General features: G+C 45.7%; 5 protein-coding genes and 1 non-coding gene across 12 annotated transcripts; 4 read left to right on the forward strand and 2 right to left on the reverse strand.

Annotated features, from left to right (window-relative positions):
• The first annotated feature begins 8,667 nt into the window (after nucleotides 1-8,667).
• KPNA4 (karyopherin subunit alpha 4) lies at nucleotides 8,668-31,132 on the forward strand. The gene is made up of 17 exons (XM_071565980.1): nucleotides 8,668-9,043; nucleotides 18,495-18,539; nucleotides 19,278-19,367; nucleotides 19,452-19,481; nucleotides 19,561-19,613; nucleotides 20,321-20,416; nucleotides 20,520-20,605; nucleotides 22,371-22,457; nucleotides 22,686-22,855; nucleotides 22,947-22,991; nucleotides 23,836-23,967; nucleotides 24,177-24,309; nucleotides 25,707-25,864; nucleotides 26,523-26,594; nucleotides 27,226-27,388; nucleotides 28,182-28,276; nucleotides 29,258-31,132. The coding sequence occupies exons 1-17, from the start codon at nucleotides 8,975-8,977 to the stop codon at nucleotides 29,354-29,356; spliced, it is 1,623 nt and encodes a 540-aa protein (XP_071422081.1). The 5' UTR covers nucleotides 8,668-8,974; the 3' UTR covers nucleotides 29,357-31,132.
• LOC139677256 (small Cajal body-specific RNA 7) lies at nucleotides 24,621-24,926 on the forward strand. Its single transcript, XR_011698813.1, has one exon. It is a non-coding gene; the product is annotated as a small Cajal body-specific RNA 7 (non-coding RNA).
• A 4,347-nt stretch (nucleotides 31,133-35,479) lies between the features above and the next one.
• TRIM59 (tripartite motif containing 59) lies at nucleotides 35,480-42,390 on the forward strand. Of its 2 annotated transcripts, none has more exons than XM_071565997.1 (2): nucleotides 35,480-35,773; nucleotides 39,664-42,390. In XM_071565997.1, the coding sequence occupies exon 2, from the start codon at nucleotides 39,667-39,669 to the stop codon at nucleotides 40,750-40,752; it is 1,086 nt and encodes a 361-aa protein (XP_071422098.1). In that variant the 5' UTR covers nucleotides 35,480-35,773; nucleotides 39,664-39,666; the 3' UTR covers nucleotides 40,753-42,390. The 2 variants fall into 2 exon arrangements, with proteins under 2 accessions (XP_071422098.1, XP_071422099.1); XM_071565998.1 differs by lacking the exon at nucleotides 35,480-35,773 and adding an exon at nucleotides 36,013-36,033.
• A 617-nt stretch (nucleotides 42,391-43,007) lies between these two features.
• On the reverse strand, nucleotides 43,008-72,483 carry SMC4 (structural maintenance of chromosomes 4). 6 transcript variants are annotated; one of them, XM_071565992.1, is made up of 24 exons: nucleotides 72,391-72,483; nucleotides 69,530-69,725; nucleotides 68,250-68,428; nucleotides 67,493-67,684; nucleotides 65,589-65,765; nucleotides 55,912-56,076; nucleotides 55,294-55,421; nucleotides 54,927-55,067; nucleotides 54,048-54,198; nucleotides 53,533-53,697; nucleotides 52,496-52,729; nucleotides 51,736-51,921; nucleotides 51,184-51,345; nucleotides 50,805-51,030; nucleotides 50,627-50,706; nucleotides 49,574-49,726; nucleotides 48,974-49,100; nucleotides 47,950-48,139; nucleotides 47,281-47,425; nucleotides 46,483-46,656; nucleotides 45,827-46,009; nucleotides 44,719-44,951; nucleotides 44,085-44,268; nucleotides 43,008-43,354 (listed from the first exon to the last, which is right to left on the reverse strand). In XM_071565992.1, exons 2-24 carry the CDS (start codon nucleotides 69,657-69,659, stop codon nucleotides 43,133-43,135), a joined length of 3,927 nt encoding a protein of 1,308 aa, XP_071422093.1. In that variant the 5' UTR covers nucleotides 69,660-69,725; nucleotides 72,391-72,483; the 3' UTR covers nucleotides 43,008-43,132. The 6 variants fall into 6 exon arrangements, with proteins under 6 accessions (XP_071422093.1, XP_071422095.1, XP_071422096.1 ...); XM_071565994.1 differs by having other exon boundaries at nucleotides 69,530-69,720; nucleotides 72,391-72,482; XM_071565995.1 differs by lacking the exon at nucleotides 72,391-72,483 and adding an exon at nucleotides 70,572-70,732.
• A 234-nt stretch (nucleotides 72,484-72,717) lies between these two features.
• LOC139676751 (keratin-associated protein 16-1-like) lies at nucleotides 72,718-74,606 on the reverse strand. The gene is made up of 4 exons (XM_071566011.1): nucleotides 74,598-74,606; nucleotides 73,609-73,797; nucleotides 73,343-73,459; nucleotides 72,718-73,224 (listed from the first exon to the last, which is right to left on the reverse strand). The coding sequence occupies exons 1-4, from the start codon at nucleotides 74,604-74,606 to the stop codon at nucleotides 72,718-72,720; spliced, it is 822 nt and encodes a 273-aa protein (XP_071422112.1).
• IFT80 (intraflagellar transport 80) lies at nucleotides 74,160-111,860 on the forward strand. Its single transcript, XM_071566572.1, has 20 exons — nucleotides 74,160-74,339; nucleotides 75,853-75,923; nucleotides 76,632-76,856; nucleotides 79,571-79,681; nucleotides 82,093-82,161; nucleotides 87,756-87,865; nucleotides 88,131-88,220; nucleotides 89,184-89,321; nucleotides 92,643-92,822; nucleotides 95,674-95,792; nucleotides 97,269-97,343; nucleotides 98,998-99,161; nucleotides 102,135-102,199; nucleotides 102,550-102,685; nucleotides 103,181-103,328; nucleotides 103,828-103,999; nucleotides 105,471-105,560; nucleotides 105,655-105,827; nucleotides 107,655-107,778; nucleotides 110,597-111,860. Exons 2-20 carry the CDS (start codon nucleotides 75,890-75,892, stop codon nucleotides 110,708-110,710), a joined length of 2,337 nt encoding a protein of 778 aa, XP_071422673.1. The 5' UTR covers nucleotides 74,160-74,339; nucleotides 75,853-75,889; the 3' UTR covers nucleotides 110,711-111,860.
• The last annotated feature ends 14,466 nt before the right edge of the window (nucleotides 111,861-126,326 follow it).

Here is a 126,326-nt window from a genome sequence, read left to right on the forward strand (position 1 = left end):
GCTCTGCTCCCTGGCAGTGCCAACAGCCACAAAAACCAGCTCCAGTTTCAGGTGCTCCCAGAAATGTCTCTGGTTTCATGATTCTCTTGCTGTTTGTGTGTCCAGCATGACACAGAAATGCTTCATGCAGCATTTAATTATCTCTGCATATTGTATTATTAATTTTCCAAACACAGCTCTGAGGATCAGGCTCCCATTTGGAAACCTGAGGAAATGTGAGGACAAGAGACTTCCCTTTCTGCAGACAGTCAAGTGGAACAGGACCCAGAACACTGGAGTTCCCAGCAGATATTAAGTTCTCCTTTGCTTTTAGAAACATTCTGGAACTCACCCAACCCCAGAAATGGTTTTTGGCCCTGTTTAACCATCAGTGGTGCTGCCAGGGGCTTCTTGGGAAGGATTTGTTTTAGCATGGAAAGATATCCCTGGATCTTTCAGGGTGCCCCAAAATGGCTCATTGCACTGAGCATTTCTTCTCTTTCTATCTCAAATCAAATTTTCTTCCCTTCCCTTTAATGGGAGGTTGTTCTGTTGGAAAGGTGGAGCAGCTGGAACACAAGGCAGGGAAGTGCAGCTCCACAAGCTGCTGATTGATGACCAGCTCCTGCCCTTCCTGGGCTATTTGAAGCTGATGGATTTTTGGGATTGACTCCAGCTCTGATACAAAGAAACACTTTTTGCCAGTGGTCATTTCTGATCTATAAATTTGTCTGATTAGTGCATTAAAACTGAAGATATCTGGGCTGAATTGTAGAAAATGTCATCGATGTAAATTAAAAGCAATCCTCAAATCAAGGGTTGTATTAAGTAAAAAATGATATGAAAACAGGATGGCTGAGATCAGAAATAGGCTGGTGTGCTGTTCCAGAGACAGCTCTGGAACTCTGAGGGTAAATTAGAAGCTGATGGCTCCTGCTCCGTGTCTGCAGGAATGTGGGAGCCCTGGGATGATTCCCTAAGCACAGGAGCAGATGTTCAGCTGATGGGAATCAGCAAAAGCCACGGGAGCCAGAGGAACCACCTTGAATTTGCACCATCTGGGGAGCTGTGCAGCCTCCTCTGGAAAAAATGGAATATTGTGTGTTGTCATAGAACTAATCACATGGGAGGCTCAAAAAATGACAATAAAAATATGGAGTCTTTAACTAGGAAAAAAGTGTTCATTAGGGGTGGTTCGTGGTCAAAGAGGCCTCCTGGGAGAAGATCCCTGGGGCAGCTGGAATGCTCAGGCTGGAAGGGACACAGGACACCAGCCTGGGGAGAGACTGGAAATGAGGGATTGCTCCCAAACTCCTCAGGGACTGGAAATGAGGGATTGCTCCCAAACTCCATCAGGGACTGTAAATGAGGGATTGCTCCCAAACTCCATCAGGGACAGTGTAAATGTGGGATTGCTCCCAAACTCCTCAGGGACTGTAAATGAGGGATTGCTCCCAAACTCCTCAGGGACAGTGACAGTGTGGGATTGCTCCCAAACTCCTCAGGGACAGTGTAAATGAGGGATTGCTCCCAAACTCCTCAGGGACAGTGTAAATATGGGATTGCTCCCAAACTCCTCAGGGACTGTGACAGTGTGGGATTGCTCCCAAACTCCTCAGGGACAGTGTAAATGAGGGATTGCTCCCAAACTCCTCAGGGACAGTGTAAATGAGGGATTGCTCCCAAACTCCTCAGGGACAGTGTAAATGTGGGATTGCTCCCAAACTCCTCAGGGACAGTGTAAATGAGGGATTGCTCCCAAACTCCTCAGGGACAGTGTAAATATGGGATTGCTCCCAAACTCCTCAGGGACAGTGTAAATGTGGGATTGCTCCCAAACTCCTCAGGGACAGTGTAAATGAGGGATTGCTCCCAAACTCCTCAGGGACAGTGTAAATGAGGGATTGCTCCCAAACTCCTCAGGGACTGTAAATGTGGGATTGCTCCCAAACTCCTCAGGGACAGTGACAGTGTGGGATTGCTCCCAAACTCCATCAGGGACAGTGTAAATGAGGGATTGCTCCCAAACTCCATCAGGGACAGTGTAAATGAGGGATTGCTCCCAAACTCCATCAGGGACAGTGCAAATGTGGGATTGCTCCCAAACTCCATCAGGGACAGTGTAAATGTGGGATTGCTCCCAAACTCCTCAGGGACTGTAAATGAGGGATTGCTCCCAAACTCCTCAGGGACAGTGACAGTGTGGGATTGCTCCCAAACTCCATCAGGGACAGTGTAAATGTGGGATTGCTCCCAAACTCCTCAAGGGACAGTGTAAATGAGGGATTGCTCCCAAACTCCATCAGGGACAGACAGTGTAAATGAGGGATTGCTCCCAAACTCCATCAGGGACAGTGTAAATGTGGGATTGCTCCCAAACTCCATCAGGGACAGTGTAAATGTGGGATTGCTCCCAAACTCCTCAGGGACATGCACAGGCCTTTGGCTGTGTTAACATCTGAGAGGGGCCAGCACTGACTCCAGAATCCAGAAAAGTCTCAGAAATTTATTTTGGTGTCTCACATAACATGATCAATATGTTATAAATGGAAAGGCATCGATTCCCACCTACACTTTGGGCTGATTTTATTTTTCAAGTCTGTGCAGTTCATTATTTGGAGAAACTGGGATGTTACAAAGTGAGTTTCCAGCACCACCCCTACTAAAGAGCATTTTTTAAAGTATAAATACTTTTTTTTCAAGATACAAGAAAAGCTAAAATACAGTGTAACCAGTGGTTCTAAATGAACCAACTCAGGGGGAAACACACACAGGGACTCTGCATCTTTGGAATCCAACACAAGTGTCCCTGCACAAGAGCAGAATCCCTGAGTGTGAACGTAGCCAAGAACAGGAGAGCTGTTTAACTGTCCTGGGCCAAACCTTTTATTCCCACTGCCATCCAAAGGACTTGGGCCAACTGCCATCAAAAACCACCTTCACACCTGCCCTTTGCAAACCCCTGTGCTTGCACACCCTAAAATATCCTGCCAGCAGCCCAGTGGGCTCCCTTCTTGTTAATACCAGTTGTAGAAACCCCAGGATTGATGGGAATTTTTCCATGTGCACCACAAATCTTTGCAGCTTTACATAATACTTTGTTTCTTGTAGTAGGGAGATAATTTTCTTGCTATGAAAAGCCACTTGCAGGAACTCCTTTTACCTAAATATATGTTTAGTAAATACAAAGCATATATTTTAGTAAATGCATAGTATATATTTATATATTTATAGTATAGTGTATAGTATATTTATATAGTATAGCATATGGTATATTTATGTATTTATATAGATTTTACTAATAAAAAATTCCTCCTTGCATTACTATTTCCCAAATATGCAAAAATATCAAAGATGAAGAGCTTTGTATTGTAGTAACATGTTTGAACAGTATCATATCAAGAGAATTTGTGTTATATGCATAATTTGTTATGTAATATTATATACATTATATAATATTATGTATTAATATATTATATATAATATATTATATATTATATTCATTATATATTATATATTATTTCATATATTATATAAAATATATTATATATTATATTTATTTTATATTATATATTATTTAATATAATATATTTATGTAATATATTATATATTATATTTATTATATATTATATATTATTTAATATAATATAAATAAAATATTATATTATATTTATTATATATTATTATATTATATTTATTATAATTTATTATAAGTGCCTACATTTAGCCAAAAATATCCTTCTAGGGAAAGCTAATTTAGAATCAAAATACCCAGTTCTCTGGGGGTTTTAAAAGACATCCCAGTGACACTGGATCAAGAATTCAGGAGGGAACTGGTCCATTCTTCAGAATTGGTCTTCCGAGTGTTTTTGCACTGCAGATCTGAGGTAAAATCAAAGAAAAATAACGTGGTAATTGTTCCTCTGAGAGCCAAACAGATTAATTAGATACAGTTACACAAAATGCACTTGATTAACCGCTGATTATGTCTTCAGTGAAGTCACAATATAAATTATTCTTCAGATGATGCCAGATCAAAGGGCATGGCAGGATTGTCTTCCTCAGAACATACATAATTTAGTGGAGTGAGGCGTGTTTTGTGTTTCACGTGGAGTTACCAGGAGGGACCTGTGCACATCAGGATGGGGTGTCAGAGCTGGGGATGCAGAAATCCAATTTAAGGCAGGGCAGGATTGAAGGAGGAGTCTCCAGTGTGATCCTCAGCTATTCTCAAACGGTTACTCATAAGGACCATGATTATTCTCAGCCCTTTGACTCAAGAGCACAGAGGGGTGGTCGGCAGAGATGAGTTCCCTCAAAGGTCACTGTCACTCCTGGGGCTCTGAGTCAGTGTGGGCGCTCCAGAATGTGCTGCCTTTCCAATTCCATCATTCCCAAACCACAGGCTGCATAACTGGGGGCACAGTGGGAGGTGGGAGAGGTGGGATGAGCATGTCTGGATTAGCAGAGCTGTGGAAAAGGCAGTGATGGAAAGGGTGATGATGGGAGAAAAGGGCTCTCCTTTCCTTTCAGAAACTTCTTTGCTGGATCTCAAACACTGTGTATTTTTTACCTTCTCAGCCTGACTAGTTACAGTCAGAAGACACAGCAGGAATGTACAATGTAGTACCACTGTACTGCAGCCCAATTTCATTATTTGGCACAGACTCTATTCCCAATATCTAATCTAAACCTACACCCTTTCAGTTTGAAGCCATTCCCTGTGTCCTGTCCCTCCCTCCCTTGTCCCAGGTCTCTCTCCAGCTCTGCTGGAGCCCCTATATCACAGACTCACAGACTGTTCTGAGTTGGAAGGACCCACAAGGATCATTGAGTGCAACTCTTAAGCCAATGGCCACACAGGGGATTGAACCCACGATCTTGGCATTATTACAGCCAAGTTTTAACCAACTGAGCTGATCTTTAGGCACCGGAAGGGGCTCTCAGGCCTCCCTGGAACTTTCTCTCCTCCATGTGAACCCCCCCAGCTCTGTCAGCCTTTGAATGAAACAGAGCACTAACTAAGAGCTCATCTTTTCCCTTTTTCTCTCTGTAGCCTTCTAAAACATTGGCAGATGGACAAAGTGCATTACTTTATAAAATGTGAATAGCTGTACCAAGAAAATGTCCTTTTTATCTACCCAGACTGTGATCTGAAAGGACTGCTGTCCCTACCCCAGGTCTGAATAAAATGCTTCACATATTGGTAGACAAGCAGACTAATTAGCCCTGCCTAATTTCCCCTCCTCGTGTTACTGCTGTATTTCTGTAGCAGATGTGGCCGTGGTGACTCAGCTGCTGCCACTTCTAGTCTCTGTGACAACTCTCTGGAACCATCAGAGCCTCATCCTCTGAGAAACACCCAGAGACAAGACTCACAGTTCCTCACAGCCTGAAAAATCCACAAAGAGCTAAACCAAGTTCTCTTTTCTGATGCTCCTCAGTCTCGGAGTGATTTGGTGACTTGGTTTTCACACCCAGGGGGTTGCAACTCTCATCATAACTTTGGCTCTTCCCAACAACTATTATGGAAAATCATGACAAGATCTCTGTGGACATGCAAGACAACAGAGAGGAATCCCCACAGCCCCAGACTTCATTTTCCAGTCATTAAAAAGGAGTACAGACTTCATGCAGGATCAGGGCAGAATAGAAAGAAAGAAAGATAGATAGATAGATAGATAGATAGATAGATAGATAGATAGATAGATAGATAGATTAATAGATTGATTGATAGATAGATGGAAAGATAGATTGATTGATAGATGATAGATAGATAGATAGATTAATAGATTGATTGATAGATAGATGAATAGATTGATTGATAGATGATAGATTAATAGATTGATTGATAGATAGATGAATAGATAGATTGATTGATAGATGAATAGATAGATAGATAGATTAATAGATGAATAGATAGATTGATAGATAGATGAATAGATAGATTGATTGATAGATGATAGATAGATAGATTAATAGATTGATTGATTGATAGATAGATAGATGAATAGATAGATTGATTGATAGATGATAGATAGATAGATAGATAGATGAATAGATAGATTGATTGATAGATGAATAGATAGATTGACTGATTGATTGATGATAGATAGATAGATGAATAGATAGATAGATAGATTGATTGATAGATGATAGATAGATAATAGAGGATAGATAGATAGATAGATAGATACAGACAGACAGACAGAGACAGATAGAGATAGATAGATAGATAGATAGATAGATAGATAGATAGATAGATAGATAGATAGATACAGACAGACAGACAGAGACAGATAGAGATAGATAGATAGATAGATAGATAGATAGATAGATAGATAGATAGATAGATACAGACAGACAGACAGACAGAGACAGATAGAGATAGATAGATAGATAGATAGATAGATAGATAGATAGATAGATAGATAGATGAATAGATAGATTGATTGATTGATAGATGATAGATAGATAGATAGATAGATAGATAGATAGATAGATACAGACAGACAGACAGACAGACAGACAGACAGACAGACAGAGACAGATAGAGATAGACAGATAGATAGATAGATAGATAGATAGATAGATAGATAGATAGATAGATACAGACAGACAGACAGACAGACAGACAGACAGACAGACATATACACATTCCAAAGAGGGCTTCTAGTTGTGCACAAAGGTATTATCTTCTGGATCAAATTATAGAAGTAGAAACAAATTTACCATCCCCTCTGCTCTGCAAGTGTATCTCTATTTCTTTCAATACTCTTTTCAATAAAAATTAAAGAGTTTGGATAGCAGCCTTTTTTTCCCCCTAATGTTCTGGAATCCTGGGAGGAACAGGTTACAAACTGAGCATATTTTTTTCCTTAGTTAAAGCTGAGTCCCAAATGTCACAGGTGGTGTGAGCTTTGAGTGGGAAACCCGCTGGGTATTTTGTAAATATATTTTGTAAATATTTTGTGTTTTGTTTCCCTGGCTGCTGTTGGTCTCTACCTTACCCCACACTCTGCATTCTGAGCACCTGAGAGCTGGAGGAGATTATTTTTGTATCTCTGAGGGGTCACTGTTACGAGCAATAGTTCATCAGATACAAGATTTCAATATTTTAATAGGTAGGACTCATTTTGTGAGGGAGTGAATGCAAAGTGAAGAATTAAACTGTCGAATTTTGGCTCCATGAGAGGGGTAAACACAAAGTGGGGTGAATCATTAAACTGTTAACTGTGGTTCTACAAAATGGGGTGAAGGATTAAACTCTTGTAAGGGGAGAAAACACAAAATGTGGTGAAGGATTAAAACACAACTCTTGTCTGTCCGTGAGGGGCAAACACAAAGTGGGGTGAAGGATTAAACTGTTACCTTTGGGCTCCATGAGGGTAATGAACACACAATTAAAGGCAGGGAAGGATTAAAGCGTTAACTTTGGGCTCCATGAGGGGAGCAAACACAGAACCACGGGCAGGGAAGCATTAAAGTGCTAACTTTGGGTTCCATGAGGGCAGCAAACACAAAATCACAGGCAGGTAGGCATTAAAGCGCTGACTTTGGGCTCTATAAGGAGAATAAACACAAAATCATGTGTTAGGGAAGCATTAAAGTGCTAACTTTGGGCTCCATGAGGGCAGCAAACACAAAATCACAGGCAGGCAGGCATTAAAGCGCTGACTTTGGGCTCTATAAGGAGAATAAACACAAAATCATGTGTTAGGGAAGCATTATAAAGTGCTAACTTTGGGCTCCATGAGGGGAGCGAACACAAAATCACGTGTGAGGGAAGGATTAAAGCTCTAACTTTGGGTTCCATGAGGGGAACAAATACACAGCTAAAGGCAGGGAAGCATTAAAGCTCTAGCTTTGGGTTGCATGAGGGGAACAAACACAAAATCATGAGTGAGGGAAGCATTAAAGTGCTAACTTTGGGCTCCATGAGGGGAGTGAGCACACGACTATTGTCAGGGAAGCATTAAAGTGCTAACTTTGGGCTCCATGAGGGGAGTGAGCACACAACTATTGTCAGGGAAGCATTAAATCGCTAACTTTGGACTCCATGAGGGGACTGAGCACAGAATCACGGGCAGGGAAGCTTTAAAGTGCTAACTTTGCGCTCCATGAGGGGAGTGAGCACACAACTATTGTCAGGGAAGCATTAAATCGCTAACTTTGGGCTCCATGAGGGGAGTGAGCACACAACCATTGTCAGGGAAGCTTTAAAGCGCTAACTTTGGGCTCCATGAGGGGAGTGAGCACACAACTATTGTCAGGGAAGCATTAAATCGCTAACTGTGGGCTCCATGGGGGGAGCGAACACAGAATCAGAGGCGGGGAAGGATTAAATCGCTAACTTTGGACTCCATGAGGGGAGCGAACACGAAATCACGTGTGAGGGAAGGATTAAATCGCTGACTTTGTGCTGCACGAGGGGATGGATCACAAGCACACAGTAACGCTCAGACTCGTGCCCGCCCTCCCCGCGCAGGCGCTCGCAGCGCTCGCAGCGCTCCCTCCTCCCTCACCCCACACCGCCCAAGATGGCGGCGGTTCTGAGGCGATTCCCCCCCCTCCCTCCCTTTTGCGTCACGGCTCCCGCCCGCTCCCCGCGGCGCGCCATTGGCCGCGGGGCGCGCGGGGCGCAGCCAATGGGCGGCGGGCACCGGAGCGAGGCTGCCCCGTGCGCGCGCGCGGCCCGGCCCGGCCCGGCCCTTCCCCCGCGCGGCTCCAGCGGCGGCTCCGGCGCGTTTGGGGCCGCCGGGAGCGCTCCGGGTCCGATCCCGAATATCCCACACCCCGAACATCTCGCACATCCCACAGCCCGCTCCTCCTCTTCCTCCTCCTCCTCCTCCGCTTCCTGCTGCCGCCCCCCCGCCTCGGAGCCGCGGCCCATCCCGGCTCGCCGAGGCCGCCCGCGGGCCCCCCCGCTCCCCTCAGCCCTCACCGCGCTCGGGCCGCGGGCGGAGGAGGCGCAGGGGCCGCGGCCTCCCCCGCCATGGCCGACAGCGAGAAGCTGGACAACCAGCGGCTCAAGAACTTCAAGAACAAAGGCCGCGACCTGGAGGTGAGCGCGGCCGGGAAGGGAGGGAGGGAGGGAAGGAAAGGGAAGGGAAGGAGGGAGCGAGCGGCGCAGGCCGCGCTGTGGGGCGGGCCCGGCCCGGCCTGTGAGCTCCCGGCTTGGGGCCCGCCCGGCGCCGCCCCGGGGGCTCTGCGGGCCCTCGGACACCCCCCGGACAGCAGAACACCCCCGGGCCGGCCCTGCCAGCGCCGGCCGCGGCTCTGCGCGCCCTGGCCTCGATTTCTCCATTAACAGCGCTCCGAGCAGCCCCTAAAACCCTGAGTCAGGAATTAGGCCCCGGCTGGGTGCTGCGCTGCGTGCCTCTAAATAAATAATCAATCGCCTGATCTTAATGGGAAATACATTTTTAAAAGCACCCAATCGCTCCTCTCTCCCTCTTATTTTTTTTTATTTTCTTTTTTTTAACGTTGCTCTTTCCCCGCCCGGTTAGTCGGGAAGCAGCTCTGGCTCGGTAACAAGGACCTGTAAACTTTTTGGTGGCCGCATTGCCACATCCGTTGCCTGAGCTCTGAAGGTGCTCCCCAAACGCAGCAGAATATATATAATTAACTTAGGGTTTCCTTAGCAAATAGGCACATTTTAAAATTAGGCGTCAATCCTCACCCTTCAACGCTCGCCCGGGAGTGCCGGTGGAGCTTAAAATTGTCAGTGCAGGGCTCTGGACAAGAGTTTTGGCATTTTCGTGGCTGTTTTTCACCGTGTCCCTGTGTTTCCCTTAATATTCCAGTGTTTCCCATGAAGACAGTGCAGTATTTCTGTTTTAAAATAAAAGATTCCCTTTATGTTATTGGCATGAATTAAAACATCAACCTGGTTTCCCCTCTGAGCAATTCAGAAGTCAGTAACTCCTCGGTTTTTAACTTAATCACTGTCCAAGTAGGTTGATAAAACAGTTTATTGTTTAGTTCCATGCAGAGTTTGGTGGTGCCAAGAATATTGGGAGTGGGAATAACGACTTGCTCTGTTTACCAACAGAGGTTGGTTGGTAACCAGTTGCCATAGATGTTAATTTGTTTTTATATAAATTTTGTTATTGAACAGACAGCTCTAGGAAGGCACATAGAATATGATAATAGAGGAATAAAACGGGATTAATGGGAAGATCCAGGTTGGAATTCAGGTGCTTTTCTGTGGAAAGTTTAAGGGCTGAGGAAGGGAAGGTTCAGGATGGGCACAGCAGGGAAAGGGAACCCACGTGTCTGTCAGGAAGTTCTTTGCTGTTTTCCTTTTTTGTGCACTTTAAATGGCCTTTTACCCAGTCAAAACCCACTGCAGGGCCGTGTTAAATTTTAGATATTGACATTTATCCAGCAAATCCTGGAGCATCTGCCTGGTACCCAAAATAACCCCGTGCATGGCTGGTTTTCATACAATAGCCCGAGCTCCTGGCTGTCCTTGCTGCTCATTAACTGCTTACCCATCCCAGTTGGCATTAGTGGGAGGGAACTGGCCCTGGCCACTCTCAGAGAGTGGCCCGGGGTGGGATAACCCACAGCTCCCCAATTCCTGGGAGTTTGGAGCATGAACTTGGCTATTTACTTGCAGAGGAAGCCAATTTTTGATCTTTATCTCCCTCCCTCCTCCTTCCCCTTCACTCCTTCTCCTTATCTGAATTTCATGTGGTGCTTTTACAAAAAATCTTATTTTTCTAACCCATGACAGTTGACAGGCAACTAATAAATCCCTCTAATTTGGTGAATCCCAAATTAATAGACACTGTTGCAAAATACAGACTTAGAAGTGTTGTAATTCCACATGTCTCGGATCAGTCCCTGGGGAGTTCCTGTCACATTGTCCTCACCTTCCAGGACTTAAATGTTCACAGAGGATTTTTGTATTTCTTACAAAAACCCAGAGAATTACCTGCATTTTATCTCTTGAAGAACTAATCATATATTTACCTTTTGAAATGCTTCAAGTTGAACTTTGGTTATTCCAGTCGTAAAAATACAAATTCTGACCTTGAAAAAAGGGGGAAGAAAAGGAAACCCCAAAGCACCCCCCTGTTTTCCACAAGATGTGCAGCAAAATTCCTTTCTGTGCTGAGGGATTGGGCAAACCCTCCTGCAGGGGCACGTTGTGAGCAATTGTGCCACGTGTTTGGAGATGACAGATGGGTGAGGGCACCGGGAATGGAGTGGGAGCTGAGGCCACAAACACACAATCCCTCCTGCTCCTTTCTCTTATTTATAGTCCTGCCCTAAGGAGTGCACAGGAGAAGAAACTTTTTAATGCTGGGAGAGTTTGTGCAGTGAGAGCAGTAACTTGAGGCAGTGTCTCCGTGTGGGTTTTAGGATTTCTAGTTAAGGTCTTCAAGATTTAAGAGTTGTTGGGGCTGTGGGGAAAAAATAGTGTTGTTGCAGCACAAAAAGGAGCCTTAAAACTGCAGAAATCATCACACCTTTTTTTGTTGTTTTTAACATCCAGCCCCAGAATCTCCCTTGAACAAGGGCCTGTCTGGACTCCAATTTAAATTATGCAAATGCTTATCCATTAAGGTGACTTTTTTCATCTTGTATCTTCAGTAAGGAACAGGTTTTAGTTGGGCTTTCCCCCCCTTGAACAAGAAAGGACGAGCTGCTGTTTTTCTGTTTATTGTGGCCATGGCTGTGCTGACAGAAAATCTTCTTTCCAATTTGTTTTTAATTGTAGCACCACAGACCCTGGGATCAAATACTTCATCTTTGCAATGAAAGGGCCAGACAAATGCAGATTCATCATGTCTGTGGTAGTTTTATGAACAGTTTGGGTTTGAATAATGTCTGTTCTTTACTGCAATTAGGGGTCTTGAGGGCAACCTTGTTTTGGGGAGGTTTGAAGAGATTTGGGGTGTTGGATTTTTCCTTGCTTCATTTTGTTTCACCAGGTGATCCAGCATTTCATCTTCTGGTGTTTGCTGCCTGCTGCAGCATTCCAATCTCACTGACATTTAGGGGGTTTTTTGAAATGAAATAAAAAATATTTCATGCATAATATTTCTCTGGAAATCCTGGGAGAATCCGCTGAGTTCCTGCTGGCTCTTCCTGCCCTGACTCTCCCGTGTTGCTGGGGGAGAGATGAAGAATTGCCTTAATGGTGCCAGCACAGGAGAAGAGTTAAATAGATAGTTCTGCTCAGTTCTGAGAGCTGCATGATGTGAAATGATGGTAATACTGTGATGCAGAACACTCCAAACTAATTTTGGAGCAGCCATTGACTCAAGATGCTTTAGGATCAGCAGTGTCAGGATTTGAGGAGTTACCAGTAACATTCACTGGACTTTAATGTTAATAATATACTTGAGAATGGCAGGGAAGCTCCAGGGAGGGAAGGAAGGGTGGGCTTAGGAGATATATTGGATATTGCAGGTGCTTTGGAGCTTTTCAACCTTTTCTGTATCCCACACAAAATAGTTTCCTTGGCATTAAATATGGAAGAACTGAGGAGAGCAGGAATTTCACTCACTGAGTTAAAAATAGGTTCCTTTAAGCTGACTTGGAGTTCTGTGGTGAAGCTCATCCATCTTGTCACTTAAAAGTGATCCTGAGATATTTGTAAAGGCTTTTGATTTGCCACGGCCAACCTCTCCAGGAGAAACTGAGGTGGCAGCACAGGCAATGTCCTATTGATTTTTATTTATTCATCCATAACTGAGAATCCCATTTAACTCTGAGGGGGGAATAGTTGCTGAGACGTGGGTTCTGGTGGGATCTCCTGGAGGCTGTGTTGAAAATCCCAAAGCATTTGTGTCAGTGATCTGGGAGAAGACTTGACTGCTGTGGTTTGTGATTGATCAGCATGGGAGAAAAATACTGTATAGACTGTCCTGGGCTCAGTGTGGGAGGGAAACGATGGCTGGAGGAGGGCCTGGATCTCTGGGTGACACTGGGGGGGTTTGCAAACCCAGGGGTGAAGTTGGAGGGCTCTTCCCTCCTCTTGTTCTTCGGTGCCTCTTTGACCTGGGAGGGACAGGGCAAGGTTTCTGTCCCTGCTGTAGTTGTAGCCAAATCCTCTCCTGCTGTGCCTGGAGTGGCTGCTCTGTGAGCAAGCAGTGTGTGCACAGGGCTGCAGTGAGCAGTGTTTGATAAGAAAATAATCAAAAATGCCATCCAGTTCACAAAAGATTAGGGGGTAAATACTCTGTTTCCACATGTCTACCCCCACACCACCCCCTGTGGTGTTTTTGTTGGGTTTATTTTGAATCCTAGACCAGACTCGTTGTGGTGGCAACTTCCTGGAAGGAAGGAAGGAGGGATGGCACAACCAGCTCTGCTGTGCAGTAACTGTTGCCTTTGCAGTTCCCCAACAGACACAATGTGCCCTTGGAAACCATCCCCTGGAAGGAGAGCAAGGGGTGAAGTTCTGCCCTTATTTGTGTGCTGTTAGACCTTCCTCTTGTGGGTGTATAAACACAGCTACTCAAGTGAAATATTTTATAACACCTAAACATGCCCACCTCACCCACCAGTGAAGACCTTGGGCCAGCAGAGTGTTCTTGAGGGCAGCTCCAGATGTGTTTGGGAAGGGCTGGTGGGTCTGAGCTGCTCCTGGTGTGGAGCTGGGGATGTTCCCTCTGAGCTGTTCCTGATGTGGAGCTGGGGATGTTCCCTCTGAGCTGTTCCTGATGTGGAGCTGGGGATGTTCCCTCTGAGCTGTTCCTGATGTGGAGCTGGGGATGTTCCCTCTGTTTCTGAGCTGTTCCTGATGTGGAGCTGGGGATGTTCCTCTGTTTCTGAGCTGTTCCTGATGTGGAGCTGGGGATGTTCCCTCTGTTTCTGAGCTGTTCCTGATGTGGAGCTGGGGATGTTCCCTCTGTTTCTGAGCTGTTCCTGATGTGGAGCTGGGGATGTTCCCTCTGTTTCTGAGCTGTTCCTGATGTGGAGCTGGGGATGTTCCCTCTGTTTCTGAGCTGTTCCTGATGTGGAGCTGGGGATGTTCCCTCTGAGCTGTTCCTGATGTGGAGCTGGGGATGTTCCCTCTGAGCTGTTCCTGATGTGGAGCTGGGGATGTTCCCTCTGAGCTGTTCCTGATGTGGAGCTGGGAATGTTCCCTCTGAGCTGTTCCTGATGTGGAGCTGGGAATGTTCCCTCTGAGCTGTTCCTGATGTGGAGCTGGGAATGTTCCCTCTGAGCTGTTCCTGATGTGGAGCTGGGAATGTTCCCTCTGAGCTGTTCCTGATGTGGAGCTGGGGATGTTCCCTCTGAGCTGTTCCTGATGTGGAGCTGGGAATGTTCCCTCTGTTTCTGAGCTGTTCCTGATGTGGACTGGGGATGTTCCTTCTGTTTCTGAGCTGTTCCTGATGTGGAGCTGGGGATGTTCCCTCTGAGCTGTTCCTGATGTGGAGCTGGGGCTGTTCCTCTGTTTCTGAGCTGCTCCTGATGTGGAGCTGGGGATGTTCCCTCTGAGCTGCTCCTGGTGTGGAGCTGGGAATGTTCCCTCTGAGCTGCTCCTGATGTGGAGCTGGGGCTGTTCCTCTGTTTCTGAGCTGTTCCTGATGTGGAGCTGGGGATGTTCCCTCTGAGCTGTTCCTGATGTGGAGCTGGGGATGTTCCCTCTGAGCTGTTCCTGATGTGGAGCTGGGGATGTTCCCTCTGTTTCTGAGCTGTTCCTGATGTGGAGCTGGGGATGTTCCCTCTGTTTCTGAGCTGTTCCTGATGTGGAGCTGGGGATGTTCCCTCTGAGCTGCTCCTGGTGTGGAGCTGGGGATGTTCCCCCTGTTTCTGAGCTGCTCCTGGTGTGGAGCTGGGGATGTTCCCTCTGAGCTGTTCCTGATGTGGAGCTGGGGATGTTCCCTCTGAGCTGTTCCTGATGTGGAGCTGGGGCTGTTCCTCTGTTTCTGAGCTGCTCCTGATGTGGAGCTGGGGATGTTCCCTCTGAGCTGTTCCTGATGTGGAGCTGGGGCTGTTCCTCTGTTTCTGAGCTGCTCCTGATGTGGAGCTGGGGATGTTCCCTCTGAGCTGCTCCTGGTGTGGAGCTGGGGATGTTCCCTCTGAGCTGCTCCTGATGTGGAGCTGGGGATGTTCCCTCTGAGCTGCTCCTGATGTGGAGCTGGGGATGTTCCCTCTGAGCTGTTCCTGGTGTGGAGCTGGGGATGTTCCCTCTGAGCTGTTCCTGATGTGGAGCTGGGGATGTTCCCTCTGAGCTGCTCCTGATGTGGAGCTGGGGATGTTCCCTCTGAGCTGCTCCTGATGTGGAGCTGGGGATGTTCCCTCTGAGCTGTTCCTGATGTGGAGCTGGGGATGTTCCCTCTGAGCTGTTCCTGATGTGGAGCTGGGGATGTTCCCTCTGAGCTGCTCCTGATGTGGAGCTGGGGCTGTTCCTCTGTTTCTGAGCTGTTCCTGGTGTGGAGCTGGGGATGTTCCCCCTGTTTCTGAGCTGCTCCTGGTGTGGAGCTGGGGATGTTCCCCCTGTTTCTGAGCTGCTCCTGGTGTGGAGCTGGGGATGTTCCCTCTGAGCTGCTCCTGATGTGGAGCTGGGGATGTTCCCTCTGAGCTGCTCCTGATGTGGAGCTGGGGATGTTCCCTCTGAGCTGTTCCTGGTGTGGAGCTGGGGATGTTCCCTCTGTTTCTGAGCTGTTCCTGGTGTGGAGCTGGGGATGTTCCCTCTGTTTCTGAGCTGTTCCTGGTGTGGAGCTGAGGATGTTCCCTCTGTTCCTGGCGTGGCTGTGGAAAGCCCTGGGATGTGTCGGGATCCTGCAGGCATCGGCTCACACGAGATTTGAATGATAAGCTGAAGGGCTCAGTCATGACTAATGGTCAGAAATAGCCCTTATGATAAATCTGAAGCTAAATATAATTGAAAAAAAGGAGGATGGAGGGGTGGCCATCACAGGCTGACAGAAATAGATCGGATCATTTGATTTTTGATGTGGCAAACAACAAACAGGATCCAGTGACTGGAAGTGCCACACGAATTCCTGCTGAAATGATGTGTGTGCTTCAATTGGAGCCCTTCCCAGGGCCATCCTGAACTCTGCTTCAGAAGCTTTGATGTTGAGGAGGGTTTCCTGGTCACAGTTGTCAGTGCAAGCTGGGAACTGATTCAGAGAAGTCTGACAAGTCAAATCCCCACAGAACAGAAGGAATAATGTACCTTTGCAGTCCCTTACTTTCTGCCCTTTGAACTGTTTTCCAGCAGACAACATGAGCTGCTCCTGACTCTGCTTGTCCTTCTGGTTTGTCCAAACTCCCTGTCTGGGCTGAGGTGGTGATGCCACAGAGCTCCGTGACAGAGCTGACCTCAGTTCCCTGCTGTGCCTTTCCTCTTCCTGGGAGGAAGAGCAGGGGCAGGTTGACCAGTAATAACTGCTCTGTCAACAGGCCACTGTTTACACAGAGATTATTTTAGTGGAGCTCTATTTTGGTAAATTGTGCTTGAGAGTGACCTCATTAGTTTGTCTTTTTGTGAAGGCTTTTGTGAGTCCCAGGTGTGCAGGTCTGCTCAGAGCAGGCAGGAGTTAAACCAAGGGCCTGCCAGGGGAGAACATTCTTGTTTCAGCAGTCTGATAACTGCAGATATGATGTTTCAAGTAAAGAAACTCCTCAGTGACATACCTGAGCCTTTTCTCTTGTAGTGTTTGTTGAGGTCCCAACTCACTTCTCCCCCTGTCTCTGTCTCATGTGCTTGTCCTGATGGTTTGTTACCACCTGAGAGGGAACAGGTTTCCTTTTGGGCTCACTACTAATTGTAGCAATTACTTTTAATGTCCTTTACAGCTTAATGTCTCTTTTAGGTTGGTGTTACAGCAATTTCACTCCCTGAAAGTGTGCCCTGGCTGTTCTCTTGCTTAGGAGCAGCTTTGCTGTGCCCAGCAGTGACTGGGAGGAATCGCCCCTCTCCCGGTGCAGCTTTCCTGTAGGAATGCTTGTTTTGTTGGGTTGTGGTTTGGGAAGGTGTTCTTGGCCCTGTGAGATCATCAGGGGTGTGGCTCAGTTCTGCAATCCCATTATCAGAGGTTTTCCTCTATTATTTTCATATTGGATATGCCAGGTCAGACTCTGGAGGAGCCACACTGAGCCCTGTGGTCCAGGCTGAGAGCCAGAGCCTGGAGTGGGTGAGTCAGGTGTGAACTTGCAGCATCTTCCCAAAGCCTCCAGCTGGTGTGTGGGATCCAGCAGTGGATCAGCTGCTCTTGGAGCACAAAGGAGTGACCGTGGGGTGCTTCCTGCCCCCAGAGCACCATCCAAGGGCCAGGAGGGGAGCACCCCTTTCCTGGGAAAGCCTGGCTGCCGTGGAGTTCTGCCTGTGCTGTAGCACCCTCTGAGGTGTGGGAGTGTTCAGTGCTGGGTGCTCTGCACTTGGCTCTTGTGGCCCTTCCCAGGTGGTTCCAGGTGCTGCAGCTCCTGGGCACTTGGATTCCTAAGGAATCTCTCCTTGGAGGGCTTGGATTTTCCCTCATCTGCCTGATTTTCTCCTCATGAGCTGCATTTTGGTCCTCAAACCATGGAAAGTTCTGCCTCCAAGCAGTGGGGAACCATCTCTTTTCCATTCACATCCTTTCCTCTCCTTTTCCATTCACATCCTTTCCTCTCCTTTTCCATTCACCTCCTTTCCTCTCCTTTTCCATTCACATCCTTTCCTCTCCTTTTCCTTGGAGCTCCTTTCTTTGAGGAGACAAATTGTCTTGCTCAGATCTGAAATTTGATTCTGAAGAAATGCACATTCTTTTTGATAAAAGTAATTATGCTCTGAGAGTCAGGCCTTTAATCCTTATCTTCAGATCTGCTTCTTGCTGTTGATATTAAGCTGTTCCTTTTCCCTCCATCCTGTGTTAGTGCAGTCCCTCGTTGTATTCCAGGACCTCAGGCTTTCCCTGGGACTTGTGAAAGTGGAGTCACAATAAAAGTGGAATTGTTTTGAACTTTTCAGTGAATGAGACCAGCAGAGTTCAAGGTGTGGAATACAATAACTCTATGCTGATTTATTTTCCTGTTTTCACTGCAGTAACACAGGCAGCAATAAACCAATTTATGTATATTTACAATTGATTTTTCCCTGAATATTGTCAGTGGGAGCTGTGGAGAAAATGACCCCAAAAATTGCTCTTAAAAGTGCCAAGGATTTTATGTGGTTTTCTTCTATAAACAGCAGTTTTGTAACCTGGCTTTGCTTACAGAGGTGTCTTAATTTGAGCTTGTTTGTAAAGCTGTTTCACTGGTGGTTTGCCACAGTCTTTATGGTGCTTTTGGTGCTGTTTTATGCACAACTCCTTTCAACTCTGCCCTTTCAAAGACTCCTGTTTATTCCTAATTCTGTAACCCCCTTTTTCCTCAACGTGAACACCAAGGAGACAGTTTTACTATGAAATAATACAGTTATTTCCATTTCCTGTAGGAAAATGACAATTAAACCCTTTGTGCACAAGTATTTAAAGTGCATCAACTTAAATGGTTGCACAAGAACTTTTTTACTGGTCTAAATGCAGAATATAATGTGTTTTCTTTTTGATTCTTTGCAGACTATGAGAAGGCAGAGAAATGAAGTTGTTGTGGAGTTGAGAAAGGTGAGATGATCCAGCATTGCTCTTAATAAATGGAATTTTACAGTGTTGTTGTTTTAGTAAAATGTAAGAGTTTTTGTTAAAGACTTTACTCTTCCTGTAGCCCCCCAAGAGCACCATTGTCCCACTATCTGTTTGTCTTTATTAATCCAAGCTTTGGTTCAGAAGGAAGTTCTGAAGTTACTGCACCTGGTACTGAGAGTTCAGTTTTTGTCCTGTAAAACAGGGGTTTATTTGTCATTTAATAAAGGGACTCATTCCTTCTGCTCCAGCCAGGTTTTAAAGACTTACAGAAAGCTTTTTTTTCCTTTGAAAATCAGATGTTCCTGCAAATCTGTAGGCAGAAAGCTCTTTTCTTACAGCACACAGGTAAGAGTGTGAAAGTGACACTGGAATTGTTGGGAAACTGGCTCCTGGGAAAGGAATCCCAAGTGGAATTACAGGACATTGGCCTGTGGGAATTGCTGTGGCTCATTATAAATGATGACAAATGGGTTGTGGATTTGTGCACATGGAACTTCCAGCACAGGGTGTTGCTGCAGAGATAAGTTGGATGCAGGATGTTTTGGGAAGAAGTGCTGTCCAAAATGTGCTTCTCTGTGCAGTCCTTCCCAACTTCTTGTTGATTTTAACTCTATCACTGACAGCATGTTTATGGTACTTGTTCAAATCAGAAGCTTCTCTTCCTTTCTTAACACCCCTACAAAGTTTTCAAGGTATTCAATCATTTTTCTCTTTCAGAACAAAAGAGATGAGCATCTTCTGAAGAGAAGGAATGTTCCCCATGAAGATATCTGTGAAGATTCTGATATAGATGGTGACTTCAGAGTGGTAAGAATCAACTCAGGCATTTCTCCTTTCTGCATTCTTTAAAGGCATTTTGAATTTCTAACTGCTTTTCTCTCTGTTTTCTAGCAAAACACTTCTTTGGAGGCAATAGTACAGGTAAAACCAACTTAATTGTTTGAATATTCTTCATGTCATGGCAACAAATGTGTGAAAAATCTCTTTTTTCTTATTTTAGAATGCTTCAAGTGACAACCAGGGTATACAGTTAAGTGCTGTGCAGGCAGCAAGGTAAGAACACAGTTTGCTGGAATATCCTGGGTTTATTCTTATTTTTATCATGCTCTTCAAGTCAGAAAATATGTTCTAGCTGTAAAAAAAAGGAAAAAAAGTTTAAAAGGAAAACTTGATATAGAGAACTTTAAAAAAATAGAGAAAGATCTTTTGAGTAGTCTGGAGTTTCATTATATATAAATACATTTGTCTTGGTGCAAACTTGATGCTTCTCACAAGTGGAGTAAAATACACAATTGGGAGGATGGGAAAGTGTTCAGCTTTCAAAGCAGAGAGGTCTGAGTGTCTCCCTGGCTGGGTGGAGGAGGAAGAAGCTGTGGGAGGGTGGAACTGCAGAACTCAGCCTTATTTTGCTGACTGGTGATAAACTCCCAAGGTAGAGAAAACAGGCAGTGAAAGGAGCAATGCCTGTAATGGCTTTGCTTTTCCAGTAGTTCAGTGATTTCAATTTTAGGGCTTATCTCTTTTCCCTCAAAGTACAGAAACCAATTCCTGCTTGGTCTGTGGGAGCAGAGAGACCCCCTGGGGAAGAGGTTCCCAGCCCAGAGGATGGTGTGGCCCTGGCACAGCTTGTGCAGGGGGGCTGGTGGGACTCTGCTTGGAGGTTCCCCAAGCACAGCCCCAGGCAGCCCTCGCTGACCCTCCCTGGGTGTCTCTGGGTGTGATTTTTCTGCTCACTGTGGAGCTTTTGTGTCCCCACACAGGAAGCTGCTCTCCAGTGACCGCAACCCGCCCATCGACGACCTCATAAAATCAGGAATATTACCTATTTTAGTGCACTGTCTTGAAAGAGATGACAAGTGAGTATTTCCCAAACTCCAGCTGTTTTCACTGCTGCCTGAATTCTTGTGATGATGTAAGAACTCCCGTGGCACTGACTGTGGTGCTGTCCCTCCCTTGCAGTCCCTCCCTGCAGTTTGAAGCTGCCTGGGCTCTGACCAACATCGCCTCGGGAACCTCGGAGCAGACACAGGCCGTGGTCCAGTCCAGTAAGTCCTGCAGGATCCCAGCACTGCTCACCCTCTGCAGCTGCCACAGCATCTCTGGAAATGGCCTGTAAAGAGCAGCCACTTCCTCTCACTGTTCACAAACTGGCTGAAATCAGGTTGGCAGTCACTGAAGGCCCTGCCTGTGAAGGCTCCTGACACCTCTGGCAAGTGGGGCCAGTTGAATTACACACCTGCTTTTGGTCTGTATTTTGGCAGGGTTTAAATTCTCTTGGGTTTCCTAGTGGGGAGTAACATCTGGAAACACAGTGTTTTAGCAGTTGGTATCTGCTGGTTTCCAGTTTTCATACTTGAAAGACCCAATGAAAACCTTGAAACAAACACAAAACACCTGAAAAACTCCCGTGGAGGGAGTTCAGATCTTACTGCAAAGAGGAGGAAAAGCTGCAGGCCAAGAGTGAGGAAAAGTGCAGGCCAAGTCCAGAGGGTGCCTGACATCAAACCCTTCCAAAATCAAGTTGAAGAAAAAAACTGTCCTTCATATTTTGGGGACATGGAAAGAAATTGTTGTTGGATTTGCACTCTGAATTTCCAGGCAGGGGGACCTTTCCCCTGCTCTCCAAGCATGTCCTAAGCTGTAGAAGTGCTCCCATTGGCAAAGCTGAACTAAGTAGAAGTGTGCAGGATTTTTGAATTTAATAAATGAAATGGAGCTTCTTGAGCCCCCTGCAAGAGTCAGACCTGCTGTGAAATGAGTTTTTGCCTAAAATTTAAGGAGGAAATACACAAAACTTTCATAGGTTGCAAGATCAGTTGCCCTTTGCTTTTCCAAACTCTGTTAAGAACCTGTTAACTTTGATACAATCTGTAGCTGACCCTTATACTTTGTATCTTAATACTTTCAACTTGCCTTTTTCCCATCCTCTTCCTTTCCCAGCTGCATCCTGGGAAAGGAAACCTTTTGGAAATCTCTTTAGTAGATAATCTGTCCCACACCTCTGGTCTGGAGCACTTCATATTTAAACCTAATTTCTCAATGAATTGAACAGTTCCTGCAGTGATGGTCTGTAGGTCTGTGTGTGTGCACTAACACCTATGGCACATGAAAGTAGAATTTATTTCAAGGGAAAAGATGGGCTGTTGTAATCCTTCCAAAAGTACTTGATATGCTTGCTGAGGAGGTTTTTTACCCTATAAAATACCCTTATTTAGGAGGAAGGAAGAATCCTGCTGTGCTTTATTTCTCCAGTGAAACATGGCTGAGGTTGAGAGAGCAGCTAAATACCAGTTTCTCTGGAAATCTGGGATCTAAACTAAGTGGGTTTTTATAGACTAAACTATTATGTAAGCAAGCACCTTAGTGCTGGGGGAAAAGAAAACAGGATCAGTTATCTGAATTGGAGCATGAGGAGCCCTTTCCTGCCCTCTCCCTGCATTCCCAGTCCATCCTGTGGCTGTGCACCTTCTTGAGCTGGTTGGGCTGGAAGTTACTACTTTGCAGTTGACTCTGATACACAACTTTGTGGCATTTATTGAATTCAGAAACTCTGTGCTGAATTTGGAGTCCTGACGAGCTTCAGGAAATTGGTGAGACTTAAATGTCAGGTTTTTATATTCTGAAGTCCAGACTATAAGAATATGCAGCAAAGGAAGAGTTATTGTAATGTTTTTGCAGTGAAGTTAGTGAAGTGTTGACCAGTTCTTAACCAGGAGAAAAGTTCCTCATGTGAGAGTGAAGTGTATGAATTATTTTGCCTTTTGAGGAGCATTTCTTGACCATCACCTGGGGTTTGTTTGTGCCTTTCAGATGCTGTGCCACTTTTCCTGAGACTGCTGCATTCACCTCATCAAAATGTGTGTGAGCAAGCTGTGTGGGCTCTAGGAAATATCATAGGTTGGTGTTACTCCTAAAAACTTCTAAGGGTGTTTTAGTGTTGTTTGTAAAGTTTTTGAAGGAATCCTCAGGAATATGTTGGGCTGTCCACCATTCCTGGTGTTTTGGTGTTGTCAGCCCTTCTGCTTGGTACTAAAATAACCTGGATCAAACCCATCACAACCATAAATCCATAAATTATGTGACTTTTCTGCTGACATAACAGTAATTCTGTGCTGTCTCCTGCAGGTGATGGGCCCCAGTGTAGAGATTATGTGATTAGTCTTGGAGTAGTGAAGCCACTTCTGTCCTTCATCAGCCCCTCCATCCCCATCACCTTCCTCCGGAACGTTACCTGGGTCATGGTCAACCTGTGCCGCCACAAAGACCCTCCTCCACCCATGGAAACCATCCAGGAGGTGATGGAATTGCTGCCCAGTGGGACCCAACTGCAGCTGGGGGGGTCCTCTGTGCCTTAAAACTAACCCCAGCTGTTTCTTTCCCCCTCAGATCCTCCCAGCGCTCTGTGTGTTAATTCACCACACGGATGTAAATGTGAGTAACCCCATTTGCACCCACTTTTGTTCTGCCATAGCATAAAGATCATAGTTAATTTTTTTATTTGTAAGAAAGGCAATCTATGATGTTCTCTTTCATTAGGGCAAACTTATTTTGGTGTCTTTTAACTGGTTATTTTTAAGTATCAGTTACGCTTTTGCCCTGATAGTTCTGTCTTTGCACGTGTTTATTTGCTTGTACTTTCCCTGCACTTACAACTGAAACTGCATTTATTTTTATTTCTCTGAGCATTCATTTAACAGGATTTTATTTTGCTTAGCACTTAAATCTGTAATGAAAATCAGTGTAAATGAAGGAAAAACCAGTGTCTGCTGCACATGTCAAATATCAGGTTTAGATGCAACTTCTGAGGTGTTAAATATGAACATTCTTATTGAATAGTGAAGTAAATGAGCAAGACATAAAACAGCTGATCTTTTTTGCCTAAATTAAATCAGAATTTAAGATTAATTCTTTGCTTCCTAGTTGTCTAAGTTGATGGCAACAGTGCTTTGCCAAAATATGCCTATGTATGTTAACTGATGTTCATTTAGTAATTTTGCTCTTTAATGTCCTGTGTGTAAGGAGCTGAAATTCAGCTTATTTGAATGTTTGAAATGGCTGGTTGGAATCAGGAGTTGTCAGCTGAGACAACACTTGTTTTTTGTAAGCTGTCAGTTGAAACGTTCAGATTTACTGCAATTTAAATCAGATTTTTGTGTGTGTGACTGCACAGCACTAGTTCAAATTAATTTTCCATTTATTTTCCAATGTGGCTCTAATTACTTTGGTGACACTTGTGATATTCCTGAGCTGTTTACCAAGCTGTGTCTCCTGTCAGATATTGGTAGACACAGTCTGGGCACTCTCCTACCTGACGGATGCTGGCAACGAGCAGATCCAGATGGTGATTGACTCGGGAATAGTCCCTCACCTGGTTCCTCTTCTCAGCCATCAAGAAGTTAAAGTGCAGGTAAGTTTGGATCCCTTGAGGGAAGTGTTGCTCAAAATGTGCTACTCCACAAAGTGGCTGCTTGTTTTTTACATGGAACTTTGAACAGTTTTTTCCTGTGTGATGATGCAGCATTTGCATAATTTGCTTTCTGACCTGTTGCTGTTTGTGCTCAGCTGGAGAAATATTTGCTGAAGGAACTGTGTTTAAAGGGAGTGTTTTGTCCCCAGACTGCTGCCCTGAGAGCTGTGGGGAACATCGTCACTGGCACCGATGAGCAGACACAGGTGGTTCTGAACTGCGAAGCCCTCTCGCATTTTCCAGCACTTCTGACACATCCCAAAGAAAAAATTAATAAGGCAAGTGATGGTACCTGATTGATAACTTGTATATTTGGCTGAGCTTGGATTCCACACGGTGCAGGGTCACGGAGGTTTGAGTGGTTGACTCCTCACAACAGTTTGTGGCAGTTTTCAGCAAGTGCTGAAGTTCTTTGGGGGATTAACACCCATAGGAAAATCTCTAGGGAGCTGCAGACTTGGACTTGACAAGAATGTTGTTTCCTGATTCTTCTAGTTGAATTTTTATGAAATTAATGCTTTATCTTATAAACCTGGCTGTTGACTTTAGAGTTCTTGATACGTGAAATGTCACTTTAATTAAACTGGCTCTCTTGGAAGTGATGACATAGAGATAATTGGGTGTCTGTGAGTGGGGTGTGTGTGAGCAGAGGGGTGGGCTGGGGGTGTGTGGGTGGGCTGGGGGCTCTGGGTGTGTGTGGATGTGTGTGAGAGGCTTCCCCTGGGGGCACTGATGGCAGTGCTGATTCCGGAGTGCATCTGAGGCGTGTTGGGCACTTCTGGGGCCACTCTGCAACACTGCCTGTGATTAAAGCCCAGCACAAGCCCACCAGGGGAAGCCCAGACACCCCAAATCTCTGACAGGGTCACCCATGGCAGTGATCCTGTGGTCTGATCTCAGAGACTCAGTTGAAGGAAATGTGAAAATTCCACACTCTCATGTTGAGAGAATTACTCAGCTAAAAGGTGGTTATTGTTCCAGAGAGGCTGGCAAGGAAGTTGAGGAATGATGGAGGGGGTTTAGAAAGGGAGAAATCTATCAACTGTAAGATTAAAAATTGATACTCAGAATATACTTAAAGTTTTGTGAAACTGTTACTCCCTGACTAAAGTATAGACTCACACCCCAAAAGGGAGGTGAGAGCTCCTGATCCTTATTTAACATAAGAATCCAGACCCAGTTCAGATCCAGCCTTAGTTCAGAATTTGTTAATTTAATTAAGGACTGGGAGGGGCTGCTGGGGCAAAGATCTGTTCTTGCACACTGTCCCAGGCACCTGCTGGTGGGTGTTGCTGGAAGGAGAGTCCTGGGCTTGTGGACAGAATGAGCATCAAGGGTCATACAACTGCTGAAAATTAAACATTTCAGTAACAGGTGGTGTGTTTTTTGATGATTGAAGCGAGGAAGAGAAGCACTACAAAGGACACAATAGCATCCTGTGTCCTCATGATGTCTGGACACCACGATGCTGTCATGCCTTTGGAGCTCTCTGGCCATCAGCTGAAACTGCTCCAGCTTCCATTGCCAGAGGGGGAAGCAATAATTGAGTGCTCATTTGTGACATTTTTTTGTCTCCAAATAATTTTTCCTTTTAATTTGAGGTTGTAAACTGGTAACAGTGAAAGATTGAAGGGTCTTGTGGAGCTGGAAGAATGTGCATGCACAGGATCCTGCTGGAGTGGGAATAAATGCTGGAGAAGATGAATTAATTGCTGCCATCCTTGTTTTGCAGGAAGCCGTGTGGTTCCTATCCAACATCACTGCAGGAAACCAGCAGCAAGTTCAGGCAGTAATAGATGCAAACCTTGTTCCAATGATAATCCATCTTCTAGATAAGGTTAGACCACAAGGTCTGGTGTTGGATGCTCATTTGGGACTTCAAATACCTGTGTTTGTTTTCAGTTTTTGGGTTCTTTGTGTCTTGAAACATGAGTTTCCAAACCACCTTGTGCTCCCAAGGATCTGCCTTGTCAGAAAGAAGGGTGTGGCTAAAAGCATGTAAGAAATATTTAGGAGAGAAGACAAACAACACAAAGCTGTTTCTAAATAGTTCTGTTAACTCCCAGTTTATTGATCTCTGAGAAAAGAATTGGAGAGCTTTAAATTGAATAAATGGCTGTGAGTTGAAGAACTTGAGAAGCAGCCACAGTTGGTGTGTGCAGGGCTTTATCAGAGCTGGCCCTCAGTGCTTATCTCTCCCTGTAGGACATGACAGCTGTTGATAAGGAGTGGGAGAGAGTGGAGGGAGTGCTGCAGTTCCATTTGCTTTGATGTAAACAAATTTCCCTTCCTCTGGAAGACTGATTGGAAAACACAGTTGCAGGGGAGGGATGGACAGAGAGTAACCCAAACAGCTCCAGGATTGCTGAGTTACTTGCCCTCTTACAGACAACAGTGAGCCTGTGCAGAATGGACCCTGGCAAATACCAGCTTTTATGGGAACACTGCACAGCATAAAGGCTGGAATGATTGTTTGTCTCTGTGGTTGTTTGTAGGGTGACTTTGGTACTCAGAAAGAAGCTGCTTGGGCAATAAGCAACTTAACGATCAGCGGAAGAAAAGACCAAGTGAGTCCAACTCTGAGGTGCCTTGGAGGGACTGCCAGGCCTGTGGGTGTCTGTTCCTCCACTTCCCTTTCCCACAAGGGATCTAAGAGTGAGCTTCAGTTGTTTCTGGAATGACATGGCATCTTAGGATGGCCTGGGAGCTGTGAGGGGCTTCCCTCAGGCTCTGATGGGATCCTTGGGCACTCCACATCTCCTTTTGCCTTTTTTCCCAACCATGAGGATGTGACAGTTACAATGAGTAGAAATGCACCAGTTCAGTGCAAGCCCAGAGTAGTGGCAGTGTTGGGGTGATGCTGTTGCTCTTCAAAGATGAGGCTGTAGCTCCTTGTCTAATACTGAAAAATTCACAGTGTGTTGTAGACCTTAAATGTATTTATGACTTAATGCATAAATGTATACCTTTTAGTAATAATTAATTATATATAACAATAATTCTATAACAATAACTGGCATAAATGCTACCTTTTAAAAGGGGATTTTTTGGAAGTGGCCAAAATACAGAATAATCTGACTACAGAATAGTCTGACCTGGCTGGGTACCTGAGTGCTTGGGCTTCATGGAGCTTATTTATTTGCATGTGTGCTTGTTCTCTGCCACATTCCCCTGTAACTCTTGCCTCTCCCCCCTCAGGTGGCTTACTTAATCCAACAAAATGTAATCCCTCCCTTTTGCAATTTGCTGACAGTAAAAGATGCACAAGTTGTGCAAGTGGTTCTGGATGGACTAAGTAATATATTAAAAATGGCTGAAGATGAAGCAGAAACCATAGCCAACCTTATAGAAGAGTGTGGAGGTAGGAGGATCAATATTTTGAGTTCTTGCAGAAATTGGTGCTTTGGTTTCCTACTGTGTGTTGGGTTTATTGTGTGTTGGCACAGATGTCTTGAACAAACCTGTTTTAAAGTGACCTTTTCATGCCTGTTGGGTGAATATACAAAGCTTTTCCTCACCAAATAAAGTGCAGAGGAGCTGGATAATGGCAACAAAAATTAGTAGGTGCTGATTTTGCAGTAGTCTTATATATTAGACAAATTAGTCTGATTGACAAATTAGGTTCTGTTAATGTAGGGATGATGTGCTTACCTTAGTCATGCACAAGTCATGGCCAGGTGAACATGGAAAAAATAAATTTACATTCAGTGGTTGTAGAACTGTGATAACTTTAATTTCCTGATGGCTCTCACACTTTCTCCATGTTGGTGTTGACTGAAACTTTTCCAGGATGAAAGAACACTGACATTAAATTTGGGCACAGGTTAAAAACTGAGTGGGATTTGTTAACATGAAGTGGAATAGTTTTTAAAATAGAAAATCTTGAGGGAGGGCAGAAAGATCAAGTGATTTGTGATGGCTGGAGGAGGAAAGAGCAGTTTGTGCCAAAACTCTGCCTGTCAGACCTTCAAAAATACCTGTATGTATTGCACATATTTGTATTTATCTGTATATAAATATGTATCAAATATGTCAAATAATGTGAGTTTACAGCATCTTAGTCACTCTGTTCCCAGGTTTGTTTTTAATGCCTTTCCTGGAAAATTGCTTTGCCTGAACTTGGTGTTCTGACATTTGCTCTGTGTTGGTTGCAGGCCTGGAGAAAATCGAACAGCTACAAAACCATGAAAATGAGGACATCTACAAACTGGCTTATGAGATCATTGATCAGTTCTTCTCTTCAGATGATGTAAGGCTGTCATTCTCTGCTCTTGTGTGTGCATTTATAAACGTGGTCCAGGGTGAAGGCAGCAGCCCCAGAGCTGCCCTGGGGCACTCCTGGTGCAGTGCACAGTGAGCCCTTGTTTGAACCTCTTGCATCTCTCCCCGTTCCTCACCATGAAGCACCTAAAGAAGATCTGATGCCTAATTTAAGCCTCATCTCTAGGGATTAAAATCCCAGGCTTTGAATAGTGCCCTTGCCTGATTTGCTGAGCTCTCTGTGCCTGGAGTGCTGCAGGGGAGATTCTGCCCTGCACACACAAATTGCCTGGAACAGTTTAATTTCCCAGGAATGTTGTTTTCATGTCAAACATGTAACATGCAGGAAGGTTTGATTTGTGTGCACTTAAATCATAAATGCAGAGGCAGGAAATGCAGGCGTGGCTGGCTGTGCCATGGAGGGAGAGGGGATGCAGAAATGCTGGAGCTGAGCTGCATTCATGCCCTGTTTTCTCTTGGCAGTTACTCTGTGCTAGAGTTTCACTTTTATGTGAGCAATAACATCTAAGTCTTGTGCAGCAGCTCCAGTTTTGCATCTCCAGCAGGACGTGGAGTTTAATCCAGTGTCAGTTTGGTAACCTCTGTTACTAAATATGTGCTGCCCAGTCTAAATAGAAACTGCAGTCTGGGTTTAATCCTTACTTGACTTAATGGTATTGGTCTTAAGAGCTGTGACTCTTTAGAACACTGACAGGATACTTTTCCAGGAGTGAAAATTCCATGTGCAAGATACTATTGGGTGTCATGTGGCCTTTCCTGCTAAATTAAAAGCCAAAGTGTTTCAGGTTAAATTGCTTCATTTTAGTGCTCTGCTAAATTTGGGAGACAAAGGCAAGACTCAATGCAGGGAAGTACATCAGGTGAAGAGAGATGCTTTTTGGACTGTGCAGCTCCTTTTTTAGCAGGTTTTGTGTCTGTCCCCACTCACAGTGTCCCCATTCCCTTCCAGATTGATGAAGATCCAAGCCTTGTTCCAGAAGCAATACAAGGTGGAACATTTGGTTTCAATTCATCTGCCAATGTACCAGCAGAAGGGTTCCAGTTTTAGAGTGGTATTTTGGAAGTTAGGTACAATGCAGCACTGAATAAAACAAAAAAAAAAAGGTTTGATCCATCAATCTTGGCTCATGGGATCCGCTGCTGCATTAAATCGGGAAGGCAAATGTGGAGATTTCATTTGGAGGCCCAGCCAAGCCCAAATGAAGTCGAGCTGATGGCGAGTGGGTGCGAGTGAGAATGAGTGGCAAAATGCAACGACAAACTTCACACTGAATGCTTCTTTAGATTGTTCAGAGAAAAGGGCTACAGGTCACAGATCCTCAGTGCCTGAAGGAACACCGACTTCCTAGAGCCATTGGGGGGGAACGCAGTGCTATCATCATCCAGCCTCGTAAGCTTAAGAGAACAGGATGGCCACGTGAGTAAGAGCGGAGAGAGCGAGCCCGGCCCTGCTGTGAAGCGCCGTGTGAATGGGCAGCGCTGAGTGAGTGTTGCCGGCCGGGCTGGGGCTCGGCCTGGCGGGGTGTGCGAGAGACGCGTGGGTGTGATGTGTCTGTGTGAGCTGGAGCGGCCTCGGGGCCCCGCGGCCCGGCCAGACCCGACCCGGGGTGTCACCTTACACTGCACACCAGACCGGTTTAGCAGCAGACTCTGGTTTACTCCTGCAGCCTGTGTTTCTCTTCTCGTTTTGTTTTGGTTTCTTTTTCTTTTATTTTATTTTCTCCCCCCTCTTCTTTTATTTTCCTTCACGGCTTCTCTTTAGTTGTTTGTAAAAGTCAGAATTTCAGGAAGGCTTCCCTGTGCATTTGCACCAGATGAATGTTTGATGTTATGAAAAGCTTTTCCATATCATCAAAACTAATTTGTAGATTTTTGCATGGAAAAAAAAAAAAAAGGATCATCCATTTCCCTTCAAACTAGGCTGTGTTGCAGTACACAAGTTGCCATAATAGTAGAAAGCAGTAAAATGTGGTAATAAAACCCTCATCCTTTTCATTTTCAAAGATAACATGAAGACCTTTGCATGTGGTAATCTCCAGCATAGCTCATTTTTAGATTTTGTTGAGTCCTGTAACCAAAATGTTTCTGTTGTGGTAGGATACCGTGCTGTGTTTCAATGTTACTTGTTTTCAGACTTTGTTTTCTATGAAAATGATATGGAAACGTCTAAAAATGAAATTTGGTGCATATGTACTGCCGAATAAAGAGCGAGAAAAGAGGTGTGAATAGATGTACAAATCAAGTCATGGTTTGAACACCTGCAATATGCCTAATCCAATTGTTTTAGACTCTTTTTATCTTAGATGTAGGCAGCCATGAACAATCTATTTTGAGCCACTTTAGAGAGAAAACTTTGTATTTTTAAAACTTGCACGAAAAGGCTGCAAGTGTTTTTATAATTGGAGGAATGCCTCAGTTTTGAGGTCCTGCACACTAAATTCAAGGTGAGGTTACAAATTTGTACAAACTGAACTCTTGATAAGGTGGCTCATTGTAGGAAATGCTGTGCCTTCCCCTTTGAGCACAAGTGTTGCATGAACAACAGTTTGCTATAATAAATAAAACATACCAGGTTAGCCACCATTAGCATCTATATCTACCTTGTGTTTTAAAATCAACTGGTAATTCTGAAACACTGTAGAATGGATAAAGATTATTTTGTGATCATAACTCTTTGTTGGACTAGAGTATTTTTGCAGCATTCCTTGTCATCAGAAACATGGTTAAAAGTTTAAAACTAGAAGCAGCAGAAACTAGCTTGTGAATTTATCCAAGTAGAGTGCAGGCTAGGCTGTCTTGGGGAAAATAAACATTAAACTTGCAAGTCTGGTGCCTGGGCTGCTTCTTTATATATCAATGCATTCACTTTTCAGCAAAAGGTGCAGAGATTATTTGAAGAAAGGAATTTCCAGGGTCTCTGGGGGGAGGTTTGTTACCTGCCAGAGGTCTGTGTGTCGTGTGGAGGCACATCAGTGCTTTGCTGTAACTACTAATTGACCTCATTGCATTGCAAGGATTCACTGAATAAACGAGGCCTCTTTGCAGGTAAAGGGAACCTGCAGAGGAGGGAAATGAAATCCTTTTCAAGGAAAATTTACACACAGTAAATGGTAATTTACACCTGTGGGGAGAATGTTCTGTAGAAATTTGCTTGATTGGAATCCTTTTTTTTTTGGGGGGGGGAGAAGAACAAATGTTTGTAGCAACTTTTCTAAACTTCCTGAACAACTTTCTAAACCAAAACCCCACCAGAACTGTCAAAATCTGTATTTGCTGCCCCTTTTTGGCACTTCTCTGATTTAATATAATCACAGGAAATCACCCTCAGCTTCCCCTTTTGGTGGGTTTGGGTTTTGGTGGGTTTTTACCTGGAGAATTCTCTTGCTCTGCTGCTCAGCTGTCACTGTTGCTTCCCAAAATCTGGATAATTTCCCATTCCAACCTCCACGGGGTGGCACTGCTGGGGTTCCTCAGGAGCAAAACTGAAACCATTTTGGTGTTTTTTCCCCAAAAAAGTTGCAGTTTGAGGTAATGCACTAAATTAATTACACTGTTGGGGAAAGGGAGTTGTTTGGGAGTCTTGGATGCAAACAGGAATTAACTTGGATTGCCTTTAGGAATATTGATCATCCTCAGGTTGGATATTAATTGTTCTCATGTCAGCTGAACTCAGGGCAGCAGGTGAGTCAAAAAAAGATTTAAAACATTAAAAGGACAAAAGTTAATCCATAAATAAGCTCTGCCAGGTGGGGTTTTATCCCAAGGAACAGCCTTGCTGGACCAAATATCTGCCCTGGAATTTTAGGATCTGAGCAGAGTGTGGTGGTAAATCAAAAGGGGTAGATGGAAAAAAAATTGACCACTTTTCTTTCTCTCCCACTGGTGGAGGGGGAATTTCCTGGGGTTGTGTGTGGCCTCTCAGCATTCCAGAGCCATCCTCTGGATCCTGGAGCCCTGGACAGGCCTCCTTCCATCTCCTGCTGGAGCACAGCATTCCAGAGCCATCCTCTGGATCCTGGAGCCCTGGACAGGCCTCCTTCCATCTCCTGCTGGAGCACAGCATTCCAGAGCCATCCTCTGGATCCTGGAGCCCTGGACAGGCCTCCTTCCATCTCCTGCTGGAGTGCAGCATTCCAGAGCCATCCTCTGGATCCTGGAGCCCTGGACAGGCTTCTTTCCCATCTCCTGGTGGAGCACAGCATTCCAGAGCCATCCTCTGGATCCTGGAGCCCTGGACAGGCCTCCTTCCATCTCCTACTGGAGCACAGCATTCCAGAGCCATCCTCTGGATCCTGGAGCCCTGGACAGGCCTCCTTCCATCTCCTGCTGGAGCACAGCATTCCAGAGCCATCCTCTGGAGCCCTGGACAGGCCTCCTTCCATTTCCTGCTGGAGTGCAGCATTCCAGAGCCATCCTCTGGATCCTGGAGCCCTGGACAGACCTCTTTCCCATCTCCTGGTGGAGCACAGCATTCCAGAGCCATCCTCTGGATCCTGGAGCCCTGGACAGGCTTCTTTCCCATCTCCTGGTGGAGCACAGCATTCCAGAGCCATCCTCTGGATCCTGGAGCCCTGGACAGGCCTCCTTCCATCTCCTGCTGGAGCACAGCATTCCAGAGCCATCCTCTGGATCCTGGAGCCCTGGACAGGCCTCCTTCCATCTCCTGCTGGAGTGCAGCATTCCAGAGCCATCCTCTGGATCCTGGAGCCCTGGACAGGCCTCCTTCCATCTCCTGCTGGAGCACAGCATTCCAGAGCCATCCTCTGGATCCTGGAGCCCTGGACAGGCCTCCGTCCATCTCCTGCTGGAGCGCAGCATTCCAGAGCCATCCTCTGGAGCCCTGGACAGACCTCTTTCCCATCTCCTGGTGGAGCACAGCATTCCAGAGCCATCCTCTGGATCCTGGAGCCCTGGACAGGCCTCCGTCCATCTCCTGCTGGAGCACAGCATTCCCAGGAAGCAGAGCTGGATTGGTAGTGGAACAGGAGAGTCTGGCTGGTAAAAAATAATAGTTTATGGGTAGGGTGTCAAGATATTTATAAGGATTTCTGTTCAAATGAAGTGCTGGCAGAGGCAGCTTTGTAACCTAAGGATGTCTTCATGTTCATACTTGTAGGTTTTTAGCTATAAATGTTTCCTCATCTCTGCATGTCACCAAATCCCTGGCAGGAAAGCTGGTCCTGAGGCTGGAAACAATTAGGGCAGTCCTGCATCTGGATCCAACAGACTTTGTGACAGGGACCTCAGCAGAAACCTGCAAAGTTTACAAACTTTCTAACAGTCAGTTGGAGCTACTGCAGGGGTGAAACTCGGGTGGCACAAAGAATTGATTTAAAAAGTTAATATTGGTTCAATAACTACAGAAAAGTGACTGGAAGCCTAAATTCTCCAAAGGAATTCCCATTTTTGCTTTTAAATCCATTATAAATGGGGGTCCTGTGTTTGCTCCAAAGCTGAGCAAGAGTTCTCCTCAAGTTTTCATTAAAATTTGTATTTAAATACCTTGGATGTCCTTTTAAATGAGAGTGTTGAGCTGGGGAAGCATCTTTGGAGGAACATTAAATAGGTGGAGACCTTGCTGGGTGTGGGGTGGGAGAGGGAGGGGAGGTCCAATCCCATGGACAGCTACAGAGGGGTCATCTGAAACCCAGAGAAACAGGATTGTCTCAAATATATGGAGGAGAGGAGCCAGTAACTGGTGTTGAAATTAAGGCAAAAAGAGTAAAAATTCAAGGTGGTGGAAAGCAAAGGGTGAATTTCCTCAGTTTACTCCAAACTATAAAACCAGCAGTGGAAGATGTACTGATTATTTACAGGGCAAAGTAAGGAAATAGCAGCTATCACCAGCTCTGCATTGCTCATGTTTTATCTCCAAGCAAAAAAAAACCCAAAACCATACCTTGTACCTGCTGTCTCTGCTCTGGTTTTTATCTCTTTTTTCCTCCTCTGCCCATTTTAGAAGCAAAAATACCACTTTTCCCAACCTCCCTCTGCAGGGAGTGTGTTCAAAGCCAGTGTACACAGCACTAGGGGCATGTAATTAGAAACTAATTAGATTCAGGTAGTAAAAGTAATTAACAGCCAGTGGGTTTTTTGGACCAAAAGTCAGGAACAATGAGAATTGAAAGATGTGTGGCAAGACTGGTGGGGAGTTTGTGAGAGGATGAGGTTGTGGTTTTATTGCTTAAAGCAATTCCAGATGTTCCCCAGACAGAAGATGCTCTGAATGCCCCTTTGAGGGCAGATGTCCAGGTGAGTTTTGAGGGCTGTGTTATGTTCACATTGAGGCATTGGATGAGTTTCATTTCTCTTTCAAACTCGCTGGGAATGCAACAGCTGAGAATGAATTTATTTTAATGGTGTGTAAATAAACCCTGGGCTATCCCGGGGCTGGGGCAGCTCTGGGCACCTGTGCCAGGCCCTGCCCACCGCAGCGGGGAGGGTTTGTGCCCATGCAAAGCTGTGTGTGCCAGTGCAGAGCCAGCCCCGGGCCCGGTCCCTCCAGCCCAAAGTGCTTGTTGAACAGTTCGGAGTGGCCGGAGCAGCAAACGCGCATTGTTTGTGGTAGGAGGCAGGGCCTGCCGAGGGGTCGTGTCTCCTGGGCCCCGCTCCAGGGGGGATTTCTCCAGGGGAAAGGAAAAGGGGAAGGGAAGGCAGCTTGGGGTGGCCGGGCAGCTTGGGGAGTCCCGTCCCACCGGAGCCCTCGCTCCGCGGCGGCGATATCGGCACCGAGGGCACCGTTCCCGGCGAGCATCCTTTCCTTCCATCCGTCCGTCCGTCCGTCCGTCCATCCGTCCATCCATCCTCCTGGCGCTGCAGCTCCCTCTGTCGTTCCCGCGGGCTCGGCGCGGTGCCCGGCACAGGCACAGCCCTCGCTCCTGCCCTGCCTGCGGGCCAAGGGACCCTGCTGAGCTTCGGCCCGGCCCTGCCCTCCCTCCCCATCCCTGCCCTCCCTCCCTCCCCATCCCTGCCCTCCCTCCCTCCCCATCCCTGCCCTCCCTCCCTCCCCATCCCTGCCCTCCCTCCCTCCCCATCCCTGCCCTCCCTCCCTCCCCATCCCTGCCCTCTTTCCCCATCCCTCCCTATCCCTGCCCTCCCTATCCCTGCCTATCCCTGCCCTCCCTCCCCGCCCCTGGTCCCTCCCCCGGTCCCGCCGTTTACATTCAAACTGTGCGGCCGTTACAGCGCGCGGAGCTTCGGGAGCGGTTGCGGAGCCCTCGGGAGCGGCTCCATCGTCGGGAATAGCGCTCGGTTCATCGGGAGAAGCCCTTGGGAGCGGTTCCATCGTCGGGAACAGCGCTCGGTTCATCGGGAGAAGCCCTCGGGAGCGGCTCCATCGTCGGGAACAGCGCTCGGTTTCCCGGGAGGAGCCTCGGGAGCGGTTTCATCGCCGGGAGCAGCGCTCGGTTCCCCGGGAGGAGCCTCGGGAGCGGTTTCATCGCCGGGAGCAGCGCTCGGTTCCCCGGTAGGTACCCTCGGGAGCGGCTCCATCGCCGGGAGCAGCGCTCGGTTCCCCGGTAGGTACCCTCGGGAGCGGCTCCATCCCCGGGAGCAGCGCTCGGTTACCCGGTAGGTACCCTCGGGAGCGGTTCCATCGTCGGGAACAGCGCTCGGTTCCCCGGTAGGTACCCTCGGGAGCGGCTCCATCGCCGGGAGCAGCGCTCGGTTCCCCGGTAGGTACCCTCGGGAGCGGCTCCATCGCCGGGAGCAGCGCTCGGTTCCCCGGTAGGTACCCTCGGGAGCGGTTCCATCGCCGGGAGCAGCGCTCGGTTCCCCGGGAGGAGCCCTCGGGAGCAGCCCCCGTTCCCCGTTGGGGCTCTCCCGGCCGGAGCTGCTCCTGAGCTGTGCTCCCTCTCGGTCCCATCGCGGTGCCGCTCGCGGGTCCCGCTCCGGTTTTGCAGCCCCAGTTCCCGGCTGTGTCCGCAGCGGCTGAGCAGGAGCGCCCCGCGGGGCTCAGGTGAGGTGAGTCCGTCCCTGTGGCTCCATTATCAGGTACCGTGAGATGGGTAAGACACAAATGCTCCACACCAGCAGCTCTGACAGGGTTCTAAGGGATGCAGAGGGATCTGGGGCGTGGGAAGGATGGAGGGGGATTATCCAGAGCTGGAAAGGACCCCCAAAGATCAGCAGAGTCCTGCCCCTGGTTTCTACTTTCTCCTTTCTCTCTCCCCCCTTTCCTGCAGTTTGATTTTAAACCTACCAGCACAAGTTAACTTTTGCAAACTTCTAAATGGAAATGATGCCTGTACTGGTCTTGGAAGATCTCTGGGATTGGGGAGGAGGGTGAAAGTTTCCAGCTGAGTGAATATTGCTGTGGATTTCGTGCAAGCCAAGGCTGAGACCGAATTGTTTTTAATATAATGGATAATAGGAGAGGGATCCGTGGAACAGCTCAGTCTCTGCCAGGAGTGGAGATTCCCAGGGCTGTTCTGTCCTCACTGCAGGGTGAGGCTGGAGCCTCCCAGGGTGGTAAGGACAGGGATGCACAGGAGGGAATTGTTGGCTCAGCCTGATGGGGAAGCCACCCAGCTGTGGTCATTCCCTTTCAGGTCACTAAAAACACCCAAAAAGGGTAAAAACCCCAACCCAACCCAACGCAGTGTAAGTCTCTGTGACAGGGATGGAGTGATGTGGTAGGAGTAGGGGGGTTATTCCCAAAATTCCCACTTTCCACCACGAAGGTGATTTATAACACTGAAGTGCCATTTGGTGTCTGTTTCCTGCACAACTCGAACTCGAGTTTCTACAGTAGTGATAAAGGAGGAGTTCATGGACCTCTCTGGGCATCTCTGTTTGGATTTGCTTCAAGGTCAGTGCAGCTGAAGTCGAGGGTTGCAGTCCTTGAGGAGAGAGCAGATGTTGCCTTTGGTGGAGGAGGAGGAGCAGGGAGTGCAGCTCCCACTCCTGGCAATTCCCTTGGAATGGGCTGGCACAGCTGAGATCCAAGGCCAAATCCACCTTTTAACGTCCTCTGGAGCAGAATGGGGGCTGTGGGAGTGTCCTGTAAACAGTTATTTATCTACTTTAGCACTGCTGGGTGCCAGGTGGGGGTTGGTCTCTTCTCCCAGGCACTCAGCAATAGGACAAGGGGGCACAATGGGCTCAAGCTCTGCCAGGGGAAATTGAAGTTGGAGAGCAGAAAGAAATTCTTTGCAGAGAGAGTGCTCAGGCATTGGAATGGGCTGCCCAGAGAGGGGGTGGATTCCCCATTCCTGGAGGTTTTTCAGCTGAGCTTGGCCGTGGCACTGAGTGCCATGATCTGGTAAAGGGACTGGAGTTGGACCAAGGGTTGGACTTGATGATCTCGGAGGTCTTTTCCAGCCCAATCCATTCTATGATTTGGTGGATGTGGCACTGAGTGAGAATCCACCACTTCTTGATCCAACCCCACTGTGATCACCAGCCCAGGGCACTCTGTGCCCTGGGCTGGTGATCACAGTGGGGTTGGATCAAGGGTTGGACTTGCTGATCTCAGAGGTCTCTTCCAACCCAATCCATTCTATGACTCTGAGTGCCATGATCTGGTAAAGGGACTGGAGTTGGACCAAGGGTTGGACTGGATGATCTTGGAGGTCTTTTCCAACCCAATCCATTCTATGATTCTTCCACAGCTTGTGTATTTATATATAAAAAATCTATAATTGTTAATAAATAACATCTGGCATAACGAGCTGGAGCTCTCTGGGAGAGGAGTGCCCTGTTAGCAAGGAATGCACCGCCCTCCTGGGATCTGCTGCCTTCATTCCATGTTTTCACCTCTCTACACCATCCCAATTAGAGGAGGATAAAATCCCAGTCCTTAACAGGCCTCCTGGTGCTGGAGGTGCCCAAAACTCACCGTGTCACTGGCACAAATTGCACTTTGGAATTTTAAAATACCTTCTAGTTTGTACTTTGCTTGTACTGAGGGACTCTCACAATAAATCTGTATATTTATGTCCAGGTATTTGTTGCCACAGTTGTTTGGAGCACAGCAGGAGAAGTGTCTGCTTTGTGCAGGAAAGCATTTTCCAGCTTCCTGGAGCTTTTTTTTTTTCCCTGAAAAACTTACTTTCTCTGCTTAACTCTCTGATGTTGGGCCTTCTCTGTCTCTTCCCATTGCTGTTCCCACTCTCTGTTTCCAACAGAGAGAAAGTGAAAGTTCGTTTTTGAGTTTGGTGCTTGAAGTGACCCAGGAGTCCCAGCACGAGTCTAATTCCTGGTAGTGGTGGTGTCTGTAAGGGCTGTTGAGTTGCACCTTTTGTGCCAGAACCTTGAGAGAACTTGTAGTAAATTTGATTTTAATGCTTTAATGACTATTTCATGTTGCAAAAGTAACACTTGAAACAGGTGAGGGGAGGAAACAAAAGGTGTGTACCCCTTGTTCTATTCTTATGCTGAAAGTGTTACCCCTGGAGGGAGAAAATGGTTCATAAGCCTGAGGTGATTTAGAAATTCTGGTTCTACTTTTACCCCTCTACTGTTAAACAGCATCTCGTGGCAGATTCCTGGGTTTTCTGGTTTTTTAAGGCACAGGTGAGCATTGATGCAGCTCAGAATGTGCTGAATTTCATTCCTAATTTGCCTTTTTTTCCCCTCTTGGCAATAAACTGCCGAGGTGGGAATTCCTGGCTGGGAAAGGTGCTGGTGGGTCAGTGCAGTGACTGTGAGCAGGGCTGATGTCTCGTTCTGTGCTTGTTGGGGTCAGTGCAGTGATCAGAGCAGGGCTGATGTCTCGTTCTGTGCTTGTTGGGGTCAGTGCAGTGATCAGGGCAGGGCTGATGTCTCCTTCTGTGCTAGCTGAGGTCACTCCAGTGATCAGGGCAGGGCTGATGTCTCGTTCTGTGCTTGTTGGGGTCAGTGCAGTGATCAGGGCAGGGCTGATGTCTCCTTCTGTGCTAGCTGAGGTCACTCCAGTGATCAGAGCAGGGCTGATGTCCCTTTCTGTGCTTGTTGGGGCCACTCCAGTGATCAGAGCAGGGCTGATGTCCCGTTCTGTGCTTGTTGGGGCCAGTGCAGTGATCAGAGCAAGGCTGATGTCTCGTTCTGTGCTAGCTGGGGGTCACTGCAGTGACTGTGAGCAGGGCTGATGTCTCGTTCTGTGCTTGTTGGGGCCAGTGCAGTGATCAGGGCAGGGCTGATGTCTCTTTTTGTGCTTGTTGGGGCCAGTGCAGTGATCAGGGCAGGGCTGATGTCTCTTTTTGTGCTTGTTGGGGTCACTGCAGTGACTGTGAGCAGGGCTAATGTCCCGTTCTGTGCTAGCTGGGGGTCACTGCAGTGACTGTGAGCAGGGCTGATGTCCCTTTCTGTGCTTGTTGGGGCCACTCCACAGATCAGAGCCGGACTGATGTCCCGTTTTGTTCCTGTCCCCCGCAGGCCATGGAGCGGCTGGAGGAGGAGCTGACGTGCGCCGTGTGCTGCGGTATTTTCCGCGACCCGCGGGTGCTGCCCTGCTCTCACACCTTCTGCCGGGAGTGCCTGCAGGGCGTCCTGCAGCTGGCCCCGCGCTCCTGCCTGCGCTGCCCGAGCTGCAGGGCCGTGCTGGACCTGCCCGCGCACACCGCGCTGCAGGCGCTGCCCACCAGCTTCGCGCTCAGGGCTGTCATCGAGAAGTGGCAGAAGCAGCAGGAGGAGCCGCGGGCGGAGGGGACGTGCCCGGAGCACCCGCGGCAGCCGCTGAACATTTACTGCCTGCTGGACGGGCAGGGCGTGTGCGGGCTGTGCCTCACCTCGGGGCGGCACCGCGGCCACCCCATCGCCGACCCGCAGAGCGCCGCGGGCAAGCTGCGGGGGCAGCTCACGGATGGGCACTGGAGGGACGTGCAGCTCTGCCACACGAGGCTCACCATGCAGAAGTCCCAGTGCGAGGAGCTCCTGAGGAGCGAGAGGGAGGTGGTGGTGCAGTATTTCAGCAAACTCGGCGAGACCTTGGAGAACAAGAAGGAAGCTCTGCTGAGGGCGCTAGAGGAGCTCAACAGGCGCTTCTTGGAGGAGCATAAGCCCCTCGTGGAGGAGGTCAGCAAAATGAAGGTGGAAGAGATTGAATTGAAGTACCTCAATGCCTCTGTAAGGAAGGAGAAGTCCCCAGTGCTGTGCCTGGAGAAGCTGGAGCAGCTGCAGCAGCGCATCAAGGCTCTGCAGCAGAAGGAGCTGCCGGATGTCAGACCTCTGGAGATTTATCCGAGAATGGAGGACCTGCTGAGGAACGTGTGGTCTAGAACGGAGATTGGTCAGATTCACAAGATCCTCCCTCCAAAGTTAAAGCTGATTCCCAGGAGGAAATCATGCAGCAAATGCCCTGGGAAGGAAAACAAAGAGTCCAAGGAGCAACTCTGGGCTGTGAAGCTCCTCCCGGTGCTGCTGCTGCTGCTGGGGGTGGCAGGGGCTGTGTTCTGCCTGCTCAAGGCACTGTCAGCTGGTGCCATCCAAGCTGCTCCTGCCTGGGGCCTGGAATTCCTGCTCTAGGTGTACCAGAATTCCTGCACCCACATGCAGAGGGCATTGGATGGGCTGTGCCACACGTTCACCTCACTGATGGGGTTGTGCAGGGAAATTGTGCCTTCTGACTTTGTCCATGGTTGGTTGCCAGCCTAGGGCAGGAATCCAGGGTTGTTTTTAATTCCTACTGAAAAGCTGGATTCTTAAAGCTCTACACTTTCCCCTTCTACTTCCATATCCTCCCTTTTCTGTAGTGCCTGGATCTCCTCTGAGCTAACCCTTAGTTAAGCAAAGATTTGCACCAGAAGGGGCTTTCTGTCCCACTCAGGTGTTTATTCCCACTGGGATCCAGGCAGGACCAGCAGCTGGAACCAGCTTACACGTGGGGATCTGGAGTCTCAGCTCTAGAAATTCCTTCCACATGTACTATATTCATTTTAATAACGTATTTTTAAACTGTTTTTTCAGTACAAACATGAATGTTATCAGAGCACCTCAGCTGCAAACCCGGTGGGGAAGTCGCTGCCTCTGGGGTACCAGAACTCCCATTTAGTGTCTCCTGACCTCTGACTGTGTTTGAAGACACACATTTGTGCTTGCCAAGGTCTGTGCCATGGCCTGGGTTCATTTTCTGGTGCTGGCTACTGGTGCAGGGCATGATTCCATCCCTTCTGTCATGTTTCTGTCTGTCAGGGGGAGCAGGCTGGCTGGAGCTCTTAAAACAATGTGACAAGGAATGTAAATTTGTATTCAAGTCCTTTATTTTCAGCCCAGTGAGCAGAGCTCTTCCCTGGATAGAGGGAACATGGTGGGGGTTATTCTGCACTCAGGTGCTCTCTGACACCAGTTGCTGCTTTTCAGGAGCCAGTTTGAGCCTTTACCAGCCTGATCAAGCACTGGGAGAGGCTCCAAGGGCTGTAATTCACCAGCACAAGGCAACCAGTGACAACTCACTGTGATCTGAAAATAATGCCCTACCCCAGCCTGGCAGCCCTTCCTTGGCTGCTCTGCAGGGACTGGATTCTGAAGCTGCCCCTTAACAACCTTAACTGCCATAACTTGGGGTGTTTGAACCCAAACTCACCCAGTGCCAGCAGGACACACTGGAGGTCCTGCCAAATCCCACCTGCTGCCACAGCCCATGCCAGGTCAGTCCCCAGCCTCAGGATTCCAGTCCCAGCCCTGCTGTCCCAGTGTTGATGAAGGACGGAGTCCAGGCCAGGGGGGTGGAGCATTGGGAGGACACTGGGCCTGTGTGCTGGGAGCCTGGAATTTTTTCCTGAGTTTCCTGTCATCTTTCAGGGTTCCAGAGGCAAATCCCATCCATCCCACTGGGCAGACTTTGACCTGGTGTTCCAGCTGTGTGTGGGACTGTGCAAGTGCTCTCATAACAGTGTTCCAGTAAAACTGGGAATTTTTGTCCTAAGCTGCACTTGGCACATCATTCTCCAATCCTGATGGTCTGTCCATGGCCCCAGAGGCTGCTTTCCCCATTCAGGTTCCTGTCTTTTATTTTCCTTTTTATAAGAGTTTCTAACACAGTTTTATTTTTCAAGACTAATGAACTTTATAAAATGCCTTTATCGCTGATCAAAACATTTACTCCTTACAATGTGCTGTGTATTTTAATAAATTTGCATACAAATAAAGCATATTCTTACAGCAGGACTGGCCAACACCTTGATTCCCTCAGAGAGGGAGCAGCGAGCCTGTATCCAGAGGGGCTCCAGCCCTTGGAGCATCTCTGTGGCCTCTGGACTTGCTCCAGGTCCTTCCTGTGCTGGGATTTCAGAGCTGGAGGCAGCTCTGCAGGTGGGGTCTCACCTGAGGGATCCCAGAATCCCCCCCTGTCCTGCTCCAGGATGAGCCCAGGACAACAGCTGGGCATGTTCAGCCTCTCACCCACCAGCACCTCCAACTCCAGCACCTCCCTCACCCATCACCCAGTCCATCAAATCCTGCTCTCTGCTCCAAAGAGGGATGTTGGGATTGTATCCAGGGCCTTACAGAAGGCCAGACATGGCAGCAGCAGCAGCTCTTCCCTTGTGCTCTGACATGGTCACTCCAGTGAAGGTGCTCAGGCAGGACTGGCCCTTGGTGACACTGCTGGCTGTCCCCAGTTGCCCCTGTGCCCTGGCACAGCTTCCAGCAGCTCTCCATGATCTTCCCACAGGGGAGGCTGACAGGGGGTAGTTCCAGGGTGCTCCTGTTTCCCCAACACCCTGAAATCTTCCCTTTGCCTGCCCTCAGAGCTCTCCCCTTAGTTTTTCCATGACACTGCCCAGTTAAAAAACTGTTCTTTATTGAGGCTGAGTTCATATTAACAGATCAAATTTACACAAAACTTGATCAATATTTACAAAAGGCACAAACCAAAGCAGAGTGTCCCATGGAGCCCTGCCCAGCCCTAAAGGGCAGCAGTGGGCAGGGGAGCTGCTCCCTCCCCGTGCCCAGGCTCCGTGCCCAGGGCAGCCAGTTCTGCCAGCCCCTTCATGGCGATGACCTTGGGGTTGGTGGCCACGCTCTTGGTGGTGTTCTGGGTCTTGTAGATGCCGATGAGCCGGTCGGCGATCTCGAACATGTTGTTGCGCAGGGAGATGATGATGAACTGCGCGTTCTTGGTTTGCTCCTGCAACAGAGAGGAGGGGTGTCAGGTCCTGGCATTCCCAAGAGCTCTGGCCTGGTGTGATCCCTGTATCCAGGGGACAGGACTGAGGGTCCGTCACTGTGTCATTCAGCAAACCCACAGAGTTCCTGCTGCCCATCCCAGGCCCAGGGGTTCCACAAGCTGGAGGGGGGACACTGCTGAGCTACCTGAACATGCCGACAGGAGCTGAGGGTCTGGGGGAAAGCTCTGTGTTTTAAAGAGGAAGCAGCCCATGGAAATGTGGCACCTTTGGCAAATCCCAGCTGCCTTTAGACAACTTATGAAACAGAACTTGGAGGGAAAAAACTTGTAAACCCTCTATTAGTCACCTCACCTCGGGAAAGCATCAAACTCAGGAGCTTGGAAAAAACACAAAGTAAAATTCCAAGCACCTTTCTGGAAATCTGCTTCCTACAGAGCTTCTGCTTGAAACTATCATTCCAGACCTGACACATGGCTGTAACTGTGTTGCCACTTCGTCTTTCAGAGAAACAAGTATTTTAATTTTTTGCTAAAATATCCATATTACTTCCCAAGAGAAGTAGAATTATTTTACTGGTTATTTGAAACAATAATACATTACTACATATCGAACTCTGAAAATATTTTTAAAAATACTATCAGACAAGGGAATGGAAATAGTGGAACATTCCTTCCTGGTGGAGAAGGACACAGGCAGATGCTGGTGTGGTTGTTGCCATGGGGAACTTACGTAGATGTAGAAGGCCACGATGGAGACGTTCTTGAAGTCGAGGGCGGCGTCGATCTCGTCCATGAAGTAGAGGGGGGTGGGCTTGTAGTGGTGCAGGGCGAACACCAGCGCCAGCGAGCTCAGCGTCTTCTCCCCTCCAGACAGGTTGAAGATCTTCTTCCAGCTCTTCTTGGGAGGCCGAACACTGCAACACGTGGAGTTCAGTCTGGGAGCTGTTCATGTGTCCCCCTGATCTTTGCCTGAGCTCAGCCTGCTCTGGGGCTGCTGCTCCTGCAGGAGCTGGGACACCTCACACTTCCCATCCCATCTCCTTCCCCAGAGTGGTTTAACTCTCACATGATGAACACACTCCCCAGAGCATCTGAGGCAAGACACAAGGTGACTGCCATGATTCCCTGGGCAGAATCAAGAGACTTGGGAATTAAGAAGCACTTGGAAAGCTTGGAGCTCATTTCCAACTGCTCTTAGTTATGGATTTCTCCATGAGAAATAGATCTCAAGAGCAAAAGGTTGTGGTTTCTGCCAGAACCTTGTCAATACTGAGCCTGTCTTGGTTCACTGATGATTAATGAACAGGTTGAAAAAAGCAATACAAAAATTAAGAACTAGTAGAATATGAAGTATTTTGACAAACCTGAACATGATTCCCTCGGAGAAAGGATCCAGACTGTCCACAAGCTCCAGCTCAGCATCCCCCCCCAGGGTGAGCATCTGGTAGTTCTCCTTGAGCTTGGTGGTGATGACATTGAACCCTGCCATGAATTCATTCAGCCTCTGCTTCCGCAGCTCCTCAAAGGCCTGTCTGAAGTTGTCCCTCTCGGTGGTGATGTCGTCCAGTTCTCCCACGTGCTTGAGGTACAGCTCCTCCTGCAGGGAAACACCAACAACACAACAGTGCAGTTCAGCAGCTGCCTCCTCCACTGGCATTTTAAACCACTTTTCCTGCTATTTGAACATTCCTTTTTCCCAGCATGGCCTCAAACAAACCCCCCCCCCAAATTATCTCTCTTTTCTCATCTCTGTTGCTGAGAGAAAAATTCTGAAATAAAAACAATATTTAATCTGATGAATAGTTCACTATTATGGAAGTGGGGAGGAAAATCACAGCTGAGACAGATAAAAAATACTGGGGAAGACTTGACTCTAAATGGACTTCACGGGAGAATCATGGAATCATTTAGGTTGGAAAAGACCTCTACAATCATCAAGAAAGTTGTCTTCACCTGATATGAATGATATGGAACACAAAAGACTTATGGAAGCTCCTAGAAACAACCTTCACCCCTGGTTAAGTCAAGCTGACAAACAGGCTGCTAACAAGAAAATCCTGGAGTTGCACTGCAGTTTCCAAAGGGAAATGAAGAGGAACAGACCCCTTTCTCCTGGAGTTCCACTGCAGTTACTCATAGGAAGCAAAGAGGAACAGGCCCTGTCCCTGGAGCTGCACTGCAGCTCCCACAGGCAGTGAGGGGGCACAGGCCCTGTCCCTGGAGCTGCACTGCAGCTCCCACAGGCAGTGCTGTCCCCTGTCCCTGGGGCTGCACTGCAGCTCCCACAGGCAGTGCTGTCCCCTGTCCCTGGGGCTGCACTGCAGCTCCCACAGGCAGTGCTGTGCCCTGTCCCTGGGGCTGCACTGCAGCTCCCACGGGCAGTGCTGTCCCCTGTCCCTGGGGCTGCACTGCAGCTCCCACAGGCAGTGCTGTGCCCTGTCCCTCGGCGTGGGCCGTGCCCCTTGGCCGTACCTTTTTCCTGAACTCGGCGATGGCGCCCAGGTTGGGGCGCAGCTGGTGCCGCTGTGCCTCGAGCAGGGCGATGCTCTTGGCGATGCCGTCGGGGTCGGGCAGCGCCTGCAGCTCCTCCTCGCTCAGCACCTGCAGCTCCTCGGGGGGCTGCCCATCGATGGCGTGCAGGGACAGCTTGGAGATCTGCAACCAACACCAGTCACTGCAGGGCTTTGTCAGGCCCTGTGGTCACCATGCGAACCAGGGGCTACAATGAACATTCCCTGTGCTACTACACAGTGCAGCTTCTCCAAACACCCCAAAGCTCTTCACAGCTCCTTTTAAATAGGATGTGAAAAAGACAATAAATATCCTTTAATCTTATTATGCTGTTTCTGCATAAACACCAATAAACTGTGAGCTGAAGAGGAATTTTCTCCCAAACTATCTGTTTTCTAACGTGCTGATGCTGTGAGATGGAGCTCCCAGAGGAGCTGTGGCTGCCCCATCCCTGGTAGTGTCCAAGGCCAGGCTGGACGGGGTTGGGAGCACTCTGGGCTGGTGGGAGGTGTCCCTGCCCATGGCAGGGGTGGCACTGGGTGGGCTTTAAGGTCCTTCCCACCCAAACATCCCACAATTCTCCGATTTCAGCTTCAGGAATTCAATAACTTCCCTACCTCTTTCTGCCAGTGTTTAATCTTTGCCTGGTGGGTAGAGATGTGACCATCCACTTGATCAATTTTCAGCTTGATGCTCAGAGCTTCGCTCTGCAGTGCATGTTCGTCCCCGTGGATGGTTTCAAGCTCCTGCAGCAAGTTCCGCTTCTCCTCCTGCAGTGGTGGCAGCGCCTCCTGGAGAGAGACCCCAAACACACAGGGCATTAACAGGCACCTGCACAAACCTTACCCCTCCCCTGGCTTACAGGATTGTTTTCTCTGTGTTTATTCACAGGGATTGATGGAAACAAATACACATCCTCGGATTTATAACCTGGTGCCGGAATTGTGGAATGACTGAGAATATGCTGCAGTTTATATTTTCATTCCTGATCTGGATCAAACTTCAGTTTTGAGTCCTACACTCACACATTTTTAGCTAAAAGGTAGTTTTAGAGAAAGACAGTCTCAAACTCCAGCTTTACTTGGAAGAATTTCAGCCTTCCCAGTTGTTTTCCCTCTCTCACATACAAAAATCTAGACGGGAAACTAAAATCCCACATAACTGGAAAAACTCTATTTTTAAGCAAGTTTTAAACCCAATAATTCCCCTGGGGAAACCTGGTGTAAGTTTTTTCTAATATTCAGCAAACTGGGTCAAGATAAATTTCCAGGTGAGTATAAAATATAAACATACACCATTCCCATCCCCTGGAATGTCACTCTGCAGCTGTACAGCAACATCTGGATGACAATGGATGTGACTGGGACACAGTGAGGATTTAACTCATCACCCTGGTGTGCCTGAGTGCCACCTACCTCAGCCTGCTTGCAGTCATTCATCACCTCTGTGGCCTTGTCCTCCAGAGTGGTCAGCTCTGCTGTCAAGTTTTTCATTTCCTTCTCATTCTCTTCCATTTCCTTCTCCGTGCGCTGAAGAGCCTCCTCGGATTTTTTCAGGTTTCTGCACAGGGACAGAGACATTTGTGCATCTCACATGGGGGCAAAAGTGACATAACATAATCTAGAGACACAATCTTGCTGACAACCAAGGAGGAAGTGCTTGTTTAGGCATGAACTGCCACACTCCTGAGGTATCCAAGTAAAACAACGTTGTCTTCCTTAAACACGGAGCAGCCAACCCTCATGAAATGACTTAATTTCTTCTTTCAGAGACAGCTTGGACATTCGTTCTAAGTATTCACTATGGATTGCTAAGGTAACATAAAAAATAGATTCCAGTTTGTTTCCTGACAGGTCTTGTAATAAAATCAGTCCCTTTGGATTTGAACTGCTCCAGTGTCTGGCAATGAAGTGCTGTGTTGGAACTTTATCCTGAAATATGGCAGTTCAGTGCCAGGCAAATATTACAGACTGCTGATTAAATGTGACTTTTAAACTATTAGAAACTACAAGGTTTTATTTCCCTTTACCTCCTTGAGCAACATTAGTATCAGACACAGCCAAAGCTCCCACCCTGGGCTGTACCTGTCTGCAGTCTTGGCTGCCACCTGGGCCTTGGTGATAGCTGAGGAACAGTCATCTATTTCCTTGTCAATCTTATCGATCTTGTCTTGCTGTGTTTTCAGCCTGCGACTGTGGGTGTCCATGATGAGGTTCTGCAGCCGCTTCACTTCGCTCTCCATGGCCGTGGCTCGCTGGGCCAGGCGCTCGTGCTCTGCAGGGGCAAGGGGGGCAATGGGGACAAGGTCACTGAGCCACCCTGCAGCTGCTGGGCACAGAGGGGCTGCAGGGACTCAGGCTCTCTGTTCCTGTGTTCAGAGCTGCACAGGTTTCTTTATACTGTGGGAAACAATGAGTTTTTTTAACTGTGACCCACATCTCTCTGATGCTGTTCTATACCAAGGCCCCTGGTGTAAAGCACAACACAGTGACCTGGATTATTGAATGCACACAGAGCACCTACATACATGAGAGAGTGCATAAGAACTTATGCCAAGCTCATTCTTTGCACTTAATCAATGAGAAAATGCTCAAAGGTTAAATTTTAAGAACTGGCCACCAACTGTTGCTCAGGAGTTGGTGTTACTGTGCAGTTACTACCCCTGCTGAACAGTATTACTTCAACAGTATTACTTCATATATATGTATTACTTCAGAATACATATATACATATGTAATATATATACTATTATATATACTACATACATACCTATATACTATTTTATAGTGAAGTAATAACCTAGTTAGAACACAGAAAAAGCTTTCACTTGACTTTAATATCCTTACCTCCTCATTAATCATTCTAATTAAAATAGACTTCCCTATGTATGAAATGCAGCCATAAAAATCTAACCAAAGAAACAGAATACTAAAATTAATGTTTACTTGCCAAAAAAAAAAAAGGTTTTTATTTTCTAATCTCTGGAAATACCTTTTACCCCCCATAGAGAAAATGAGATGTCAAACCAAGACACAGAATTGAAGCACAAAGCCAAACCCATTCCCTTCTTTGTTGATCTCCATTTTTATCTCTCTCCACAAAAAGCACCTTTTTTATAACGATCAAGGGTTTTTTCCAGTTCCTTCTGTTTGGTTTTGTCAGGAGCAGCAGCAACAACGTTCGCTTCGAGTTCCTTGACTTGGTTTCTCAGACGCACTTCTTGTTCAGAAAAGCTCTGCCAAGAACACACTGGGATCAGGGTGCTGTCCCCAAACTCTGCCCTAGGGGGTTTGGGGTGCTGTCCCCAGACCCTGCCCTGGGGTGGGTCAGGGTACTGTCCCCAAAATCTGCCCAGGGGGCTCAGGGTGCTGTCCCATCCCCAGACCCTGCCCAGGGGGCTCAGGGTGCTGTCCCATCCCCAGACCCTGCCCAGGGGGCTCAGGGTGCTGTCCCATCCCCAGACCCTGCCCAGGGGGCTCAGGGTGCTGTCCCATCCCCAGACCCTGCCCAGGGGGCTCAGGGTGCTGTCCCATCCCCAGACCCTGCCCAGGGGGCTCAGGGTGCTGTCCCATCCCCAGACTCTGCCCAGGGGGCTCAGGGTGCTGTCCCATCCCCAGACCCTGCCCAGGGGGCTCAGGGTGCTGTCCCCAGACCCTGCCCACGGGGTCTGGCCCGAGCAGGGCCCCTGCAGGGCTTGGGGCTGCTCACCTGGATACTCGCCGTGTACTTCTCCACCGTGTTCCTCATCTCCCGCACGTCCTGCTGCAGTTTCCTGATGGTTTCCTCCAGCTGGGCCTTCTCTTCCTCGCACTGCACTGCTCTTTTGGAGTCCCTCTGCAGCTGGGCCTCCATTTTACTGACCTGACAAAACAAGGGCATTATTTACCTGGTGTCACTGCTACACACAAACCAGGTCATTCGTGTGCCCGACTGTCTGTGAGCTCTAACGTGGACAAAGTGGAGCAGAAATGTGACAATTTGCTGTCTGACTGCTGAGAACATCAACTCTAACAGTGACAAACAGGAACATCTACAGATTAAAACCTGAAAGAGTTCAGAATAAAGCAAACTGTATTCTGATATGCCAAAATATTCCTGAAATACAAATTGGAATGAATGTTCTGACACTCCTTGACAAACCCAGGAAGGACATGAATGAGGGCCCAAACTTGTCCTTTCTGTTGGACTGCTCTGCAGGAAAAGGTTCCTTATGATCCCCTTATTCTGTGCTCTCATCCCTACCTCCAATCAGTTCCCACTCTACCAAAGGTAGCACTATAAGACTAAACATTAAATAATGGGCTTATGACAGCTGGGTTGTGAAAAAATACAGAATTCCAGGATCACTGAGGCTGGAAAAGCCCTCCCACTCCATGGAGCCCACCCTGTGCCTGATGCCCACCTTGGAAAAGCCCTCCCAGCCCATGGAGCCCACCCTGTGCCCGATGCCCACCTTGTCCCCCAGCCCAGAGCACTGAGTGCCACAGCCAGTCCTGCCTCGGGCACCTCCAGGGTTGGGAAATCCAAACCTCTCTGGGCAGCCCCTTCTGGTGCTTGGCAACCTTTTAATGCGGTTAAGAGCAATATAACCTCTGCTAACCTTGTGAAATTTGGCTTTATAAAGGACTGTTAGTGTATCTTACACCCCAGACTGTTTCCTGCTCATGCAGATTTAAAAGGCCACAGCACAGGTGTGTATGAACTGCCAACACAAAAGGACCTCTGAGGAAATGTCCCTTTTCACTCAGATGATGTACTAACCTCTTCTTCTGAGACATCCACCACGACGGAGGATCCCATCCTGCCCTTCATGACTTTGGCCCCTCCACCAGTCATTGTTCCTGCAGTACAAAGCACGAGAAGAGGTCAGAAAACCTGCTGGGCTTCGGTACCACCTACAAAGTGCTTCGGATGGACCTGCAAGTTTGTGCTGCAGTACCTGACATCTCGATGATCTGGCCTTGCAGTGTCACCACCCTCCACCTTTTATCCCTCTGGAATGCCACTCTGGTGGCATCCTCCAGGTTTTTGGCTACCAGGGTGTCCTGCAGTGCGAAGTAGAACGCCAGGCGCACCTTGGGGTCCTGCACCTTCACCAGGTCAAACAGCCGGGGGGTGTTCTCTGGAGTTGGGATCTTCTCCATTTTCTTTTCCCATACAGTCATCTAAGTCCACAAAGGAAACAAAGGAATGAGACATCCTTTAGGATAAATGATGAGGTCATTCCACCATTCTAAGGGATGTTAAGGCTTTAAAGAAAACAGTCAGACTTTAATTAACAGTGAAACGATTTGTTTTGCCCAAGCCCCGGGGCTCACCTTGTCCAGGGCTATAAAGGTGGCAACTCCCACCCTCTGTGCCTTCAGGAAGTTCACACAGGCCTGGGCAGTGTCGATGGTGTCGACAACAATGTGGTTCAAGGCTCCACAGGAGGAGGAGATGGCCACGTCGTACTTGTCATCGATGGCTCCCAAGTCTCCCTGAGGATCGAGGGTGAAGCACATGGATTAGCTTGGCAGCTGTGGCTGCTCTTGGAGTTTTATCCTTTTTAATAAATTATGCATTTTTAAATGTACACACACTGAACAGACTGATATTTTTCTAAAGCAGAGATGAACAGGTGGGGGAAAAATTGCAGAATACAGAATGTACATTTACACTGATGTGCAACAGGAACTAGCAACTCTACCTCAGCTCTGAATTTTCAGAACTTTGAAAAATGTTTTATTTCACAGCAATTCCACAGGATTTACAAGTCTGCTCTCTGAATTCACAGCCCCAGAGAAGTGAGGCATTTACTCACTCACAGAAACACTGCTCAGTTCCTCTAAAGCTTAAGACTAACAGTGTAAGAGCCTCCTAAAATTTACCAGCCTTCCATACAGTCCAGGAATATTCCCAGATTTCTTCTGCTGGAGTAGAGCCTCGAGCACTTTTCCTCGACTGCGACTTTGTGCTAAAGAACTTTTGGCTTCTTCTACTTTTCGTCGCAGGTTTCGCACAAGATCCTTCACCCCTGACTCTTCCCTTCCCAGCTTCTCCAGAGCCTGCTCCTTCTGCAGGGTCAAAGAAAGACAGACACTGTCTCAGTCTCATCAAAACTACTGGATACAGGCATTATTTTTTATTTTAGGGAATAAAAGAGGAGAAAGAAATGAAACTGAAATAATCCCAGAATGTTTTGGGTGTGAAGGGACCTCAAAGCCCACCCAGTGCCACCCCTGCCATGGGCAGGGACACCTCCCACCAGCCCAGGCTGCTCCAACCTGGCCTGGGACACTCCCAGGGCTGGGGCAGCCACAGCTTCTCCAGGCACCTGTGCCAGGGCCTGCCCACCCAGAAGAAGGCTCAGAAATACACCCATTCATCTATTTCCATATGTCTCAGTGTGACATTTAATCTGCCTCCCTTGCAGGGATTTGCAGGATGTAATTTCAGTGCTTAATGTTAACAGTGGCTTAGCACAAAACGAATGTGAAATCAAAACCTTCCTTCCTCAGTGAACTATTAGAATATAGCTTTACATGTTTTATTGGAATGTTTTGATATTCACCACAATTATTGCTAAAAAGAACAGCAGGACTTTGATTTGTGTGTCACAACATGAATTAATAGGGAGGTCAATCTCACCTCCTTCAGCTGCTGCTCGGCCTGGGGCAGTTTCCCCGAGATGTCCCTGATGGCCGCTCTCCTCTCCTGCAGGGTCTCTGAGGTGCTTTCCAGGGCCTGCCTGGCCTGGCTGAGCTGAGCCAGGGCCGCGTTGTACCGACTCAGGTAGATCTCCAGCTCCGACTGTGCCAGTTCCATGTTGGAATGTGCCTCGGTCACCTCCTTACTGAACTCCATCAGCTCCTTCTCCTTGCCCTGCAAAAGCACCACAGGTTACAGCTCCAACCAGGCAGCTCTGGGGTTCCTTACACCAGTCACACTGGGAAAGGAAGAAGAGGAAATGGGATGTTCCTTCACAGCTCTCCTGTCAGCACAAAGCAGTTCTGTGCTCTGGAAGAACCAGGATTTCTTAATTCATTAACATTTTCTGTGGAAATTAAACAAGGCTTTTTTCCTAATTATAAAAGACTTCAGGGAATTATCACAGAACATTTCCCTATAAACTTAATATCATTTTATCAACTTAAAGTTGAGAGGAGCCCTACAAATTGTGCTGAATTACAGCTGAAATGGAGAATCCACATTTTCAAGGACAGAAAATATCTCCCAAATTTACAGGATAAATTTCCAACCTCAGGTTCAGTGAATGAACAGCTTCAACCACAGTAACTTGGAGTAGTTGTCCATTAATTCAAAGACAGATTACAGCTGTGGGAAAGGCTTGGAACATCCCATTTCAAAAGATCTTTATTTAAGCAATGTATTGGGTTAAGGGGTTTGGTGGGAGAAGAGGAAAGTGCATTCAAATAATGGAAGTGTAGGATTATTCAATATACATCCATGAATGACAGACTTGATGACAGTTGATCACTATAAGAGCAGACGAGAAAGATTTAGCTCTAATCATAAACTGAAGGTTAATTTCCCAGTGAGGCTCCACTGAAGTAACACATGAAACACTGGAATTGTCCTATGAAATGGCATTTTTGAAGCATCTTGTGATCATTTCCTTCAGAAGTGTAAAGTTAACAAGTGTACCAAGCCAGAACTGTCCAAACCTCTTTTTCCTCCTGAATTCCTTTTGTCTCATCCTGAAGACTGGCCAGGACCTGCTTGAGCTTTGCTTCCTCCTTCTCCTTTGCCTTTTCCAGGAGTTCCCTCTTGGCCTTTGTGTCCTCGATCACTTTGGTGCTCGTGGAGGGGACTTTCTTCAGCTCTTCCACCTACACAGGGGACAGGCTTTGAACTCCCCCTGCCCCTGAAACCAGCAGAGTCCTTAAAGCCCCTCGTGATGCACAGAGTGATTCCAGACCTACCACAGCTGGAAACACCAGCCTGGGAACACAGATCCACTAAATGAACTGAATTAAGGGTCATAATGCACTACTGCAGAAAGTGATTTGCAAACAAAATCTCTGGCTGATTTAAATTATTTAAAATACCTGATTGAAACAAATGTAACCCCATTTTCCATCTTCTTTGTTGCTGGTGTTTTTCTGTTTTCTAATCTGCACAAAGATGTTCTCCCAACCCATTCCACTTCTCCAGCTAAACCAAGTTGTCGTTCAATTACCTTTTCTTTATCTTTTTGAAGCTGCTTTTCCAATTTTTTGGCCTTGTTTTTGGCATGTTTTAGTTTTTCCCTCACTCTCACATCCTGCAAATCCAACTGATTAAATTTTTCTTTATTTTCCTCTATGAACTTCGTAATTTTATTGACTTTCCTGAAGGAAAACAAAAAGAAAGAAAGATCCATTTCATGCAGTATAAAAAAATGTCAGTGGATTATAGAGAATTTAAACCAGTATTACTCAGTTATAGTGAAAAACAACATCCAATATTTACTATACTCAGAGTATTTTCCCATGGGAAGTGAGGTTTGATCAGGAAAAGATCAACTCCCACAGCAATATTAAATATTTCCAGAATGTTAATTTTTCTCTTCTATAGGATTGATAATTCCCACCCCTCACCAATAACTCACCGAGGATGAGCAGCTCAATTATTGCAGTTGGATTGGAGATCAACACCCAGGCAAATCAATTTTAAGGAAATTCAATTTATGCATAAATAATTCAGAAGGAAACCAGGGAAAAAGACCCAAATCCATGTACCTACACATCGTGCTTGTAAATCTAAAAACCGTCTCCCACTTATTTTTTTGTGCAGTCAATATAAAGAAATATGTGCTTTAAAATCCATTAAAAATATCAGATATTTTCTTACTGTACCTCTGAGTATTACCCAGATTTCTCCAACAGAAACAACTGGCAAAACCAAACCAAAACAATGTAAATATTTTTTTATTTATTTTGGTGCAAAAGATCATTTAATCCACCCCAGGGAATGCTCAGATACAGCAGAAGTGGCCTCTGCTCCTCAGATAATTTAAGTTTTTGGTGGGAGAATATATAAAACACAGTGCTCATTAATATATCCATAAAGAACTTACCTTTCAAGTTCTTTCAGAGCTTTATTCTTGGTTTTTGTTTCCTCTGCAAGTTTACTGCTTTTCTCATTGATACTTTTTGTTTCTTCATTAATTTTTTCTTTCTGCATTTCCAGCTCTTTTATTCGTTTCTTTAGGTCATGGCTGGGAAAAAAAACCAACATTAAACCCCAAACTCCACTTCTTTCCCTGAAGCTGATGATCAAAATGAACACATATTTCCAACCTTCGGTGTAACAGTGAGATTATGTGACAGATTAAACTGCAGCAATTACTAAGAAATGCAAAATATGCTAATTGGGGATACTGAAGGTGAGTTTAACCCCCCCAGCACTGTAAAGCCAACCCCAGGCTTTGGAGAACAACTTACATGTAATACTGACAGATCCGATTCTTCTCTTTGAATATTCTGTTCTCCAAACAAAGGAACTCAACAGCTTTATTCTTGTCCTCTTCCAGGGCATCCTTTTCTTTTTCCACCATTTTAACTCTATTTAACTAAACAAAACAGAGAGTCAGAGCTGGGTCAGAGCCAGGACTGCAGAAGCAAACCCTGGGGAGAAACCCCAGAGCCTCTGAGGGCACAGAGCTGCAGATCAGGAGTTATCTCTGCAAGGGGATTTAGCACAAGCTGTCTGAAATAACAGATAGGTGTTTCTTTTCTATATTTCAGCCTTTCCACTGGCCCCTTTTTAAGTAAATTCTGCAACTGCACATCTTTTGTTTTCCTTCCCAGCCTTTAAAACAAGTCTACAATATCTTGGGATTTACCAGGGACACAGTAATAAGAACCTTGATATGATCTAGAGCTTTCAGAACTCAATGCATCAATAGAATGTGCTGAATGCAGGTTCTGTAACAGATCCCCACGAGCAATTCTGTGTATTTCCAGTTCTCCTGGCAGAGCTGTGTGTGCATCCCTCCCCAGAATCACCTGACAAACCAAGGATTACTCCTGGTTCAAAGGCCAGGAGCTGCCCAGCCTCACCTTCTCCCCCCTGCGCTCGTTGAGCAGCTCCACCCTCCGGCACAGAGCCTGGATGGGATCCTTCAGCCGGGCTGAGCCGATCAGATCCTCCAAATATTCCAGCATTCCCTCGTCGTGCTCCGTCTGCCCCTTGGGCTTCATCATGGAGATCTGCTCCACTTCTCCCTTGGAAAAGAAAAGCTTGATGGTTTCTTTTCTTAATGGCTTTGTTCAGGGGGAAAGACTGTTCTGGAAAAGTACAAACATCTGTGGGATGAGGTGGGTGACATGGTAAGGAAAGAACAAAGTAAGGCAGTGATCAAAACTAAAATCACAGAGTCACTAAGGCTGGGAAGGACCTCCAAGATCATCAAGTCCAACCTTCATGTATATTTGGGAAAACAAAGATCAAAATGAACAGCAGTTTCCTGCAAGGTGGGATGTGTCTCTCCTGGAGCCAACCCTCAGGTGTAACCATTCCTTCAGCTCCCTAAAGACTCAAAAGGTATTTTCCAGCCTAAAAAGAGAAGAATAAAGCACATCCTTGGCCATGAAACTCTCAACAGCCTTAGGGCAGTTTAATTAGGGTTGAAGTGTTTAGAAACCAGAAGGTCCATAAAACCACATCTGATGGATGACCTGGAATGGTAATTCATGTAATTGAGGCTTCCTTGCTGGAAAAAGAAACAGGTTATTTAAGTATCAGACTTCCCTGGTTTAATTTTCCTTTATGCATGGCATTAATGTTACATTATTGAGGTGAAGAGTAACAATAATTTGGTATTTTTAAAAGCAAAAATTAGAGGGATTAAACTGAGCCATTGCCAAGGACTGTCTGTGTTACTGGTGTTGGCATCAGCCACCAAAACACCCTGTTATTGATGATTTACTCTTAGGACAGGTACCATTTTCACCCAAGTGATTCAGCTGCACACACTCAGTCCACAAGGACACTTACTGGCACCAAGTTTTCTTCCAAATAGCAAATATTTAGTTGAGTAGAACAGAAAAAAGTGAATTTTTACAAATTTTGCAACATTCAGAGGTGGCATTTACTTGGGGAAGTTTTTCCTGTAAGCAATTCTGTTGTTAGAGTAAAACACAGAGACAGAGGAGTTACTTTTAATTTAAAATTCTGTATGTTAAATGCATCTAAGTTTTTATTTTCTGGTCACCCCTGTGCCTAAAGTGTCAGCAGGTCTGACAAGGCAAAAAAGCCCAAACCCAACTGTTTATTTTTATTTCTTACACATCCCCAAGAGCCAAACAAGCAGTTTCCTAATAATGCTGCAGTACTACATAAAATCCCAATTACACTTTTGCTCCCCTGCCACAAAAGTCTGGTTTCTACACCAAAAACTGCTTATGGGTAGGAAACTGCAACCTCCCAGATTTCTGTGGAATTGACACAAGTCTCTATTTTTCCTTCTTGCATTAAAGCATTTCCTCTGTTTATATCCAAGGAAAAACAACCACAGGAAAGATTTAATTCAAATGCTGAGAATCAAGACTGAGAATTTTCTGCACTGGATAAATATCCCTTGTTTAGGTGTTCCTGGAGTTAACAGGAAAAATCAGGAATTCTGGACAAGCAAGGAATGTGAGTCAGCCTTTTTTTTTAATGATTTGGCTAAATGTAATTAACCCTCTCTAAGCCACAACCACCCAACAAAGATGATGATGAGGCTGTGAGATTTCTCTGTAGCTCACTAATAGGAATACTTAGATTTTCTTATCAAGAGTAAAAATATTTAGAAATTATGACCTGAATCATAGGAGTTTTAAGTGTTATTTAATATTTACAGTGTTTATTAAGTTAATATATAAAGAAATCTGTTTCTCTCGCTCCTATAATTAAAATACTTATGAAACTAAAAGGTAAAGGGACTGGAAAAGCAGCCATGACAAGGGAAGCACATTTTACACCTCTGCACTCTGTTGAATTTCACTGTCAGTGTTTCCTGCCCTTTCAGCTGACCCATTGTCTGAGCTCTGGACTAAAATCCCAAGCCCACGTTGCTGGTTTCTGCACTGGAGGATCTCGAGGCTCACCAAGCACTTGTGAAAGTGAAACCACGGCAGGACAGGCAGCCATTTGTGGAGTGAAGAGAACAGGCTTGGGCATGTCTCACACACACCTACAGAGCCCCAGGGAACCTCCAGATCCTTCCCCTCCCTTGTCTCCCTCTGGCCATGGATTCAGGAGTGGAGCAAAGTGCAAAGGGAAGGAAATACAGGCTGTGTTGAGACAAAGTGGATGGTAACACCGAGCCCTTGGTGATGTTGGCAGGGCTGACAAAGAGTGAAATGGCTACACAAGTTCAGAAATCACTGCATGGAGAAGCATCAGAGCTGCTCAGCCTGGAGAAAAAGCTTTGAGGGGACCCAACTGTGGCCTCCCAGTGCCTGAAGGAGCCACAGGAAACATGGAGAGAGAGCACTGACAAGGGGTGGGGAATGAATGGCTGCCCACTGACAGAAAGTGGGTTTGGATGGATATTGGGAAGGAATCCTCCTCCCCTGGCAGGGTGGGCAGGCCCTGGCACAGGTTGGGCAGAGGAGCTGGGGCAGCCCCAGCCCTGGGAGTGTCCAAGGCCAGGCTGGACAGGGCTTGGAGCAGCCTGGGCTGATGGGAGGTGTCCCTGCAGGTGGTCTTTAAGGGAATTGGATGGGCTTTAAGGAATTGGATGGGCTTTAAGGTCCCCTGCAACCCAAGAACTGTTGTGTTGTTTCCCATGCAGAGTTTTAAGGTTGCTGTCCCTGTCTGGTTCCATATCAGAACTTTAGAGTGGAAACACTTATTTCCTTCCCAGGGAAACTTCCTTCCCAATATCCCATCTAACCCTATTCTCTGTCAGGATTAGTCATTTCTGGAGAGCCTGGAAAGGTGTTTGCTTTTATTGCTTACTGCCTCCTCATCCCCAAATACCAGGAAAGATAAATACACCATTTGTTCCAAAGAATTATGGCAGGGAAGGAGGTGAAAACAGTTTTCCAGAACTTCAGGCTGTCACTTCATTTCTGGTGTCAATCTGAAGCTCTAAAACAAAGAGCTGAGAACCTTTGCTATATGGGAACCCAGTAGCTGGAAATATGGGGGAACGGGGTAATTTGGGTGGTTTCTGAGGGGAGTTTGGAGTTGCAGTTGCTGTGGTTTATTTTTTGGAGTGTTTCTTTGTTAGTGGAGCTCCTCAGCACCACCAGTGAGATTCAAACAGGGTAATGTGACATCTGACTCAGTTAAAATCAGAGTTTTGCTCAGGAGGAAAAGTTTCAGAGAAAGCAACCCTGGAAAAGGAAACCCCATACACTGGAAACCCTTCTGTGCCTGCAGACCTGACAGATGATTTTGTTTCAAAATCACATTAAATCATCACAACATTTTAGACATGACAAGTGTGGCTACAATATTTAGTGCTTTTCAGAAAATTTAACCAGTTTCACTGCAGTGGTAGTGTACTTTTTTTGTAGCATGTAAGTTTTGAAGGCTTTGGAAACACCCATAAAAGGAAGTTTTCATAATGAGTCCAAAATCTGAGTGGTGCTGGATATCAGCAAACTTTGCTGTAACCCCAACATAATAAAAATAATCTTGTAACTTCTTAATCCTGTCAATAATTTGCTTAGTAACTTCACTGATTCAGTGAACTACTCTGCAGCTTTATGGTATTATATAATTCCATTTCATTTGACATTTGATTCCATTTCAGTGATATCTGAATGCAGACAGTGATCAGAACATCATTTAATTCTCTCAAGCCTCACAAGATTAATGGTGACAGAGCTGTACTACATAAAATATTAAATACTACTAAATAGCAATAAAAAATAATAAAATAATAATAAATATAATAATAAAAATAAAAATAAGAAAAATAATAAAAACAACAACAATAATAATAATAATAATAATAATAACAATAATAATAATAATAATAAATTTAATGGAAACATAATGAATTTCAGATAAAAATAGTTAAAGCACAAATGTTTCCTCCTAAAAAACCAACAAACCAGGCTGAGTTAACAGGAAAATTGAGGCCACACCACTTGGAATTGTGGTTTTTCCTGTGCCAGAGGGGAGCACCAGACCTGCCCTGTGAACAGTGACCTGAAGCTCTCACAGCCCCCTCAGCTCAGCTTTGGGAGGGCTGGAGCTGCCACAGCCAAGAGCCAGTTCTTTCTTTGTCCTCCTGAAGCAAATCTGTCTTGATCAGTCCAAATTATAACCCAATTTCAATTCTTTTCTTGACTTTTTAACATGGAAATCTGGACAGAAGTGCCTGGGCATAAGGCAAACTTAATAAATAATAATGTTTAGAATTTTAAATCTATAGTAGAGACCACAGAACATTCCAGTTTCTCTCCAACACTGAAGCAAGTGGAACATGAGGAGATTTTGGAGGTGCTTTGGGAGGAGCTGAAAGCAGCACATGCAACTTCTCAGCAATGGCCAGAGTGACACAGGGACACTGGATTTCCTTGGGGGGAGAGACAATAAAACACCTGGAATGTTTATTATAAAAGAGGTTTTAGAGTTAAAATGGGGACTAAAATCAGAGGAAAAGCAGCAGTGAGTATCAACCTGGCACATCATTTGCTAAGTGCTCACTTGGAGCTTGGGCAGTTCTGACTTGCTGCATCAGACACTCATTCCCTCACTAAAATTTTGTTTTCTGCCCACTCAGTGCAATCAATTTCTTGAGAGCACAAAGGCACCAAAGTGCATTTTTCTCTTAGAAAAGCCTCTGGTGAGACTTTCCATTTCCCTGTAAGCAACTTCCACTGTTTTTCCCTCTCCCCCATTTTTTTAATTTAATTTAATGACACTTGGCTTTGGGGGTTTTTCTTCCCACTGTACCAAAACAGCAGCTCTCACTTTTTAAGCAGGAATACAGTTCAGAATGGCAAAAATAAACGTTAAATTTTTGTATCTTCAATTTTCCAGACTGGCAGTTTCAACTGAATCTTATTTTGAGCCACATTCCCTCCTCATTTTGGCCACAAATTCCAGTTCTACACATGTGGATTTTGGAGGCTGTGGCCAGAGATAACCAGGATTCCTGAAGCCTCATCATTCTCCTGCAAACATGACTCTCATACAGCTCCTGAAAGCCACACCACGTTGTTTTGGGGTGTTTTCCCACAATTCCATGTCATTCCTGCTGTTTCTAAGTGCTTGCAGCAATATCTCATTTTTACCCTTCAGTTCTACCAGATGGTGAATATACAGGAGAGGAAAAAGCACCAAATACTCAACTTTGTGCTCTGCCTTCAAAAAAAAGTGTTTTAAACTCAGTGGGAAATAAGAAAGTCAAGTAATAAATGCACATATAAAAACCTACAATGTCACTACTGTCCAAAGAAGAGGAAAAACTTAAAATGAGCCTGTTATTCAGCTGTTTGCACAAAACTACTATGCTGCATTCTGGAAATAATTTAAAAGTAGCCTTTGTTGAGCTGTTTGCACATCTGTCTAATTTTAGAGGCTTTTTTAGGGACATTCTTGTGTTTAACACAGGAGCACAAATTAAGTGTAAATCTGGAGTCACTCTGGAATTTCTGCCATTGATTGGCAAACTCAGCCTGCACTGTTTGACTTCAGATCATTGGTGTGTTCCAAAGAAACTGTTTGATTATCACTCAGTTCCACACTGCCCCTACAAAGTGCTTTTCTCCTTTCCCCATTTCCCTGTTTTCCTGAACAAATCCCACTGGAACAGCCCTCTTTCTCTTCCCCACCAGTGCTGGCAGCACAGACTGGGGATAATCCCATTTACAATCCCACTTTGTGCTCATGTTGCTGTGTCTCCCCAGGAACACAGACCTCAACAACTGGGAATTCCTGGCTTATCTCAGGGGGAGAAGAAAATCTGCTCCCCCCCATTTCCTCCAAACACACTGGAAGTGACTCCTCTGTTATTTCCACAAAGCAGCAGGTGAAAAACTTGATGTAAGTTCCTTTCTGGCAACAGAATCTTGCCATGGGATGAGACTTGGGTCCAATCAGTTACAGACATATAAAATCACTGGAGTTGTTTACACCTATTTAAGATTACAGGAGACTATTAATTAAGGCTATCAAATACATTTAAGTGAAATACTACTGTAATTAGCAGAGAATTTACTCCAAACAGTTTCAATTTGTTTGCAAGTAGCTTCTAAAGGAACCTGAAATCAACCTCAAGCCTGGTCTCATTAATACAACATTAATTCAGTCTTGTGCCATTATTCCCATTTCTACAGTATTTATTTGCAGGGTGAGAGTTCCTCATGGAATTCCACCTTTCCTTTGGATGGACTCTGCAGAATCCAATCCCAGACACGTCCCCTCCATGTCCCAGACTGACATCCCCTTCCTCAATAATTCCTTAGAGGAAAACCAGCCAGGAGAAGGAGCCTGGGCTGTTTCCTCCCCTCCAGGCTCCCCTGCCCAGGAGTCACTCACAGCAACACAAACGTCCTCACAGAGGTTTGTCCAGCCCAGCCAGAGCAGCTCCAAGTCTTTCAATGCAAGTTAAATAATTTTATTTATTGTTCTCTACAGATCTACAAGTCACTTAGAGGGGCATCAGGTGTGGGAGACAAAATAGCAGCAAGATGCAATGCCACATATTAAAGTGGCAAAATGCTCTTTTTCCTGTTGCAGTTTCAGGTTGTGGCAAGCTCATTAATAATATTTGTAATAATTGATAAGAATTATTAAAATAATATTATTGTAATAATGCAAAATAATTGTCAATTCCTGATGTACTAAAAGCACAGAACAATTTATTAAAAACATGAGAATCTGAGGACCACAAAAGTGACAAACCCCTCCTGTTCTGTGTGGGTAAAATCCAACTGCAACCAAAAGCATTTTTAAAACAGAATAATTTTCCCTCCAGAATAATTTTCAAACCAGATTCATTTTTCAAACCAGATTCATTTTTCCAAACCAGATTCATTTTTCCAAACCAGATTCATTTTTCCAAACCAGATTCATTTTTCCAAACCAGATTCATTTTTCCAAACCAGATTCATTTTTCCAAACCAGATTCATTTTTCCAAACCAGATTCATTTTTCCAAACCAGATTCATTTTTCCCACCAGATTCATTTTTCCCACCAGATTCATTTTTCCAAACCAGATTCATTTTGCCACCAGATTCATTTTTCCAAACCAGATTCATTTTTCAAACCAGATTCATTTTCCCACCAGATTCATTTTGCCACCAGATTCATTTCAATTAGTGAGTTCAGGCACTGAATTGTTCAGTTGGTCTCCTCTTTTCTGTTTTGCCACACGTGTTTTTTGCAATGTTACTCACAGAACTCAGCAGCAGTTTGATTTTAATATTTTCAGTTTGGCATCAGCAGAAATACTTGAGCAAAACTCAGTTTGGCCTAAGCTTTCAGATTTTCTTCTAAAACCACCAAAATCAGCAGAAAAAGACTGAAAAATAGGGGGTGAAGTGGGGAGAAGGAAGTAAAAAAATAAAGCAGTCATTAAAAAGCAAATATTTTCCATTAAGCAAAGGTAACTATGTCAGCAAGATAAAATCAGGTACCCAAAGGTGTTGTTACTACATGTAGGACAAGTTCTCTTACAACTTCTTTAGTACTAACCAGTCACACCCCCAAACCAGCAATCCTTAATGAATCCTTAACGAATATCCTTAATTGATAATACTTAATGAATATTTTTTGCCCAAAATCTGTAGTGAAGTGAAATATTTTCACCATAATCTATTGACACAGTAAAAAATCAAAGAGATTTAGAACTGATTTTAGATGAGAAATACTTGGTATCAATCTTAGTTAATTAAACTATTAGTTTCACTATTAAAAGAAAAAGAGAAGAGCCAAATAAACCTGGTATTTATTCCTTTCATTTTAAATAATTTGAAAAATATTAGGGGGAAAAAAGGCAATCCTGGTGATTTACAGCTAAGTATAATTTTTAGGATTTGGGGTTTGAAGTTCTGTGGAAAATATTTTCACACTTCCCAACTGGAAATACTCAATTTTGAATGATCAGATCAGTGGATTTCACATTGAAAAGGCACCAAACCTGATGCACAAAGAGAAGGGACTTTGCCTCAGACAGAAAACCTAAAGAAATAGAAAATCCCTGCACAGCTCCTGAGACAAAGAGTCTGGTGGGATGAAAGAAAAAAGAGTGGTGGGTGTTTTATGCCTTAATATTGGCTGTACCTGCCCCTTATTTCCCTTTGTAGGGGTGGAAAGCACAAAACTGCAGCTTTTAGGGAAAGGTTTGCTCTCCTCAGTGATAAACAATTAGTGGGAGAAGAAAACAAATCACACTGGAGGGGAAAACTATAAAATAAATTTAAAAAGCAGCACTCCTTCCCAAAGGAGTCTCTCCCTGCTCCCAGTGGCCCCAGGGAATGTTCCCCACACTGAGATTCATCTTTTACTTTGCATTTTCTCCCTTTAGATCCTTGAGAACAACTGCACAGAAAAAAGGGTGCATTCACTCCAGTTGTTTTCTTGGAGGTGCTTCTTGCTCCATGTTGAAAGAGAAACTGCAGGAATGAAGTGGTGGAGGCAATCCTGAAGTGGCATGGAGAGCTGAGAGCAGAGCTCTCCTCTGCTGGTGGGTGTAGCTGTGCAAAGGACGGCACAGCAAGGCTGGAGGAAGTGAAGCAAGAACAGCCACCCAGCTACAGTTTGTTACACATTTTTTTAAGAGGGGAACTGGAAGCTGCTTGGACAGAAACAGGCCTAAAATAAATTCTTTTAAAATATTTCAGGCCTTGGGAAGCTCCCACTGGTCACTGATTTCTAGGTCAGAGTAGATTTGGGATCTGTCAGCAATAGTGGTGGAATAATTAGAGGTAATTGCAGAAACAGTTATTCAATTGAATTAATATTTAAATACTTCCATCAAGTCCTTTAACTCAATTTACATTTTAAGTAATTTACATAGAAAAACTCTAATTATCTAAAAACTAGGGGAAAAAATTAAAAAAAATCAGTGTGGTTCTCTTCAGCCTGTCTTTAAAACAGATGCAAGAAAGCCTCATAATTTTAAGGTCAAACATGAATATAAATGATATTACATTGACAAGTTCTGTGATTATTTTTCCAGTATGGTTTGTAAACTGTAGCTTTTAAAAACAGAGCCTGAACTACAAACCTGCCACTCCTTGAGTTCTGCAGCATTAAACAACAACCACCCCACCTGTGTTCCCCTTGCACTCAGTTTTCATGCACAGCTCACTTTCCATACTTACTCCTCAGTACAACCACGTGCCTTTGAAAGAGCTGCAGATGAGGGTAGAATAATTCAGATTTAAGTTAATATTGATGCACTTTCATCCCAAAGCACAGACAAGTTGCTGGATCCCTGCCACGCTTAAGCAGCACAATAATATTGGGGTTTAGGGTTTGTTTTACTACACCAATATTTACGTGCTGCTAGGGCGGAACAAGCACAGCTCTTCCCTTCATCCACTTGTCAGGAACACACATTTCTGAGCACAGAAACTGACACCAGGATCTTCAGCTGTTTCTCTTCCTTAAATTTCTAGAGCAGCAAATAATGATTCGCATCTTTGGCAGAGCATGCAAACCATGATGTGCTGCTACAGCACTTTAAGGCCTCAAAATCAGGACTGCAAACCCAGACAGGATTTTATTTTAGAGCTATAACTGAAAATACAACTTTAAATCAGCTTTTATTCATCCACCAACCTGCAAAATTAAGAACCTGTTATGATCCAGGTCGATGCCGTGGCTTCGAAGGAGGATTCCAACCTCTTTGAAGGTGGTTTTCTTGCCATTGATGTGGTAGACAGAGGTGTTGTCTCTGTAGGCAGTTCGGGACACACAGAATTTGCTGTCAGGAATGACCTCGTAATCATCTCCTTCCTGTTTGGAGGAAACACAAAGCCAGAGGAACAATTACTCTATCAGTGGATTTACCTCATATTTCACAATTAAGCAGAGAAATTTCATCATGGTCACTTTTTAAGTCAGCTGGGCTCTGAGATGCAGCACAAGTGGGAACTGTTTTAAAGCTGCATTTCAAACAAAAAAAAGGGAAAAAAATACAAAAAAACCCTCTCTGAGAATTGGGCAAAAATAGCCCAAATTGTTTAAACTGAATTGCCTTCATATGATGCCTTTCCCACCTCTATTGCTGTGAAAATGCTTCACTTATTCCCTTTACCACAGCTTCAAATCACAAAGAAAAGGCCTCCTTCAAACCCAGAGTGGCTGTGCCATTCCAGCCTGGGAATCTCAGGCTGGGGAGCTCTGAATGCCTCGACTGCTGTTTGCACTTTCAGCTCCTCTTTTCTGGAGCCTGGAAAAGGAGCTGCTCTGAGCTGAGCAGCCCTAAAGAGAAACTGTACAAGATAAAAAGACATTAGAGATGTGACAATTGTGACATCACCAGCTTCAGAAGAGATCTCTGATTTACCTACAAAGCAGCCACCAAAATAAGGCTGGGACTGGACTTTAAAAAGCTCAGATTGATCCAAGCTGCTTGTAAAAGACTCAAACTGGCCTCCCACTTCCCCAGATTAACCCCCAGAGCCATTAAACTGCTCTCTGGTTCATGCAGAGGTTTTTTAGATCATAAATTTGGTTTCTAGATGTTAATACAAAGGCAAGTGGGAGAAAAAAAAGAATAAATTTAATGATTTTTGAGCCTGGCTCTTATAAATACAAATAAAAGGTGTGTGTTTTATGTACATGAAGTCAAAAGAAAAAATAAATGTCTTTTAAAACAGTTCACTCAAAGGCTATAAATGTTGCCACTTTATTAACACAATTTTTGAAATTTCAGTGTACACTTCCCACTCTTTTGACTGACCCCAAATTCAACAGTTTGGATGTGTGAACAAAAATTCAATTTAAATTAAGAGAAATAAATTCCTTGCACTGGAATTGCAATAAATCAACAAAAAAAGCCCTCAAATTTTTATCAATACACAAAGTGACAAGGAAAATAATTTTTTTTATTTGCCAACACTTTCTATTTCATTAAACAAAATATCATGATAAAAAAAATTCAGTGGTAGGATGTGGGGTCTGGAATTTCTGGTGAAAAATCTGTTTTGAAATTGCAGGCATGTTTACAGGACATAAAGTGTAAATAAGTTTCAGATTCATTATAATTTTTTCTAAATTCAGATAACCTAAAATAGTTTCTAATTGGTTTGAAAAGTTTTGCTTAAATAGGGTGTATTTAATACAAATGCTCATATTATAAATTTAAGCATTAATAACATGTTTAAATATAGATTTATGTATTTTTAAGGCTCCCTTTAATTGCAGAAATAAGTTTTATTTACTTGAGGTAAACGAGATGACAACTTTAAAACCACTTCTTCTTAAAATGGTTATTACATATTTCTAAATAGTTTAAAAACAGACAAAATAAAAAAAAGAAAATAAAAAAGAATCCCTACTAATATTTTAGGAGCTGCACTACCCAGTAGAGGATTTTTTAAAGTTAATCAACACTGATGGGTTACATCCCAAAGGTAAACTAATCATGCTATGAAGCTTTCCCCAGCTCCAACTAAAACAACGGAATATTCAAAGTTGTAAAAGCTGGAGGGTAAAAGAAGGGCTGGGGACACACATACCTTGTCCCTGATCTTTTGGAAATGCACCTCCACGGTGCAGCTGGGGATGTCCCTGTGCTCGTCCGAGTTGTGGATCAGCACCGACAGCTTTCTGGAGCGGATTTTCTGGGCGCGGTACCCGAACACGAACAGCAGCGAGTCAATGATGTTGGATTTGCCGCTGCCATTGGGCCCGATAATGCAGGAAAAGCGCTGCAGAGGGAAAGGAGAAAGACACACTCACAGGGAAAGCTCCTGCCCAGGGCACATCACCCCCTGCATCTGTGAGTGTTCCACACGCAGTTATTCCCAGCCCATGCAGTGCTGTCTGACAGCTCAGGTTGTGCTGCCAAAGGTAAAGCAGCACAGCTGAATAAAACCCCCACACCCCAGCTGAGCTCAGCTCTCCCCGTCCTGACTGCACTTCGCCAGCATGTTTGCAAGGCAAGTTTCATCATTAGCCACGTAAGTCTCTTGTGGGCACTAAAAAATACTCTCCTTCTTCAAACACAGCCCTAAAAGTTCTCCAGCAAACGAAATCAAGAGAAAAGTGTTCTCTTTTAGGCTGTACTGACAAAATAAAATTGTACAGCATCAGAAAGTTGCACTTAAATGTTTTTTCTACTGTCCAGTAATGAAAATTTAGAATATTGCTACAGAACTATTTCTAAAACTTAATTTTTTTCCAGTTATTTTGCATGAAAATACAGGAAGGAACACTAACACACAGCAAAGCCTTACCTTAATTGAAAAAATACTTAAGGGAAAAGGGAGATACCTTGTGGAAAGGTCCCAGAGTTTGCTGCCCTGCATAGGATTTGAAGTTCTGGTTTACAATGTGAGTGATCATGAGCCGAGGAGCGCCGGGTTCGTTGGCCATGGCTGGAGGAGGGGGAGGAGGGATGCTACCCAAAATCTCTTCTAAACTTCGATTATCCACCACCTCCTCTGAGGCTGCTAAAAGCCATCCAAATTAAACAGAAAGGAAAAAAAAATAAAACCAACTGTAAGCTCTCAATGACTTAACACCTTTTAAAATGTTCAACCGAAAAGCAAACATCACTTCTATATGAACCAAACCTACAGTTTGACCTGTAATTATTAACATGAGCTAAGTGGAATTAAAATATTAAAATCCTTCTTTCCACCAACTGACTCTTTTTTAAGAGATACTTCAGATGTCTCATCGATGGGTCTGTCCCTTCGTTATGTAAGGCTTGCCCAGCACACTTTACCAGGCACCCAGCAATTGCAGCAGCTCCAACATCCCAAGACGGCTGCAAATCCGAAACAGGCCAAGTCTCCCTAATTAATAAGTGCAAAGCCACATTTCAGGCGTGCTCACGAGTCCCTCTGCAAGATTTGGGGGTGGCTGCACGAGGCTCTGAAAGCTGTAATGACAGCACAACTGCTCTGCAAAGACAGGAAGTTTGTTACGAAAACAAACTGGCCCCCTGGATATCAGCAAAGCAGCTTTTCAACAGGCACCAGCAACTCCTGCTTCACAGGCAGCAGCTTTTGCCACCAATTTAAAGATATTAATCTATTTGTCAAATGCCTCCCTTTAATAACTCCACATCTGACCACCTAAAAAGTCACACAGCTGCTGTTTTTCCAGATATTTTCTGCAAAAACTCAACTCGAGGAACTCAAGAAAATACACTGCTTCATGAAAAAGAAAGTCAAATCATTTTAAGAGTTAAGTAAATAAACTTGACATTTATTCCATTCCAAGAAATCCCATACCATTGGCTGCCTATAAATTTGAAAAATCCTGCTGTTGTACCACAATCTTAAGTACAATGTTCCATAATATGAAATAGGCTTTATTAGGAGAAATCCTACAAATTGCTTTTGCACTTGCACTGGGCCAAGCCCTTTAACTCTTTGCAGGCCCTTTTATCATTTTAAAAGCAGTTTAAACTCGCAGGAGTCAAGGCTTTCAGCATTTCTTTGTAAAAGGGAAAAGAGCAAACCCCATCTGGGCCAGCTGGTAAATTCAGCTGCTGCTGACGAGGCTCTGTCACCTCTCCCATCAGCGCCGACAGCCAGACCTACCTTGTGCAGGATCCTTGTCAGGCTGCTCGGTGCCTTCATTCCCCACTTCCATGGCACTGGAATCCTCCTCCAAGGGCTCCCTGCCCTTCGCACGGGCTGCGGTGGAGGGTTTGGTGCTCCTGCTTGCCATGATCCCTGTTGGCCGCTCCCCTTCCACTCCAAGCACTCAAACTACCGAAGGGATCTACCTCCTTTGCTAACACAAACAAGAAAACCCCGTGATCTCAGCATTGAACTACAACCCCCCAAGGAATTTACCTACACGTCTGCCCAGCTGTTTGACTCATTTAGAAACTAAAGACTAGAGGGATTTAGAAGACAAAAAAAAAAAAATCCACGTTTGAAACAAAATATCAAGATTAGCTTCATGATGATACACTTTAAGATACAACACCCTCCCAAAATCAGCGGGATAAGCCAAATGTGTAAAAACAGCAACAATCTACCCAGCTGCGAACTCGTTAGGGACACATTCAGGGCAGTGACTTTGCTCGGAGAAAGTGACCGCGATGCTGGGGGCAAAAGAGTTAAAGGCACATTGGAATAACAAACTGAGTAGCCACATGTTTGTCCTCTCCTGGAAGGACTCTACATTTCGGACCCGCACTCATTTTACTTTCAATAATCCGTGCTAAATATTTATACATAGAGAGAGATATAAACAAAAGACCTGTGTAATTATAGCAAAGACTTGACCCTTAAACAATTTAAGTCAACACACTCATCTCACAAAATACAACACAACCACTCCTGCCAGCGTTCAGTATTCCCAGAGAGAGTAAAACGAAATACCTTCATGTAGCTGTGATGGCAAAGTTAACTGAGCAAGAAGGAGCATTACAAAAGCCCTTCAGCTGGCACTTCAGCACAGCTCCCCAAACGGATAAATAGAAAGCACCCGGCGAGAAGAAAAGACGAGCGAAACTCTCCCCAAAGAGCTGAAATCGCAGCAAGTGGCGAAGTGAGTTCGCAGAAAAACAGACATGAGAAAGTTTACTTCTCACAAGATAAAAAAACTGACGTGGTTAGAAAGTCATCTTACAATTGGTGCCAATCATTTGACGTTTTCAGACCTACCCCCAGCCCACACTCTCATGAGAGTCCTTCATTTGGGACAATGGGGGAGGGGGAAGTGAGACACACAACTCATTTTCAGGCGATTTCTGTCCATGCCCCCGTTCAAAGTGTTCCGCAATGGCTGTCTCAGACAATTACAGCCTCTCAAAGCACCACATTTATTTATTATTTTTTTCCGAACTGCTCCACTCCAACAGAATTGTGCAATATAGACCTATTTACCTTCCCAACCCTTCCCCCCCACAGATCCTTCAAAGAATGAACAAGCCGAACTACTTGACCTCAGCTCTTAAATCGCGATAAATCAGCTGCCACATAGACTCACAAATTTAACAAATTCGTGCCCAGTCCCTCCCCCGAGCCAGCTCGAAGGTGTTTGGTAAAAGCATCTCTCCACGGGCTCCTGCCAAGCGCCGTTTTTCTTGCGGGGATGGCGAAAAAAGAGCCCAAGAGGGACAGAAAAACTTCCTTACTAGCAGCCGATTAAATCTGATTGCGACAACGCCTGTCAGTGACAAATTTGGGGCTTTTATTACGCCTAAGCAGCCCGACTGCACCCTTGTCACGCTCTTTCCAAGTCACAGAATATTCGAGTTGGAAGCGACCCACGAGGATCACCGAGTCCAACTCTTTTAAGTGAATGGCCACTCGTTAAAGGCTTTCTTAGTGTTTCTCTCTCGCCCTGTCAGCACCAAAGCAGGGCTGGCTGCAGAGGGGTGGCAGCTCTAAGCTCAGTAAGACCGGCTCTCTCTGTACCGAAACCCGTTCCCGACTCCCGCGGGTCGCACAGGGCACGGCGGGACCCTCGGGCTGCGCTGCCGCGTGTGACACTGCCCGGTGTGACACTGCCCGGTGTGACCCACCGACCGCCGCACCGGGGACAGCGGGACCCTCGGGGGTCCCTGGGCAGGGCGGCCCGGCCGCGGCTGCTCCTCCGGCCTGGACAGGGGAGGGCAAAAATGAGGCGCAGGACAGAACCCGCCGCCCCTTCAGCATCCCCTGCCCTTCCCCTCAGCACTCCCAGCTTTTGCCCCTCAGCACCTTCCCCACAGAACTCATGTCCCCCTCAGCACCCTCTGCTCTTTCCCCCAGCACTCATTTCTCCCTCAGCACCCTCTGCCCTTCCCCTCAGCACTCATCTCCCCCTCTTAGCATCCTCTGCCCTTCCCCTCAGCACCCTCAGCTTCTTCCCCATAGCACTCATGTCCCCCTCTGCTCTTCCCCTCAGCACCTTCAGGTTTTGCCCCTCAGAACCTCCAGCCTTTCCCCCTCAGCACCCTCTGTCCCCTTCCTCCTCAGCATCTTCTCCTCCACAACCCCAGCCTTTTGCCCTCAACACTTTTCGCACAACACCCCTGCCTTCCTCCTCAGCACTTTCTCCTCAGCACCCTTGTCTTCCTCCTCAGCACTCATGTTCCCCCTCAGCACCTTCTCCTCAACACCCTTGTCTTCCTCCTCAGCACTCATGTTCCCCCTCAGCACCTCTGCTTTTCTCCCTCAAGACCTTTCCCTCAGCACCCCCAGCCTTTCCCCCACCTCAGCACCCTCCCCATAGCTCTCATGTCCCCCTCAGCACCCCCTGCCCTTCCCCTCAGCACCCTCCCCATAGCACTCATCTTCCCCTCATCACCCTCTGCCCTTGCCCTCAGCACCTTCCACTCCTCACCCCCCGCCCTTGCCCTCCACCACTGCCGCCTGCCCCTCAGCACCGTTCCCTCACGCCCCGTCCCGGAGCATCCCCCGCTCCCACCCGCTGTTCCCGCCGCCCCTCGCCGAGCCCGTACCTGCCCGTGCCCGCCGCTCCCAGCGCCGGCGAGGCGGCGGCAGCGCGGGCGGCCGCGGCTGCTGTGCGAGCCCGGCCGCTTCCACACTCGAAAATGGCGCCGAAACGGCGAACTCGAACCGAAATTCGTTAGAAAAGCGCGGGGCAGGCTGGGACGGGCGGGGCAGGGCCGGGTTTGAACGGCACCGCCGCCCGCCCGCCATCTTGTGAGCGTTACGGACCCGCCGGGCCCGGAGCGGGGCAGGGACGGCGGGGAGAGAACGGGGGGCTCGCACACAGCGGGGAGGGCACTGAGGGGGAACACACACCGGGGTGGGCACTGAGGGGCTCACACACAGCGGGGTGGGCACTGAGGGGGAACACACACAGCGGGGAGGGCACTGAGGGGCTCGCACAGCGGGGAGAGAACGGGGTGCTCACACACAGAGGGGTGGGCACTGAGGGGCTCGCACAGCGGGGAGAGAACGGGGGGCTCACACACAGCGGGGTGGGCACTGAGGGGGAACACACATACCGGGGAGGGCACTGAGAGGGAACATACACCGGGACGGGCACCGAGGGGCTCACACAGCGGGGTGGGCACTGAGGGGCTCACACACAGCGGGGAGGGCACTGAGGGGCTCACACACAGCGGGGAGGGCACTGAGGGGCTCACACACAGCGGGGTGGGCACTGAGGGGCTCACACACAGCGGGGAGGGCACTGAGGGGCTCACACAGCGGGGAGAGAACGGGGGACTCATACACAGCGGGGTGGGCACTGAGGGGGAACACACACCGGGACGAGCACCGAGGGGCTCGCACACACCGGGGTGGGCACTGAGGGGGAACACACACTGGGGAGGGCACGGGAGGTCACACACAGCGGGGAGGGCACTGAGGGGCTCACACACAGCGGGGTGGGCACTGAGGGGCTCACACACACCGGGGTGGGCACTGAGAGGAAACACACACCGGGGAGGGCACTGAGGGGCTCGCACACAGCGGGGTGGGCACTGAGGGCCTCACACACAGCGGGGAGAGAACGGGGGGCTCATACACAGCGGGGTGGGCACTGAGGGGGAACATACACTGGGGAGGGCACTGAGGGGCTCACACACAGCGGGGTGGGCACTGAGGGGGAACATACACTGGGGAGGGCACTGAGGGGCTCACACACAGCGGGGTGGGCACTGAGGGGCTCACACACACCGGAGAGGGCACGGGGGGGTCACACATACCGGGCTGGAGGCGCCCACACATACCGAGGGGCACCCACACACCGGGCCGGGAGCGCGGCCGGCGGTGCGGGGGCAGCGGGGCTGGTACGGGGGGCTCACACACCGGGCCGGGAGTGGGGCGGGCACGAGGGGGAACCCACACAGCGGGCAGGGGCACTGGGAGGGCTCACAGACAACAGGCCGGTGGCACTGGAGGGGAACCCACACTGGGGAGAGTATCCACACATCGGGGGGCTCCCACACACACCGAGAAGGGCACCGGGAGGCTCCCACACACCGGGCCGGGAGTCGCGGCCCTGCGCCCCAGGGATCTCTGGGTTCATCCCCACAAGGAGCTCACGGCGCTTGGTTTTGCCGGGCGACACGCGCGGGCCAGTTTCAAAATTATTTAAAAAAATGTGGGGGGGGGGGAAAAAGTGAAAAAAGGAAAAAAATCAATAAAAATGGTGGTAGAGGCGCGGGTGGTTTAAAGCGGGTTTAATTAATTAGCGGGCGGCGCCGTGGCACCCCGGGAAGGGGGGGGGATGTTCGTGAGGTGGCGGAGGGAGAGGAGGAGGAGGAGGAAGGGGAGGAAGGTGAAGTCTCGCGAGAAGTCGCCATAGAGACGGCGGCGCTTGGGGACAGGGACAGGGACAGGGAGCGGAGGCGGAATCGGACAGGGACCCATCGGCATCGGAATCACCACGATTATCGCGATCCGGCCGCCGCTCCGCGCTCTCCCCACGCTGCAGGTGAAGGGGAGCGGGACCCGAGGGCCGGGGGCCTGGATGGGCTGCCCTGGGGAATCGAGAAGCGGAGCGAGGGTTTGGTGTTCCCTTCCCGGTGCCCCCCCTGTCCTGCCCGCTGGTTTCCTTTCCCTGCGCTCCCTCCCGGCCCGCTCTGTGGAACCCCTTCACTCTGGAATTCCTTCCCTGTTCCCCCCTATCCCGCTCTCTGGCATTCCCTGCTCTCAGTCCCTTATCCTGCTCTCTGGCATTCCCTGCACTCACTTTCCCCATCCTGCTCTCTGGCATTCCCTGTGCCCCCGTCCTGCTCTCTGGCATTCCCTGCACTCCCCTATCCTATCCTGCTCTCTGGTATTCCTTGCTCTCAGTCCCCCATCCTGCTCTCTGGCATTGCCTGTGCCCCCATCCTCCTCTCTGGCATTCCCTGTGCCCCCCATCCTCCTCTCTGGCATTCCTTGTCCCCCCATCCTCTTCTCTGGCATTCCTTGTGCCCCCCATCCTCCTCTCTGGCATTCCTTGTGCCCCCCATCCTCCTCTCTGGCATTCCCTGTGCCCCCATCCTGCTCTCTGGCATTGCCTGTGCCCCCATCCTCCTCTCTGGCATTCCTTGTGCCCCCATCCTGCTCTCTGGCATTGCCTGTGCCCCCATCCTCCTCTCTGGCATTCCTTGTGCCCCCCATCCTCCTCTCTGGCATTCCCTGCCCTCTCCCCCATCCTGCTCACGCTCCATCTCTGCCGTCCCCGCTCCTCTCTCTGCTCCCAGCAGCTCCGGAGGGAGGCGGCTTTGTCCGGGATTTGGCATTTCCCAGCAGGGATCACTCCCGGTTATTGCCCCGTGGCTTCCAAACCTCCCGCCGTGCCGCTGGATCCTTCGGGAGCTGCGCTGGCGATCCCTGGGATGGGTGGGATGGATGCACCGGTGGATCCCTGGGATGGGTGGGATGGATGCACCGGTGGATCCCTGGGATGGGTGGGATGGATGCACCAGTGGATCCCTCGGGATCTGCGCTGGCAATCCCTGGGATGGGTGGGGTGGACGCACCAGTGGATGGCGGTGGCTGTGCCACCCCAGGGTGGGCGTTTGGCCTCTTGGGGGCACATAGAGGTGATTAAATCGTACCCAAAAATCAGAGCAAAGCTCTGGGCTTGTCTTGGAAAGCAAAAGAGCAGGTTTGCCCTTCTACCCACCCTCCTGTGTGACAGTGCCAAGGTTTCATATCAAAGATCTTAAAGGTCTTCTCCAACTTTAACAATTCAAGGATTCTCTGTTCCCAGCATCACTTTTTCTTTAAATTGTCCACTCTGTTTATTCTAAGCAATAAGATAATTTTACAGTTGGATACTGTACAAAAAAGGTCTGCTTTGGTGCTTATTTTTCCACAGTACTAATGTAAAATTGCTCCAAAACTTTTTATTTTAGTGTTAGTGTATTTCTTATTAATGTTGGCTACTTATGTGTGCATGTATATGATGCTACTTTCATATACTCATATATATGTTTTGTTTTCTTCTATTACAGTTCTAACATGTGGTTTTAATGCTCCAGAACAGCTGAGATGAGACTGAAGATTTCACTTTTAAAGGAACCAAAACATATCCTTTGCCACAAAACCCCCCATAGAACACCATGTTCAGTCTAAATAGATTCTTTTCCAGAAAGTATTTCTTTATCATAGAAGTTACAGTAAAATATTAGTAAACTGCAGGTGGCTTTTTGTTTCTTTTTCTTTTCTTCACCTTGGCCTTCAGTGCAGCCTTTGGGGACAATGTTTTAAGAGAGAATGAACATCCTTGGAATAATAACTTCAGAAACTCTCAATATTTTGCTCCAATGTTTTGAGTTTTCCTTCTTATTTGTAGTAATAAGTTGAAAGCAAATAAGAGCAGTGATTTATCTGCTTGAATTAGAAAACTGTAATTTTCCTACTAAAATACAGCAATTTATACAGATGTGTTAATAAACCAACACTTTGGAATGACAGTTGGGTGTTTTGCACTTGAATTGTGCACTGAGACCCTTTTAAAGGTATAATCCAATAATTCAGCTGTTTCAATGACTTTATAACATACGAAGAATTAAATATTTAAATGATGGTTTGCTTTATTTTTGGCTGAATTTCTACCAGCTCTTTTCTTGTCACAGGAGAACAAATAAAGAGAGTCGTATTTTTGATGTGAAACATGAAAAATAAAACATGAAAATAATCTTCCTGTCTTGTCCCTTCAGCTTTGCACAGCTCAGGGGTTTTGTGGGCTTATTGTTAATAGTTCCCCTGTGCAGATTCCTTAATTGAATGGAACATAAGGAAGTGGTGAGCTGTGTGGGCTGGACCACAGCTGATGAGCTGTATTCCTGCAGTGATGATCACCAGGTCATGAAGTGGAACCCCCTGACGAGTGAGACAACTCGAGTGGTGAAGCTCCCAGATGATTTTTATCCCTTGGATCTCCACTGGTTTCCCAGGAGTGTCGGGGGGAAGAAACAGCCCCACTCTGAGAGTTTTGTTCTGACAAGTTCTGATGGTAAGTCAGGGTGAAATATTTATTATTTCATGCCACCTTATGTCACTCCAAGATATGGGATGTTGTTCTGGGAGCAGGAAGGTTTGAGGATTCCTTGGGGGTTGTTTTCCCTGCTCCTCAGAAAGACTAGGAATTAATTTTGCACACAGCCAAACTTTTCTCCCTGTGTGAATTTTCCTGCAATTTTCCTGCAGCAGTTTATTCCTCCCTGTGATAAGGATTCCTGGAAACTTGCTGAATCCAATGGGAAAGGAGAATAATATCTTTGCAGGGTTGCATTAATTGCTGGTTGAACTCCAGATGTTTGTGAAATTGGAGCAAATGTAAATTTAATCCTCTTGGGTTTCCTTCTGAGATGCCTCTCTTGGGGGGTGTTATTCTTTTACTTCCTATTAACGTGGATCTTGTTGTTGTTTTCTTGCAAAAATGAAGAATGTGCTCAGGTTTTAATTGCAAATTAAGCACAAATCATAAGTGATTAGGTTTATGTTGTCACTTTTTATTGATGGTTTTATGTCAGGTCAGCATTGAAGAGGCTGTGAAGGAACATCCATGTTTTATATTCTGTATTTGAATAGGGTGTGAATCTCCCACTGGAAACTCCTCCAAAACTGGAGAGGCACTTTCAGATTTTGTTTTTAGATATAATTACTTATAATTACACAAACTTACACATATATCACATATATATGTATCTGATATGTGTGGGGGTTTTATATAATTACATATAATTACACACACACATCATATATATGTGATATGTGTGTGTGTAATTATATGTAATTATATATAAAGCCAAATAAATATATTATCAACAGAGAAAAGAATGATTACATATATTATTAAATATATAATAAATACATTATTAAACATATACTAAATAATTAAATATATTATTAAATTATACATCCTAAAGTAATGAATATATTAAATTATTAATTAAATTTTATATATCTTGAATTATATCTATATGTGATATGTGTGTGTAATTATATGTAATTATATATAAAAATAAATAAATATATTATCAATAGAGAAAGGAATTATTACAAATATTATTAAATATATACTAATTACATTAGTAAACATATAATAAATAATTAAATATATTATTAAAATGTGTATCCTAAAGTAATGAATATATTAAATTATTAATTAAATTATATTTATTAAATTTATATATATGTGATATATGTGCATGTATTTGTGTAATTATATATAAAACCAAATAAGTATATTATCAATAGAGAAAAGAATTATTACTTATGTTATTAAATATATACTAATTACATTATTAAACATATACTAAATAATTAAATCTATTATTAAAATATATATACTAAAGTAACGAATATATTAAATTATTAATTGAATTATATATATAAAATTATATATATGCAATATGTGTGTGTGTTTGTGTAATTATATGTAATTATATATAAAAACAAATAAGTATATTATCAATAGAGAAAAGAATTATTACTCATGTTATTAAATATATAATAAATACATTATTAAACATATACTAAATAATTAAATATATTATTAAAATAGATATCCTGAAGTAATGAATATATTAAATTATTAATTAAATTATATATAAAATTATATATATGTGCAATATGTTTGTGTAATTATATGTAATTATATATAAAAACAAATAAATATATTATCAATAGAGAAAAGAATTATATATAATAAATACGTTATTAAACGTATACTAAATAATTAAATATATTATTAAAATTGATATCCTGAAGTAATGAATATATTAAATTATTAATTGAATTATATATATAGGTAATTATATGTATGCAATATGTGTGTGTGTATATATAATTATATGTAATTATATCTATAAACAAATAAATATATTATCAATAGAGAAAAGAATTATATCTATAAAAATATATAATATATATAATAAAATACTTATATATAAAACAAATAATTATAAATAAACCAAATAAATCTATTATGAATAGAGAAAATAATTATATATATTATATATAGTATATATAATAAAATAATTATATATAATATATAATATATAATAAAATACTTATATATAAAACCAAATAATTATAAATAAACCAATTAAATCTATTATGAATAGAGAAAATAATTATATATTTTATATATAGTATATATAATAAAATAATTATATATTATATATAATATATAATAAAATACTTATATATAAAACCAAATAATTATAAATAAACCAAATAAATCTATTATGAATAGAGAAAATAATTATATATATTATATATAGTATATATAATAAAATAATTATATATTATATATAATATATAATAAAATACTTATATATAAAACCAAATAATTATAAATAAACCAATTAAATCTATTATGAATAGAGAAAATAATTATATATATTATATATAGTATATATAATAAAATAATTATATATTATATATAATATATAATAAAATACTTATATATAAAACCAAATAATTATAAATAAACCAAATAAATCTATTATGAATAGAGAAAATAATTATATATATTATATATAGTATATACAATAAAATAATTATATATTTTAGATATATACACACACATATGTACACATACATATATACATATATATACATATACATACATAATATACATATATATATACACATATACACATATACATATACATGAAAAATTTATATAAATTATATATACTTTTTGTATCTTTTCTTCAGGGAGGTTCCACTTGATTTCCAGGTTAGGAAGAGTGGAGAGGAGTGTGGAAGCTCATTGTGGAGCTGTCCTGGCAGGAAGGTGGAATTATGAGGGAACTGCCCTGGTTACAGGTGAGCATTTGGGCATTCGTGGGGCTTTTAAGACACAAAGCTGCCATGCCATCAAAAATGTAATTGTGCAACATATAGTATTAAACAAAATTAAGTAGAATTAAGTGTTTCAATAAAATGTGTAGGATGTGACCACTTTATTCTGTGGGATACAACAGAATATTTTGGAATAATAATTTAATCCTCGACACATATTTAGAAGGTGTGATCCTGAATTTCCCAGTTTAAATTGTAAATTACTTTGAATTTGAATGAATAAAAATGAGTCTCTTAAATGTTCACACACTGCTTGAAATTCTGTGGGAAAGAGGGAAATGGAAACAAAAAAATCAATATAAATGAAGTTACCTGTAAGAAGTTACTTTTTTTCTCTAAATAAGGTTGTTATCACCTGATTTAATAGAAGTTAATTTTGCACTAATTAATTAATGCTATTGTAGATTAATGTCTAATTAATAGAAGATCTCATTTCTCTTTTTTAGTGATCCTATTTATTAAATGTCTTCCTGTTTACCTGAAAGTAAATGTTTTAACATCAGAGTGTTTGGATGGTTTTCTGCTGTTCTGAACTTCAAAAAGGAAAATATTTGATTTATTTTTTTCTCTCTTTTTTCAAAGAAAAGCTGCTAAGTTGGGATCTTTCTCTCCTGGGATTTTTTTAGCTAACAGAGTTTACTGCAACCTCCTGAGCATCTTGAATATTCCTGTGAATATTCCTCCTTCCATCAGGAGGGGTGTGATTACCAGCTGCAGAATTCCCACACTCCCAACAAGTGTCATGCAGTCCCCCCCCAAAAAAAAAAACAAAATAAAGGATTCAAAAGGCAATTTTGACAAGGCAATTTTGCCTTTTCCTTTGGAGAAGTTCCTGAGGCAAATCTGTGGGAATTCTTCACTGTTTCCAGTTTATTCTGTAGGATCATCAGCTGCTCTTACACCACAACTCTGAAGAAGCAGCCGGGCAGAGGGACCTTGGAGTACTAATTGACAGGAAGCTCAACAGGAGCCACCAGTGTGCCCAGGTGGCCAAGAAGGCCAATGGGATCCTGGCCTGGATCCAAACTAGCGTGGCCAGCAGGGCCAGGGCAGTGACCCTTCCCCTGGACTCTGCCTTGGGGAGGCCACACCTTGAGTGTTGTGTTCAGTTCTGGGGCCCTCAGTTGAGGAAAGAGATTGAGGGGCTGGAGCGGGGCCAGAGAAGAGCAACGAGGCTGGAGAAGGGACTGGATGTGGCACTGAGTGTCCTCTTAAACACCTTCAGGGACAGAGAATCCACCATGTCTTGATTCAACCCTACTGTGATCACCAGCCCAGGGCACAGAGTGCCCTGGGCTGGTGATCACAGTGGGGTTGGATCAAGGGTTGGACTTGATGATCTCAGAGGTCTCTCCCAACCCAAGTGAGAAGAGCAACGAGGGTGGAGAAGGGACTGGAGCACAAGTGCTGTGGGGAGAGGCTGAGGGAGCTGGGGGTGTTCAGCCTGGAGAAGAGGAGGCTCAGAGGTGACCTCAGCACTGTCTGGAACTGCCTGAAGGGAAGTTCTGGCCAGCTGGGGGTTGGTCTCTTCTCCCAGGCACTCAGCAATAGGACAAGGGGGCACGATGGGCTCAAGCTCTGCCAGGGGAAGCTGAAGTTGGAGAGCAGAAAAAAATTCTTTGCAGAGAGAGTGCTCAGGGATTGGAATGGGCTGCCCAGAGAGGGGGTGGATTCCCCATCCCTGGAGGTTTTTCAGCTGAGCTTGGCCGTGGCACTGAGTGCCATGATCTGATAAAGGGACTGGAGTTGGACCAAGGGTTGGACTTGATGATCTCGGAGGTCTTTTCCAACCCAATCCATTCCATGATTCTGTGATTCTATGAAGAGAAAATCACTGATATTACATCACTTAAACTACTTTTTATGGCTCTATTTCAACAGCATCAAACGTGCACAAATAAGATTTTAAAATTAATTTTCATTTTACAGTTTTTAAACACTTAAAAGCTGCATTGACCCAGATGGAAAAAACTGAAATGTGGTCAGTAAATTCCCTTTGAATGGAAGAATTCCACGAAGTTTCTGGGAGCACCTTTTTCCTCATTAATTGGAGGTGGGAGGCTGAAATTGCAGGGCCAGAGCTGAACATTTTAAATCTGGGAGCACACCAGGAAATCTGTGCTCTCAATCACAGCATCACAGAAGATAATAACAAATATAGGAACAAAATAATAACAAGAATAATAACAAAATCACCATCTGAGGTTTTTTTTCCTTAATATACTTTCTATTTGCATGTTTGGAAGACTAAATAAAAGGTATTTATCTATGAGAAGACCTGGATTGATTTCACTCCACCTGTTTCCCAGGTAGATACAAGCACCATGTTTGTTTGACTTAATTTGATTTTAATGGATTTCTCTGCTAATTTTCAGTTGGGGAAGATGGGCAAGTGAAAATCTGGTCTAAAAGTGGAATGCTGAGATCCACTTTAGCTCAACAAGGTAAGATAATTTTGCTAAAGTTCCACTAGAATTTTGTATTTTGGCTTGTTCTGAAATGTATTTAAAATAACAGATCTTAAATCTGGCAGTGATGGTTTGTTTAAGGGTCTTAATGCCTAAATAAACTTAATTAAAATTAAATGTAAATCACAGTTGAATGCAGGGAGAAAAGCATTTAATAAGACCTTAAAAAATGCTAAAAAAATATTCTTCAAATGAAAAGTTTTATTGCAATATTTTTAGACAGCAGTCTCAGTTCCACCCCAAGGATTTTCTGCTATTTCAGTGAAGATACTGAGCCAAATTTTGTTTTTCAGACTTCATACATTGAGCCCATGTGACCTTCTGACATTTTTGAAGAAACCACATGCACCTGGGCCTGGGTTAAATGTCAGCCCCTTATCTCTTTCTGAAACAAATCATCTGAATTCTTTCAACCTGTCGAAGGCATTTTAACCACAGGAGTGAATGTGAAGTGTATGTCAGTTCTTTGAAGGAAGTTCCCATGCAGATGTGATGTTTTTCATGCTTACAGGGGAGAAAGATAAGCCAACTGAACCAGAATCTTTGAAAGAAAATAAAACCTGATGCACACAATCTGTACCACTTTTCGGTTGGTAGTTGTCAAGGGGTTTATGCTTGTTTGAGGTGTGAGGTAAGAGGTATCTTGCAGTGTGAAACATGAATTTTCACTGATTTCTGGGGCAGTTGAGCCCCCATGAGATCACTGTCATCTTGTGTTTCTGAGATCAGATCCTGGAGACTGAAATCCTTGACACTGAATTTACAGGATCAGAATCCCACAGAGCCCTGTGTAAGCTGCTGCCATTCCTGGGCTCACTGGAGGATCCTGCAGAAATCACTGCTTTTCTAAGGGAGATAAATCATATTTGAGCTCATTTGTCACTTCCCTCATCATCTCCTTGAGAACTGAAAGGATTCCCATTGCAAACATTCTTCCAACTCCTTCCACTCTTTGCATCAGGAATATATTTTCAGGTTCTTCTCTCTGAGTGCTGGTCCAGCTGCCTGTTCTGTCTTTGGATTTTATTCACCACAAAAACATGGACATGAGTTTTTCCCTCCTTTAACTTTCTCAGTCCTTTCTTGGAGCACTCCAGCTGGACATCCCTGTGAACCTGGTGGGACTCCATGGTCTCTCCTGCTGTAGTGTTTGCTCATGGCTGTGTTTGTTCCTTGAACCACTTATAGAATCATAGAATGGATTGGGTTGGAAAAGACCTCTGAGATCATCAGGTCCAACCCTTGGGCCAACTCCAGTCCCTTTACCAGATCATGGCACTCAGTGCCACGGCCAAGCTCAGTTGAAAAACCTCCAGGGATGGGGAATCCACCCCCTCTCTGGGCAGCCCATTCCAATCCCTGAGCACTCTCTCTGCAAAGAATTTTTTCTGATCTCCAACTTAAATTTCCCCTGGCAGAGCTTGAGCCCATCGTGCCCCCTTGTCCTATTGCTGAGTGCCTGGGAGAAGAGACCAACCCCCACCTGGCCACAACTTCCCTTCAGGGAGTTCCAGACAGTGCTGAGGTCACCTCTGAGCCTCCTCTTCTTCATCCTTAGATTCTTCTGCTCACTCCTGAGGGAACTCCCACGTGTTGCTCTTGGCACACAACAGGGTTGTGTTCCACCAACCTTCCTTCACATTTGGAACTGGGGTCGTCTTCTTCCGAAGCTGAGGAGTCTGAAGGGCACAATGTGCCACTCCCAGTACTGCCACAATCCAGCCCCCAGTGGGGTAACTGGTTCTTGGTCTCTTGTGCTGAACATGGGAGCTCAGGCTGGGATGGTGCTGGAACTGGAATCAGGGAGTTTGAGGATACAGCTGAAAATAAGTGTTTCCACTCTAAAATTCTGATATGAAACCAGACAGGGACAGCAACCTTAAAACTCTGCTTGAGAAACATCACAACAGTTCTTGGGTTGCAGGGGACCTTAAAGCCCATCCAATTCCTTAAAGCCCATCCAATTCCTTAAAGCCCATCCAATTCCCTTAAAGCCCATCCAATTCCTTAAAGACCATCCACCTCCCAGGTTGCTCCAAGCCCTGTCCAACCTGGCCTTGGACACTCCCAGGGCTGGGGCAGCCACAGCCTCTCTGCCCAACCTGTGCCAGGGCCTGCCCACCCTCCCAGGGCAGGATTTCTGTGTTCCTTTGGAGAGAGCCACAGGACCATGAGGAGCAGGAAGGGTGGAGAGAGGGCAGTCCACTCTGAGAGCAGAGACTGCTCTGCCAGCACCAGCACCTGCCTCAGGTGGGTCTGCAGCTCTTCAGGTGGCTGCTGGCACCTTCCCTTCAAACTGAACTTCTCATCTGCTCTTCCCAAGAATGGATTTACTCAGGACCTGAAGGTACTGGGAAAGGATTCTCGGAGAGGTTGTGGACTCTCCATCCTTGGGCATGTCCAAGGCCAGGCTGGACAGGGCTTGGAGCACCCTGGGACAGTGAGAGGTGTCCCTGCCCATGGATTAATGTTTGACTCCTGTGACAGCCACACAAACAGCTGGAATTACCCAAGTTGGTGCTATGGCTCACGTGGGATGGGAAGAATCCAGATGTTCCTTCTTCCAGTCCCACCTTTCCTGCCTTCCTCCCTTCTGTTCTCCTGGAATTTTCCTTCCTGCAGCTGTTGGTCAGCACACCATTCCCTGCAGTGTGTGTGCTCCAGGGAATTCTCCTTCCCAGGGGCTGGCAGTGCTTTCCCAGCCCAGGCCTTGTTAAGTGCAGGAGGAAATGAGTTAACTCAGCCCCTGCTGTTAAACCCTGGAAATTGTGGTTAAGGAGTCAGGAAAAAGGGCAACATTTGGTTTGAATAGAAAAGTCTTCTGATTGTTAAATCAGCATTAGAGCAGGACAAAAAAGGAGTTTATTCAGAATTTCTGTTACAGCTGGTGACAGGATTTATGTCATTTTCAACAGGAGGAAAAGCCACTGCCAGAGTTACTTCATATCTATATGTTGGGTGTTCTGTGAGTTGTCTCAGGCTAAAAACAATCTGTGTTTCCAAGTAATATAAAATAAATACCTTCTTAAAAGAAAATATATGAAATGCAAAAATTTCAGCAGCAACAACAGCAGTTCTCAGTTTAGAGTCTGAATAGCTGGAAGCTCAAATCAAGTTTAACTGCAATAAAATCAGATTTTTGCACAGAGAATATTCAGAGGCTTTAGTGGTGAAGTATTTGATTTTTAGGGTGATTCTTAGAGCAGTTCAATCTAAATCTCATCAAGATCTTCCCCATCAAAAATATTCCTGAGCCATTTTTTTGAAATCTGCCAAATGTGCCATTGAAAATTTTACCCTCTAGGAGCATTTCTTAAACTTTTTAGAATTTTATTACCATAAATTATATTAAAATTTTGTTTATTTGAACCATTTTCATTCATTTTCTCAGTTTAATACTTGGAGATGCTCTTCACTTTCTTAGTTGTATTTGCAATGTGGAAAATATTTGCATAGTTGGCAAATCTGATTTTTTTTTTCTAGTTTATTTTCTTTTCCTGGCTGTTTTGCCATCTAATTTTTGCTTTCTTCTGTTTTCAAAAAACATAATTTAAAAATTGCAACATGATTTTAAAATGGATCCATCAGCTTTTATTGCAGATACGTCATCCTGGAGTTTCCAGTCCAAAAATTTTGAATTAATTGAGGAAAAATCTGTGAAATCTGTGGGCCAGTTTTGCTTCTTGTCATTTATTTTGTAAGTTATTTGTGTAGGGAATATTTGAGTTTTATTCCATGTGCAGCAGAATAGAAATGTGTGTTAATTATGGAGCCTAAACATCTTAAAAGAACAATTTGGGTACAGTATAATGTGTTTTCTATTCATATTTGTGTTAATTCTCATAATTATTTTCTGATCTCTATATTGGTAATATATAAAATATGTATTATATAATAGATATATAGATATATATATAGTAAATATAGATATGCAATATTAGAGCTATTACAGATATTGGTATTTCTGGTGTGTATATTGGTAAATATTATGTTGCTTTTCTGCATCTCTTAAATGACTTGTGAACAAAATGGTATAAATAATTAAAATTGTATGAATTAATAATATAAAAATACAATAAAATGGTATAAATAAATACATACATACAGAAAGATGGAAGGACAGAAGAAAAGGAAGAAAGGAAATAAAAAGAAAGAAAGGAGGAAAGTAAGGAAGGAAGGAAAAGAAAGGAAAGAAAGAAAGAGAAAGAAAGGAAAAAAGAAAAGAAAAGGAAAGAAAGAAAAGAAAGAGAAAGAGAAAAAAGGAAAGAAAGGAAAGAAGGAAAGAAAGGAAAGAAAGAGAAAGAAAGGAAAGAAGGAAAGAAAGGAAAGAAAGAGGAAGGAAAGGAAGGAAAGAAGGAAAGAGAAAGAAAGGAAAGAAGGAAAGAAAGGAAAGAAAGAGGAAGGAAAGAAAGGGAAAGAAAGGAAAGAAGGAAAGAAAGGAAAGAAAGGGAAAGAAAGGAAGGAAAGAAAGAAAGGAAAGAAGGAAAGAAAGAAAGGAAAGAAAGGGAAAGAAAGGAAGGAAAGAGAAAGAAAGGAAAGAAGGAAAGAAAGAAAGGAAAGAAAGAATGAGAAAGAGAGAGAGAATAAAAGCTGAATTAAATGCAAAATGCAGCCATGCCTGTGGGGTTTCTGGAGTTGTGTACAACTCTCCACTTATAAAGGATTTATAAACTGGTAACATGGTAAATGAAAATAAATAGTGAGGTTTGAGAGAGAGTAGTAAGTAACACTTATGTAATACAGTGTATGTGTATAAATAGACATAAATATGAACAATTCTCTATGCAGAGATGGGTAATACAGAGTTAAAGGATGGGAACAGTGCCCAGGAGTGTTAGAGACATAACTGTGAATAATTCCCTGTGCACAGCTGTGTGACACAGGGCTCAGGGACAGGAGCAGTGCCCAGGAGTGTTAGAGACATAACTGTGAATAATTCCCTGTGCACAGCTGTGTGACACAGGGCTCAGGGACAGGAGCAGTGCCCAGGAGTGTTAGAGACATAACTGTGAATAATTCCCTGTGCACAGCTGTGTGACACAGGGCTCAGGGACAGGAGCAGTGCCCAGGAGTGTTAGAGACATAACTGTGAATAATTCCCTGTGCACAGCTGTGTGACACAGGGCTCAGGGACAGGAGCAGTGCCCAGGAGTGTTAGAGACATAACTGTGAATAATTCCCTGTGCACAGCTGTGTGACACAGGGCTCAGGGACAGGAGCAGTGCCCAGGAGTGTTAGAGACATAACTGTGAATAATTCCCTGTGCACAGCTGTGTGACACAGGGCTCAGGGACAGGAGCAGTGCCCAGGAGTGTTAGAGACATAACTGTGAATAATTCCCTGTGCACAGCTGTGTGACACAGGGCTCAGGGACAGGAGCAGTGCCCAGGAGTGTTAGAGACATAACTGTGAATAATTCCCTGTGCACAGCTGTGTGACACAGGGCTCAGGGACAGGAGCAGTGACCAGGAGTGTTAGAGACATAACTGTGAATGATTCCCTGTGCACAGCTGTGTGACACAGGGCTCAGGGACAGGAGCAGTGACCAGGAGTGCTCTCCGTGCCCACAGGCAGCCCCGTGTACTCCGTGGCCTGGGGACCCGACTCAGACAGAGTTCTCTTCACCTCAGGGAAGCAGCTGGTTATCAAACCTCTTCAGCCAAACGCCAAAGTGCTCCAGGTATCACTGACAGTGGCATCAATTGATGGGCTTTATTTTCATACAGATACAGAAGCCTTTCCCTTTTCATTCGCTATGAAAAAAGTGGGTTTGGTGCAGATTTTTGGGCTGAGATTCTGCCTGTTCTGGCTTTATTTAATTTATTGTTCTGCTGAAGCAGAGAATCATTAAGGTGGGACAAAACCTCCTGGATCATCGAGTGGAATGATAAATATTCAAAATAAAAGCTGTCAGACTGTGTTTAATTTATTTTTTTCCATTTCAGTGGAAAGCTCACGATGGACTGATTTTAAAAACTGACTGGAATCCAGTTAATGATCTGATTCTTTCTGGAGGTGAAGATTGTAAATATAAGGTGAGTTCTGGTGAACTTTGTAACTGAATGAGCAAGAAAGTTATTAGACAGAATTTTTAAAATTTTAGTAGTACCTGGAAGCTCAAAATTAAATGAGGAGTCTTTCAGTTTTCAAGAAAAATTGTATTATTTATAAATACTTCTCACTCTGTGTGGTAACAAAAACTCACCGTTTTTTTAAAATAGAACAGAACAGAAATAGCAAAAATACAAGTGAAACAAACTCTGAAAGGAAAATATGGAGAAAAATAGAAGTGATTGCCTGAAATAGTATCAGTATGACATGCACTGAAAGAGATAATGACATGTAAGATAAAGCTGCTGTTTTCTATTACAGGAATATTTGGTAACATTTTTTGTATATTCTTTATCCAAAATAAAAAGCACATATTGTGTCTCTTCCCTTAAACAGGAACTTAGTTTTAAGTGTGTCATGTGTGGGTTCTGTCATCAAATCATATGATGGGTGAGATAAAACATACACAATTAAACCCCAAATAAATAAATAAAAGCCCCAAATGAAGTTTTTAAGAATACCCATATCAATTAAAGTGTTTAAATCAAACTATTTTGTGAACTGATTCTTGGTATTCTGTTGGTTTAAAAAAAAAAAAGTCTTTGGTCTGGAAATTTTGAGAGGGGCCTGATATTGTTGGGAAAGGAGTTGAAAATGGGATAAATTTGTGGTCATTTTACAGACTTGGGGGAGTTTAGAGGAATTATTTAACCAGAAATATTTTATACAGAATAATGTGACATCTGGCATGGCAGCAAAGCAAAGTCAAACCAATATTGATTGGGAACAACCTCAAATAGAAAATAAACTACAACACAGGTGATATTTCCAGTTACACTGGAACAACCTGGAGAGTTATTTGTGCCCCTGCTGTGGGGAGGAGGGAGGATGGAATGGCTGGGAATGCAGCTGTGCTCACAGAGGTGTGTTTGGCTCTCCTGCTGCAGGTGTGGGACAGCTTTGGGCGAGCCCTGTACAGCTCCCAGCCCCACGGGCACCCCATCACCAGCCTGGCCTGGGCCCCCGACGGGCAGCTCTTCGCAGTGGGCTCCTTCAACACCCTGCGCCTGTGCGACAGGGCCGGGGTGAGTGGCACAGGGCACAGGGAGTGTTCTAGAACAGGTCTGTGTGACAGAGCTGGGGTGAGTGGCACAGGGCACAGGGAATACCCCAGAACAGGTCTGTGCGACAGGGCCGGGGTGAGTGGCACAGGGCACAGGGAGTGTTCTAGAACAGGTCTGTGCGACAGGGCCGGGGTGAGTGGCACCAGAACAGGGCACAGGGAATACCCCAGAACAGGTCTGTGCGACAGGGCCGGGGTGAGTGGCACAGGGCACAGGGAATACCCCAGAACAGGTCTGTGCGACAGGGCCGGGGTGAGTGGCACAGGGCACAGGGAATACCCCAGAACAGGTCTGTGTGACAGGGCCGGGGTGAGTGGCACAGGGCACAGGGAATACCCCAGAACAGGTCTGTGTGACAGAGCTGGGGTGAGTGGCACAGGGCACAGGGAATACCCCAGAACAGGTCTGTGCGACAGGGCCGGGGTGAGTGGCACAGGGCACAGGGAGTGTTCTAGAACAGGTCTGTGTGACAGGGCCGGGGTGAGTGGCACAGGGCACAGGGAGTGTTCTAGAACAGGTCTGTGCGACAGGGCCGGGGTGAGTGGCACAGGGCACAGGGAGTGTTCTAGAACAGGTCTGTGCGACAGGGCGGGGGTGAGTGGCACAGGGCACAGGGAGTGTTCTAGAACAGGTCTGTGCGACAGGGCCGAGGTGAGTGGCACAGGGCACAGGGAATACCCCAGAACAGGTCTGTGCGACAGGGCCGGGGTGAGTGGCACAGGGCACAGGGAGTGTTCTAGAACAGGTCTGTGCGACAGGGCCGGGGTGAGTGGCACAGGGCACAGGGAATACCCCAGAACAGGTCTGTGCGACAGGGCCGGGGTGAGTGGCACAGGGCACAGGGAATACCCCAGAACAGGTCTGTGCGACAGGGCCGGGGTGAGTGGCACAGGGCACAGGGAATACCCCAGAACAGGTCTGTGCGACAGGGCTGGGGTGAGTGGCACAGGGCACAGGGAGTGTTCTAGAACAGGTCTGTGTGACAGGGTGGGGGTGAGTGGCACAGGGCACAGGGAGTGTTCTAGAACAGGTCTGTGCGACAGGGCCGAGGTGAGTGGCACAGGGCACAGGGAATACCCCAGAACAGGTCTGTGTGACAGAGCTGGAGTGAGTGGCACAGGAACAGGGCACAGGGAGTGTTCCAGAGGGTGTCCAGATCTGTGCGACAGGGCGGGGGTGAGTGGGAACAGGGCACAGGGAGTGTTCCAGAGGGTGTCCAGGTCTGTGTGACAGAGCTGGGGTGAGTGGCACCAGAACAGGGCACAGGGAGTGTTCTAGAACAGGTCTGTGTGACAGAGCTGGGGTGAGTGGCACCAGGAACAGCCCTGGGGGGCCCAGGAAATATTCCAGAGGGTGTCCAGGTCTGTGTGACAGAGCTGGGGTGAGTGGCACCAGAACCAAGGCTGGGGGCACAGACAGGGCTGGGGTGAGTGGCACCAGGACAGGGCACAGGGAATGTTCCAGAGGGTGTCCAGGTCTGTGTGACAGAGCTGGGGTGAGTGGCACCAGAGCCAGGGCTGTGTTTTATATATATATCAGTATTACTCTTCTAATTTAAAATATTAAAAAATATATATAAAATATAAGAAAATATCTTTGCTGGGTTTTTTTTAAGCATGTATTTGGTAGATAAATATTCTTAATTAACTGCATTCAGTCCAGAAATAACTAATTAAGTCCTTCCTAATGAGTCCTGGAGCATCAGGATCACAGATGTGTGAGATGTTCCTGGGATGGAGCCCTGGGAATGTGCTCATTGGGATAATTTCCCCACATCCCAAGAGCCATAAATGGGAATTGAGTAGGAAGTCACAGCATTCAGTGGCTGCAATCCTTTATTTTTACTCCATTGTGCAATCAGAAAAGGGGAGCTTAAGTTATTGCTTTGATGTATTTATTTAAAATAATGAAACTTTTTTACCTCCTGGTTTTGTTCCTGAGAGAATCCTTTGAATTCAGTGAAAAATTAATTATGACACAGGAGAAATATAAGCCAAAATATGATATTACAGGTGATGTTGGAACAACACTTGTAAAGTCAGTAGTCAGTTATTTTTTTTTAAATCAGTGTATTTAGGAAATACTATTTCAGTTTTTAAAGCTATTCCTGTCTTAGAAATGGAGGACTGAATGATTTTTATTATAACATTTTATGTACATGATAAATGTCCCAGACATCTGCAGGGACTATGAATCATTGGAATGGTGGGAATTACACCAAAAGAACTGGAAAAAAAAGCTCTCAATGGCTCTTCAGATTTTTTTTTTTTAAATGTAGGTTGTAATCAGGAAATATTTTAGTGAGTATTTCAATGGCCTGAAGAAAAAAGGCTTGTGGTTTAAAAAAAAAAAAGTAGTTTGGGTTTCTGTGCACAGCAAAAAAAAAATCAGAATATAAGATGTGTTAGAAGCATCAGGGGAGGATTTTCTCCCAACTGTGTCCCCTTTGGTGCAACTTGATGTATCCAAAAGTCAGTTCAATGTCTCCTTAAAACTCAGCTTCACTCACATCGTTTTTGTTACTGCTTTGCTTCTTAAAATTCAGATATATTTGAATATTCAAGTAGTTCTTTGGTTACCACATGTGCTTTTAAATACCCCATTGCAGAGCTATGAAGAGACAATAATTGAGACTTGCTCCTTGTTTTAAAAACTGGTTTAACGTCTCCCTAAAATCCCATGGAAAGGTCATTTCATTTTTTATCACTCAGGGAGACATTTGTTCACAGATATTTGTGTGATCTGTGTTTCTGAGTTGTGGGAAGTGGCAAACAAGTGTCTTGGTCTGAAAATCCTGCTTTTTGAGCAAGATTTATTAACAAGGGTCTGAACTTCTGGGGGTCTTGTACATAAGACTGGGGAATTAAGAATAAAGTTCTTTGCTGGAGGAAATTTTTAACGACAGAGAGTAGAGAAAATATAATTATTTCCTACTAATTGACTGAATTTTATGTAGTGATTGCTTGGATTTATAAGTTGGAGTTGGACCAAGGGTTGGACTTGATTTTGGAGGTTTTTTCCAACCCAATCTATTCTATGATTCTGTGACATGAGAGGGTTGTGAGTAGAAAACTGGTCCCTCCTGTACTTGGCCATTGTGACATTGGAATTTGTGCTTTGCTTGATGGTTTTCCCTTTCTCTATCCCTGCTTTTCAACAGCCTGGCTTGATAAAAACTTAATTTATTGATGCACCTTCAAAAATTCCAACCCTGGAAATCCATTGATTACAAGAAATCATTTCTAAAAAATGAAAATAATAACTTTTTTCCTTTTTTCCCAGTGGTCCTACTGTCTGGAGAAGCCCAGCACTGGCAGCATCCTGGGCATTGGCTGGTGCTCAGATGGCACCCAGCTGGCAGGAGCCTGTGGGAATGGCCATGTCCTCTTTGCCCACGTCGTGGAGCAGAGGTGGGAGTGGAAAAACCTGGAAATCACATTAATTAAGAGGAGAACCATGAAGGTAAAAGGGTATTCCCAGCTCTGGTTTGTCATGCAGAATGGGAGTCTGGGACCTGGTTTGTCCCCTGTGTTCCCAGACAGAGTCACAGCATTCCCTCTCTGAGCACTGGGAGATTCCCAGTGTCCCACATTTCCCAGGTGAAACACTTGGAATGGGACACCAGACCTGTGAGTTCAGTATTAAATCAAGCTCCAAAATTCCCAATTAGGAGCTTTAATGTCCTTTCACTCTTCATTCTTCCCATGTTGAGTTTGTAATTTGCTGATCTCTGAGCACTGGGATAACACAAGATTCCCAGTGTCCCACATTTCCCAGGTGAAACACTTGGAATGGGACACCAGGTCCAATATTAAATGTGGTCAATATTAAATCAAGCTCCAAAATTCCCAATTAGGAGCTTTAATGTCCTTTCACTCTTGATTCTTTCCATGTTGAGTTTGTAATTAGGAGGTCTCTGAGTACTGAGAGAACACAAGATTCCCAATGTCCCACATTTCCCAGGTGAAACACTTGGAATGGGACACCAGACCTGTGAGTTCAATATTAAATCAAGCTCCAAAATTCCCAATTAGGAGCTTTAATGTCCTTTCACTCTTCATTCTTTCCATGTTGAATTTGTAATTGGGAGGTCTCTGAGCACTGGGATAACACAAGATTCCCAGTGTCCCACATTTTCCATGTGAAACACTTGGAATGGGACACCAGGTTCAATATTAAATGTGGTCAATATTAAAACAAGCTCCGAAATTCCCAATTAGGAGCTTTAATGTCCTTTCACTCTTGATTCTTTTCACTCTGAAGTTATATTTGGGGATCTCTGAGCACTGGGATAACACAAGATTCCCAGTGTCCCACATTTCCCAGGTGAAACACTTGGAATGGGACACCAGACCTGTGAGTTCAGTATTAAATCAAGCTCTGAAATTCCCAATTAGGAGCTTTAATGTCCTTTCACTCTTGATTCTTTTCACTCTGAAGTTATATTTGGGAGGTCTCTGAGCACTGGGATAACACAAGATTCCCAGTGTCCCACATTTCCCAGGTGAAACACTTGGAATGGGACACCAGACCTGTGAGTTCAGTATTAAATCAAGCTCCAAAATTCCCAATTAGGACCTTTAATGTCCTTTCACTCTTGATTCTTTTCACTCTGAATTTGTAATTTGGAGAAGCTGGAACAGCAGGAATGCTGTCTTGGTTTGCTCCAGAGAGTGGGAATGGTGACTCAGTGTCTGGGAACACACAGCACAAATTAGCAGGAAAAAATTCCCATTTTTTTCTTTCATTCCCAGACATCGACTCGTACCAGATGAGACTCTGGGAATGATCTCCAAAGGGTTTGGATGTGCAAACACTGAGGAAGTAAAACCAACCCTGAGTCAGGACTAACTTTTAATTTTTGTATTTTCAGAGTGATTTTATTCCTATATATTTATGTAGGGAAACAATACCTACAGGAGAGTGCAGGTCCTGCACTTTGGCCACAACAACCCCCTGCAGTGCTACAGGCTGGGCACAGAGTGGCTGGAGAGCAGCCAGGCAGAAAAGGACCTTGGAGTACTAATTGACAGGAAGCTCAGCATGTGTCAACAGTGTGCCCAGGTGGCCAAGAAGGCCAATGGGATCCTGGCCTGTATCAAAAATAGCGTGGCCAGCAGGACCAGGGAAGTGACCCTTCCCCTGTACTCTGCATTGGTGAGGCCACACCTTGAGTGTTGTGTTCAGTTCTGGGCCCCTCAGTTCAGAAAGGATATTGAGGGGCTGGAGCAGGTCCAGAGAAGAGCAACAAGGCTGGTGAAGGGACTGGAGCACAAGTGCTGTGGGGAGAGGCTGAGGGAGCTGGGGGTGTTTAGCCTGGAGAAGAGGAGGCTCAGAGGTGACCTCATCACTGTCTGGAACTGCCTGAAGGGAAGTTATAGCCAGGTGGGGGTTGGTCTCTTCTCCCAGGCACTCAGCAATAGGACAAGGGGGCACGATGGGCTTAAGCTCTGCCAGGGGAAATTTAAGTTGGAGAGCAGAAAAAAATTTTTTACAGAGAGAGTAATCAGGCATTGGAATGGGCTGCCCAGAGAGGGGGTGGATTCACCATCCCTGGAGATCTTTAAATGCAGATTGGACGTGGCACTGAGTGCCATGATCTGGTAAAGGGACTGGAGTTGGACCAAGGGTTGGACTCGATGATCTTGGAGGTCTTTTCCAACCCAATCCATTCTATGATTCTATGATTCTATGATTCTATGAAAGCTGTAGGTGCATTTTTTTCCTGAATGCTTCAGTAGCAAAGTTAATTATGGACAAAGCAATTATTGTGTCTGTGGAAATGGTTTCCAGGGGTTTGGAATAACTGAGTTCAGCCCTTGTTTTGTGTAATGGAGAAAATCAAAAGGAAGTTGCCACCCTCAGAATGGTGACATCTAAAAAAGTCCCCAACAACAAACCCCCCCAAAACCCCCCAAACAAACAAGACACTTTGTTGTTTAAGGCACCTCCTTAGATTCTTAGATCTTTGAGCTCAGACATCTGTGTTGATCCAAGGCAGACACTGTAATTTGGGCAGATTTTTAGGGAAGTGGCACGGAGGCATCTCCTGAATTTCCTGGACCCCAGAGTGTGGGAGCATTAAAATTCAAACATCCAGACAGGATATCTTGTCCAAATCCTGGATATTGCTGAGCTGCTTTGATGGGATTATTGAACTCTTATATTGCAAATATTCCAATTATCAGTAGCCGAGCACTGAGTCTTAAATGGGAATTCTCAAACATCAGGTGATTTTCTCAATAATGTATTTCACTAATTGGTTGTCATTTCAGCCCTTGTGGGTTTCTCTAACCCCAGGTTTCCTTTGTAGGTGCACAATGTCATGGATGATGCCGTGGATTCCTTGGAATTCCGGGACAGGGTCATTAAAGCCTCCTTGGCCTGTGGATACCTGGTGGTTTCCACCTCTCTGCAGTGCTATGTGTTCTCGTGAGTAAACTCAGCCCTATCCCCCCCAGGGTTTGCCAACACTGGGAAGACAACAGCAGAAACTGCCCTGGGAGCACACTAATTGGTTCTAATTAATGTCTTTTTAATTAACTGAACTATTGAGTGGAGTATCTCAGTGAGGTGAGTGATGCTCAGCATTCAGCCTGTGATAGAGCCCACGAGAAAGGGCCTTTCTCCAACCTCCACATTGCTGTAAAACTGCTCAGAAATGTTTAAAAATATATTTATTTCCTATAAATATGATTTGCTGTTTGCTGAGAGTCCTGGGTCAGCTGCTGGGGGGAAGGGATGTAACAATGAAGGCAGAAGTGTTGCTGCATCTTCTTATGTGGTTCTTATTGTTCCTGGGCTTCCTGAATGCATCATATTTGTGGTTCTTACTGTTCCTGGGCTTCCTAAATGCATCATTTTATGTGATTTTCTGTTCCTGGGCTTCCTAAATGCATCTTATTTGTGGTTCTTACTGTTCCTGGGCTTCCTAAATGCATCATTTTATGTGATTTTCTGTTCCTGGGCTTCCTAAATGCATCATTTTATGTGATTTTCTGTTCCTGGGCTTCCTAAATGCATCATTTTATGTGGTTCTCTATTCCTGGGCTTCCTAAAAGCATCATATTTGTGGTTCTTTATTCTTGGGCTCCCTTAATGCACCATTTTATGTGATTTTCTGTTCCTGGGCTTCCTAAATGCACCATTTTATGTGATTCTCTGTTCCTGAGCTTCCTAGAAGTGTCATATTTGTGGTTCTCTGTGTTCCTGGTCTTCCTAAATGCATCATTTTATGTGGTTCTCTATTCCTGGGCTTCCTAAAAGTGTCATATTTGTGGTTCTCTGTGTTCCTGGGCTTCCTAAATGCATCATTTTATGTGGTTCTCTATTCCTGGGCTTCCTAAAAGCATCATATTTGTGGTTCTTACTGTTCCTGGGCTTCCTAAATGCATCATTTTATGTGATTTTCTGTTCCTGGGCTTCTTAAAAGCATCATATTTGTGGTTCTCAGTGTTCCTGAGCTTCCTAAATGCATCATATTTGTGGTTCTTTATTCTTGGGCTTCCTTAATGCACCATTTTATGTGATTTTCTGTTCCTGGGCTTCCTAAATGCACCATTTTATGTGATTCTCTGTTCCTGAGCTTCCTAGAAGTGTCATATTTGTGGTTCTCTGTGTTCCTGAGCTTCCTAAATGCATCATTTTATGTGGTTCTCTATTCCTGGGCTTCCTAAAAGTGTCATATTTGTGGTTCTTACTGTTCCTGGTCTTCCTAAATGCATCATTTTATGTGGTTCTCTGTTCCTGGGCTTCCCAAATGCATCCTTTTATGTATTTCTCTCTTCCTGGGCTTCCTAAATGCTGTTTAAACACTTATTTAGGAATATCAGATGGTCCCAATGACTTTGGTGACTCCAACTCTGTGTTTGCACTGTGGGTTTAATGCTGGTTTTTCTCTCTTTTCAGTACCAAGAACTGGAACACCCCCCTGATCTTTGACCTGAAGGAAGGAACAGTTAGTTTGATTTTACAAGCAGAAAGGTGCTTTTTGGGGCTTCTGGGGATGCTCATTATTAGATGTGAATATAACAAAAATATTAGATATAACTATCAGATGTTAACAACAAAAATATTAGATATAACTATCAGATATTAACATGCAACATAAGCACAAATTGAAACATTAGAAATAGAAAATTCATATTTCTAATGCATTTAAAAATAGGAAAATATTTTTGAAATCCTAAATGGTTCAGATAATAAATATTTCTCCTGGAAAAGAGATAATATTCACATTAAAAGTGAACTTTTCCATAAAGAACTTCCAGAACATCAACAGGCTTGATGTGACTGAACTGGAAAGTTGTGGAATCTTAAACGGTTACCTTCACATTGTTGAAAATATCTTCATGTTTTTCTATATTACTTAATGATTTTTTCTTTGTTTTTTATTTTGTTTTTTCTTTGTTTTTTCTTTGTTTTCCTTGGTTTTTCTTTGGTTTTTCTTTGTTTTTTCTTTGTTTTCCTTGGTTTTTTTCTTTGGTTTTTCCTTGTTTTTTTCCTTGTTTTTTCCTTGTTTTTTCCTTGTTTTTTCCTTGTTTTTTCCTTGGTTTTTCCTTGGTTTTTCCTTTGTTTTTCCTTTGTTTTTCTCTTGGTTTTTTTCTTGGTTTTTTTCTTGGTTTTTTTCCTTTGGTTTTTTCCTTTGTTTTTTTTTCTTTCTTATTTTTCTTTGGTTTTTTTCATTTGTTTTTTCTTTGGTTTTTTCTTTGTTTTTTCTTTGTTTTTTCATTTGTTTTTTTCTTTCTTTTTTCTTTGTTTTTTCCTTTGTTTTTTCTTTTGTTTTTCCTTTGTTTTTTCTTTGGTTTTTTCTTTGTTTTTTCCTTTGTTTTTTCTTTGGTTTTTTCTTTGTTTTTTCCTTGTTTTTTTTTTTTTTCTCTTTGGTTTTTCCTTTGTTTTTCCTTTGTTTTTTTCCTTTGTTTTTTTCCTTTGTTTTTTTCCTTTGTTTTTTTCCTTTGTTTTTTCCTTTGTTTTTTCCTTTGGTTTTTCCTTTGGTTTTTTCTTTGTTTTTCCTTTGTTTTCCTTTGTTTTCCTTTGTTTTCCTTTGTTTTCCTTTGTTTTCCTTTGTTTTCCTTTGTTTTCCTTTGTTTTCCTTTGTTTTCCTTTGTTTTTTCTTTGTTTTCCTTTGTTTTTTCTTTGTTTTTCTTTGTTTTTCCTTTGTTTTTCTTTGTTTTCCTTTGTTTTTCCTTTGTTTTTTCCTTTGGTTTTCCTTTGTTTTTCCTTTGTTTTTTCCTTTGTTTTTTCTTTGTTTTTCCTTTGTTTTTCCTTTGTTTTTCCTTTGTTTTTCTTTGCTTTTCCTTTGTTTTTCTTTGTTTTTCCTTTGTTTTTCCTTTGGTTTTTCCTTTGGTTTTTCCTTTGTTTTCCTTTGTTTTTCTTTGGTTTTCCTTTGTTTTTCTTTGTTTTTCCTTTGTTTTCCTTTGTTTTTCCTTTGGTTTTTCCTTTGTTTTTCCTTTGTTTTTCCTTTGTTTTTCCTTTGTTTTCCTTTGTTTTCCTTTGTTTTTCCTTTGTTTTTCCTTTGTTTTTCTTTGTTTTTCTTTGTTTTTCTTTGTTTTTCTTTGTTTTTCCTTTGTTTTTCCTTTGTTTTTTTCTCTTTGTTTCTTTTTTCTTTCTTTTCCTCTGTCTCTTTTTTCCTCTGTAGGCATTTTCTCCTTGTGGATGGTGGAGGACTTTACTTATACTCATATGAAGGGAGATTAATTTCCTCTCCCAAGTACCCAGGCCTGAGAACAGACACTTTAAATGCCCAGACAGTGTCTCTGAGCAGCGACACCCTGGCAGTGAAGGACAAAGCTGATGGGAAGGGTAAGGGTTTATTACAACAATCCATGTATTCCTTATAAAAACAAATTGAAATTATGGGTATTACTTAAAACTGATTAAAAACCTTAGTGAATTATCACTGTGTGATGGCTCAGAGCCTTGAAATTGTTGCACAAAATAATAGAAAATTGGTTTTTTTCACTCCCTGACACAGTTTTCTAAACCCTCAACAACTTGTGCTTTCCTGTGGCTCTGAGAAGCTTCCAGTCCTTTAGTGGGATTAATTTCAGTTCTCAGATGTTCTTTGCTTTGGTTTTTATAGATTTGTATCTTTATAACTTGATCTTATGTTTGTATCTACCTGAAGGGAAGTTGTGGCCAGGTGGGGGTTGGTCTCTTCTCCCAGGCACTCAGCAATAGGACAAGGGGGCACGATGGGCTCAAGCTCTGCCAGGGGAAATTGAAGTTGGAGATCAGGAGGAAATTCTTTGCAGAGAGAGTGCTCAGGGATTGGAATGGGCTGCCCAGAGAGGGGGTGGATTCCCCATCCCTGGAGGTTTTTCAGCTGAGCTTGGCCGTGGCACTGAGTGCCATGATCTGGTAAAGGGACTGGAGTTGGACCAAGGGTTGGACCTGATGATCTCAGAGGTCTTTTCCAACCCAATCCATTCCATGATTCTATAAGTGGTTCAAGGAACAAACACAGCCATGAGCAAACACTACAGAAGGAGAGACCATGGAGTCCCACCAGGTTCACAGGGATGTCCAGCTGGAGTGCTCCAAGAAAGGACTGAGAAAGTTAAAGGAGGGAAAAACTCATGTCCATGTTTTTGTGGTTTTTCAGCTGAGCTTGGCCGTGGCACTGAGTGCCATGATCTGGTGAAGGGACTGGAGTTGGACCAAGGGTTGGACTGGATGATCTGGGAGGTCTTTTCCAGCCCAATCCATTCTATGATTCTGTGATTCCATGATCTTTATAGATTTATTTCTTTTATAGATTCATATCTTTATGTCTTGATCCTGTATTTGTATCTTTATACATTTATCTCTTTTATAGATTTGTATCTTCATGGCTTTACCTTATATTTGTATCTTTATAGATTTATCTTTTTTATAGACTTGTATCTTTATAGCTGGATCTTACATTTGTATCTTTATAGATTTATCCCTTATAGATTTTTATCTTTATTTCTACACATGCAAAGCTGCTCTTCTGTCTCAGTGCTGTGTCCTTAAAGGTTCTGATGCCCCTCAAATGTTGTGTTCTGGCACCCAAAGCTCTTTAATTCCAAACCACCACAAGGCCAGAGGAGCTCCAGGTTAATTTTTGCATCCAGGAACACCTTTTTGTCACCTCTTTTCTTTGTTCCATCTCTTGGTGCAAACTCTTAAGTTTTCCTTTGCAACAATTTAAATGTGAAGTGTCTGCTGGAGGAGACACTTTTATTCCTGACAAACCCCTGATCTATACCTCAAAATATCCCTCTCCAAGCAAAAAAAAAAAAAAGAAATTACATTTCCCTCATGTTTTTGCTACTCTGTGCAACTTCTGTGTATTTTTTTTCTTGTGCATCCTTATTTTTTATCCTTATTTTTTTGAGTTTCATTCTGATTAATGATTTTCAAGAACAGGAATAGAACTGTGATGTGTGTTTCATTCTGAAGGCAAATTACTACAGCAAACAACACATCAAAGATATTTAAAATATCTATATGATAACTAAAATGGATTTTAATCAGCAAAAATGTATTTCAGTGATATTCCCTGGTAATAAAACACATCTGATAAAAGAGAGTTCTCTGGGTGTTCAAAGGGAGACAGTGCCCTTTTTAAATATTTTTATATTTATATAAAATAAATAAATATATTTTATATATTTGTTATATTTATACTTAAAAAACAAGGCACATTTTAGGTTTTAAATGATTGAAAAATGATGTGGAGTTTTTCCAGGTAGGAAAAAAATAAAACCAAACTTATTGTTGAAATCCTTCAATTGGAGATTAATGAGAATTTAACCAATTTTAATGTGAATTTGGTGCAGGGGGTTTTTCACAGCTCCCCAATCTCACTTCCTCCAGCTGCTCTGGGGGCTGTAAAATCGACTTGCTTGGGCAGATCAGCACCAATTTCATGCCTAAAAGTGAGAGAGAAAACCAATTCTCAGGAACAACCCCCACAGTCCTTTGTGTTTTCAGCCCTTTTTTTCCTCCTCTGGTGGGTTTGAGCAGCTGCTCTTACAGTTGGAATTCTGCCTGTAAGATGCTCTGTCCTGTCACAGCCCCTCTGAAAACGTTGCTTTGATCCTTCCCCACATCAGAGTTCTCTGTTTGGCCACAGAAAATTCATGTAAAGAGGTTTTGGAGCACTTGGAGGTGTGTTTGTACAGAGGGAGGGGGAAACAAAGAGAGAAACTTTATTTTTGGGCAAGGTGCAAGTTGGAGTTTTCACTGGATAGCCCAAAAAAACATGATGTAGGTGGGGGGTTTTGGAGGGTTTTTTTTTGCTAAGGGTGAGGCAGAGAGAGAGTGGAACAAGTGGTCAAGGTGCAAGAATTATATATATAAAAATCAAGCATCAAGGAAAATTCAAATACCAAGTAAAATTTTAAATACCTGCACAAACCAGGTGGTTTTTGAGGCAGCCAGTTATTAGTATGTAATGCTAATTAATCATAATTATAAGCAGAAACCCTAAGCTGTCCTGGGAGAAAATGTTTAAGTATAAATATAACAAATATATAAAAATATGATTAGGAATTCCAGATAAAGGAAATAATTAACAAAATAAGCAATGCTGCTGAAGGAGGTTTTACCCAACAGCTCCAAGGGCATCTTTCTGTATCTGATATTAAATCCTCTATTCAGTCAATGGTGTCACTTCTGACACTTCATATTCCTCAAAGTTAAAGTTGAATAAATCCCACACTGGGAACATGAATTTATTCACTTGTATCAGAACTTGGTGTCAGTTCTGTTGCTTTTAACTAATAAATTCTATTTTTTTTTCTTCAGTTATCTACATATTTGAAGCTTTGTCTGGAAAGCCACTGGGTGATGGAAAACCTCTGACCCACAAGGTGAAGGGGGGATAGAATGTCTCTTGTTTATTATAGTCAGAAATTAACAGTCAGTAATGGGTTTGCTCAAAAATGGGACTGTTAAAGGTTCATGAAATTCAGTTTATAAAATCATAAACCACAGAATGGTTTGGGTTGGAAAGGACCTTAAAATTCACCTAAATCCAACCCCTTGCCATGAAATGCTTCATTCAACAGGGAAGTCACACACAAAGTGTCTTCCACGACCCAATTTATCCAGAGTTCTGTGCCTTGTTTGCAGGAGAACATTCACTTGGTTGAATTTCATGTGCTTTCTGTGACAGGAATGTCTGACATAAAGGTCAGAAATTCTCTTTTTTCCCTTTCAGACTGAAATTGTGGAGATTGCTTTGGACCAGAAAGGACTTACAAGTGAGAGGAAAATAGCTTTTATTGATAAGAACAGAGATCTTTACATCACTTCAGTGAAAAGGTTTGGGAAAGAGCAGAAGATTGTCAAAATAGGTAAGAAAAATTCAAATTATTGTTTAGGTACATGCTAGGAGAGAAATAGATTTTGATCAAGTACAAGAGACAACATTTGACTTTTAATTAATAGTGAAATTGAGCTTGAAAAGAACTTTAGAAATCAAAGAATCCCAGACTGTTCTGAGTTGGAAGGACCCACAAGGATCATCGAGTCCAACTCTTAAGTCAACGGCCCACACAGGGGATTGAACTCATGACCTTGACATTATTAACACCAAGTTTTAATCAACTGAGCTGATCTCAGGGTCAAAAAGTCCTTTGACTTTCATAAGAGGGAGGTAGAAACAATTTTAGTGCATTTTGTCTAAATTCTGGTCATTCTTCTGTGAGTTGCACGTGAAACACGTTCAGATGTTACACCCTGGGGGTCCAAACCAGCCCTCTGAAAGGAACTGAAGGTGGTGAATAATGACCCTTTTGAGAAGTGTCCCTTAATTTTGGTGTCTCTCATGGAAATGCCTTGAAATTCAGGGACAATGGTGCAAAGTGTGGCCTGGAATGACTCCTCCAACATCCTCTGTGGGCTGCAGGACACCCATCTCACAGTCTGGTACTACCCCAACACCGTCTACGTGGACAGAGACCTCCTGCCCAGGACCCTGCACCAGAAAGATGCCAGGTATGCATCACCCTGGGCTCAGAAAGGTGTATTTTAATTAATTTACTCACCCTTACCAAACTGTGTGCAGCTGAACCAGGATCCAGGGCTGCAACTTTTAAAACTCTTCCACTAATCACAGTGGGGTTGGATCAAGGGTTGGACTTGATGATCTCAGAGGTCTCTTCCACCCCAGTTCATTCCATAATTCTATTATTCTATAATTCTGTGGTTCATGTTACTGTTTCTTGATTAGAAAATGGGGAAATATGGGGGGTTGAGTTCAGTCATGAGGTTTGGAGTAGAACTGATGATGTGCAGTTTGAAAGGAGAGCAGCATCTTGGTGCAGAAGCAAAACCTTAATTATATCTCATGAAACCTTGCACAAAAACAAACAGAAAAGGTTAGTTATGTGTTGGAAATTAAAACCAGAAAGGTTTGTTTGAAGTGATAATTATCAGTGATAATTGCTGTGGGGCAGGAAGGAGTGAGTGTTGACTGCCCTTTCTTTCCCTGCAGCCAGTTCAGCAGAAACCCCCAGATTGTGAGTTTTGTGGGCAACCAGGTGACCCTGAGGAGGGCAGACGGGTCCCTGGTGCACCTGAGCATCTCCCCCTACCCTGGCATCCTGCACGGGCACGTCAGGGCTGCCAGGTGGGCTGATGCCCTCAGGCTGTGCCGCTTTGTCAAGGTGGGTGCCCCTCCTGCCATTCCCTGGCACGTCCATGGCTGGGGGGTCTTTAATGGTCCTTTATTTCTGTGAATCTGCAGGTGGGATGTTGCATCTTCTGCCTTGGTTTGGGCTGCTCCTGGAAAATCCCACACTTTCCATGATTACCCAATTCCACCCTTTTCATTATAAACAATAATTCTTATTTTAGTCCCTGGGTTGAACACAGGGACTCTCAAAAGTTACAACCTTAATTTTTCATGGCTTAATAAAAATAAAACCAATTAAGAGTGACCTTCATCTCCACAATTATCTCTTATTTTTCATACTTTATTTCACTTGTTTTTGTGTTTTCTTTTCCCTTGCTTGCTTTTGTCTGTATTAAGGCAACAGCAACAGATGAGGTGAGTCTGGGAGTCTTTAAAGCAGAACAAAATCCCTCCAAATTCTGGTTCCTTTATCCCATTTGCTCCTAGAAAAGAGTTTTCCTCATGACCTTAGATGTGTATTTCAAGTATTTTTGTAACTGCACTATAACTTCAATGCACATCCACATGACTTAATTATAATTAACTGTAACAGAGTCTTTATTTTCAGTGTGAAGGGTCTTCACATCATCTGATTTTGAGCATCCAAATTAGATGATTTTGATTTTGGCAACCCAGATAGTTCAAAATATTTCCAATCAGGAATAAGAAAATGGGCCTTATTTCTGAGGGAGAAAAGAGCAGCAAAACCCACCAGAGTCCTGAAACTTCATCTTCTGGATAGTTCCAGGCTCAACTTCCAGTGTTACCTTTAAGTTTATAAATAGAGAAGGGGGAAGAAAACCTGACACAGAATTTTCTGAGCACTTGGTTCTCTGAATAATCTTAATTCCCCCAAAGGAAGGTTTGTCCTGAGTTCTGGAGAAGGTCAGTTGGGAGCCATGGGAATGTCTGGATTTTACTCAGTGTAGCTCTTTATTCTGATTTAAACCCATTCACAGGGCAGAGTGTTCCCAAATCTGTTACTGAACAACAAAAATACCAAAACCCACTTAATTCCATGTGAACTAAAGGGTCAAAAATTGCATTTTCCTTGTCTGAACTAGAGTTTTCAGCTGTGGTAGCCTGAACTGTGCTAGAAATATGTTTTAGCAGTTTGTCTTTGTCATCATATTGTCACTGTCATCATATTGTCACTTTAAAAGGTGCCCAAATGTCCTTTAGGATCTTCCTAAATGTTCTCTTGAGTTCATGGGGTTTCCTTAAGGTTGTGTTAATAAAAAACAGTAACAACCAAGCAACAAAAGTCATGAAAATTTAAAAAAGGGTGCAATAATATTTCCACCACCAAGTTTTTCTAATTCCTCGTTGTGAGAAATAATTAAGCCCCTCCGAAATGGGCTAATGAGAAATGTGTTGCCATGATATTTTCAGGAGTTGTGCTCTTGCTTTGGGGAGTCCTTTTTAGCAGGATAACACATGTCTGAGGTTTATTTTCCTTTCAGGACCAGACCCTGTGGGCATGTCTGGCTGCCATGGCAGTGGCCAACAGGGACATGGCCACGGCCGAGATCGCCTACGCAGCCATTGGGGAGGTGAGCACAGGGGGCAGGCTCCCACTTCTGCTGCTCCACTGCTCATTCTGCTAATGAATCTCCCTAATTAAACTGCTGTGCTTGCCCCTGGCAGATTGACAAAGTTCAGTACATCAATTCCATCAAGGAGCTGCCCTCCAAGGAGTCGAGGATGGCTCACATGCTGCTGTTCAGTGGGAACACCCAGGAAGCTGAAGCTCTGCTGCTGCAGACAGGCCTCATTTATCAGGCTATCCAGCTCAACATCAACCTCTACAACTGGGACAGGTGGGATTTCTTCAAACAAAATATATTTATAAGCAGTTTCCCTGCTAATTTACATCAGCTGCTTTATTGCTGATTAATACTTAGCTGGGTGATTTTCTGTCTCTAATCACCCAGATCTGTAAAAGGGTGAAGTGAATCCCACCCTGACAATAACCAGACAAAGGAACATTCTTGTGCCATATTTAGAAATTCTGTGATAAAGGCCCAAAACATGCTTGGAAGGATTTTTGAATAACATTTTGCTGTTTCATTGCTGTTAACAGAGATGAGTCCTCAGTGATGCCCCAAACTGGATGTGACCCTCGAGGAATTAGGGCTGGTTTGAAATGTCTTGTTGCTAAAAATAGAGCTGTGGCTACTCAGGCTCCCAGCACTGTGTAGGTGGATAAAATATGAATTAGGCCTGACAAAACAAAGTAGGAATTTCCCCTTTAAACAAAACCCCACGTTGTCTGACAGAATTTTCTGAGGCCATTTACTACAAATTTCTCTGCTGTGTTCATCTCACTGGGGGCAAAGGGTCATTTTCCCCCCACATCTCTGGGGTTTTTGTTGTGTTGCCTGATACGAGGCTGTGGCAGGGGAGATTTAGGCTGGGAATTAGGAAAAGGATGGTCTGTTGTTTATGTGTCATCTAAAAACTCTTCATATCAAACATAAGTGTTCCTTAAGCCATTGAGAAGAAAACAGATGGGAGGGTAATGACTCACATTAATGCAGTGCAAACCTTTCCCACCTCTACAATGTTTGTAAACACTGTATAGCACATGCCATAACTGTGCATTGTGACTGTTCAAAAGCTATTCCTGACTGTGAAAAAGTTACTAAACATTATTACTTTCAGCCTTTTATATTGAGAAGGCCAAACTCTAAAATGCTCTGTATTACCCTGAAGTAAAAACCTTCCTGTTGTCAAATGAATGATGAGGTTGTCAACAAAAGTAATTGTTGGGTATTTTCCATCAAGTGGGCACTTTTAACCTTCTGTCACTGCCACTAATGTGGCATTGCTTGGCACTGGGCTCAGGGAGCTGAGCCTGCAGCCCTCACTGTGTCCTGTGCCACCCCCAGCGTGTCCTGTGCCACCCCCAGCGTGTCCTGTGCCACCCCAAGCATGTCCTGTGCCACCCCCAGCGTGTCCTGTGTCACCCCCAGCGTGTCCTGTGTCACCCCCAGCGTGTCCTGTGTCACCCCCAGCGTGTCCTGTGCCACCCCCAGCGTGTCCTGTGCCACCCCAAGCGTGTCCTGTGCCACCCCCAGCGTGTCCTGTGCCACCCCCAGCGTGTCCTGTGCCATCCCCAGCGTGTCCTGTGCCACCCCCAGCATGTCCTGTGCCAGTCCCCAGCATGTCCTGTATGTCCTGTGCCACCCCCAGCGTGTCCTGTGCCACCCCATGTGTCCTGTGCCAACTTCCAGCATGTCCTGTGCCAACTCCCAGCATGTCCTGTGCCAGTCCGCAGCATGTCCTGTGCCACCCCCAGCATGTCCTGTATGTCCTGTGCCACCCCCAGCATGTCCTGTGTGTCCTGTGCCACCCCCAGCATGTCCTGTGCCACCCCCAGCATGTCCTGTGTGTCCTGTGCCACCCCCAGCATGTCCTGTATGTCCTGTGCCACCTCCACCATGTTCTGTTCCACCCCCAGCGTGTCCTGTGCCACCTCCAGCGTGTCCTGTGTGTTCTATGCCATCCCCAGCATGTCCTGTGTGTCCTGTGCCACCCCCAGCGTGTCCTGTGCCACCCCCACCATGTCCTGTGCCACCCCCAGTGCCAGGAGCTGTGCCAGGGCATTTCTGCAGCCTGACAGCCCCATTTCTGCTTCCTCCCAGGGCCCTGGAGCTGGCAGTGAAGCACAAGACACATGTTGACACAGTCCTGGCTTACAGGCAGAAGTTTTTGGAGGATTTTGGTAAAAAAGAAACCAACAAGAGGTTTTTGCAATATGCAGAAGGTGTAAGTGTTGCTCAGGGTTATTCCTGCAGCCTGATTTTTGTGGCCAGTTTGGGAGGGTGGGGTGGGGTTTGCTCTTCTCTTCTCCTCCTGTGGTTCAAATATGAACATAAATCTGAGGTTTTTACATCTGAGTGCAAGTTCATGGTTGGGGGTGTGGCTGCTTGGCCAGTAAGAGCTGGGCATGTGTTTTGTTTGAAGGCACAAACACAGAATGTGTATATTTAATTATCTGGCAAAGATCCTACAAATGAAGGCCCAGTTGTGTTCTGCAAACAGGGAGCTGGGCCTTGCTGTGGCTCAGTGTGTCTCTTCAACGTTTTTATATCATTTTATGGATACCAACAATGACAAACTTTGAGATTATCTGGATATTTAGAGAGTGAACTACAACCCATTCTCCAAATGTGATAACCAGTTAAATACACATTGTCATCAAAGCCTTGGAAACCCTCTCTGCCATCACTTCAATTTATTAGTATTTTCCAATTTTTTGGTATTTAACAGATCTTAAAGCAGAGGGCAGATCTGAAAGTTCATAACTGGAAGTGTCTTGGATTCCCCTGGAGCCTTTCCATGGATTTCCCTTGTGCACCTTTCCCTCAGCAGCCTCATGGCCTTCCTGCTTTTCCTCTCATTGTTCCTCAGCTTTCTGAGGGTGAGAGAAGGAAAAGAGAACTTTTTTCTCAGGTGCTTTCACTGCTGTAGCTGCTGGATCAGGAACCACAGCCAGGCTGTTTGCTGGAGCCTGGACTTGGACTCTGCTCACCCCACTGTCCACAGAGCTGGTTTCTAATGGCACTCACCAGCTTTTGGCACTTCCAGGGGTGTTCCTTTCTCTGGAGGAAAAGCTGCACATCTCCAGCCCCCAGTGCTCCATCCTACAGTGCTTTCCCTGGAAAGGCTGCACATCTCCAGCCCCCAGTGCCCCATCCTGCAGTGCTTTCCCTGGAAAGGCTGCACATCTCCAGCCCCCAGTGCCCCATCCTGCAGTGCTTTCCCTGGAAAGGCTGCACATCTCCAGCCCCAGTGCCCCATCCTGCAGTGCTTTCCCTGGAAAGGCTGCACATCTCCAGCCCCCAGTGTCCCATCCTGCAGTGCTTTCCCTGGAAAAGCTGCACATCTCCAGCCCCCAGAGCCCCATCCTGCAATGGTTTCCCTGGAAAGGCTGCACATCTCCAGCCCCCAGTGCCCCATCCTGCAGTGCATTCCCTGAAGGAAAAGCTGCACATCTCCAGCCCCCAGTGCCCCATCCTGCAGTGCTTTCCCTGGAAAGACTGCACATCTCCAGCCCCCAGTGTCCCATCCTGCAGTGCTTTCCCTAAAGGAAAGGCTGCACATCTCCAGCCCCAGTGCCCCATCCTGCAGTGCTTTCCCTGGAAAGTACAGGAAAGAGCAGCACAGAGCCCAGGCACTCCCCTCCTGCAGCCCTCTCAGCTGCTGTCTGGCAGTGTGTCTTCCATCCACTTGATGGAGAGAAAATGGTGTTAATCCCCTGGTGCTTCTGAAAGGCACGTACTGTCTTTAGAGAGCTGTGGATTCTGGAAGGATTTCCAAGCAAGGTGTGAGCAGAGTGATTTCTCACCTTACACTCAAAGCTTGGGTATCACACTGCAGCTTTCTGGAGTGAAGTTCCTGAGGTTTTCCACATCCCTGTGCTGGGGGTCTTGTCTGCTGGATCTGAGGGTAGGAGGGAACCTGTTTAGTGAAGTGGATTTTAAGCTGTGACTAAATTTTCTTTGCAACCTCTCAGACTCATAAAGCAAAATCAGGAAATCACCAGAGCATTTAAGAGAACAGCACAAGTTTGTGCTGCTGTTCTTTCTCAAGGAACAAAAACAGGGGTTTATTTTCCCTCCAAACACCTAAAACTCCTTCAGGCTTAAACCAGGAGCCTTTTCTCTTCTCTACCCTGATCTAAACCATGTGCTTAGTTGGTATATCTGTACATTTTACATATCAGGTTGTTAATACCTCGTACATACCCTGAGGATCCTGGACCCAGCAATGCATCCTGACTTTTGGGGTACTACCCTGAGAATGTGGGGCTTGCAGTTACCTCTTTCCTCCCAGAGAACCTTCCTTGCTGTCCCTGACTTTGTTAACAGAGGAACTCCAGAAATTCCCTGTGCAGCACTTGAATTTCTTCTCCCATCCCATCTTTGACAGTGTTAATTCTCCAGCAGTGAAACTGAACTGCACAGTTACATTTTTCCCCACTTTTTGGGCACATTTTTGTGGTCTCCTCATCCACCATAATCCATTTTTTTTCCCTCAAGCATTTTTGGGAAGCAGAACAACTGTTGTGCCCCCACATTTGTGTCGTGGCTGTTGTGCTGCAGTTTCACTGACACACGAGACAGGCAGAAAATGCCAATTCTCTGCAGCTGGAGAAATGCCAGGGTAAAGCCACAACATTTATTGATGCAGAAGGCCAATTTCAAGCAGAAATCTGATTTCTGTTGTAGCAGATAACAAGTGGAATGTGCTCTCAGCTTACTCAGAGGAGACAGCACTGATTTATTATTGATAAATTCTCAGGGACAGGACACTGATGTCATGACATGGAAATAGGAGCAAGTTATTTTTGAGTTTTAATGTTTTATTGCCAGACACAATGAGATGTGGTGCTTTGGTTAAAAGAGATCAGGTTGGTTTGTTTTAAAGGTGAAAGCTCTGCTAGAACTCAACTGTGCCTTCATATCTTCCATGAGAAGTTAAATACTCCCCACTTTGTGTCTTCAAATTGCCCTGCTGGTGAATAACTGTCTGTCTGACCTCTCTCTTACTGACCTCTGTGTTTGCTTTTCTGTCCTTACAGCTGGAAGTGGATTGGACTAAAATCAAAGCCAAAATAGAGATGGAAATTGCTCGAGAGAGAGAACGAGCAGCAGCCAGTGCTGCAGTGAGGACCAGTGTGACTGTGCAGCAGTAACTGGGGGCACTGGGGGCACCTGAACACTCTGCTTCAGTGTTTGGGACTGGCATGGTTGGATAAACATGAAAAAAAAACCCCACAGCAACATTTTGTGGGCAACAGGAGTGAGGGTTTGTGTAGATGGTAATCTTTGGGTGAGACAGGATTGTTTATTTGCTCTCATTTGGGGCTGGGTTTGTGTTCTGCTGTCCTGGCTCCAGGGAGAAGCTCCACTGTGGCCCAGCATGTCTGGAAAAAAAGGCAAATCACCTGTCTCTGTCAGTGGATTTTAAATTTCTTTTGCCCTTAAAATGATTAACCTTGGTTGCCTCTGATGAAATACCAATGTCTCTGTTTAAGGTAAGAATTTGGTTATTCCTGAGCCTCAGGGTCCTCTCCAAAGACTTGTTTAAATTGTCCTAACCCAAAGTTGGCAAACTGTAAGTACTGAAAATGTTACAGAGCAGCTTGAGCCTGTAAAGTACAAAACATTTCACTCACAGTTGTGGCAATTCCCATTTCTGTCAGTGCATGTGGAGCAGCAAATTATCCACTAAGATAATTTCTTATCACTTCAACAACTCAGGTTGGTCACTGAGCAGACTATTTACCAATAAAGGGTCTTTTCTGAGAGAATATAAACTGTTTAAATACTTTGGAATGTGTTTCTGAGGTAACAAACACCACTGGCTGGTTTTGTGGCATCCAACATGTATAACTGACAATATTTAAAATAGGAAACAATAAAATAATTTTTTCTGTCCAAAGCACTTTATTTACAAATATTGTTTTTACACTTGTGTTATTTCATCAAGATACATTTTTGTTTATTCTGCATATAGAAGAGGCTGCACTGGTGAGATGTTCTTTGTAGAAGCAAAGTTATGACACATGAGCAGGTTGTTCAGCATTGACATTGTGTATAATGTGGATTTTTCAATCAAAATTCCTGTACATGTGGCAAATTTCTTCTGGGTTGTAAATCATTAAATGACCCTTTGGTGCATAGTTTATAAATTTCTTAATAAATCATTAAATGACCCTTTGGTGCATAGTTTATAAATTTCTTAATAAAACCAAATAAAGACTGGGAGTTTTAATCTCTCTAAAAGCTGCTGCATGGGGTGATCCCACTGATGACCTGGCTGCTGAATAAATCATATTTTGGGTGCTTTTAGTTGTGTTTGCAGGTGGTGGGAGAGGTTGTTGATTTCCCAAGCCAAGGAAACTAAAATATTTACCACTAATCAGATCAATATTTTATCACACACATCCAGTCCTGAGCTCCTTTGTGGGAAACAGCAAAACCAAACAAAGATTTTGGCAAAACATTGTTTATTTTTACCAGTTCTAAATGCAGGAACCTGGGACAGTTCCTGGGTATAAAATGTAAATTTCAGGATATTTCCAGGTGGAAACTTTGCATGGTTTGGGTGGAATTGTGGCAGGGATTTTAAATCCTGGAATTCCAAGGAAAGGGCTGTCTGCATTTTGTTCTGCATTGCATTTGTACCTGCTTTGGGTAATCCTCAAAAATTATTGACAACTTTTAAGTAAAAAGAAATAACAGGAGGTTACAGATGGTTTGTTACATTATTGCCCAGTGCAAACCCAGAGACTCTTCAGGGACTTCATGTCTCTTACAAATAAATAGTGCCCTTAAATATTTAAATATTTAAGGTTGATTGAAACCATCCTAAGCCAATGTAAGAAGGGGGGAGTAACATGGTTGGAATTCCATTTTAGGTGCTGTTGTGGTGGATCAGTTACCAAATAAAGCCCCAACTTTGCCATGGCAGGGAGGGAGTTGAGCTCAAACATTTCTTTTTTTCTTGACCACAGGAAATTCTCTCTGGTTCTAAGAAAGGAGATGGGAAAATATCTCTTTAAATGAGGTAAAAGTAAAACACTCAGGTGAGTGTTTAAAAGCCTATTGCATATTTTTAATAGTTGAGAGGAAACATTAAAAATATATTTTGTTTTCTGGTCTTTAAGACTTTGAGATCTCTTTATCTGTGGGGTTTTGTCCTTTGGGGATGGAACAGGATGAAGCTTTGAATCATCTGACATGAAAATTTGATTTCACAGTTTCCACAGAACCATTTCCTGCAGAAAAACCCTGGTGATTGTTGCCTTACACACTCCAGAATAGTCAAAATTACAACTCACCAGTCATGGAAAAGCTGCAAGTTTTCTGAACCAAATTTAATTCTGAAGTTTAAGTATCTTTATATAAATAGATGTGTAAATGTAAATATTATATCACCTAGAGATAAGGGGGAAATTGTGGGAGACACAGTTCATTGAGTTTTATATTTTTAATTATATATATATATATGGGTTTAATTTTTTACTTTTTTATTAAACTTAGAAATTCTGAGGCTTCCATTTCTTATTTTTTTGTTACACCAAAATGACCTTTTACTCTGCAGGGTATGGGGAGGAAAAAAAGGGGTTTATGAATGAATCAGGTGGAAGAATCTCTATTTCCAAAGGACATTTTTATTGATCCAATTCAGTGCTACAAAACTTCCAATGCTGAAACACAAGCTGTTGATTTTTAGCTCAGGGGCCTTTGCTCTGCTGTCAGTGGTTCTGGTGAGGACTAAGTGCTTCATGCAAAATAGGATGGGGAAAGGGAAAAGTCGGGAAAGAGGGATGCCAGTGCCAAATGAAATGGGTGGACAGAGTGTTTCACTCCTCCTGTCTTTTGGGGCTCTGCAGGAATTTTGTTCCTTTATGTAAAGAATTAACTGTGGCAGTGAGACCTGCAGTCTGGTACTGCTCTAGTTCTATTCTAAATAAACATTCAGGGCTGCTCTGCAATTGGAGATGGCTCCAAAAGAGGGAAGGGAAGGCTGTGGCTGCAGCTCCTGACAAACCCTCCGAGTGCTCCATCCAAGCTGCAGGAAAAGGGATTTCGTGGAGCTTTTGGGCACAAAGCAGTTCCAGTCTTGGGGGAGCTCAGGTGAACTGTGGTAATCCTGTGGGAAGTGATCAATTAGTAATGTGGGAGTAATTTGGGTACTCCCAGCTAATGAGGTGTGATGTCAGTGAGGATGGAGGTGGTTTCTGCCATCCTCGTTCCCGGGAAGTTTTCCAGCGTGGGCAGGGTGGGCACCGAGCTGTGCTGTGCCCCGGGCTGTGCTGTGCCCTTCCCTTGGCTCAGGAGGATCCCAGGTGTCCTGGGGCACTCCAGCACCGCGGGGCCGGGAGGTGCCAGTGCTTTATTGCCACGCTTTGGAGGTGTTCCTGCCGCCCTTGCCCCTCCGCGTCCTGCTGTCCCCTGTCCCCTGTCCCCCGTGGGCGTGGGAGGGCTGAGGGTCACCCGTGCTGTCCGTGCAGAGCAGCCTCCTGCAGCTCCCACAGCGGGCAAACCCAGAATTCCAGGAGCACACCCAGAATTCCAGGAGCACACCCAGAATTCCGGGAGCACAAACCCACGGCATGTGCCCAGGCGAGGGGCGCTGGGGCTGCTGTGCCAAACTGCAACCGGCTCATTCCATCGTTCCGTGTCATTGCCCTGGAGGTGATGTCCTTGTGCCGGAGGGGATGTCCCCGAGTCAGCTTCCTCCTGGGAGTCCCTCCAGGACTGGGACATGTCCCTCTGGGGAGTCCTGGTGTCCTGCAGGCTGTCCCGGTGGGAACCAGCATCTGCTTTCCAGGCACAGTGAGTGGCGCATCCCTCGGTGGGCTCCAGCGTCCTGCGGGCCATCCCCGGGGAATCCCGCACATCCCTTCAGCAGAGCCTGGAGTCCGGGAAAACCATCCCGCAGCAGATCCCGTGGGAGCCTTTCCGAGAATTCCCAATGTCCCTTCAGGGAACGCCGCGTCGCATCCCTCCTGGAGACTGTGCGGTCACCGCAGGTCCCCTGGGGATGTCCGTCTGTCCAGGCTCCGCGGGTGCGGAGGGGTTTGGGGGGCTCGGCCGCGGCTCCCCCGGCCCCAGGGGATGCGCAGGGGGTTAGTTTGGGGCGCTCAGCCGCGGGTCCCCCGGCCCCGGGGGGCGCGCAAGGGTTTGATTTGGGGGGCTCAGCCGCGGGTGCCCCCGGCCCAGGGGATGCGCAGGGCTTTGGTTTGGGGGGCTCAGCCGCGGGTCCCCCCGGCCTCAAAGGGTGCGCAGGGGCTTGGTTTGGGGGGCTCAGCCGCTGGTCCCCCGACCCCAGGGGATGCGCAGGGCTTTGGTTTGGGGGGCTCAGCCGCGGGTGCCCCCGGCCCCAGGGGATGCGCAGGGGTTTGGTTTGGGGGGCTCAGCCGCTGGTCCCCCGGCCTCAGGTGATGCGCAGGGGTTTGGTTTGGGGGGCTCAGCCGCGGGTCCCCCCGGCCGCCTCCCCGTGCGGGCATCGCTGCGCCTCCTCGTAGCTGGGCAGGTGCTCCACCAGCTCGTAGCGGGGCAGCGGCGGCAGCTCCAGCGCCGCTCCGGACGGGCCGGCGGGCCCCGCGGGCGGCTGTGCGGGGCCGTGCGGAGCCGTGCGGGGCCGTGCGCGGGGCCGGGGCCGGCGGGGCGCGGGGCAGGCGCGGCGGCGGAGGGCACAGCCCGCGGCCAGCAGCGCCAGCAGCACGAGCAGCGCCGCGAGTCTCCGCGCCACCCACCGCGCCCGTGGCACCCACGGCGGCCCCGCCGAGCCCCCCGCCCCGACCCCCGCCCCGACCCCCGCCCCGCCGCAGCCGCCGCGCCCGCACGGCCCCGGCCCGCGCCCACCCGCCATCCCCGCGCACCTCCCGCCGCCGGCGCCGCGTTTTATCCGCGCCCGGCCGCGTTTTATCCCGCATGAAATATTGATGCGGCCATTTGGCTGCGTTCCGCGGGCTAATGGGGATGCGGAGCCCGGCCAGGAGCGGCCGCTCCCAGCAGGAATGCCGGGCCACCGACCCCAGCGCCGAGTGTGCCCCAAACGCGCGGGGAGGGATCCCGGAGCACGGATAGTCTGGGAACACTCACAGGGATAATGCGAGGACATGGGGGTGAGCCCGACGGTGTGGGATGGGCAGTACCCACAACACAGAAATGAGGGGTAGCCAAGGATGCAGGGAAGAGCAGGACTCAAGGAGACACAGGGATGAGCAGGGCTCACACAAGGATGTGTGGTACCCAAAGATTCAGGGATGAGCACTACCTGGGGACACAGGATGAGTGGTACCCAAGGATGCAGGAAAGAGCAGGACTCAAAGATGTGAGAGTGGACCTGAGGATGCAGGAATGAGTGGTACTTGAGGACATAAAGATGTGTGGTACCCAAGGATTTGGGGATGAGCAATGTGGGAGGATGTGGAATGAGCTTAAAGATGCAGGGATGAGCAGTACCTAAGAATGTGGGGATGAATTTGAGGAAGCAGGAATGACTGGTACCCACAGGTGCAGGGATAAGCAGTATCTAAGAATTTGGGGATGAATTTGAGGATGTAGGGATGAATGGAACCCAAGGATGCAGGGATGAGCAGTACCTAAGGATATGTGGGTGAATGGTACCCACAGGTGCAGGAGTGAGTGGTATCCAAGGACACGAGGGATGTGGTACCTGAGCCCTGAGCAGCCCATGGGAGGGGAAACACAAGGTGCAGAGCCCACCACTGACCTTGTCACTTCACAGACACCTGCAGTGCTGGAGTGGGCAGTGCCAGGCTGGGTCCCTGGTGCCCGTGCAGGCACAGAGTGAGCTCTTCATTGTTCCTTTCTGTTGGTTTTCAGTCCTGCCATTGGGGTTCCACAGCTCCCCGTGTCACCCAGCAGGGAGTGACCATGGCCCAGACTTCAGTGGCCACAATCCACCCTGTTATTTGCCCCCATGATCACAGCCCCTCATCTGTGTTGTTTGCTCATTCCCTCCAGCTCAGTTGCAAAACTCAGGCAAACACGAGAGGGGATGGAAGTCCCATCTAGTCATGGAAACTCTTACTAACATGAAACATGGAAAAAACTGAGAGCACTTCTCTGCTTGGTTTCCTTTGGGGTGACCACGTGCCAAATCTGATAGGCAGCCACTGCCCCACCTCTGTGACTGTCACGTGGGATGGATTTGTTCCCTCTGTCCTGTTTACTCCACTGGTGATGATTTCACTGCTGAGATCTGCAAACCACCCTCCTGCTGCCAGCCCCACTCTGGGGTAATTCATGTCTGTCACACCTGTGACACACTTTGGGGAGCTCAGGGACAGAGATGGGGGACAAAAGGCTCTCAGTGATGACACAGCACTGGGCAGAGCTTGAGAAAAGCTCTGGTAAACAGCGAGAAACTGCTGCTCTTTCTCCAGATTCAGGTGGTTATTCTGCATGTGTATCCTCACTTTGGGGGCATTTCTCCCTGCAGGAGGGTGCTGGAGCTGGGAAAAGTGGCAGCAGTGGGCACAGCCACAGCCACAGCTGCTTTAGGAGTGCCCTGCCCAGGCAGTGCTGGCTGTGCCACCCCACACCAGTGGGTGGCTGCAGGGGACACATCCTTGCCCATGGCCAGCAGGATCTGGGGTGCTGTGCAGTGGCTCCAGCTGCAGCTCCCTGTCCTGCCAGGGCCCACATTCCTGCCAATAACTGCTGTGGTGGTTTTAGGGCAGACAGGATGGTGAGGAAGCAGCAGGTGCAGGCTGAGCTTTAGCAGCATTTCTGATCAGCCCTAACTCTGAGCACAGCACCATGAAATATTAAAGCCTGTTGACAGCTCCTTAAAGCCATCGTGGCTGGCCCTGCTGTGTGTGCCATGGGCTCAGCCTGCAGGAGTGGAGGAGCATCAGCTCTGGGTCCTGTCAGACAAAGCAAACAGAGGCTGGAGGGCACAGGGCACTGTGACAACAAGAAGAAATAAGAATGCAAACCCTGGCATGCAGCTGTGAGCCCTCCAGCAGCCCCAGCAGCCCCATTCCTGCCTTGGGAAGATGCAGAAACACAGACTCAGGGGGGAATCAGGGCCAGGGGACTCATCCTGGGGTGACTGCACAGGGAGGTGATGCATCCTCTGTGGGTTTGGGGGATTTGGGGTGGTGGAGCTGCCTCAGCAGCTGGATTTGGAAATGCATGGAGAGTGTCTTCTGCCCAGCTGTGGGTTCCTGTGTGAGTGTGGTGGCAGGCAGGGCTCATTGTTCCATCAGGATTCCAGGGGCAGGGACAGCTCCCACTGGACCAGGTTGCTCCAAGCCCTGTTCAGCCTGGCCCATGAGGACCTTTGTCTGTCCCCAGGCACAACAGAGCACTGGGCCAGGACCAGGAGTTGCTGAGCATGGATAAACCATCATTAGCAGCCACATTGTGCCTCCTCCAGCCCAAAATCTGCTCTTTCCCAAGAAATCCCCTTTGCAGCTGCCCAGAGTCAAGTCTGGAGCCACTGAGCAGTTTCTGGGAAGGAGCTTCAAAGCTGATTTTCTCCCTTTTTGCAGGGGATGAACAACTATTGATCCTGCAAATGACCCCTGCAGGAACCCATCGATCCCTTTGGAGCAGCACATCATTAAAACTTGACTTCTGGATCTTTCAGGTGGTGCCAAAGTGCTGAGATGGCAAAATAACCATCTGATAGTGCATGGAATTGTCTCTGAGGCATTTGGGCAACTCCAAACCCACCCCACAGGAACCTGCTCCCTAAACTGCTCTTTATACAGCAATGCTTCACTTCTGAGTTTCTTTTCGGATGTTTTCCCCCCAAAATGTGGGAAAACCAGTTGGGAAAAACTCATCATGATCTGAGGTTTGTGCTTTGGCATGTGGTGATGGAATAACCCCATGGATTGATGGGGGAGGCACAGCTTTGGATGATGATCTGGATGGTTGATAAAAACAAGCTCAGAACTCACAGCTTCAGTGAGAGAATTTATAATATCTGATAGACCCAAACTTTGTGGTAGTTGAGGCTTTTATAGGCATTATGGAGTAAATTCCTGCTGTGCTGAAGGTTGCCCAGAGAAGCTGTGGCTGCCCCATCCCTGGGAGTGTCCCAGGCCAGGCTGGGCAGGGCTTGGAGCACCCTAGGCTGGTGGGAGGTGTCCCTGCCCATGGGAGCAGGTGGGACTGGATGAGCTTTAACGTCCCTTCCAACCCAAATCATTCCATGATTCCATGATAATCAGACCCAGCTCAGCCTGGAGGGAACCCCCTCCAAGGCCAGAATATGTAGTTCTCAATATTTCTGTAAAAGTTTGTAAAGAAGCTCCTAAGAAAGCCCATCCATGGGCAGGGAGCTTGGAATGGCTGGAATGAACCCCCAGAGCTGAGCTCCAGTGCTCCCCATTTCTCCAGCACATCTGGGACTGCAATAAGGCTCCAGGAACAAGGAGATGACTCTGCATATGTAGAAAAACCAGCCATTACCTCACAGCTCAGAAATCTCCACTGCCAGCAAATATTTGCTGTTGGACTATTTAAAAAACAGGGAAAGAGAGAGAGGCTGAAACACTCCTGGGTGACTCCAATTCCTCCCTGGGCAGCTCTGCTGTTAATAAGTTTGGGTGTCCTCCAGAAATGAGATGCATTTTCTTAAATAAATAAATATCATTTATTCATCGATATATTATATATTTATTTTATATAGTTCGAATTTTGTTTATTAAATATTTATTTACTTAATAAATTTTCTATTCTTCTACAAATAAGAGGTGGGAATATCCCATGGGATTGGTACTGCTGTCAGTGGGTTGTCAGGCTCCCCATCTCACAGTTAATATATTCTATTTTATTCCTTCTACTGAAAATAAGCATTATAAAGATTGGATTACTCTGGTTTTCCCCTTGCAAGAATTCCTTATAATTAGGATTTTAATTCCTGGACTCCATGAAAAGGCTCCCACTCGTGCAATGAGTTTGGATGTGGGTTTTAGTGTCACACACAACGAGCAGCTCTTCATAGAAGGGGTGATTTGCTCCAAGGGCAGTTTTTCTTTTCAATCAAGTGGTATTAATTTCTAAATTCCAGGATTAAACCTGGATCCAACACCATCCCTATTCCAACCCTCTGACATCAGCAAGACCCCCTGGACTCGTGGAGGAGGTGGGTGCATGACACTGAAATATCCTAAAAGGCAATAAAGAACAATTTGTCACGGTTGGAATGATCCCTGCAATAACCAAAACTCTTTTTTTTTTTTTTTTTGAATTTTCAGTGTTTTCCAGGGAACAGCATTTTTCCAGCCTCGTCCTCCTTAGTCATGACGGTTCTCCAGGGGCTGCCACGCTCCAGGCGTGGATTTCTGCGCTGATTTCATCTCACTGTTATTTACAACTCAGCCCCAGAAGTTCAAGCCTCTTCCTATTCTCCGGCGTTAAAAATAGCAGCGGATTCTTTCCCAGCCCTTTTTCCTTCCGCGTGGTTTCTGTGCCACCCACTCGACTCGCATGAGTCAGGAGGCGCCCGGAGCAGCAATTCCCAGATGCCGGAGCAGCAATTCCCAGCGGGATCTCCCGCCCCGGCTGCCCTCGGGCATCCCGAGCTCTGCCGGAGCACCGGGAGGTGGAAGGAACTGTCTGACCGCAGCACGGGATCACATCCCAGGGATGGTCCTCCCGCATTCCAGGCGGGATCACCCTGTTAACATCCCAGTTGTTTTCCTACCGTCCCACACAGGAATTTCAGGTGATCCCAGTTTTCCTGATGGTCACTAAGAGCAGGGCAGGGACTGAGCACCATCCGGCTGAAAACCCTTTTCCTTCTCCTTTCCCTCTTCCCATCCCCCTGATGGGACTTTATTTGCACTAAACTGAGCATTTCCCACCCCAGTTTGTCACAGCAGCCCGAATTCCCTGGATTCTCCCTGGTTTTGCAGAAGGTAAATCCAACACCCCCCAAGCCCAGGGCACTCAGGGAATCGCTTGGGAAGGAGGTTGTTAAATAGGAGAAATAGGGGGAAATAGGGAGAATAGGGGGAAAAGGGAGCAAAGCTCTTTTTCTGGGAGTGGGGCAGGTGAGGGCTGTGTGCCCCACAGGGAAGCTCCCTTAGGAAGGGATGCAGGGAGGGATGAGGGTGCTGAGGCTGGAAGGGCAGCACGGGGGGCAGGATGAGGGTGCTGAGGCTGGAAGGGCAGCACGGGGGGCAGCATGAGGGTGCTGAGGCTGGAAGGGCAGCGCGGGGGGCAGCATGAGGGTGCTGAGGCTGGAAGGGCACTGTGGGGGCAGGATGAGGGTGCTGAGGCTGGAAGGGCACTGTGGGGGCAGGATGAGGGTGCTGAGGCTGGAAGGGCACTGTGGGGGCAGGATGAGGGTGCTGAGGCTGGAAGGGCACTGTGGGGGCAGGATGAGGGTGCTGAGGCTGGAAGGGCACTGTGGGGGCAGGATGAGGGTGCTGGGGCTGGAAGGGCACTGTGGGGGCAGCATGAGGGTGCTGGGGCTGGAAGGGCACTGTGGGGGCAGGATGAGGGTGCTGAGGCTGGAAGGGCACTGTGGGGGCAGGACGAGGGTGCTGAGGCTGGAAGGGCAGCACGGGGGGCGGGATGAGGGTGCTGAGGCTGGAAGGGCAGCGCGGGGGGCGGGATGAGGGTGCTGAGGCTGGAAGGGCAGCGCGGGGGGCGGGATGAGGGTGCTGAGGCTGGAAGGGCAGTGCGGGGGCAGCATGAGGGTGCTGAGGCTGGAAGGGCAGCACGGGGGGCGGGATGAGGGTGCTGAGGCTGGAAGGGCAGTGCGGGGGCAGCATGAGGGTGCTGAGGCTGGAAGGGCACTGTGGGGGTGGCACGAGGGTGCTGAGACTGGAAGGGCACTGTGGGGGCAGGATGAGGGTGCTGAGGCTGGAAGGGCACTGTGGGGGTGGCACGAGGGTGCTGAGGCTGGAAGGGCAGCGTGGGGCAGGACGAGGGTGCTGAGGCTGGAAGGGCAGCACGGGTGGCGGGATGAGGGTGCTGAGGCTGGAAGGGCACTGTAGGGGCGGGATGAGGGTGCTGAGGCTGGAAGGGCAGCGCGGGGGCAGCATGAGGGTGCTGAGGCTGGAAGGGCAGCACTGTGGGGGCAGGATGACGGTGCTGAGGCTGGAAGGGCAGCGTGGGGGCAGCAAAGGGGGCAGGAGAGGTTTGATCCTGCTATTTTTAACCGTGGTGTTTACACGCCACAAATAACCACGTCGGCCCCGGGGGCGGCACAAAAACCAGGAAAAAGCTCCAGCATGACCCTCCCTGGATCCACTCCTTGGGCCTGGGGGGCTTGTTGGCCACCACCCCACTGATGGGTCCCTTATGGACAGTCACAAAGTGGTGGGACGGATGGAGAAGGGCAAATATTCCCTGTTGGGCAATGAGGTGGGTGGGTCCTGTCAAGCCAAACGAGCCGATTTGCCGTGTCCAGCCCCGGCTTCCTGCACAGGCTGCATTTGTTAGTTCAGCCACTGACATTTAAATCCTGAAAACTGGGATGAAAATAAGGGAGATGTGTCATTGCTTTGCTGATGGAAGAGGAAAATCTCCCCCCAGTGTGAACTGAGGGGGCTGCTGGGAGGTTCAGTGTCCCCCCAGGCTGGGGGCTCAGGGCAGGGATCTCAGCTCAGGCACAGGGGGAAGAAGGGGCTGCAGAGCTGGATTGTGTGAGGTGGTGATGGCCACAGACCCCCCTGTCCACAGAAATCAACCAAAACACACAGAAAAAAGCCAAATCTAAATGATCTGAAGTGACTCTGGATGGAGCCCAGGGCTGTGGGTCCCAGTGGCTGGGGAGACACCAGAGAGACTCCACTGCTGGTTAATTCCCCAAGGACTGGGTTAGAGAAATGGCTTTTCCTTCTTTCATCACTTCAGAATAATAAATCAGCACAACTGTGGCAGCCCCACCAGCAGCTGGGTCACTGGGGATGATCTGGGTGATTTTTGCCACCCCCAGTGCCAACCCACCCTGTCCCTGCCTGCAGCTGAGTCCAGGAGCTCCTTGTCCATCCCCACATGAAGGGATGTCCTGTTTGTACCCTCTGCTCTTGGTGGGGTTGTCACTGCCTGCCAGGCTGGCAGCTCAGAGGGGTGTCCCTGTGTTTGCAGGGGCACTGGGAAGAGCAGGTGTCTCATCCCTGCCATCAGTCCTGGCTCTTGCTGCATCTTCTCCTGCACCCAAAGGCTGCACCACCTTTCTGATCCTCCATCCCACCCTGCAGAATGAGCTTTGGGCATGACAATGGACCCTCTCCCTTCTATTCCCTGCAGATTGAGCTCTGGGCATGTACAATGGACCATCTCCCTTTCATTCCCTGCAGAATGAGCTCTGGGCATGACAATGGACCCTCTCCCTTCTATTCCCTGCAGATTGAGCTCTGGGCATGACAATGGACCATCTCCCTTTCATTCCCTGCAGAATGAGCTCTGGGCATGTACAATGGACCATCTCCCTTCTATTCCCTGCAGATTGAGCTCTGGGCATGTACAATGGACCATCTCCCTTCTATTCCCTGCAGATTGAGCTCTGGGCATGACAATGGCCCATCTCCCTTCCATTCCCTGCAGAATGAGCTCTGGGCATGACAATGGACCCTCTGCCTTCTATTCTCTGCAGAATGAGCTCTGGGCATGTACAATGGACCCTCTCCCTTCTGATCCCCCATCCCACCCTGCAGACTGAGCTCTGGGTATGTACAATGGCCCATCTCCATTCCTTGCAGAATGAGCTCTGGGCATGACAATGGACCATCTCCCTTCTGATCCCCCATCCCACCCTGCAGATTGAGCTTTGGGCATGACAATGGTCCATCTCCCTTCCATTCCCTGCAGAATGAGCTCTGGGCATGACAATGGACCCTCTCCCTTCCATTCCCTGCAGAATGAGCTCTGGGCATGACAATGGACCATCTCCCTTCCATTCCCTGCAGAATGAACTCTGGACATGTACAATGGACCATCTCCCTTCTGATCCCCCATCCCACCCTGCAGATTGAGCTCTGGGCATGTACAATGGCCCATCTCCCTTCTTTTCCCTGCAGAATGAGCTCTCTGCATTTACCATTACAATCTTCCCTGGCACTTATTCCTAAACTCAATTTTAAATGGAAACCAATTTAAGTGGAAGTCAGTTTTAAACGTGACGTATTTTTATGTCACAGGCATTGTCCTCTCCCATCTATTTGCTATATAATTAATTATTTGCCTTTTTAAAGCCTTTGTTTAATGTGTCTCCTATTGATTTACTCTCCATCTGGCAACACTGCTCATTCCTAACCCTTTTCCACGCTGTCCTGCCTGGTGATGCTCAAAGTTGCCTCACCAGTGACTCCAGTTCAATCTCCAAGGGCTTCCTGGGCTGCTCCTGGTTTGGGTTGTGGTTCAAAAACTACACACAGGTAAAGTCCTGGTATCCCAGATTTCCCTGCAGAAGGTTTGGAGTAGAAAACTGGCTCTGGAGGAAGAGGCAGTGAGTGGATTTCATCACAAATGTGCACAAATAGATATAAGGAACAAGAATCTCAGCAATTTAGCCAAATGTATTTGATGGTCTCAATACAGGCTGGAATTTCCCTAATTATTTTAGTGGAGGGAAGGGATTTTTCTGGCCCTGCTTTGTGGGTTTGGTCCTGGCTGAGTTTGGATTCCTCCTGTGCTTTGCAGATTTGAGACCCAAATCATCCCCTACTCAGGGGAGAGCACATGAAAAGCTCTGAATTTCTGACCATTGTGGGTAACTCTTTGATGTACCAGTGGTGCAGTGAATTGATAATTAAAAGCATTTATTTAATACTAACAAAACCAGCTGTGGGTAAAGAAGAGTCCTCAGGAGTGCTGGGGTTTCACCTGAGACATGGGAATTAACACCCAACCCCCAAACAGATGGAAATCTCACAGCTCCAGTTCCTGTGCAGTGAGAGCCTCTCAGGGTGGGGCTTTTGGCAAGTTCATGTATTAAAAGAGAGATTCCCATGTGAGACTCTGAGCCCAGAGCACCCTCCTCCCTCTCTGTTCCATCTCTGAGTTGCAACAAGATGTTTTGTGGCTCCTGCAGTTCCTGTCCCCTCCTGGGGCTCTGTGCTCAGGACATGATCTGGAGCACAAATACACTGAATAACCAGGAAAAATACACAACTTAATTCCAAGACCAAGGTGCTCACCCATTTTTGTGTATCAGGAACTCTGGTAGCACAATTTTGGCATTTTCAGCTTGAAGTGGAAGTCAACTGTTTGCAATTACTCCTCTGAGTTTCAGCACAACCTCCCCAGTGGTGCTGTCTGGGTGTGATGCTCCCATTTACAGCCCCCAGACAAAGGTCTGTGTGCAGAGGAGTTGGTGGAAACCAAACCCAGCCCATGCTGTGTGTGAAACCAAGGCCTGGACACAATTATGAGCTCAGAAACGGTGCAGGATGTGGATGGAGGCGTTGGGGTCTGTCCCCTGGGGATGATGGTTGTGTTTCCTGAGTTCAATCCAGGGAAAACTGCTGTGGCTGTGACGTGGCACCTCTCCTGGGGGTCCCCAGATGTCATTTTGAGGGGAAACACTGATTTTCTGACCCTCACCTCCTCAAACCACATAGTGGGGTAAATGCATATGTAGTAAAATATTTATTAACACTACATGCATTATATATAAATCATACATAGTAAAATGCATTATATACATATAAATCATATTTAGTCAAATATGTATTTTACCCAACAGGATAATGTGTATCAGAGGCCAAAACTCCATTTTCCCTCCTTTCTTTTCATTTTCCCTTTGTGCTCAGCTGACTTTCCCTTTTCTTGTCCTTCCCCTCTGCTGCCAGCCACAGCCAGAGGGTTTGTCTCTTCTTTCTGCCTCATCCAGCAATTCCCTCTGGTTTCCTTCCTCTCATTCCTCAGAGTCCATCTCTCTCCTGTAAGGAGCAGCCTGTCCCTGCCTTTTATTTAGGAAATATCAAACCAATATCACCAAAAATAGTACAAAAAAAAAAGAAAGAACAAAAGAAAGGCTCCTCTTCTTTGGGCACCCTGTGCCAGGGTCTCACCATGCTAACAGGGAAAGATTTCTTCCCAATATCCCGTCTAAACCTTCCTTCTTCCCACTGAAATCTGCTGTAACAGAAAAATCGAGATTTGGGAATTAAATAAAAACTCTCTCTGCCAACCCCACAGATTTCTGCATTGTAACAGAAGGTGCTGGGAGGTGCCCGGGTGATGAAGCAGGAGCTCCGAGGGGCTTCCAGCGCCCCCCTGTGTGCCTTTGGGATGGGATCCCACAGCCCCACATTCCCCCCAGAGGCAGCCGGACTCCCCCATAAACAAATGACACAGCCGTTAATTGCCTTCTACAGACTATTCTATGATTCTACGTCCTTTTATTACTTTATTACATTATTAATTTATTACTTTATGTTACTGTTTGTAATTGCGGTTTATTATTCCACTTTTACTCTCGCTGCGAGCAGAGCCGGGATGAGCCACAAGCAGCGCCCGAGGGATGCGGAGCGGAGCCCGGAGAGCCGGCCCGGGCAGCTGTTGCCATCTGCAGGCGGTCTGGGAGATCACTGGGGGTACTGGGGAGGATCGCTGGGGGGGTACTGGTGAGGATTGCCAAAGATACTGGTGTGGATTATTGAGGATACTGGTGTGGATACCTGAAGATACTGGTGAGGATCACTGAAGATATGGTGAGGATCACTGAAGATACTGGTGAGGATCACTAGAGATACTGGTGAGGGTCACTGAAGATACTGGTGAGGATCACTGAAGACACAGGTGAAGATCACTGAAGATACTGGTGAGGATTGCCAAAGATACTGGTGAGCA

The sequence above is a fragment of the Pithys albifrons genome, chromosome 11 (genome assembly GCF_047495875.1).
Source record: "Pithys albifrons albifrons isolate INPA30051 chromosome 11, PitAlb_v1, whole genome shotgun sequence".
NCBI classification, from domain to species: Eukaryota; Metazoa; Chordata; class Aves; order Passeriformes; family Thamnophilidae; genus Pithys; species Pithys albifrons.

Excerpts from the sequence above, each read along its gene's own strand:
- KPNA4 (XM_071565980.1), top strand. The coding sequence starts at position 8,975 with ATGGCCGACAGCGAGAAGCTGGACAACCAGCGGCTCAAGAACTTCAAG. Across the intron at positions 19,368-19,451 it reads TAGATGGTGACTTCAGAGTG|CAAAACACTTCTTTGGAGGC; the intron begins GTAAGAATCAAC and ends TCTGTTTTCTAG. Across the intron at positions 22,992-23,835 it reads TTCACCACACGGATGTAAAT|ATATTGGTAGACACAGTCTG; the intron begins GTGAGTAACCCC and ends GTCTCCTGTCAG.
- TRIM59 (XM_071565997.1), top strand. The coding sequence starts at position 39,667 with ATGGAGCGGCTGGAGGAGGAGCTGACGTGCGCCGTGTGCTGCGGTATT.
- SMC4 (XM_071565992.1), bottom strand. The coding sequence starts at position 69,659 with ATGGCAAGCAGGAGCACCAAACCCTCCACCGCAGCCCGTGCGAAGGGC. Across the intron at positions 48,140-48,973 it reads CCTTGATCGTTATAAAAAAG|AGCACGAGCGCCTGGCCCAG; the intron begins GTGCTTTTTGTG and ends TTGCCCCTGCAG. Across the intron at positions 44,269-44,718 it reads TCCGAGGGAATCATGTTCAG|TGTTCGGCCTCCCAAGAAGA; the intron begins GTTTGTCAAAAT and ends CACGTGTTGCAG.
- LOC139676751 (XM_071566011.1), bottom strand. Across the intron at positions 73,460-73,608 it reads GTGTGGGCGCCTCCAGCCCG|TGTATGTTCCCCCTCAGTGC; the intron begins GTATGTGTGACC and ends TGCCCTCCCCAG. Across the intron at positions 73,225-73,342 it reads GCCCCTCAGTGCCCTCCCCG|TGTGTGTTCCCCCTCAGTGC; the intron begins GTGTGTGTTTCC and ends TGCCCTCCCCAG.
- IFT80 (XM_071566572.1), top strand. The coding sequence starts at position 75,890 with ATGAGACTGAAGATTTCACTTTTAAAGGAACCAA. Across the intron at positions 95,793-97,268 it reads CTGCAGTGCTATGTGTTCTC|TACCAAGAACTGGAACACCC; the intron begins GTGAGTAAACTC and ends CTCTCTTTTCAG. Across the intron at positions 107,779-110,596 it reads TTTTGCAATATGCAGAAGGT|CTGGAAGTGGATTGGACTAA; the intron begins GTAAGTGTTGCT and ends CTGTCCTTACAG.